The sequence below is a fragment of the Aquila chrysaetos genome, chromosome 3 (assembly GCF_900496995.4).
Source record: "Aquila chrysaetos chrysaetos chromosome 3, bAquChr1.4, whole genome shotgun sequence".
Lineage (NCBI taxonomy): Eukaryota > Metazoa > Chordata > Aves > Accipitriformes > Accipitridae > Aquila > Aquila chrysaetos.
Window position 1 is genome coordinate 46,157,704 of NC_044006.1, and position 128,229 is coordinate 46,285,932.

At 39.0% G+C, this 128,229-nt stretch overlaps 3 protein-coding genes across 8 annotated transcripts; 1 reads left to right on the top strand and 2 right to left on the bottom strand.

The window, feature by feature from the left end:
• Positions 1-6,238: 6,238 nt before the first annotated feature.
• BZW2 (basic leucine zipper and W2 domains 2) lies at positions 6,239-65,585 on the bottom strand. Of its 2 annotated transcripts, none has more exons than XM_030008900.1 (12): positions 65,458-65,585; positions 43,744-43,808; positions 36,929-37,105; positions 35,644-35,747; positions 32,829-32,894; positions 26,283-26,418; positions 22,701-22,810; positions 20,641-20,811; positions 20,007-20,153; positions 15,592-15,730; positions 8,354-8,476; positions 6,239-6,695 (listed from the first exon to the last, which is right to left on the bottom strand). In XM_030008900.1, exons 2-12 carry the CDS (start codon positions 43,799-43,801, stop codon positions 6,667-6,669), a joined length of 1,260 nt encoding a protein of 419 aa, XP_029864760.1. In that variant the 5' UTR covers positions 43,802-43,808; positions 65,458-65,585; the 3' UTR covers positions 6,239-6,666. The 2 variants fall into 2 exon arrangements, with proteins under 2 accessions (XP_029864760.1, XP_029864761.1); XM_030008901.2 differs by lacking the exon at positions 65,458-65,585 and adding an exon at positions 46,282-46,302.
• Positions 65,586-65,856: 271 nt separating this feature from the next.
• ANKMY2 (ankyrin repeat and MYND domain containing 2) lies at positions 65,857-91,329 on the top strand. 2 transcript variants are annotated; one of them, XM_030008898.2, is made up of 10 exons: positions 65,857-66,081; positions 69,343-69,407; positions 77,976-78,114; positions 79,988-80,083; positions 82,261-82,424; positions 83,553-83,767; positions 84,873-85,008; positions 86,843-86,971; positions 87,400-87,541; positions 89,759-91,329. In XM_030008898.2, exons 1-10 carry the CDS (start codon positions 66,015-66,017, stop codon positions 89,980-89,982), a joined length of 1,377 nt encoding a protein of 458 aa, XP_029864758.1. In that variant the 5' UTR covers positions 65,857-66,014; the 3' UTR covers positions 89,983-91,329. The 2 variants fall into 2 exon arrangements, with proteins under 2 accessions (XP_029864758.1, XP_029864757.1); XM_030008897.2 differs by having other exon boundaries at positions 65,858-66,081; positions 79,988-80,087; positions 82,265-82,424.
• Positions 91,330-95,077: 3,748 nt separating this feature from the next.
• Positions 95,078-114,583, bottom strand: LRRC72 (leucine rich repeat containing 72). 4 transcript variants are annotated; one of them, XM_030008364.2, is made up of 9 exons: positions 114,317-114,454; positions 112,414-112,487; positions 108,918-108,987; positions 105,924-106,005; positions 104,382-104,495; positions 100,561-100,650; positions 98,384-98,548; positions 97,106-97,133; positions 95,078-95,539 (listed from the first exon to the last, which is right to left on the bottom strand). In XM_030008364.2, the coding sequence occupies exons 1-9, from the start codon at positions 114,344-114,346 to the stop codon at positions 95,374-95,376; spliced, it is 819 nt and encodes a 272-aa protein (XP_029864224.1). In that variant the 5' UTR covers positions 114,347-114,454; the 3' UTR covers positions 95,078-95,373. The 4 variants fall into 4 exon arrangements, with proteins under 4 accessions (XP_029864224.1, XP_029864223.1, XP_029864222.1 ...); XM_030008363.1 differs by lacking the exon at positions 112,414-112,487 and having other exon boundaries at positions 98,384-98,545; positions 114,317-114,583; XM_030008362.1 differs by lacking the exon at positions 112,414-112,487 and having other exon boundaries at positions 114,317-114,583.
• Between the last annotated feature and the right edge of the window lie 13,646 nt (positions 114,584-128,229).

Here is a 128,229-nt window from a genome sequence, read left to right on the forward strand (position 1 = left end):
TTTTTGAGAAAGGACTGGTTTGTCTTGGCCCACAAGCCTTATTTTACATAGTAAAAAGCCCAATTTTTAAGTGCAAATGCGATTTTTAAAGGTAGTTATTCTTGTCCATGAACATGATGGGAACTTAAAGCAAAGCCTTTGAGATGCCAGAGGAGACCCGTTACAATTACCAGGCAGTTTACCAGTGCCTCAGTAAGGGTGGCATGTTTGAGAGTGACAGGTTTTGTTCTTTTCCATGCACTCTTCAGACAAACCCAGCGAGGCTGAATCGTCACACGCCCTACAGCCACCACCGCACTAGGGCTGAACCCGCCGGTTCTGAAAGCGCACATTTTGAGGAAGGTGTTCTAAACAGAAACCAGAGTTCAGCAACCCTGCACCCTTAAAACACTGAAAGCAAGGGATTGGGCCGCATTTTCTTGCTCTCTTTGCTTGCCTGAAGTGCTGGTCTGTCATTGCATAAGTGCACAAGCTGTCCTGAAATAAAATTGTGCCGCTCAAATATAAGATGCTAAGAAGCTTGCTTCTTGCTGCTGATGTAGTACCCCAGTTGCTTGTCAGTGCCCTGCCCCAGGCACCACCATTCGGGAGCTGTGCTGGGAGCTGGAGCCCCACGATGGGACTGTACCAGGGAGGGGAGGAAGGGCCTCCATCCCTCTCCAGTCCCACCAGTGCCACTCAGGTCGGTGCATGGATGTTTGAACAAAGAAGTTCTGCATCCTAAACTGTGAATTATGGCTGCGTGGCAGGTAAACATGAAATGACTCCCCCACCCACCCATTTATGAGACCTTGTCTAACACTACTTTATGCCTCTAAATCGACCCTGGGGGTCTTTTAAAGATTTGAGAAAATGGCTCCTTGTCACTTGAACTCTTGATTTGCGTGCCAAGTGATGATTTGAGAAGCAAAAGGGTTTCAGTGTTTTCAGCAAAAAATTTTCATAACTGCATGGGACTCAAGAAAAACCAAAATGTAGCTTTTGTGAAAATTATGACAATCGCGGCAGCTGGCTAATAGGAACTCAGGGAGAGTGGGAAAAGCTGAACTCCACTATTGCCAAGGACTGCGTGTGGCTTAAAGATGCTATAGTGAGCGTGGGTGTGGGTAGTGCTGAGAGCTTATGTTGTAGCACTGTTTAGCGTAGTTTATGCTTTTCACGTTAAACCACTTCCCTGTATTTATACTTAAGCTTGCTAACCCCTTTCGGCCTGCTCTCAAGAGTTGGAGAACGATGATGCAAGTTGCTCACTTTTTTCTGTTTATGTGCCCAGCTCTCCGTTATATGCCAAGCAACAGGCATGAAGTGTTTGATACTTAAAAGTCCTACCCAGGAGCTTGGCTAGATAAGTCGTAAGAGAACCCACTACCTCATATCTCTTAATGAAGAATAGGAGACCTTCTGGAAGGTGTTTCTCAAGCCCCCAAAAGATGTGATAAGAGTAGATGCTTCTCCTGCACATATGTGCAACCATATGGCACAGTTTATTCTGGGCCATGACTAGGGTTTCAAGGCATTCCTACATTACAAAGAAAGTTGTTAATGAATAGCATGTCCTGAATTATGCCTGAGGTAAGAATTATCTTTTAAGGGATTTTGAATAGCCTTTGAATCTTTTAATTAAGAAAGCTACAGGGGTAGAATAATGCATACCTTAGAGGTATTAAAAGGAATCTAAAAGCAATTTTAACAGCTAGATGATCAATTGTGTGTGTTTTCTTAAAGTAGTTGCCCAGCTGTTTCTTACAGCACAGGAAGGGAGAAGGCCGAATCACTTGTTTGTCCTGTTGTCACTTCAGTTAACTGGTACAGATTAGGGTAAATTCCAAGCAGCAAGGGATTGCATTCAGGCTAAAAGCATTATGTATAAACAATGCTTCAAAATCCTGGTGTTCTGAATTTTCTGAACATTTTTATTAAAAACAAACTTTTTGAGTAAAGCCAATAATACTTTCAACAAAACTAAAATATATTCTAAAAATTTTAAGTTACAAAGTAGTTTATTCATTTACAAATAACTTCTCTCATGGACTGAAACTGAGTTGTAGTCAAATTATCTTCCCTTTAGGATTACACACATATCTTGTACTAGTGCACTGACTTTCTCGCACGTGTACATTTTCAATAGTTTTCTTAAAAAATAGTCTAACATTTTATAAAATTGTATTTGTATAGTAAAGGTATTTTAATGTTTAAATATAATGCCTGAATAATGTAATAATTCTAAATATGTATGATGTTTACCAATATTACATATTTATAAATGTTATTTATATTGAATATACTATAGTAAGCATTTTAATAATTTTATTTAGAATTCAAAAAGAATGTTCAAAAATAGTTTTTCATTTTTAAATCTGTTTTGACAATGGACAGGACCTTAATCAGAAAGAAGTCATTACTACAGCTCAAGGTTCTTTGTGGAATGAAAATATGCCTCAGGTCACCAGCACCTCCCATGTTCTGAAATTTTTAAACACGAGAAGAGTAAGTGGACACTAATTTATTTAATATGTGCAGCCACTGGATGAACTCACTTGCAAGATGTGGATAGTTTATTAGAAAACTACTTAAAATCTGTAAGACTGAACAAAGAGAAGAGCTATATCCCTATTGTCCTGACTGGTTGCTAGAATTATCGAGAGCCACTTCTGTGTAAAAAAAAAAAAAAAAAAAAAAAAAAAAAAACCAAAAAAAAAACCACCAAAAAACCCCCAAAACCACACCCCCACCCCACCCCCGATGTATCCCTCCCTCTCCCAAGCATGGTCAGGGACTGGACCCTGGGACCTAGCAGAGGGTCTCACCTGGTAGAAGCTGGTTTCTCCAGGTAGTAAGTAAGTAAGTGCCCTTCTCGCTCAGCCAGCCTGGAGCTGCACCAGGGACGAGCTCGGGGACTTTTGGCACAGGTCTGGCCACTGGGTTTGGGATATGCCGGCCGAGCAGGTAAGAGGGATGCTGGCGTGGAAGGTCATCACCACATGTCCTGCGGGTGAATCTCTATTGGCCAAAACACGGTAAGGGTGAAAGCAGGATTGCTGCTGAAAACACTTGAAAGGAGTATCAGCTTGATGATGGTTTGTTATCTGTAGGATTACTAACAACTGCTGTAGGGTAGGAACCCCCTTTGTATATGGCTTGACCCCGTTAGACAAGCCTGCAACACCATTAGGTAATGGAAGCAGTAAGAAATAGGAACTATATCAACACCTTTCAGATTTCTAACCAGTGCTATAACCAAGGAGACTGTAAAACTCGCTGTTGCATCCCAGGGAAGATGCTGTACCTCTCCTGGAGAGCACCTGCATGCTAGAAGAATGTTTTAAAGCAATATAAATGGTTCTCTTAGTTAAAACCACAGCATGATTTCAGAAGGGAAAGGCCAGAAGGGAAGAATCACCTTCAAATTCAATAATCCCCATTTTAAAGTGCATCCTATTGCAATTTATTGTTGCGTGAAAGAGATATGTACAGGCCTGATATTTAGATTCCACTGATGTTTCAAAGTTAAATGCAATATATTTAGTGTTGACTGTAACTTTCATTTCTCTCACACAGAAACACTAATTCAAAGTTTGTGTTAAAGAAATGCTTTGGGTTGGGGACATTTTTAAACTGAAATGCAGACTCTGTGAAGGCTTCCAGGGAAGGGTACTTTGCCTGAAGAAAGTCATATAAAAAAGACGTGCCCAGCTTCTAAACTATGGGTTTCTTGAAAAGCCTAATCATTACATGTGTTTGTACTGAAATTGTCTGATGCAAACTGGGTCTATTTGTATTCATGCCCCCACCTAGTTCAGTTACCAGGATGTATGTGAAATGCTGTGTGAAAATACAAGCGTGCATTGAAAGTCCCCATCTGAACTGATCTCAAAGATTAAGTGTGGAAAATTCCTGAAAACTAGATTTAGAAACACTTAGTGCCTAAGCAAAATAACAAATCATTTTGCTGGGGGAGGGCAAGCCAAGAGGGGCTCCCAGGAGCTAAACATCAAACACGATACGAACACAGAAGACGTCAGGTTTTGGGAGTTCTGTGACTGAAAATTGGACAACTACCATCAGTCCAGAGTGCAAATCCTCATCCTGCTCTAAACCACAGGTCTCAACTTGGCCAACAGCCCTGTCCTAAAAACACCCATTTCTCTCCAACACATCATCTATAAAATGGAGCCTGGGACAACCGCATCAGCAATCATAGAATATCTCAGGTTGGAAGGGTCCCGTAAGAATCATTGAGCCCAACTTGAGGGGTGCCTGGCTTGTAGGTACCTGAACTTCAGTGAAGGGGATCCCACTGAGCATGAGAGAGCTTGGCTTATATCCGCTGTATGCTGAGGGGACAGACGCATCCAGCATCCAAGACTTGCTGCCTTTTGCCACAAAGTGCCTGCTGCTGACGATGATTTCTCTCTCCAGCAGATGGCCCGGCCAGCCCGCAGCCAGCCTTGTCCAGCTGCCCCTGGCAGTCTCACCACAGGCGCACTTCATGGTGTCCTCTGCACGTTATTCTAGATCAGCACCTTTGAAATCAGCCCGAGTTTTAGATTATACAGAAAAGTAGTTTTACGTACACCCAACTGAATATTCATTAGTACCTTAGAAAACCGCTATTTTGAATTTGAAATGTTTCCAGCAATAGTGGCTCTGTATCAAAGACGACTCAATACTACCACTTCACAGCTGCAGAGTTTGTGAACAGAGGGTCCCAGGTCAGTAGTGCCTGGCAAATTTATTTTCTGTAGTAACAAAGACTGAAATGGAAAGCATGCAGCTAATGCATCAATTCTGCTTTATAGTATGACTATCTTACTGTCTCCTCTAAGTTACTGGAAATACCGACATGACATGACATATTTCCCCTTCCAAAGATCAATACCTGTTACAAAAATAAATGCTGTTCTAGATGGAAAGCTGGCATTCAACAGCACTTGATTTCCACTTGCTATGTGCTGTTTCCAGTAAAGCTAGATACATACTGAGACAAGACATTTACAACCATATGATCTGTGGCTTGCCTGAAGTGTTGACTTTTCCATAGAAAAATCTGTACTGTCTGTTAACTTACTGGTTTCTAATGACAAAATATGCCACTTCTTTAGTTAATTATGCTGTTTCATGCTTTTCCCCCTGTAAGAATACAAGCCTGTCTTTTCTAAACCTTACTAATCCAATCACTCATATTTCATGTGGATTTAACTCTAAGGGAAGGATGCAGAGTGTTTTAAGTAACATATTCTTAAAGAGAAGATGAACTGGAGCGGTGCGATGTATCAGCAAGCTGACTCGCTGTCCTAGTCATTCAGGGCCACCAGCATGGTCAGAGGCATGGACTGCAAAGAGGAGAGTGGGTCAGGAGAAGACTACTTCCAAAGTAACCAGACCTATGAGAAATAAAATGGCAGCAATTGTTACCTGATCAACTGCTGTGTGAAAAAAAGTGCAAGCTGGGAGATGGTGCTGCACTGGACCTTTGCTGTTGAGTTCACATCCATGAGGCACAACACAGGATTCCAGGAACTCTGATCCCGAGTGCTGGCTGAGTATTCCCACAACATCAGACCTCTAGCTCCGGGCTTGGGTTTTGAGACTTGCATGCATGTACAAACCTGCACATTGGCTCTATTTATGCAACATCCTAACCAGGTCCCAGGCACTGGAATTGTAAATGGCATCACATCAAGGCACAAGGGGAATACTAAAGAAAGTAGGACGAGTCTTGAGAAGTTTATATATTCATTTATGTATTTCAGTCAAATATCTAATTGTAACATCATGCTGATGTAAGTAAATTTCAGATTTCACATGTAATGACTTCTAGTCATGTGTGTTTTGAAGCTAATGCTCCTAAAATGAGATTTTTTTTTCTTGCAAAATTTAGCCATCACCAATAACTGAGTGTAGTCTGAACTAAGAACAGCATATTCTTCTACTTATCGTTTGCATCAATTTTGCACATTCAAAACTGGGAGTCTACAGATTTGTTGCTGTACATTTTCTTTGGCTTAATAAGTTGAATGAATCAACATTTGCTATGGAATCTGGTTAATCTGTCCAAAGTTATACAGAAATGTGGGAATAAAGATTAGACAGTGATCCCAATTAACTATGGATGCCGATTTTGTGGTTAAGAAGTATGAAAACAGGCTCTTGACATTCTTGTGTAATTTTCACTTGAAGAATCATAAAAACTTTGGCAGATCAAATTTAGAAAAGATACACACTAACACCATGAAACTAAGATATAAAAGCCATTTATTCAAAAAAATGTGGTGGTGTCAAATCACATACACAAGCCAATATTGAGCTACAAACACAGACCAAACGGTTCTATAAACAGAAATTGGAGTGTTCATATACCATAGTACCTGAAAAAGACCGTTAATAAAAAGGAGTCCATAAGTATTTCATTTCACTTTTTCTATATGGCTCCTTGCTGAATGTCTTTGCCTAAGTTAGTGTACAATGAGCCAGAGGTAGAGTCCCAAGTAAAGCATCTAATGCCTCAGGGCTCCATTAAAAACCTTTATTCTTCTAAACAAAAGGAAAGCCTAGCCTATAGTTTTCTGTATGACACTGAAGTAAAGCCTCTTTGCTTGAACAGTACAGCATTCCCAAGCGCATTTGGCATTAACCTAGATTGAGACTGTGCTTTGTTAAACCGTCTCAGTTCTCCTCTCCTTCGGACTCCGACTCTAGAAGAAAAAGAAAGTAAAACACTTCATGTAGGTTGCACAAGGACAGTGATGCAAGCAATTCTATAAAGATAACAAGATAGTCTTCCAAAATTCAAATGAAAATTTTCATCACACCTAGTATTTCCTAGGAAAGGTTGGCAGATTAAATAGTTAGCCGGAAAGAAACACACGGCTTCAGAAGACGAAGATCTACTCTGCTACCCTCCTTGGTGGAGGTCTTCATTTACAGGTCTGTCACTAGAATTTTAACCAGATCACTATGAATTATTCTGGTCCTCATCTGCACAGACATGCAATGCGTATCTGAGCTGAGGATCAGCATTATTTGCTCTCTCTTCTAATCTCTATGAATAGGCTGTGCTGCTATCATCCAGGAAGCACCCTTTAAACTATTTGCTCTGCAAATACCAATCATCAGCATCATACAGCCTATCTAGAAAGGCATATGTGGTGTTACCCTACAGCAGGTATGAAGTCCATACAAATTTTTTTATGATTTGTATAGCATACAATAAAAGTAATTTTGAAGTAGAAGCAGGAGAAGTAGAAGTAATTTAGAAATAGGAACATACATGGTGGTTTTGTCACCTAAAGCTACTTTGCATCATGTTGTATTTCTGTCTGTGTTCACCTGACAGGAAAGGGCTTGCTGCCAACAAATATTACACATTAGATCAGATTTCTCAGAGCAAACATGATCTGCGTGTTCTTACAGCAACATTTTGTCTCCATTTGTACTGGACTTTGTAATTAAGGACATCTGGCAGAGGGGACATGCAGGAAAGGATAAAAATAAAGAGCAACAAAAAGGCATACAAGCAGAACATTGAAAGGGGAAAAAATGCTTAATTAGACCAAGATTGCTAGTCCAGTCTTAAGTATGAAATTAGCTACCATTTTTATGCTGCTACCTGCACGTGTGAATTGCTGCAAAGTCTTATCTGCTCCTTAGCATTACTATGTGTTCCCTCCAAATTTCTAAAATCAATTACATTAAATGGATGCAAATGAACGCTAATAATTATATCCCTATCTATTACACATGGATTGATCTTTCCAACTGATTGGAACTCCTTTTCAAGCCAAAAAAGATAATTTTTATATTCAGTACAAACCAAAGTAATTTTCTATGCAGAATGTAAGAAAAAACAAAAGTTAGGGACTAAAGCAACTAGTTCCCATCCCCAGTAATAGTCTTAAAGCAGCAAATACAGACCAGATATCTTAGCCTGATCATTCAGCTAAAAGCAATTTCAACTGCAGTAGCACAGGCAGGCTTATGCTATGTTCATGTCACTGGTACAGATGATAATAGCAGAAAAGGCACTGATACAGAAAACTGTTAGGTTGCATATGCTAACACCAAGGTACTTCACGTGGTCATCAGCGCAGCATTCCTCCCTGCAGAAGCTTAAAAGAATTTATCTACAGACAAGTGGTACCTGATGGCTTAAGGACTTCATAAGGACACCACAAACGTTAAAAAGCAGCAAGTGTTGTTAGGCTTGGGCATGGATGGAAACAATTTGGAGCAGTCATGCCTGCTGTTTTCTATTCTAAGTCTGTACACTTCATATGCCTATTACAACTAAAATCTGAAAAAAATAAATTTGATTTGCAAAGAGACTACCATAGTTCTTTAAATGAACCTTTACCTTCTTCAGCGTTTTGCAGCCACTCCACAAATTTCTTCATCTGGTCAAGAAAAACACTTTTGCCTTTAGCAACATGCGCTTCTTTATACCACTTGAGGATAGCTTCTTCACTCAGAACATCAGCTGAAATACAGATCAGTGTTTGTAAAAAATCAATGTATTTTTTAGAGGTTAGCAAATTTTAAACATGAGAGAAGAAAGATTTTTTTTTTAAAGGCAGCATGAAGTAAGTTAATATGATCGCAGTGGAACAAGCTTTGCATGAACTGTATTAGGCTATAACTACGGAATATCTGATGCATATAAGGGATTCCAGATGCAATAAAATGTGTAATGCATTAGACTTAAAATAAAGTACCAAATACTGTGCTTCTGTAAAGGACAGTTCTCTATTCATCTGCTTTAAATACACCACATAAGATGGTTGGATAAAAAAATTGGTCTGCACATCTTAGAAATTACCACAATAAGAAATACCATGTTTTTTCTTGCTGTTGGATCACAGAACTGTGCATCGTTCTAGAAATCTGAAGTGACAGACACCTCCTGATTGAACAGTTAAAAGACAGCCAGTAGGGATTTTTTGCAATCAGTTGTCCCTAAAGTTTTATATTGTTTTTAGCTAATAAGTTTTAAGGTCACTATTCCGACCACCCATTTTAAGGGAGCGGCTCAGATGGACAGCACGGCTGACATTTTTATGTCAAGCATCAAGAACAGAATAACTGTCAGTGAGGGAACGTAAGGCTGAATATGATTCAGAATAAAGAAATCCTAATAAACAGCAAGGACACTTATTGTTTCCAACAGATGCAAATTGAGGTCTAGCAACAGACCTCTAGCCCCAGGAACAAAGCTCCTGCTATCCAGCCAAGCCAAGTATCTCAGTAATTGATGGCTGTGGAGGCAAAATCTGGGATCCACAATGGCATTTTGGCAGTTACGTAATGCAAGATGCAAGAATAAAAAAAATAAAATCTTCTATATTTGTTCTATATTTGTATATAAAAAGACTAAAGACAACTTCCTACATCCCATTAAAATTTCCATTCTTTTTGTCTTTGAACAAATCACTCTCCCTTGTTCTGCAAAATCAACACATTTATGTTGAGTTCTTCACTGCTTCCTTGAGCTCCTCAGTGCCTTCCCACCCATTGGGTATTGGCTGGCTGAAGCGCCAACCCTGACCACCACCTTCACTTCAGCCTGAAGTTTATAGCAGATGTGGCAGGGAAGAAGGCAAACTGAAATAAATGACACCAAAACCCCAAAGCATCTGATCAAATGAGACAGAGTAGACACATTTCACATATGCTGTTGAATAATAAACAGATGGAAGCAATCAGGGATACATTTGAACTTAATCAAAACTATCCCAAGACATCCAACAGTAACTGAATATGAAGTCTCCCTGAAAATTTGGAATTTAGTGAGTGTGTGTGACTGGAAGTTACCTTGTCTCAGACACTTTTCCAAAATAAAACTTCTTCTGCAGTTTTCTGCAACTGCTGGTAAGCTGAAAACGCAGGGAAAACAGGACTGCACTGGCTCTGGGCTTTTTTCAGTACACCTAAAATTGCACTTGGTGAACCCTACAAGTGGCACATAAAGCCATATCTTCCTGAAATCACAACCCACCACAATGAACTTTTTCTCCAATGTAACAGAAACACTGGAGCTTAGGAAGAGGTTTCAAACATGTTATTAAATACTTGCCAGTAGTCTTTAGCAGCAGCTCAAATGCATTACAGCATTTAACAAATCAGGATTTTCATTTAGCAAACATGAAAATATGTCACACGGACTCTCACAAAACTGCAGTTTAATCCTTGCATGTAAAAAGCTTACTTTCACCACAGAGTCCTGAAGTTCACACAACTACATCTGCAGAATTACTCAGGGTGTGACATGTATTATGATCCTTAGGGACAGGCAAAGAAAATCAGGAGAGATTTTGGGGGCAGGGGGGAAGAGTAGAGCAACCCCCTCCCAGGACTCAAGCTAGCTCTTGGGCATTGTGGACTTTTGAAAATATGAAGTTGCTGTATAGAAGAAGCTGCCTGTTGCTGCATTACAGTCCACTGTACAAGGAAGTGCCTCCAGGTAGGTGCATATCTCAATCCAAGAGTAATAGGATTTAAGTTTCTTTTTTTGATTTGCAGACTGTAAGCTCAGTGGGTTTATTGCCAAAGAGGAAGCAGGAACTTCTCAATCCCTCCCCAAAACCCCAAACCTGGTAATAGCAGCATGTAATCTCACTGTATGCCTTGAAGATTAAAACATTCTCAAGTTAGGTGGATGAAAAATTTGCCTGTATATAACTCCATAGCAATAAGCCTCCTACACTAACAGAGAAGAACAAAATGCATTCAACTACAAAAAGGACAACTGCAACTCTCCTTTCATTTATAAGCAATATTATTTGTAATACATTCATGCCTCCAGTGCTCATAAGAGATGATATTCTCCTGTCAGCACAGACATGCTCAATTAAACAATCATGCAGGACAGGGTGTAGTTAATCATACCTCTAGGTTGCTTTGAAGCAATGGGAACACTGGGGGGGACGGCAGGAGGTAGGGAATGATTCATTTTGTATATATATATAGTTATTCCTCATTAAAGTTGATTATAGATATATTTTAACAGCTGAAGCTGAACACTGTGGTTTGTGGGCGTGTGCACATCATTTTCACTGCAGTCCCAGGTGATGTCAGCCCAAGAGAGCTGGTTTTCCTGCAGGTGCAGCCAACTGCCACTCAAATCACCCACGGTGAGAGCCTCCAGGGACGTCCCTTATGAAGGGGAGAAGCTGCAGAGCAGAGAGACTGGAGAACCCAGTGCCTTTACTGCAGGGTTAACTAGAAAGTTACTTGAAGTTCTGGTCTCAGCTTTGTACCAAATCACCCAGTTCAAATGAATTTCTGCTTTCAACTCAAACTGCATAGCCATCGGCAGTAAAGGGAAAAAAAGTACACCCTGTCAGCTGCCATCACAGTCAATCAATCTGCAAAATTCAACTCTATTGCAGCTAACTCTGTTGGGAGGAAAGAGCCTTAAGGCAAGGGCTCTTTCAATGCAAGGAATGTCACCCACAGTACAGTTACGGTCTTTATGGTTTGGGTTTGTTTGTTTGTTTGTATTTCTGGGAAAATTTTGCATCCAGTACCAAAAGAAAGTAATTGAATAATGAAGATATTTAAAGATAATTGTGTTCCATCAAAAAACAAAACCTGTGTATCGAGTGGAACTTGAAGATTCAGTTCTTGTAAGCACAGGATTCCTGCAGTGTTTGAGAAGACAGTCTGCATCGTTTGGTTACAACATCTCCGTGCTGCAGAAGAGTATCTCTGAGGCCTAATTATGCTGCTGCAAACCAGAGTACTACTACACATGTACTTGTGATTTATTTTTTTTTTTTTAGTATTTTGTAAATGTTGTCTTGAATTCTAATGCAAAAGTACACAGAAGCTTTGTGCCTGCTAAGGGTGTTTGCTTTTCAAAGGGTGAAATTCTGATCCTTATGAAAGGAATGGTTATTAATTTCAATAGCATCAAGTTTTCACATTTGAAATTTCCAGGTTGGACCCAAACTAAAAGAAAGGAGATTCTGCAAGTGAATATGATATACAGCATGTAATCTAATAACAACGCTTATTTTACCCACAGTTAAGGGACATACTGCAACATGGACTAAAAACCAACATACATCTTACAGTGCAAGGATAACTAGCAAGGTGGCTGGCAAACTTATTACGTGTCACTCAGAAGAATTCAGTAATTCTTATTCTGCAATTGGCTTTTAGATTGTTGGTCAAAATGCAGCTGGCAGATTTACAATTGCATTGGCTTTAAGTGATAACCAGAGAAGCAACATCGTAGCCAGGGATCAGAAAAGAACTGTACAGCTTACTTTTCTCTATACTGTAGCAGGAACACAAAGATGATATAATAATAGTAATAATAATAATAACAGTAATAATAATAATAGTAATAACAATAATAGTAATAATAATAATAATGATGTCAACAAGCTTTGACTACAGAACTGCTTTTGCAGATTATACCTACAAGCCGGTAAGAAGCTGCTACCATGTAAGGGAAAACAGGGCTTGGGCTTTCATTGGGGGAAAAGTGGATATTCCTCCTTGTTTAGAGACAGAATAAAAAAAATTAAAGAAAGAACACAGGCTTTCAAGACCTTCTAGGTGCTAATAAGCCCCACCGTTCCTTTTAATAAGTTTAGGTATTTCTAGGTAATTCCCAGGAAAGTAATCCAAGGACTACTTTATGGTGGAAATATGGGAAGGATTTAAATGCAAGATGTTGGACATGCTGATGAGAGTAGTCATAGAACTAAATTTGTCAAAGCATGAGTGGCATTTGGTGTCTATCATCACTGATGACTATCTTCATGCCCAGGAAGCACTCCCTCATAATGAGTAATAAGCAATAAACTGTCCACATTCATGCTGGTAGCTAGCTGCATTTCTGTCTGCCCATCCACAGATAATTCACATGCCTTTATTTGTCACTAGAAAAAGTTCATTAGGTACCCTGAAACCTCTCCAGAACCTGTGCAGGTTACACTTGAAGCACAACAGAAAGGGGAACGTGGGCATCTGCTGTTCCTTCACCACCGACACAGTAATTAATAGCTTTTGGGGGCTGTTTTCCTTGACTATTAGGAAACAGAAGATAATGCTGTCATCTGCAACTTATCTACAATAAAGTGTATGTCTCTAAAAAGCCTTGATGGTTTGTTTCTAGTGGATAGGTATGAACTGGGGAAGAAGGAGAGGGTGGGATCTACCAGCACTGAAATGAAGCAGAGGCAGGCAGCATGGCTCTGGACAAGCCAAAGCCATGAGCTGTTAAAGCTCGTTAACATCATGTGGGAGAAACAGGAATTGGAGGACTAGCACTCCCAGAATCTTTGCTGGTTGACACAGCAGCATGTCCTTACCTAACAGACACTGTTCAACTCCAAAGCTGCCTTAAGTAGATGGAGCTGATGACTTCCTTACTGCGTCCAGCACTCAGAAGGGCCCTATGGCTAGCGGCTGTAAAGTTAGGCGAGCAGTTGCTAGTAGGCAGCAGTAAGCCTGCCAAACAGGGCAGATCCAGCTTCAGCCTAAACAGGGCCAGGAAGGGCTGGCAGCTGTGCCACCGCATGACTGCATCAGATGGCAGAGGCAGGTGCTCCAGCACGCCTGCCCGAGATATTCCAGGCAGGAATACGGGCATGGTGAGTATTGCACATGCTGGACATGGTGAACTCATGGCTTCCACCAACAGGCCATATGGTAGCTCCAAACACTCTTCTAGACATCATGCAAATCCTAAACAATATTGCAGCACCTGTAGTGCTGAGGCTTCTCATCCTTCCTAACAAGCCTGCCTGAGTACATCTCCAGAGTCAGAACAAGAGCATGTGGGGCGAGCAGAGTAGATGGGAACTGGGTTCTTGGAACATGTTAAGTTTAACATACAATTGTCCTGGTTTCAGCTGGAATAGAGTTAACTGTCTTCCTAGTAGCTGGTACGGTGCTATGTTTTGAGTTCAGTATGTGAAGAATGTTGATAACACCGATGTTTTCAGTTGCTGCTAGTAGTGTTTAGACTAATGTCAAGGATTTTTCAGCTTCTCATGCCCAGCCAGCGAGAAAGCTGGAGGGGCACAAGAAGTTGGCACAGGACACAGCCAGGGTACCCGACCCAAACTGGCCAACAGGGTATTCCAAACCATGTGACGTCCCATCCAGTATAGGAACTGGGAAGGGGGGGCGGGGAATCGCTGCTCGGGGGACTAGTTGGGTGCCGGTCGGTGGGTGGTGAGCAATTGCACTGCGCATCATTTGTACATTCCAATCCTTTCATTATTGCTGTTGTCATTTTATTAGTGTTATCATTATCATTATTCGTTTCTTCTTTTCTGTTCTATTAAACCGTTCTTATCTCAACCTGTGGGTTTTGCTTCTTTTCCCGATTTTCTCCCCCATCCCACTGGGTGGGGGGGGAGTGAGTGAGCGGCTGTGTGGTGCCTAGGTGCTGGCTGGGGTTAAACCACGACAACAATTTAGTGATTTATTTTCTTTTTTGTAATAATTTGGAATGTCAGGGTTGCTCTTGCAGGCTAACACAGTAATGAATTTACAAAAATTTTGAAGGGAATCCTACACGAGACTATTTAGGGTTTAACCATCGCTTATGGTCTGAGTGCACAGCAGTTACGGCACTCATTCACCATGTCCAAAGTGAATTTTCTTTTCCAAAGAAAAGTGAATGAAGTGCTTGCTGCAGGTTGAAGTTTCAAGTTTGTCCTCAGACATTAATAGCATTTACAAATTGCAGAATTTGAGGACAGAGGGACAAGGTGTATTGCTTTTTCATTTGATCACTGAGGCCACACTACATTGACACAAGGATGGAAATAAATCCACATGATTCACTTACTTCTGCCTTCTGAAGCCATGAAATTATTTTAACAGTCTGAACTTGTTTGCCTTGAACATGTACCTGGGCACAACAGGGTGAACAAAGATCACTATTGGGTTTCTACTCCTGCTGATTTTTCTCCTTCAACTATTTATAGCAAGAATGTCAGAACAAACTGTTTGGCACCCACCCATCACACGCAGTGCAAGACCATTAGTCTCTATGACAACCCAATCAGAATAAACTTGCAAAGGAGTCAACTTCACAATAAAAAATTAAATCCCTCAAACTATGGCACCTGCAAGAAATTGGCAGGGAAAGGAAAAGGGAAAGAAGAATAAGGAAAGCTCCTTCTGGCAGGGAGGGAGTAACAAAAAAACCCAAAACCAAACCAACCCTGAAAAATCTTCCTGCCGAGAGGGTTTGCACTTCCAAGGTTTCTTAAAACCAAGCTCTACTCTACTTTTTAAATCTGCCAGCAATTTATAGAAATGTCTTCCTAGAACTGGTTTTATACAAGGACTAAACTGCACTTGAACAGACTGTGGATGGTGCTTGGATCCTGCTCATGCTTCCTGACTACAGGATAAATGCAACAGAGAGAGAAGGGCTTGTTTTGGCTTTTCCTGCTGCCACATGCTCCTTTGAACTACCAAAGCATAAGGTATTTCAGAGTTCAATTCCAACACAACTTTCTCATATGCAATACCCAGAGAATATCTGTTTACTATTACATCATAGGTGAGTGGTTGGCATAGAGAATCCACGCACAATATACAACAGTGGATAGAGACTTTTACCTTTATAAAAGAGTACCACTATCTTCTGAAAGGCTTTCATGAAGTGGATGTTGTCATAACAGTACTCCTGCACCTTCTGGAGAAGAATCAACTCTGACTGGCCTTGAGTGCTGAACACAGCAAGCAGGGGGGCATATTGCTGAAAGGAAGAGAGGGTAAAAAACAAAATGCATGTCAGTATACTGAAAATAAACAAATAAAATTTTTTAATGTATGCATCATGAATTTCATCCCTGAAAATCTGTTTCACTGAAACCTTAGATACTTGCTACTTGTATTTAAACACATACAATGCATATACATAAATGTCTATCTGCTTTTGTAAGATGTGCTGCATGCTGTGAGCTAAAATTCAGTACCACTTATAGATACTGGATTTTGTAAAATCAATTTATAAAGTCCATATCTTAGAATACTGCTGCTCGTACATTTCACAAGGTAGTATGCTGCTGATTCATGAGTGATGCTTTATTGATGTTCATAACATAAGACACCCAAGGATGAAGTACATGAAAATTCAAATCTCTAGTTTCACAGAGGTTTCAGAAGTCCCAGGAAATTGAATTAAATTTAATTATTTCAGGTTAACTGTGATCAATCATCATTATTTTTTTCTCATTATCACCATCAGAGTATTATGACAACCTTTGCTTTGGTAAACAGCAATGCTTTCAAATCACAGCATTAACTACTAATGTTATTCTGACAAAACAGTAGCAGTACATTTCATTGTCTTCTCCTGGAGTTTATTAATATAATAAAAGATAAAGCAAAAACTTTTTTGTTATGCAATTTTTTTCCTCTTATTTCGGATCTTCAAATTAAAAATTACATTATGGAACCATATCCTGTTCACTGTCTCCTTAAAAACTACAGTGTTTATATCCATATCTCTCCAATTTCCTTTCTTCTTAGCCTGTGACAAGTTCAGCTAAGACTGCAATCTTAAATTTAAGGTAATATTAAGAGCATTTTTCAGAGCTGAAGGGAAGACAAATTACCCTTGATCTTCAGAGCCCCCAGCCAAATGTACATTAAGGTTACTATTTAAATTGTTCTTGCACTGATCAGCTCAGCCTTTCTTCATCATTTTCAGCAACACTCTCAGTTTGGCATTTTTCAGCTGGATTTGCAATGGCCTCATATTGCAGAGTTCTGGTCTGTGTGACCAGGGCTGCCAATGGACGCTGCCAGGTAACAAACCATCCATCACCAGCAGCACTGATGGACACGTTCAAAAGCACATACACTTCAGGACTTCTCTACAAGAGGCTAAATCCTGAGGTTTTTATTCAACATGATCCATGGAAAAATCCCATTAAAAAGCATGAAAATCAACTGAAATTTGACAGGTTGGTCCAGAATCTCTTTTCCAAAATAATTATCAGCTATTAATTCAAACAAAGAGCAAGAAACCACACATCAACTGTAACAAGAGCAGCTAGGCAGGCAGACAGTATTGTTACTTTTGGAAGAAACTCCCTTACAAAGTAACTATGAGAAATTACTAGATGTAGCTAACACCAGAGGTTGAGGTTTTCCACTTCTGGCAAGTATAGCTACATCTTTAGAAACAACGTTACTGTTTTGGTAAAAACACTGCAAAACTTGTGCAGGCTTTGGGTCGCAAAGCTCCCTCTTTTTCCTCTTTTGGCCCTTAAAGGCATGCTGCTGGTATGTAGGCAAGTTGCAGGGAGGCAGGGCAATATACATTGCAGCTCGTTTATTTAATAGCCTTAGCAGAACCCACTCCCATCCACAGGTTTGTCAAGTGCTGCGGTCTATAAGCGTTAAGTCATTTATAATAAAACCCCTATCTGTTCAGTTTAGAAGATACCTTCATTTTGCCACATCTGACTGACTCCCTTCGCATTCCCCTCTCACTCCTCAACTGGTACAGTCTTACAAGTTTCACAAGTGTCTAACTGACTAAGGAACCATAAAATTAGCTTCCTCTCACTGCTGGCTGAGCGAAGTGGCATTATTTTCCATTTGCCTCAGGTTTGGTAGCAGCAGGTCAGTAGCCGCAGTGTCATAAAGCTCACACCACAGCCTTGCCTGTGGTGCAAATTGTCTGGAGGATCCTCCCCTCCCACGGGAACGTCTTGTCTCTGCGCTGGAGGTGGCCCAGGGGCTAAGCCCCAGTGTCATAGTGAGGTCACTGGGACAATGAAGAGCTTATCTTGTAAGATTCAGCGTTTAACAGCTTGCCTTGTCTCCTCCAGAGTTCAGCTCCTGCCAGTCCTGCTGCGCGGATGGCACACGTGGCATTTACTGGTTCATGCCTGCCGACCACATCCATTAGGAAGCCGCTCATGCAGTAAAGCTCATTAAGAACTGTAAACTAGGTCAATATTCTGTGCCTTGACATGTCTTTTCAGGGGTCTCTTGTATACAGCTTACTGAAAGAAATCTAATAAATTCAAGAGACTGGTACCCAGATGTCAAAGCTTTGGGAAGTGTGCTTTGTGAAAGTTACCCGTCAGGTACAGCCATACAAGAATAAATCCCACCACCTGGCATGTCCCATGTCACGTATGTATTCATACGCGTCCTGACTCATGCCACTAAGGCGAAACAAATCCATGATTGTTTCAGGGCATGTCGACACACAGGAGGGCACAGGAACTACACTCTGTGTCGTGCTAACAGCATTAATCTGATTTCTGGAGTTGGCTCACACATTGGGTCAGCTGAGAGACCAAAGAGAGGAATCCAAGATCTGTCTCTACCTATCCACAGAGGAAGGATGTGAAACAAATGCTGTTCATTTTTGAACACTGAAATGTAAAGCAGCAGCTAGCAAAGTCTAAATTTCTATTCCTACTGCTTCTGTTAAAATCTTACCTGTAAGGGCAAACAGTAAATACCCCATACAAATTTGCCCTGTTTTGAGACAGTGGATGTAGCTAGAAAGATGCCCATCTTACATAGGCAAGATACCTTACCTAATTTAGTGGGGCTACATACATAACTGATGGCTTTGGTCAGTGAGATGCATGGACCTGAGCATCCAGTCAACAATATTTGCACAAAGCCAGCTATGTTTCTCTTTTCCCAATGTTCAAATATTCCAAAAAGTGTTTGTTAACTTGCCCTGCAGTACTAGGCAATAAATGTCAATGGATACTCTGTTACAACTCAGAGATATGATCAATTTTTCCATCAAAAGAACAAGAAAAACAATTTCTCTCCTCCTCCTGGAAACTATCTCATCTTTCTACTGCTATTTGGGTTGCTTGAGAAGACTTCAAGGCATTCAGTTTTACCATCAAAGACTATACAAGATCCCAAGCGGCTACATTTCTAGGATGACTGATTGGGAAACCAAATTCAGATGAAAGGACAGCAGAAGTAGGAGCTAAACCAATGTGGGAACTCCAAGTATGGAGAGGCATCCAATATGAAGAAGAAAGGAATTCGATGAAGCTTAAGATTCCATTTACCGTAAAGATATTCTTCTGTCTTAGGGCAAATCTTTGCAGCCCTGGCTATGAGGGAGTATTCTCTTGCTCATGGTTTACCAGCTTAAAAGGACTAATTCTGCTGGAAAGCCTCTCTGCCTCTGTTCTCAGTTCAAGTGTCCTGCACTGCACAATTCCTTTAGACTTAGATGAGGAATACCAACCATAGTAATGGCTCCGATGCCTCTGCATTGTTTTTAGGTTTTGGGTTTTCTTCCCACTTCAAAGTCATAAGAGTTTTTGTACCAACATGCAACTGTTATACTGCAACCTGTCATCACTTCGCAAACTACAGCCCGTCTTTCTATGCATTCAGTTCTCTCATCCACAAGGACAGTACCTGGATCAGAGAGTAACCACACTATACAGTGCACATGCTCTCAAGCCAGCTCCTGGCTTATTAGTTGACAAGTTGCTGAGTATCCAGCTCCCACAGTCAACATCGGCAACAACCATTTCACAGATTCTGAGCTCAGCAGTCCTACCTGGATCTAATCAGCTCTGTGTAAAGCCAGCACAGGTGCTGCCTCACCATGCTCCCAAAATTTCTTTGCTTCTGGCAAAGACATTGCAAAGGCACTTCCTGCAGGCTTACTAGTCAGGTCTGAGCAGAGCTGAGTCTAAGCACTTGCTTACCATTGTCCCCAGTGCAAGGAGTCTCTCATGATCCGGTGCACTGAGAAAGCACAACACAGAGGCACTCGGGCTATGATCGCCTCAGTTTGCTCTGGCTCTCTGCACTGTATGCCTCAGGGCATTCAATAATCTGAACTACCTCAATTTTGCATTCATTTGCCTAAAGTAGAAGGGACTATGCACAATGCTTGGTGTGCTCAGTGTTAGCCCTCAAAACTCTAAATCTCCTGGATTTAAACAGGCAAAAACTTGACAGCTGTAGAATGTATTCTGTCAATTCACAGCAGCCCTTCCCCTCTTCACCCATGCACGCACCTTTAGATGTTTGAGGGCTTGCTCTGCAACCAGCTCTTCTTTCTTGTTCCATTCCACAGCATTCATGACACAGGTCCACAGGAGACCGATCACTGCTGGCTCTGGTAGCTCATTTCTTTTCATTTCCTCTTTTACATAAAGCACTACCTGGAGCAGGAAATAAACTGCTGTCTTAAGCAACATTTCCAACCAAACAGAAATGATGCTGACTTACCAAATACTTGCAGTCATTTACAAATAACACCATGGTATGGAAGTAATAAGAAACAAAATCAGAACAAGAATAATAAAAAGGAATCATATAGCATGTTTTTATTTAGTGACATTAGTATTACTTGACTACAAATTGTGTCCTTCCCCTCCAACCTAGCAGTTAATGCAGTTAAATTAAATACATTCTCATCAAGTATAACTGAACAAAAACCCCAAACCCCATAGTCAGCTGCAATTGCAAATCCAGAGGATGTTTTGTTGCTTTAGTCTTAAGCACAGAGTGAACTGATGAATAAATTAAAATAATTTAAAGAAAAACAGAGGAAATCTTTGAGGTGCTTATGTGTTCCTTTGTACCTACTGGTGATTTAAGTCTTTGACTATTATTATATAAACAGAAGTTGTAAATACTGCACTCTACCTCTTTAATTGGGCATTCCTGAGAGAGACGTTCTTGTAGTTCTTTTTGAAGTTCTTTACGAGTCCCCAGCGACTGCTGAACTCTAAGGAAATCTGAGAGCTCTTTTAGTCCTGCTTCAGTAAAATATTTGGCAAAATGGTCCACATTCTGCCGGTTGGCTGGAAATAGTTCCTAAAAAGACAGGAATGCTCTCCATTAAATAAATAATCAACTATGACTCTTGACAGAATGGAAAGAACTTTTTTTTAAGAATGAACAGTGGGAATTACATAGTACTGCACTTAAAAAAAAAAAAGTCAATGCTTGTATTAACACTGGGAAAGTCAACACTTCATTCACAATGTTATGTTTCATTATAGTGGAGGGGAAAATCATGGCCAGTTACGCAAAAATCCTAACACCCTCTCCACACGAAGTGCATGTACTTATGAACAGCTGTGAGCTTAACATGTCGCTCAAAATAGTCCTCAGAGAAACTATACCTTTTCCAGATTCCAAGAGTCTTGTAGGTAAAGTACAAAGGAATAGATGGTAAAGCCATTATATGCAAAGCACATTCACCATGCCCTCACAGTGCATCCACACATTTATGTCTTAAGAAAAATACACTTAGCAATACATATATGGCCCAGGCACCCTGGCCTGATGTTGCTACTCTGCTGAGCAACGATTACCACTAATGCATCCTTTAACAAAAATCACAAAATCCACTACGTACTGTTAACATTAGCTCCTGTAGGCATTTCTAATTCAAAGACACAGTCAATCTATGATTTATGAAAGTCCAGCTATTTAGAAAAGTCAAAATTATTCTTAAAAATTGCTAGAGCAAATGCCCTGTCTTGGCAAGGATTGAATGGCATTTGCTTACCATCCAGTTCTTGGTATCTAACAATGATTTGTGGGATGAATAGCACTTTTTTTTTTTTTTTACAAAGCAGCTAGAGACCCTCAATCTGTTTACTTACTGAAAATGAGATTAAGAGGAAACTACCATGAAGGCATCTAAGCTAGGCAACATTATCTGATACTTTATAGTTCTTTAATACAGCAGCATCATGAGAGCCAACAGCTGAAAGCTTAAGTCAGTCAAGTTTGAAATAGAAGTAAGATGCAGTTTGCTTTTTTCCCCTCTAATAAAAAGTGTTATTAGCCCATTTCCCAGCTTTATGGCAAATTATTTATGACTTGGACTCTTAAAATCAAATACAAATTGAAGAGATGAAGGGGTGTGGGAGGTTGCTTCACTTTGGAAAGATTCTTGCTTAATGATAAATTATTGAGGTAGAAACAGGAAATACTGCTGAAATTCTCCAGACAGTGCTACACATGATGTAGTGCATTTGATTGGATTATCACAGCAGCAATCTTTTTGAGGATTAAAAAAAACCTATTGATCTTCAGAAAGAACACTGTGAAAGAAAGGCACATGACATTGCTGCACATTCATATATACTGTAATTACCTCAGGCCATTGCTACAAACTCAGAACACAGGTTTTGAGTCCAAAGGCTGAAAGCCTTCCTGCATTGCTCCTACCAGGTCTGCTGTCACCACTGCAGGACCATTTATGCTACCCAGATGGCTATTGCTGCAGAAAATTAGCTTACTGTGCTTTTGCTATACTATTTAAACACTGTTGCTTTGGAAACTTACATTCTAATCATAACCCTTTATACTTTATTTATTATTTACAAAAGTAAAACAGATTTCAAAAAAATAAAAGTCCGCACACACAGTTGCTGGTGGTGTGTGTTTTGTTAGCAGTGGTTAGAAAAAAAACAAACGTTTGAGTAATTCCCAAGCCCCCTATATACAGTCTTTCAGAAGGCATTTAACTACAGGAAAAATAGAGACAGAATGTGAAAACATGCGATATTTAATATTCCTGAACCCGTATCAATGCTGTGGCCATAACTATTGCTGTGATTCAAAATATTTAAAAAATGCTAAGACAGTCTGAGGGGGAGTAACATGCTTACAACAAACTACCATCTACATTTTATTTCCTTCTCTTTCCCAAGGAGAGAAAAGGATTATTGAAAATATATTGTACTTACTAGCAATCTCTTATCAAGGTTGGCTTTTCTTAAAGCAGAGGTAACAGAATTGGCATCTTTCTCTGCCATCCATGCTTTAAAAAGCTTTACAGCAAAAGAGGCTGCAATCCCTGTTTGAGAAAAAACACAAAACAAGCTTCAGCAATTTTCAACATGAATTAGAGATAGCTATAAGAATTTCAAGGTTACAAAATGGCTACAAGAATATGGAATGAAAACACATTTATGACAACAGGACCAAACATGTAGAGCTGAAATGCTCATTTTTTTCTTTAATGCAGTATTAATTTTCTGAAGTACGCTAGATTGTTTGAAAATCTTTTTTCATTCTGTGTCAACCATCTCCATTCAATTGTTCAAAGATTTTCTTTCCAATTATTTTTCCTACCTCCCCAATTTACAGAGCAAGTCCAATGCAAAAGGAAAAAAATTATGCGTTAAATCAGTTAGGGGATGAAGGCACAAAATAATAAAGAATAGTCAGGAATAAGAACTGAAAAAGTGTATCTTCAGAGGGCTTTTTAGCAAGTCCTGGAATAGGGTGAAATAACTTTTCAACTTCAAGGTAACTGATGGTACCCCATCCTCCTAGGAGGCATTTAGTAGCTGGTAGGACCAGGCACAAATACTATTTTAAGGGGAAAAATTCCTTCCTCAAGGCACAACTTAGTATTTTGTGCATTAAATCAAACGAACTCTACCTCTGCTAGCTGTAGCTTTCCCAGGGGAGCTAAGAAACCATTAGCCCCACACCTCTTATTTCCTAAAGCAGCACCACCACAGCTCTGCTCCAGCTTCTCGGCTGTGAGTGGCAAGTGCAGGGAGCTGAAGGAAGCTGAAAGGTCTCAGAGATGGAGACCCAGCTCATCCTTGAGGCCAGCAGGCCAGTTATGCTTCTCCATGCTACTCTCATATAACATTTACAGTGCTATTGAGGGTGGTGACAATGATAATGGTATACTATGCTACAGCCAGTTGTTATAATTTTCTGTTTCACCTCCAAACAGTCCTGAAGCTCTGAGAGCTAGATGGGACCTACTGGGAGGAAGTAGCTTCGTCATTCTTAGCCACTTTATAGATAGATATCCATTCTTTCTATTTCTAGGATACATTGACTAAATGAGTCATCAAACAAGAACAGAAGAGATTATTCCCAGAGCAGTGTAAACTTCATTAACATTCATTACAGATCTTGACTGTTATGACAGTTTTGGCAACCTTATTTCAAGAGCTTAGTCGTAAGGCACGATCCATAGTGAAGTACTACATGGAACCACGGATGCGCAATGCCATACCAAGACAGGCCTACAAATACTACTTTGGGCTTGTTTTACATGTTGTACAGCAGGTTCCAAGTGAAACCAGCATGATGCAGCAGTCTTAAGTACTGTAGGTTGACTAGTCAAGGCTGACAAAGCCTGGTCAACCAACAGGGAAGCTGGGCATAACTTCCACCTGTCATTTCTGAACCTGCAAACAAAGTTCAGCATATCCAACACGTGCTTATGTGTTCAGTACCAAAATTGAACGGAGCGGTCTCTGTCGGCACCAAGCACTGTCCCAGTACCCATGTCCTAAACCCTTTTTCAAGTTTTAGCTTAAAATAAAACAAGTTTTATGCCAGTACAAATATTAGAGGGAGGTTGTTCTAGGGCTTCACTAACCGCATATGTTTTCAAACTTACTTCTAATTTACAGCCCAAGTTTATCATCGGCCAGTTCCTATACTCTAATTCATGTGCTAGCGCTGTCTTTTCCTTTAAATAGTTCTTCTATTTTTCTGGTTTTTTTCCCCACTATTTGCAGAAAGTAACTTCAGCCATTCATTTTACAGATTAACCTGTTAGCTGCTCTTTGCATTTGCACTGGTTTTTCAGCATGGGTGACAAGAAGGGTACACTTAACCCTGATGAGGTTCCACCACTGCCTAGACCTTTCTCTCTCTCTGCTAGAAATACATCAGCCATCCCCAAAAGACTTTTTTTTTCCATCTATACATCACAGTAAAAGTAATGACAACACTGAAAAAGGGTAAACTTAAAGTAACATATTTGCCCTCTAACTTGAGAGATCTCCTGTCCACACAATCTACCCTTATCTCACTTTCAGCCAATTCTTTGCCAATGCTACAATTCAATACAAACATGCTGATCAACAACTCCCTCAGGCCACCCAATTGTTTCCTCATGTATTTTAACCTCACCTGCCTGCAGCATTTTGTTTTTGTAAATCAAAGAAAGTATCAAGCTTATTCTTATATGATCTACCTGTTTTAAGCCTTGCTCTTTTTCCTGTTTTGCAATTACCTTCACACCTTTAGTTATTCTTCCATAAAAGATCTATTCCAGAACACTGATTGAACAACCATTTCCCCAAATGTTGTTACAGGTACACTTTCAATATATATAAACCCAGAACCAAAAGTATACGTAAGCTCCTGACAAAAGCTTAGGGCTCCTAGAAACAAAAGTTCATAATGCAAGTGGAATTTGTTCTAGAATTTGTACATTACAATTGTATTCCTAAAGTGTTAAACTTAAAATATAACAAATTACTTGAGTTTTAAAAATTTGAGTTTTCAGATGCCTTTTGTCTTCCCATAACTAGGAACAGACTTTGATTTAAACACATTTCAGGCAATCACCCTAAGACATGGATTAGTGCTTTTGTTTGAATTTTCTCCTAGTTTAATTCTGATTCTGAAAGCTGTGGGTGATGACAGAGCAAAGCTGCAGCTGTGGCTTTTCTTTCTGCAGCATTTAGAAAACAAATCTAATGGTTAGCATGCTGCAAATGAGAACACGAAGTTAGAATACTTTTTTTTTTAATGAAAGTTAGAATACATTTTAGCTAAAATATAAGTCTTTAACAAAACCAAAAAGATTTCATGAAAACTGTTTAACACTGACAGTGCATTTGCAATTATTCCAGGTAGTCAGTAACTGGCAGAGAAAGACATTGTTGAGCAAGCATTCGGAAAATCAGGACTCCAAGTAGATGGCTATAAATAAATAAATAAATAAATAAAAACCCTCAAAAAAAGAGGAAAAAAGTAAACTCAAAAAGGCATTCTACCCTAAGACTCAAAGAACAGTTACTCACCATATGGTAAATACAAGTCCATGGGAAAGTGTATCAATCACTGATCACTACTGGTATGAAGGCAATATCCAGTTGGCCTGCATGTGCTCTCTGTCCTACTTCACACTCACATGCACAAGATACTGGCAACACTTGAAAAAATGCTAGTAGACATGTCTTAGCATCTATAGATGCTATACTTCACACTTTTATAGTATCACAATGCTACATACATTCTACAATTTGCACACATGTATAGCTTCCAAAAAAACATAAATCCTTTGGAGTTTGTTTTTGCTTTTTGTTGCTTTTTTCCTATGTTTGACTGCCCTTTTATTAGATTTCATGAAGTATGTTGGCCATTGCTGTCTGTATATGCTTCTGCTTTAAAATACCAATTTCTGTTGTACAGTTACAGGCTTTCAACATATAAAATATATTGCAATAAAATACATCTCCTATTAAAACTAATGTAAGAAAAAAGATCATATAGAAACTTACCTTCTTTGACTATATTGTCAGTGAAGAGGCTTGTTAAAATTGTAGCAGGAAGAGTCCCGTTGGCTAACAGGATGCCAGAAAGCATTGCCAGCTTTGTCTGTTCCGTCTCAGTAAAGGCTTTAAGAAACAGCAGAAGCTGTGGGTCAGACAAGAAAGGGGGGAAAAAAAAAAAAAGAAAAAAAAAAAATATATTTGAGCCAGACAATGGTAACAGGTAGAGACGAATATTAGCAGACATTTTAATTTCTTATTTCTGAAGAAGTCCTATTCTAATTAATAGCAAATACGTCAAAATCTGTCTTGAAGCATGGCAGTGACATTTCACTGATTGCTTATAATTTCACTTTCCATAAGGACACAAGCGTGTGGAATATGACCTTACTCAGGGAGACAGGGCTCATCTTCTCCAAATATATGTATATATGTGTGAAAATAAAAGTGCTTGTTAAAGGCTTGAGACCCACAGAAATTTTAGGATCACAGACTTGCTGATTTCAACAGGCTGACAGGAGCCTGCTCATTCACATCTTCTGAGTTCAGACTAAGCCCCACACAGTTGCCGTTCATTTTCTAGCTTACAAAAACTATTACTAATGCAAACAATAAAAGGATGAGAAAGCTTCCTGTTTTCCTTTTGCGGAAGGGAACACAGCACAATTACAACAGATTTTCTGTTGGCTAAAATAATATATTTCAAGTTCAGACATTTTTGATAAAGCTGACAAAGGACAGACAGGAACAGAAGCTGCTTTAAGACCTCACCATTCCCACTACTAACTACAAGAGGAAACAAACAGCTTGAGAAAAAATTACAGATCTCACCATCTTAAGTGCTATTTGATCTGAACTACATATTTACCTCTTAGAAGTCTAAAAATGGCAATTAAATCTATTTTAAATATCTTAATTTTGTATGTTAAAATGAATGATTTGAAAGCATATTGAAGAAGTACATTACACCTGTTTACACCAGGAAAAAAGTGCAAAATGAGATTTTGTCAACAGCATTACTGTTAATAATGTTTTCTTAACATGCTGTTAGCAATCACAATAGGGGTGATGGGAAAAAGGAGGCTAAACAGCAAAGGGCAGCTTCATTCATTGCAAAAAGCTGGTGATTCCATCAGAAGCTAGCTTACAAATTTACCATCACTAAAAAAAAAAAAAAAAAGAAAAGAAGAAGAAAAAAAGAAGAAAAAAAAGAGAGGAAAAAAAAAAGACTGCAGACATCCATTGCTGGAGTTAAAAAGGAATTCTCATTTACTTCTTCAGCTACCAGCACTTTACTCAGCTACCTTCTGCTGTCATGACACCCTTTTTCCTTCTCTGAATGAGCAATAGATGCAATTAAAGCAGAACAGCTCATTCTGATGGAAAATTCCCACCCCATTTCCAAATTAAGGGTATTTCTTAATTACCAAATCTTACCCATACAAAGGGACAGAATATCACACATGTCCCTGTGCTTGTTTGTTACCATGGACAGTGAGAGCTCTTCTCCAAGATATCTAAACAGCTCATCATTAACTGTAAAGCTTTCCAGATGTAGTAATATTTTAAAAATCCAGATAACTAAGTCATTAAAATTCATGCAGTGTTTTATGAATAACTGCTCTGTATCAGTGAATAGAACTGAAAAAAACTCATTTATACGGTAGTACTTACATAACAACATCAGCTTTAAATTACAGCTTACACAGGCCTGAATGATTCAACCACAAACAAACCATTTGGGGTTTTTTTAGTGGGCTTCAGCCAAACGATTGCAACATGCAGTTCTAGCTTAAAAGAAAAATTATGAAACTATAAAGTCTCAAGGTGTAATTTTGTTTCAACAAACTGTGACTCACAACCAAAAAATGTATGAAAATTTGGGATGCAGATGAATGGAATTATTATTTCTAAACATACAGATGAGAAACAAATGGCATGCTGTATTTCCAAATGCAGCAATTAACTGGTGTATATATAATGGTGCAGGTAAAGGAACTCCGGGGCCACATTTAATGGGAAAACTGAAAACATTTTTACAGAATTTCAATATAAACCTAGTGTAAAATGGAGGCCTGGGGATTTAAACCTTTCTTTATACAAGCTTTATCAACAATACTGTACCAAAATGAGATTTGCACAAGAAAAAATTTGAAATTAGACCTTTTGCAAGTACAGAGACTGAGACTGTTAACAAAGAGGAAACAGCTTTAGATTTCTGTGTAGCCTACTTAATTCTTTTTCCTTCTGCTCCCATACAAGCAACAGATGAGGAGTTTGATTAGAAAGTGGTCACACTGACTACTTTAACATGACCAACCAGGTTTTGACATACTTCTGAGCTGTAACTTCCATTAGGTTTTGTCAGTAATGAGTAGATCATGAGCAGTTATAATCATTCACGTCAGATTTGAGTCATGAAAGCAACAACGGCAGGAAATCCAGCTGCAAAGCCAGAGTTATGCAGTCCAAGGTAGAGAAGGATTCTAAAAGAAGGACATCCAAATATTTATCAACTCTAGTTTTGAGAAATCTGTATTCGTTCAAATGTTTTGGAAGGTCTGAAATCACGTATCTATGAAGTTCACAGCCTCATCCTCTTCCCTTTCCCTTGAAACATGCTTCTTGCAAGTCTCTTAGCTTGAATCTGAATTATGGTGTTCTTGAACTGTACCCCACTGCAGTATGTTTTGAGCAGGAACCTCATCTTCTACATGTCTCTCACTACTTAAAGTACTGTTGATGCTACTAGCATAATTTTTATTTTACTAATATTTTTGAAAAGCAGCTCAAATAAACTTATACATGTCATTTTCTGCTGTTCAAGGATATTATTCTATACTTTCAAGCAATTGTGAAACATAGTCTAATTTAGGGGGAGACTGGGTGATAGGAAGAATTAAAACCTTTAATAAACCCTCTCAAAAACAATCAAAAAGAACAAAACATTCAGTTCAAAGCTGTTGTTTCAGATTTTTATTGCTGATTATTTTAAGAGCTCTTCTTTTACCATCACGATTACAAATCTCAGCAGGGAAGTCACAAAATGTCCAAGTCACTTCAGAATAGTACCAAACCACCCACAGAAAGTGCTCCAAGCTGATGCTTCCCTGCTGTTAGCCAAGCACTGGCATTACTGCTTTTGTTAGAGATACAGACCAATTCCAGGCATAAAATGCGCAGTTCTGGCTCACAATTTTGTATTTCTATCACAGCTATAAGAACTCCCACCTATTTAAGTGGGAGTTCAGAATGCCTAATAAGCACAAGACCAGACCTAATGTGCTGTTCCATGCTATTTTTGTCTTTAAAGAAAAAGTCTTTTAGGCACAAATTCTGGGCAGAAAAGATACTCACAAGTAAAGACAGGAATGCAACATTAAAAAGCATACAAGAAAAACAAGTGCTTCTGCTCTCCTCTTGAGATCTGGAAACCTTAATAGCAAAAATTAGGGAATTTTATCCACACAGGGAGTGTGGTGTCTTTTTATATCTTCATTATCTGAAATGGTCTGTTGCTTTAGCATCTGACAGTTAGTCACATCTGTAGACAGCACTGAATTATCAGCAATGGAACAGGCAGCTAACATAACAACAGATACCCGCTGACTGATTCTTGCCTTTTATTTAGTTGACTTAAAGCATCTCTGTTTACTCCCCATTTGAACTCAGAATGTTAGTCTCCTCTTATTTCATAATTCCCAGCTTGATTTGGGGTTCTTTCATTAGGAAAATTGGAACACGAACAAAGGACCTCATAACATATCCCAGTACTTCAGACATCCTCATATGACTCAGTAATATTTACCACTGTTAAGACCAAAAATATACTTACTTGTACTTTATCCCAACTTTGATAATTAAAAAAACCTACACAGAATGCTACTTAAACATGCAAACACACTATATAGACAGCTAATATTGCATTCTTCATCCACTGACCTGAACAGAAATACATACGTAAGAAAGATGAACACAAAGTTGGAACTGAGAATTTTACTGAAATTATTGCAAAATGTCATCATAGGTCTATGCCAGTACAGTGGGCAGTGCTCATATGAACTTAAACTGCTTATATCAAAAAACAGCAGGTGAGCAATACACTTAAACATCTTTATCTTCTGTTAAATTGCTTGCACAAAATAATGTAGATGTAAAACTTTAGATGTATGGTTTGCTTATGTCACTAGAAGAAAGAATAACTGGCAATTTTGGTGGGAGAGAATTAAGAAATACGACATTTGAAAGCTAGAAGCAGATGAAAAAGGGAAAGGTGTTGGGAAATAATGAAGTCCTAATGACAAAGTTATGAACTAGAAGACATAAAGCAAGTACTTGTACAAATACTGCCATTTAAGACAATCACTCTTGAAAGCGAAGTCCCACTGACACCATCTGGTTCTTTAGAGTGAAACTGCTGGTATTGCCTTGGTTTTCTTAGCACGACTTTTTCTATGAGAAGAGCTAATTTTCCCCAAGTGCTCTAGCTGCCTAATGAATCTGCCAGAAAAATCACTTCCATTGCTGGGATAGTGACACATGAAACAACATCAAGGAGTCACTCTCTTGCTTTTCTAACCACCGACTAACTGCAGTAGTCTTTGAACTACTAAATCTTTCATAAAAACCTAGAAATACTAATGCATCTATCATCTGACCTTCTATCAGCAGCTACTCTCATACAAGTTACTGCACACAGGGATAAAAGCATTAAATAGTTAAAACCCCAGCAGCCTCATCAGCTAGAAGACAGTCACTTGGTGGGTTCACACAAGCAAGGGGAGGGAGAAGGTAAGCAAAAGGCATCTATGAATACTCCTCAAGGCTTTTAAGGCAATGACAGTGCAGGTGCAATACACAGGCCCAAACACCTTCACAACCACCTTCCTAGTTTCTAATTCTCAGAAAAACTGCATTAACTGAGGAAGAGAGCGCACCTGGCACCCACACCAAAAGGCAGGTCCCCAGGAGCCACACCAAGATTTGCACCAGCGCTAAGGGTGGCAAGAGAAGGGTAGTTGGAAAAATCTCCCCTCAACCTAGGACCACTATGCAAAACTAATCTCGTGACTTGTCATAAAAGATGCAATCTGACACTGAAAACTATACAAAAAGCATGTACATAAACAATTGAGATTTGCAGTCTGCAAGGTGAACAAGGCCACTCTGACCCCACACTGCCATGGCTAGGATGCTTCCAATGGCTTTAAATGAGTAGCATGACTCCAGTCACACCATACCTCAAATTACTGCTTTCTCTCAAGCTAACGTATGGCTAAACTTCACATCAGAGGCACTTGTTCCTCAACTGAAGGGTTAAATTACTATATATTAACCATAGTCTCATTTTGTCACTAAGTGTGCAAAGTGAATTCTTAGAGACTTAGAGGATTCAAAATAAAGCAAGTTACAGAAGAGAGAGGAGGCGGCTTGAATTGACATGGCATTTGCTCAATATGCTGAACACTCTTTGAAACTTGAATGCTATGAGTCAGCGCTTCTCATGTCAATGATTATAGTAATTAACAGCAAGAACATTAGATTTGTGTGGGGATAGAGGTAAATTTAGGTCTTTAGAATGATGTATTGAGCAATCAGCATCAGTTAATAGGCATGCTGGCCACAAGTGCAAAAATAATTTCCTATATGAGCAAGAATGTATAAATCAGAGCCAAATTTATTCAGCCACAAGAGGTGGTGGTGAAGCATCATACTCCAGACTTACCCTCATCTGACCCTTGCAGTAATTTTTCTAATGTTTAAATAATATGGAAACACACTTTTACTTTTAACAAACATGGTAATTTAGTCACAGGACAGGTTTTGCCATTATCAGCATGCCTGTTAACTTACAGCACAACACAGTGTTTATTACTTATTCAGGCCATTAGAAAAAGATATTTACATCTGTTACTAGGAACTCAAAATAGACAAAATAAATCAGTATTTTGTTTTTCAAAAATTTCTACCCAGTTTTCTCCTGTCTCCTTAGAATTCAGTATCACAAAGCAAAACAGTATCCACAAATATCCACTACAGTCTAACAGGCAAATCCTGAGCATTCCGCCAGTGGTGATGACTTTCTCTTGCACGTATCTATGGCCTCAAACACAAAAACTTGTGGTTAGGATTCATTCCACAATGCAAGAGTAGTTTAATACTCATACATCAAGTGACATTCTGCACAGTAGATTTGCATTTATTCTATGGAAAAACCACAGAGAGCTGTTCTATTAGCAGGATAGTAACACCACCTCTCATTAAGAACTACTCCCCAAAGCATATCAAAGTTCTGCACAAAAAAGCCTGGGATAGAAGGCAAGTTTGGCCAAAGAAACCAAAGGAAGCATTAATTCAGAATTATGCTACATCAAGTGCTGCCAGCAGTATTCCCAAAGAGCTAGATTTGCAGACTAAAGCTGCCACCTGTAGGTTCCATCCTCTTTTCCAGTAGAGCTAAATAAAATACATAACAGCACCACATTTATACATATACAATTATATTAGACATAGGGTAAAAAATATTAATGCTCAAGAGGAGACTGCCACCGTTACCTTTTTGATTTCATCTTCAAATGCCTTCTCCAGATATTTGTATCTCCTGATAAGTTTATTGAAGACCTAAAGATAAATACAGATTAACTTAAAAAATGTAACAATTGCAGCCATCCTTCTTCACAAAAAAGGCAAAGGGAAACAAGACTGCCACTACTGAATCCATAAAAAATATCTTTGACTAATCCATGATAAGACAATTTTTTCTTTTTATTATCTCCACAGCAGGAAATAAAAAGTAGGAAGCACTGCTGGCTTCTCACACTCTAATATTCCACTGCACAGTTTTCCTTTAGACATTGTTTCCAGGAAATGAGCAGCCAGCAGAATGATATTTCTGCAGTTATCTGTTGCGTTTTCTGCCTCGTGGCAGACCATGAAACACCCTTCTCTATTAGTCTGTTCACAAGTGGAAAAATACAAGTTTTGCAATTCTTGCTTCATAGTGCATTGTTTGAATCAGAGAATTTACTGCAGTTTGAGTCGTCTTTTTCATATTTCTCAAAATTTTATTCCTACTCTACTTTTCACCCTATCCGTAGATAAAAGCAGGGGAAAGGAGGAGAAGAAGGAGGTTGACTCCGCACCCTTCCCCTGGTAATGCAGCTCTCTGGGGACGTTGTCAGGTGTAAGCCGATGGAGTGAGGCAGTCAGGTAGCACTGCTGGGCATCTTCAGTAGATGCAGGATCTTTGTCAAATCCACTAACAGGAATGCTTACAAAACACACTACTGCCAGGGAAAGAGAAAGAACATTTGACAAGCTTTTACAACAAGTATGTTCTTGGAAACACTTGTTCTCCAGTTTTCACCGTTTGTTTCCCATCATGTGAGCACAGATTATGAAAGCAGAAGCAGCACAGGTGCAGGGTGCATTCAGATGGAAGAAGGGAGAGATAAGAAATTAAACAAACAAATCACTGCTCTCACTACTGTACAAAGGGCACTGTCACAGGTAAAAAGGTTTATATGGGGAACAAATGACATTATTGTCAGGCTGGATGGTGGTGGGGAGAGAAATTAAGTTTAGAAAGTTTCAATTCACTTTTCAGAGAACATAAACTACACCCAAACACCCTAAATGGTAGTATTTTGGCTCAGAACAAGTGAAAAAAACAAATTGTGGCCACGCTGAGAGGCAGACACACACAGAATTCGAATAAAATAAGGTGTAAAATAAGGTCTAAGATGAAAACGTAAGATAGGATCTTGTTCATATTTCCAAACAAAATTTTGTATATTTTTGTAAGTCCCTGTAAATGACAGAAGTACACTTCATAAGCAAATAACCTGCTAAAATATCAACACTAGCTTTAGCCTTTTTTCTTGAAGACTTTTCACTCTTTGAATTGTTTCCATGACTAAAACCACAAAAATAGCCACACTACTGGTTCATTTGGGAGTCAAAGTTAAGAAATTACCTAGAAGATAAGGAAGCTCTAAACACTATTTTAGCCTAACTCCACTTTTTCATAATACAATAAGTGCTCTATTTCCCATTATGCATGAAAAAAACTGGCGAGGTCTATAAAAGGATACATCTCTTCAGGCATTAACTACAAAATCTTGATTTATTTTGGTGGCTTTTGGTTTGAAATACAGAGAATACACTGAAAATTCCAGTGCTTCAAATCCTGAAGCTTTCATTTCCATTTTCCAACATGCAACCTTTTGCTTTAAAGTTAAATTTCTCCTTGGAGGACTGGTACTGCCAATTCTTATTATCAAACCAGTAAAATATTAAAATTCAAGATGACAGAATCAATGCTTTTACCAATAACAGAGATTTTCCTTAAGTAGAATACCCTGTTTTTAAGAGATAATAAAGCTGATACACAAGATATATTGACTTCCTTTCCAGAAATAAGTATATTTCACTTCTTCAGATTATCAAAGATGTGTTTTTAAAGGAGCCTTCTGCTATTTAGCAAACATTTGTTACCGATGCAGACTCTGATCCCAGCACCCTTTAAATCAACCATGCACCTTTTCAGCAACTGACCACCCTCAACACCTTAGCAGGGACAGTGACTTCTGTGCTTTCACTTACTGTCTCCAGCATCCCAATAATAACTAGTTATTTAGAAAGATAAATATGTTACTTAATTAACAACAGACTTTTGACATATGGGAGTTTCAATGGTATTGCGTTTTTATGCAATCCTACTTGTATCCAGAATTGCATGGTGGCTTTGAACTTTCAATAGAATTCTTATTGTATTTTCTCATATAATTATTATCTTCCATTAAGGAGTTATGCAATGTTAGCTTCTCTTCAATAATGTTTTAGGCTTCATTGCTTTTTTCTGTTAATTTCACATAAGCCTATTTGTGCAAGCCTTATTCCTGAAAAAAAGAAATTATATATCACATATGTAGGAGAAATTAAACCTCTTGGACTATATGCCCAATTCCTAGCTAGTTACACAACTAAAGGTTAGAGGCATGAGCTTTATATTTTTTGTCATTCATATACTTCATGTGTTTCCAAAAATATGTTCACACAAATCTTTCAGGCTGCATACAGAAAAGGTCAACAAAAAATAAGGATGGTATCTAAAAATATGCTGAACCAACAGCAGACTGAAATAAGTAAGACTGCTTTCTGTAAAAGAAAGCATTGCCAGCTGTGATCAGATTATCTTAGATATCCTATTTTCTTACCTGAAATTTATAGGTTAGGGCAGATTACTGGTTAACTGGAATTTCAACTGTCCTTAGCTAGCCTATTGCAGCCTAGACAGTCTGCACATGTTCCACTGTAATCCCTTTTGATACACAAATGGAAAACAGTAATCAACCACGCCTTTACTGACCTGAGCATAATTTCGAATGGCATCATGATCTTCATCTGCAAAAAATACACAGTGGTTGGTCATCTTGGTCTTGTCATTGTCATCTATGCGTGTGCCTCCAGGAGCTAAAAGAAAAGGGGGGGGGGGGGGGGGGAAGGAAGAAACAATTTCTTACTTTAGAGAATGTTCTATAATTATAAGATTTAATAAGTCTAATAACTCTTATTTTAGTATCACTGAGGCAAAAGGCAAGGGTTAGTTAGCAGGGGAGAAGGGGTAACAGAGAGAGATGGAGCTTTGCGAGGCTGTGGTGGCAACTGTCAGAAGGGACAGCTGGCTGATATGCTGCACCTTAGATCACACAGACCTCACAGGACTGAGAGATTCATTTCACACTAAGGAATCTTAGCTGGTTTTGAGAGCACTGAGTGTGATCAAATAAATATGGGTAAGAGCATAACCCTTGCGCATATTTTAATTACTACTTTAAACACCACAATAACATAAATCCTTTCCAAAGAGAAAAGTATTAGCACTCTGTTACTAATTTGAGGACTTGGAACATCCTCCTAACCCCTTCTAATGCTTACCAGGCCCACGTAAATGTTCAAAACACTGCTGCAAAAGTTTTCTCCTGGCTTATTTTGTTGAGAGCTTTTTTCCTAGATATTTCCACTGGCTTTTGTTTCCTGCATTACCTCAAGTCTTAGAGAAACATCTTTTCTTCCTACATGCCAAAGAGCAGGAAGCAGAAATCAAACCAATGTGACCAGTAAAAAGAGTCAACTTATTCAAAACACAGAGGAAGGTGAAAGGCATGTTTTTGCCCAAGCTGCCACTGATACCTGGAGGAAATGCCCCATGAACATCCACAAAGCATTCCTCATTATCCTTCACTTCTCTTTGCTAGCCTTTGCTGTAATGTCTACAAAGCAAGCTTTGCAACAGCTAATGACCTGGAGTGCTGTATTACACTTTCTTATGCTAATAAATTCCTCTGTTTCCCCTAGTTAGCATCTCTCATTTTCTTTGCGGTTGCATTTATATGCTGCTTCAGCTCAGACTGAAGGCTTCTCAGAGCAGCATCCATTTTTTGTAATATTTGCAGAATGCCTCACACAATCAAGTCCCTAGATATTACTACACTACAAACAATAAACAATGCTATGATATGAGATGCAACAAGTATCTAGATAAGGAAAATTGTAATACAGTTTATAATTTCCATTCTGTAAAGGAAAAAACAGCATCTTAAAAGAAGCAAGGCTGATCATCAAAATTCTGTATCAGGTACACTGCAGGTTACCTAGCATGCTGCCAGCTACCAAAATATCAAAGAGTGTGTCAGCATAGCGGCGATAATCAAGACGTGAGCCTGTTGCATCCAGAAACTTGGCTATAGCCTCCAGGTCACTCCCAGCTTCATTGAGGCCTTGGACAATTGTATCCCTGAAGACTGTGGGTTCAAATTTCTCCTTTTCATCTAGAACAGAGATAAATAAAGAAAAGGAGAGCGAGTCAGTTTTTAAACTTTCTGTTAAAATCCCGTATCAGCCAGCAATTGAAACGACCATGGCACCTAAACATATTCTTCCCATTGTGGTCAACACACTGAAAGTTTGTTTGGCTTTTATTCCCTCTGGAAATTTTGCAGTGTTTACCCTCACTTCCCTCTCCTCCTCATCCCCCAAACACCAAAAGACACAGAAACATATGGGAATAAATAAAGAAGAGGAAAAGCAACTGTTGAAATTGTTTTCAAATTTCATACTCTTACTTCTCTTGTTGAAGATATTATTGAATGTGTGTATCATTATACATTGTTAAATCTGATAACAGAGTAAAGGGAATGTCAGTTATGTGTACATAATCTCACTGTAGGAACACTCCATTTTTCATTTCTTGATATTTTGCTTTAAAGAACTATGGTCACATATCTAAAATGTTTTCAAAAAGACAAGTCTTCAGGAAAGGATAACATCAGGGTTTTAATAAAAATAGTTTTTGCATAAACATTTAGGACCAGGCAACATCATGTAACCAAGAATTTCATCTTTCATATTCACAGACCTAAGCAGCACTAGGAACACGGAAAAGCAGTGCTCACATTGCATTTTCTACAGCTGTCCCTGGCTGAACTCAATTAAGGTACAGTCTGACCCCCAGACAACATCCCTATCTATGTCAAGGCCATTAGCCACAACAGATGTAACTGCAACCTCCATATAAAGCTAGGTAGATTTACCCATACCTCCTGCTGCTTCTTCTTGCGGGCTGTTAACAGCTTACCACAGACACCTGAAGCTTCTTAACAAAACAAGTCTTGGCTTTGTATAAGGGCACATACAAAATGCTTGTTACCATCAAAATAACTCTGAACTTCAGAAACAGAACTGCGAGCTGTTCTGTGGCCCTCAAAAAGCAAAGCTAGTTTGTTATCACCTGCTGACACAAATGTTGATACAAGTTCTTAAGAAACCTGCACATATTGTATCAAGAGGATAAGTCCGGAGATTTTTAGTTACTACGATGAATGAGGACTGGTAAAATTCCTGTCTAAACGTGTGCTAGTGCAGTCTGAAACATGCCAGCTGCAACTCTTGCAGACTTTTTGGGAGAAGAGGTTCTGGACTTTACACATCCTCTGGCTGCAAGTTTTCTTTCCCTGCAACTCATAGTGCAGCTTTTTATCCCAGTCATTAACCAGAGGACCTTGATTTCTGATAGCCTTTCTTCCTCCAATCTCTTTCCTCCTGCCACAATAGTCTTATGGCAATTAAATAACTATTTTACACACAATGCCTACTTTTATTGGCTTTATTATTTCTAATATAGAAAAGTTTCTCTCTTCTTGCTCCCCTGCATGTACCTGGGGTGCACTCATTCTACCATCTTCAGTGCATCACTTGCACATTCTCCTCCTCTTCCAATGCATCCCCTTCCCCCATAACAATCATATCTGAAAGGCACAAAGCAGTCCCTTCCACTCAGTGTCCCAGGCCACTGGGAAGCTCAGGGGACTAGTCAACTTCCAAAGAGGTCCTTCCAAAGAGCCTGGCAGCACGCAGCCAACAGCAGCTCCAGGGCTGGCTGTCAAGCACTCAGAAGCACTGGAAAAATGAAGCATCATCTTATTTTCCAGAAATGCCCTGCTACACCTAGCTTTTAGTGGCTTGTTGACGTTATGACCCATCTCCACATGGCTTGCTGCCCCATCCCCAAAAACTGACCTCAGACCAAAGCTGAGGGTTACTCAACTCCATGGATACCCATACATATGCTCATGAAACCACCTGCTCCCAACGCCAGCTCGTTCTGAAGCAATGCACACAACCCCATAGTGCCAACCTAGCTTCTCCCCTACTGTGCTCCTGTAATCCAATAAACTACTGAATATGCCCCTTCTCTGGACTGCAGGTATCTTCTTCCCAGGCTTTTACTTCACCCCAGACCTTGGAGATATTCAGGGTCTCAGCTGTGTTACCTCAACTTTCAGCTGTGATGAAGGTCTAGAGTCTGCTGTTTGAGTAACCATCTCTCCTATCTGCAGGGCATGCCCGAAAGGGTCAAGTGGAAAAACTGAAGAACGTGCCTTTGGGGAAATGCCTACAGAGAAGCATACTACTGAAATCCCATTTGAGCCATCAGATTGGTTACCAAATACCCAGTTTCAGCTCTCTTCCAACTTGAAGTACTAAAACAACCTGAAACAAAAAACCAAACCAACCAACCCACAGACAAACAAGCTTTTTACTGAAGAAAGCATAAGTACTTCAGTATGTGTACTTCAGGCAGTTTTATTTGCGCACAAGAAACCCAGCTCCACCCATAAACAAGTATCTGAGTACAATTATTCTCTTTCGGGTTACTAGATAAGTATGTATTATTTGCAGGGTAAAAAAAATGGTTGATAATTCATTAACCAGTACGAAGACAGAGTTCTGTCTTAAGAGAGGAGATAAAAAAAACAATCCTATTTTACCTTTTCAAATGTATTTTGTCTAAAAATTTAAGATGTTTATGTCTAAACTGAAAGGTGTTATATGCTTGGTATCATGGGTACACAGTGCTCAGTACAAACACAAACACCATGATTAGTATTTCTTAGCTGTTTTAAAGAGATTCTTCTCCTGCCCCAGAAGTCCTCCTCTCATCTGCAGTACCCTACTATTTTCTTGTCTATCACAAACTAAAAATTTACACAGGAAGAGGAAGTGAACTCATTGCATGAAAAATTATTTATAATTGTACTGAAACATTTTCCTACCAAGCTAATGTACTGAAGAGGAATATGCTGATGTAGTACAACAGGGTGAGTAAGAAGCCATCATCAAGAAGTGGTAACAGTATGTTGAGCTGTCAAGTACACTATTACTAAACAAGCACAGTTTCAATCACAGGCTAGTGGAGGCAGGTGTAGCTTGCAGATGTGATGCACACAATATCCAATGCAGCAGTGCTATACAGAGCTTTTAATTTTCATCATGTTCCCAGATCTTTACTTCCTTTCTTTTGCTTCTAAGGAAATCACGAAGTACATTTGTACCCCTCTCCTTAAGAATTAATCATAACTCCTCAACAGAAGGCCCACAACTGTATTTCTGTGGAACAAAAATGAGATGCCCTGTTTGGCCCCTCTTCTGACTTCATGTTAATGTAAAGGTGTAAAAACTGACATTTTACTAGATAATTTTCTTCCTGAAAGTAATATGCATCATTTTGCTTAGCTTCTTTTTATGCTGCCATTTACCTTTTTGCACCAGTTTTTTAGCAGATATTAACTCTATGTTATCTATACCATGGGAACAAACTTGGGTCTCAGGTATTGCCTGTCAGCTTACTTTAAACAATACACGCTGTTTGTTCCTGTTAATGCTTCAGGAAGCTTTTTGTCCTGTAGGTATTTGTCAACTGTCTGGATACATAAATTTTCCTTACTACCTAATAGCATTTTTGCTACTCCTATTTCTTCCTCTTCCATTTCAGAACACAAAGACATCAATTTGCATGCATGGAGTCAATACAATCCACATCCTGTGTATCTGCACCATAAGCACAAATACTGGCCAGATGCCAACTGGCCAGTTGTGACCAGGGTGCTGACCCTCACCAAAAAAGCTGTATTCAACAGGTACAGAGATTATACTAAGAACTAACCAAACTATTTTCTTTGCCCAGATTGCTAAGAACTTGATATAGAACTGTGAGATGTCCCCTTCTCTCAGAAGGTTCTTCCCTTTACAACATCATTTTTCTTCCTTCAAATATTTTAAAATTGATTTTAATGCCTGTCACTATATATGCTGGAGGCAAGGTTTATACCTTTTATTAGGTCAACTAATAGAACTGGAAGGAGTGGGATTTACAAGCTCCTCTTTCATAGTCCTCTTAAAAATATTTTAGACACTAAATACACTTTCAAACTTTAAAGAAAAAAAAACTATTGTCTTCCTCCTTTTTTGCTCTCTGAAAGCTCAGAAATTGTTGACCTTCAGAGATTAGCTGCAGCTAGCTGACCAGTGATAAGAGTTCACATGGACAATTATTTTTATTAGATGCCTGACTGCCATGTCACACCTTGCTGTCTCCTCGGATGGCAGTGCTCCTGGGGGAGAAGGGGAAAAAGAGTACTGTGGGACACAAATCAACTGGTAAGAACAAGCAGTCATCTCTCAACCAGCTCACGCCCCCCAGCATTTGCGTGTTTCAGACCCCCTACCTGCCTGCCTGTTACACACAGAAGAATAGTCTCGACCACTGAAATGCCATGGTCAAACCACAGCCACTGCATTCTGTCTTACCTGGGTGAAATTTCATGACTCCCTGATACACTGAAAGTCAGCATAAAAAAAACTAATAGTATCTTCTAGTTTAAGTCCAAGACAACAGTCTGTGACACTGCTATGATACAAAAAAGTATATACAAACAGAAGGGAATAAACATGCTAGGAAGCTATTTCTCTTCCTGATGCCCTCTGCCTCTAGAAAGAAAACAGGTATCTGTAAGGCAACCAGGATCCCACCATATTTGAAGAAGAGATTTTATGCTTTAAGCACATAAAGAAGTGTTTGCATGTTAAAATTTCTATATTAAAGCCATTTAATATCCCCAATCCCATTTAAGTAATCTCTCAAAAACCCCACCGCCCTAATCTTCCAGACTGCCCCCAAGCCTTTTCCTTCTTCCATGTAGTCAAGTTATCTAGTGCCACCTCCAATCACTGTAACAGAAATTCAAGAGATAGGCACAGAATTACAAATACAACCTCTTTATTTATTCTAATTATTACTTCTGTTGAATAGGAGTCGAAGACCAAATCTGTATTAGGACCCATTATGCCAAATACAGTGCAAAACATGGACAGAAAAGAAGTCTTTATGAGAGAGAGAACGTTTTCTAAGACAATTTAATCAAACAACATATGTACCATAACTAACTGACCTAGACTGAATAATACGTTGGATCAACCCAGCAGTATGCATATCTGATTGCTTTTATTGGTTGATCTCACAGAGGTATTTCTTTAAGTATTGTTAATTCCACTCCTCTAGCTACATCTATACTGTTGGTAGTTAATGCAGTGTACAGCTCCTACTGCATAATGTTCTGGACCATGCTGATAGAAAGTTAATCCCACTAATTACTGGAGCATTGTGACATTTAATTACAAACAATATAGGTTTCTTTTTTTAATTAGTTATACCTACAAATGTTGTATGTGCATCATAGAAAGGACGTTTTTCATTTAAGAGACCACAGCAGTCAAACGATCTGAGGAAGTGATGTGTGCAAGGGAGGAAAGACGAGAGAAAGCTGGCACTGCTTTTTAACATGACTGAAAACAAACTATTTTGCAATTCTCATCCAAGCTTCACGATCATCCTAGATCTTAAGATGCTCACTCAGCTCTTCAGACTCGTGATAGAATTTGTAATTTTCTGAGAAAGGTCATCAACTCTTTTTGTTTCTCTCATCCATACTGAGAAAATGTTCTTATGTACATTTTCTGTCACAAGACTTTAAGACCAGGTGTTAGCTATTGATCAGAAACAGGAAAGTCAAGATGGAAAAAGTCTGTTACATGACGGACAGGAACCCCACCTGTGTGTGCTATAATAATCTGCTATTGGAACAGCAAAAAATCTAAGCCTTCTTTTCACAAACAAGACTTTTTTTTTCTGAGAAAATAACAATAATAACAAAAAAAATCATTTATTACATGTATTTTTGTTCTCTGCTTCAAAGTGTTGGGCATTCATTTCAGACACCTAAACCATGACAAATGAACTCTGAGTATAGTATGAGCAAGCATGTTAGGATGACACTTGCTGTACAGAATACCTGGATGAACAGTATAATTAGCACCACTTAGCTCTCTTTAAAAATCAATGCAATATTGTACATAAGGAAAGAGAGTGTTGGTCACGTTTACAGAAAACCAGTATCACAATGAATAAAATGGGACTTACACAATGGTAACTGTTTTATTTTAACAATAAAAAAAGAAACTACACTAACACAGCAGAAATAAATATTTGTGAAAAAGGAGCTTTCTGACCTCTATTGTTGCAGAAAGCAGGGCCAGTGAGATGATCTGACCATCTCATGGAGAAAGAAGATGAGAGAATTCCTTTTTAGATGTGAAAGGTTAATTTATAGAGATGGCATTGATTTGAGTCAAAGAAATAAAAACAAAAATCAAAACCAAGAAAGTGAGAAAATTTTCTTTACACAACCTTTAAACAAAAGCTCATATTTTGCTTTCTTAGTTGAAAAGGACATTTTAAGAAACACCTGAAACAAACATAAGTTCTCTTCCTTGTATGTAAAAATACTATAAACTCAGTTAGAATCTATTTTTTTACCTGAGGCTTCTACAAGACTTAACAGCTAATAAACCCGATTTTACAGAACCCAAATTTTACAGAAAGTCCTAAGATATACAGCAAAAATAATAAAATTTTTAGAGCTTAGTTAAAAATAACATCTGCACTCTTAACATGGCTGAAGAGAAGGGGAGAAAAACCTTAATCCTATTGAACTTTCAGCTATTCCACCTGCCCTGTTTCTAGTCATTTTAACAAAGAGGAAAGTAAAGTAAAAAACGTAATGTAACCTACCCCTCTTCCTAGTTTTGAACCGCTGGCCTGTTAGCACCGGCTTCTGATTCTTATTCATAAAATTTCTGGAGGGAAAAAAAAGATAAAGATATATTTTTACTATGGCATTTACAGGCAACAGTTTAACCTAAAGGCAAAATAAACATTCAGTGTAGTAAAATCCCAACATGTGAAAGGGAAAGATAGTTCCTGATGTATACTTAAAGAATAATTCACATTATCTTAAAGATGAAGAGCACTACGATCTAAGAATAAATTTGATAAGATGTGCTTCTCAAAACCTGGCTCTTAGCATCCCTATAAAAAACCCTGAAGGTTCAAACCCGAGCAGGAAGGTGATGAAGCCTCTGCCCTTACTGCTGGGGCAGGAGTACAGCAGCGCTGCCCGCACAGCTCACGGGGATGCTCAGGGGCACAGAAGCCAGCAGGGCACAGGACTGGGAACCATCCTGGTGGGGCTCAGCGCCGCACAGGTGTCGCCCTCCAGCATGTTCACCATGCAGATGGGCTCCCAGGGCTACACACCGTCTTGCTGAAGACATGACTGCAGTCTAACCACAAAGACAATGTTTCAACCATCAAATCCCACTCAAATGTTTCTTCCAAGCATCACTATATCTTAATAACTTTTAGTTCCTAAAAACATGTAGGTGTTGTAAAAATAATAGAAGATAAACAAATCCCTACCCCTATCAACTTTGTGCATAAACACATAAGTAAGGACCTACATGGCACATCATATAGTAAAAACAACAGTAAAAAATATTGGGCTTATACTGCTTCAAATCTTAACAGCGAATCTCAATGCAATGTTAAAAAATTGGGGAAGTGATCATATATTAATGCCATTTTATCCAAAGAAAACAAAACTATTTTTCAGCTTTGGATATAATTATTTTAATCACACAAGACACAACTTGCGCAATGAGCAGCTAATTCGGCTGAACCGACAGCTGAACGCAAACAGCAGCAAATACAAGGAAGCTCTGCAGCATGTGCCAATCATCACAGGTCATTCCCCTGTCCTGCCAACAGCAAGTGCCAGCGCTAAGACAGGCCACCTACTTCATACCCTGCAGGTCATTAGGTCACTGTTACATATGATTTGCTCATCCAGAATTAAGCCTTACCATGCAAGCTTTGTCCTTTGGGGATGTTCTTCTAATAACTTTAGTTTTACAAAAATTTGTATTATTTGTATTTCTTCATTGTGGACTCTGCATGTCTAGTTTAAAAGTACACACATTTGCCAACACTTTTTCCTACCACCAGCGAAGAGAAACTCAAGCTCTATGGCTAGCAAGATGCCATCAATCACACGTTACTATCCTAGTAATTCTCTCTCTACCCCTGCAAGTTCATTTAACAACTCTGTTAACAATGCTCCAGCTGTACAATATATTCCCATTCCCCGGACTACCTCTTCTAGGTGCAGCATGGCCAGCTGGCCACTTCTGCGGCATGTCAAATGTTTAACTTGGCAAACCACTGCTTTCTAGTCTACGTCTCCCACTTATCCGCAGTCAAAAACTGCCCACATGCACTGGAAATAGCCAGTAAAGTTCAGAGTCAAGACTGGTTTTCGTTTCTGCAAGTCATAAAAATACAAAGATGCAACAAGCAGTTAAACCGAGAGGTTCACATTCATCACTGAGATTTAAAGCTACGGTTTTAACAGACCAAGGAACATTTCAAAACAACTGCAACACTAAATAGACTTCTGGAAAAACGATTTGCCCATCTGCAAAGAGAGTTAAAAATGGCAAACCATCATATCACAGGATCTTTTAAACCACTGTAGGATCCAAGCTTCCCTTCACAGCAGAGCTCAAAAGTCTCTTTCCCCCACTTAGCTGTGTAGATGGCAGAGGAACAGGAGGTGCTTTACAAGTTAATTAGGCAGATAATCTAGCAGTCAAGAGGGATAAGCAACAGCCCAGCCTCTAGCCAGTGACCAGCTAGATTAGACATATTTATCTGGTTTGTCTTTCTGACCTTCAGTTATTTGTAAGAGACTGATCTATAATATATAATATTTGCCCAGGTATTTTTGATTGGTTTTATGCTTGGCCCTGATACCTTATGCCTTTTTCTGGGTGTAAAAACGTTCATTTCAGGAGATTGCAGGAGGAGCCCATGAGGTCTGGAAGAAAGTGTCAAGCAAGCCATGCAGCAGGTAAGAATTAATCCTCTTGTCACAGCTCTTTCAGAGCACAAACATGCCATCAGGCTGGGATCGACACTGCCTACTTCCTTAATGAACACACAGAAGCCTTGGGGGCAATGAAATGAATGACACCTGACCTTCAACCGAGCCATAGTGGTACAGTTTCCCAGTTGCTATAAAAGATATAAATGCATATGCTAAGTTTCTAGCACTAGACTTCTCCTTTCCTTTGATGCAGTGTCTTTTTAAACTGCGAGAAGAGTTGCACGCACCTGAAGCTTGACTATCAGATTTTAAAACTGTTCCCTGTGAATATAAAATATGCCCTTTAAGACAGCTCAGAACAAGATGAAAAAAGCAGTTAGACTCACCACTTGTGGCAGATTTAATGACTAGAAGTTCAGTGCAACAGAAGAGACTCTTGAATAGTTAATTACTAGGAACACAGGATCTGCCTTCTTCTATATTTAGCTTTAAGTGCTCTGCACTCTAATCTGCTCGAGTGAGGGTCAGGCTTTATAAGGCACTCCCTCAAGCACTGGCCCAGGGAGAACACAGGCACTTTCATCAAGAAACTGCAGCATGACCCTGAGCAAAACCAACCCAGTGATCTATATGCCAGCCCAGGATGTATTTATACTACAAATGACACTAGCTACTGCAAATGTGCTGTTGCCACCATAACAGGTGCCTGGATGATAGTTTAAAATTTAAAAGAATGAATGTAATGCAAAAACTACCTTTTTTTTTTTTTTTATCAAGAACACACCAACCACAGCACAAAAGTGATGGCTGAAGGTTGTATATTCAGGGTGGCGGCATATAAACTTGCACAGTACATTTGATTGCATCACAGTGCAGCCTGCTTCTCAGGTGTCATATATCTACAAAGCCTTGAAATCATAAAAGACCTTGAACTATTACATATAGTCTCCATTTTGAAAGGTACAGGATCTGGGTAGGTCAAAGCCAAAGGCAAATTTTGAAATGCCAGCTAGAGAAGTCATAATGGTTTCAGGGGAGTAAAGATCTTAAGGATAGGTATGGGTATAGGTAGGAATGAAATAGCCTCAAAAAGAAAACTCAAACCACCAGTCAAACTTATATTGTGCGGCCCAACATCCTCCAGGATTCACACAAATTGCCAGCAGGAAAGAGAGAAAGAGACGTGGAAATGATAGCTCCTTAGCATACTCCCTTCACAGACTCTGCTCTTCTGCAGAAGATGGGAGAAGTTCGGCAACAGATGCTTTACTCTTGATTCTCCCTTTAGTATCCAGAAAACCTCTTGCAGAAAACTCATGTGTTCAAATTCCACACCCAAATACTTTTTATTTTATAAGCAGGTAAGTCAGAAGCTGGGCTGGGCTGACTCAAGCGGGAGACGTCAGAAAGCAGTACGGAACCAGGCACCACACTCCAGAAGGGGCTCATTTTCTGCACAAACCTCAAAATGTCTAAGCCTGCTGATAACTAACTTGCAGCTACAAAATTCATCAGAAAAATTAAAAAATGCATGACTTAAACCAGTTTCCCAAATTCCACTCCCACTCTTGTTAATAGGCTTCTACAAAACCAATTCACACTTAAAAAATACGTAAGTTGTTGAGTTGGTACAGTCTCCTAAAACTGCTTGAAGTCCAAAAGTTCAGCTTTCTCTACAGCTGCTTCTCATTTACATGCTGAAGAACTTAAACAGTTAAAATAAAGCTGAGATACATCTACAGTTGTAGATATTTAGACATATATGATATAGCAGTTTCTATAATTGACCAATCCGTCTCAAACAATAAATGAAAATTGTAATAGATTTAATTAATAAAACCAGCATTAATTAATAAAATTAATTTATAAAACCAGCAACAGATGAAGTAAAAGTTACTTCAGAGCTTCTGCAAGTTTGAACTTGCTTAACAAGTTAGAAAAATGCAGTCTTTTATCCATACCACAGGGAAATTCTTACAATGATTAACTCCTAAATTATTTAAAGCCTTGACAAGGCTTTAAAGAAGTTTCTACCAAGCTAAAATACTGGAAACATTTCTTCTTGGAAACATATTGCTCAAAAAAAAAAAAAAAACCAAAACCAAACCTGAAAACCTTTATCCAAACCAGTACTATTTCTCTAAGCATCATTTTACACTTCTTTTAACTGAAATCTCAGAATCATCTGAGATTCTTCAAACATTAACACGCTCACGATGAATTCAAGAACAGTTGCTTCACAGCAGCGAAACGTCAATGCCTTAGCTAGAGAGGAAAATCAATGCCAGACAACATCAAAAAAAGAACAACTGTTTAATAAAACTCCCTACCAAGACTTTATGGCTCTATGTACGCAGGGCACTGTAACAACAGCGAGGGAGCCCACGGGGGCAGGCAGTGACCCTTTGGGCAGCCCAACAGTGGGCTCTAGCGGCACTGCCCCACGGGATGCTGCTGCTGCGGGGACTTGCGCCAGTGGCATTTGATTGACAGGGTGCTGGAAAGAGCTGCCAGAGCAGCACCAACACAGCACCACCAGCTTTCATGCAAACAGATGCTTGGCAGGAATTATTTCCATCTCATTCCTTTGCTCAGACATCATGCAAGACAGGAGCACTCATCGCAAAGTCAATTAAAATAAAAGCATAGATAGGGAGAGTTTCTATGAAGGAAAAAACCCCAACTCAAATATCAAGGTTGATCTTTTTTTCCCCACAAGAAGTGGAATATCCAGGACATTAAAAGGCTTTATTGGGTCTTTTTCACCCAGCAATGTTACTAGGCATTTTCATCCTCTCACTGTTACAGTTCTAGGCTTAGGATGAAAACCTAAAGAGGGTTTTCCTCTTCTTTCAGCAGCAAGCCAAGGAGTGATGTTAAAAGCAAATTACCAAACTTGAGCAGCATGGAGGAAGAGCTGCCCCTGCACTTCTGCTGGAGAGGAAACATGTCAGCACACAGCCAGCAGCTGTCTCCACTCCCCAGGAAGGCAGCAGGCAGCTAGATTATGAGCTAACAAAATCTGTAGGTGGAAAACTCATAAATCATTACCAGTACAGAGGAACAGAGCGATGTAAGGGGATGACAGGACAGAGCGGATGCAATGCAGCCACTGGTTCTCACCAAATCGTCGTCAGGCTTCCCACTTTCCACCCCCACCCTGTGGGGACTCTCGCAGCTCCTCCTTTTCCACAGGCACTTCCCAACGCCTGGACGCTGCAAGAGGCGAGTGACCGCAATGCACATTGGTCACGCAGCCTGCACCGTTGCTGCAGCATTCACCACCACGACTGCTGTGAAACGTTTTCTGCTTTTACACAGTTTTCGCACCTTCATAAGCCTATGAAATCCACCTTGGCTGTCAACATTTCCCAGGTTCGGTCAGTGTGAAGGAAAAGTGCTTTATTTACTTATATTTATACTGAGGCAGTATGATGGCTAGCCTGCGATGTGAAGAGCAGCAGCAACGCTCCCTAACTCCTGCTAAAGCTCACTTCGGTACTGTTGAAAAATAAGGAAATAAGCTCTGTTTGCTGCATCCCAGGGTCCCAAGTGCTGAGGATGGGACCAGAGCAGTGCTAAGAAGCCGCTTTTCCTTTCTCCTTCATTGCACATCTGGGGAGTCAGCAAGACCAAGCCCCTACACTTAGTGAGACATGCCAGGTTTTCTTTATGTAGGCTGACTTGTGCTATTTCATCACCATTTTCCAACGCTTGCCCTTTGTTCCTAAAACATAGGTTTTTTTAAGAAGTGACTAATAACCTGGAGGTCTGTAACTTCAACCATGGTACAAATCAGCAGGAAGAGCAGCACTGGCAGCCAGGTTTATCCTTCTATTTTGCCCATAGAAGCCACCAGCAGAGTTACAATGTTTATGAAACCTTTATCCCAAAAGTCCCACTCATTACAAACAGTAAAGCCAGAGCCAGGTTCTTGCCACATTAAAATCCCCTCACTGATTTTATCGCACAGACGACCTCAATGGCAACATGCAAGGACTAAGCAGTCACATAACGATGCGCAGGGTAAATACAATCAAATGCATGTTTTAATATTTACATGAAAAAAGGATACTGCTAATCCACGTGTTTATTGCTGAAAAATACATCTTCTGTTATGGATTACTTTTGCTTATGGCATTACAGTACATAAAGCAACTAGATACTGACCTTTGATTTCATACTTGGAAGCATGCCCTAGTCACCAGTGGCTACCATGTGTAGTACCTTAAGATAGTGTTGTAGCAGGTTTTCGACATGCACTGAATGCCCTGTCTCCCAAAAGAGCCTTCCAGAAGCTCTTAAGGCACTTCATCTTCTTTTTCTTCTTTTTTTTTTTTTTTTTTTTAATCACAGGACAGTGTTTTTCCACAGTAATGAGTAAGTGTCCAATCCAATAAAAGTACTTGTCCTTTATTAGTATGCCTAGTGGGACAGACAAAACAAGTGGAATTGGTTTCATTCTGCAGCAAGTACAAACAAATACAAGAGAATGAAACTTACCACACATTAAATAAAAAAATAAAAAACTGTGCTCATGCAAGATTCTCCAGCCAAGAATTGTGCATAAAACCTGTGAGTAGTTATCCAGCTGAGAAATAAGTAAGCCCAGAAAAAAAATGAGAAGACAAACTCACCAAAATTTGCACCATAAATCTCATCACCTAACTGCTAAATATGAAGACATTTCTCGAAAAATAGTCAAAAAACCCCCACTGCCACCAATTAATATACAATCACACACTGAATTAGAGATCTAAATCACTGCACATATTTCAGGAGAGCGGGTATTTCTTAGGTCACTAACCAAGAACCTCTGCAGAAGCAGCTCAGCTGAATAACAAGGTAAAAGAAAGACAGAAACCTTCCGACCAAAGCACTCCAGATGCACTTCACAAGGTCAAGAAAACTGTAAATTGAACCACCAAGGCAACAGACCTCTCTGTCTCATAATCAGCAACCATATGAAAAACGCATGAGTCATGGCACAGTCAGTGAAAAAAAAAAAAACTGAGAAAAAAATTCTTAATCATTGACAGGTGAAAATAGAAGTCAAGAAAATGAAATTGTACACTTGGGTTGACACACACAAAAAGTTATCTTTCAGTAACAAGGTTTCTTTCAGCAACTAAGAGGAAGAATTAGATGTAATTCTTCAAGGACAAGGTATTAGTAGGAGCTTTTCTCAGACTGTTGAAAGCTCTCTTAGGCTGCTGTGCCCCTAACTGGAGTACCCTGAGATAACGGAGACCGTGTATTGCTAGAGATCAGTTCATACCCAATTAACATTTATTTTAAGGTGATGGCAAGTCATCCAACTCCAAGATTGCATGCCTTGCCAGCAGGAAAATCTCTTAGAAAAAGAAGGGGATAAAAAGGATTGGTAGAGATCAGGGTTGGGTGAACTTTGAAAAAAGCAGAAGACTCTACTCTTCCAAAGCTAACAAGGTTTTTTACTTATACAACGCCACTTTCAACGGACTGTGCAGATGTTAGAACAGGATTCTTGAATTTGGAGGGACACTGGATGCGCTGTTTATCCTGAGAAATATAACCACCTCAGCAATTGCTGTAAGAGATGATGTTGCTAAAGGAAAAATGGTGTAGCCGAAATTCAGCAAAAACTTGATTATAAAGGTACTGCTGCAATTTAGTTCAATCCTTCATTAATGTTCGGCAGACTGTTGTACTAGACACTGTTCACAGTACACTTGGAAGAAATCATTAATGGAGTTACTTTATAAGGTCCCCCTGAACCAGGTCTCCAATAAACCAATAAATGCAAGTATTTGGAAGAAAATGTGCTAAAAAAATTACCAGAAGCTTCATTCCCAGCAATGAAGTCTGTCAGACACAAGACAACACAAGAACAGCTCAGTAATGAAGGCCAATGCAGAAAGAGCAGCTTTCTCGTGTAGAGTACCACTCCTCTGCTCAGTGTTGACCCTACTCATACAACTCAAATAATAAAATCAGAAGATGTGCCACTTCCATTTTTCTAGCTACCTCAAAGCTCTGAGCAGCAGCAAAAGCACAGGAGATCACCAGTGCCTCCAGGACACAGCACTGCAGCATTTGAAAATCCATAAATTGTCTTCAAAATTACACGGGCTAAGCTTAAAATTAAAAAAAAAATAAATACAAAGCGTGCATTCTCCAGAAAGCAATGCCTCCCAGTTGCTAACAGTTTATTATTTCATGAACTAAAAACAGTAATCGGAGGAGGGATGTATTAATAGCCAGCACCTCCTACATACTTGCAAGTGGTGAAGGCCTTGGCTTTAATAAAACGACAACTGCTGTAAGCAGTAAAGCAAGTTTTAGCTTAGAACTCCCTAATTATTTCTTCAAATCATGTGCAAGGGAAAGGAGTTCACCAAGCTAAGACATGGCTTTTTACCTGCAGGACAGTAAAGCAGCTTCTAGATACTGAATTGTGACATTTCTGGCTAAAAAGAGGTAGCACAAAAAGCGAGCAGTGGAAATGCACAACGCTTTGCACCATGTCAACTATTCCAAACATACCAGTGAACACTGATTATGCTGTTAGCAGCATTCACTTGGATGGAAAAGGAGTCCATAACTGACTTGTACTACTCTGCATCCCAAAACCAGTCCCACGTTCCCTACGGCTGCTTTCTCCTCCTCAGAGCAGGTTGAACATTTTGACAGAACACACTAGTTTTGGTGAACAAATTCCTGGAGTGGGGGATAAAAGTAGTCAACACTAGGATTGCTCCAACCTGCAAATAGTTATTTTCTAGGCAGTGATGGATACAATTCCTCTCAAACCAAGCCAAGGTAATTCTATAGCAATAGAAATTGATTCACATCCACAAGTTGAGTGTTGGAAAAAAAACCAAACCCAAAACCCACCCAACAGTGTACGGCATGGGGTGCCTATACAATCAACTATTATCCTAGGTGAGTCAGAAAAACAGCATTTACAGACTGAACACGCAGAGAGGGGGGACACGCTTGCTATCCTACCCACTGCTTGGCAGCTCACATACCAGCACTCTCAGCCTTACTTCAGAAAGGCATTTCTTCACCACTGTGCGGAAGCCTGAAAGCTCTTAGATGAGTTCATGGAAGAAGAGTCTATCAGGGGCTATTAAGCACAGGGATGATACAACCTTCTAAGCTGAAAATTGCTGTAAGTATGACAAGAGCATGAAAGAAAGAAATGTAGCACTCCCATCTATCTATATTTTTACACCACCACATCCTTTCCTTTCCACCACCCACCTCCAACACCCCCCCTCTTTTTTGTTGTTGTTGGGGGGGGTTTTTTGGTTTGGGTTTTTTTGTTGGGTTTTGGGGGTTTTTTTTGGTTTTTTTGGTTTTTTTCCACACCTACCCAACTCTACAGGCCGCTTTCAGAGACCAGGCTCTGGAACAAAAGCCAATTTCTCCAGTAAGTCAAGCTTTGCTATGAGGTCAGGTAACTTATAGGCATCATGTATCCCATGTCGCTCCTTCTCACTCTGTACTTCAGGAAAGGCTGTCTCTTAAATCCACAAACACACAAGACAAGCATTACTCACCCATGACAGCATACTCCACTTGGGAGTATGACGACAACAGCACTGAGAGCTGGGCAGCAATTCAGTAAGGCCAGGTGAGGAGAAGACTGACCTGGGTCGGCATGTTGTATTACTAATTTTGTAGGAGGACTTTAGGTTGCTTCTATTAAGATGAGGGAAAACATTCAAACTAGATGTCTTCCGTGATGAAAACAAAAAGCTTTGAGCCAGTCTGTACAGAACATTGTGATTCAGCCCACGGATTTCTTCCCAGTGACTGGGGATGCCCAGCATCGTGACGATAAGCATATTGTAGAGGCTGGTAATAGGAATCACATTGGTATTGTGATTGAACTGTGCATTGTAATTGCTTTTCTTTGTTAGGTGTAACTTACATTTGTATTGTGTTTTCAGTATATTTTGTATCACACTGCTAAATCAGAAAACCCATGTAACATCAACTATCTTCACATAAGTAAATTAGATATTAAACATCACACCCTCCATGTGTGGAATATCTAAAAGAAGCCGGTCAGAGAGTATGGGACTCCGACACTATTCACACATCAGAACAAACTGGGAAATCAGTCTCTGTTTGGTAACCAAAAAGCTGAAATGCTAAGCAATCATGTATGGCAAAGTTTCCTCTTTTTTGATATACCATACACGGACACAGTCACAGAAGTGCTCAAAACACCACATCTTCTCTCAATTTCAACAGTTCAGTTTCCCTTTTCTTAGTCTGCTTCCATGCTGTATCAAGATAGAAATGACACTAAACACAACACTTATCTGAAAATATAAATGCATAAACCCCAGAGTATGTCTTTGTTGGTAATCCAGATTCAGTAGACTTTGAAGTCCATCAAACTAACGCACAGAATTCACAGTCTATCTATAAATACAGCATTGCAAGCAATGGCTGTTACGAATGCTATGAATGCATCCCGATAGTTTTGCTCCTCAAAAAGATATATTTACAAGCAATTTTGATCATAACTGCAATCAGATGAAAACTCAGTTCTCAAAAATGTGTTTATATACACAGGTGGCCAGAATCTCAGAACTAAGAAACATTGCCACAAAAGGAAGTCAAATAAAGTAGCAATATAAATCACCCAAGCTGGGGGGGGGGGGGGGAGAAGAGTAATTAGCCTGTTGCTAATTTGTATCTATTTTCCAGTATTAGTGTCATGTGCTAACAGCATAATCACATCACAAAAAGCTCAAACAAGTTATTGAGTCAGAGACATCCGCTTCACCCAGATGTAGACCAGAGCAGGTATATAACATTTTACCCCTCTCCATCACAGACACAGCAAATCCCACCTGCAGGCAGTACAGTTTACACTGCAGCAGCTCCTGAAGCGCCTTGTGCCCATGCACGGGAAATGGAAGCACGGACAGCTGTCAGTAAGCTCAGCTCAGTGCAAACCCCGACAATTTAATTAATGCTATTGGTTGTGAGGACTACTACCCATTTCACTGTTGACCATTTTAGGAGGCAATCAGCTAAGCCGAAACCCATATCCGCTTTCCTTAACCGAACAGTCAACTGCCAGAACCCAAAAACGGCGTGCATTTGACCTAACTTTAAAATGAATGACAACAGACACCTAAGTCGGACCCTGCGATCCTTGCCTCTTTTCACCATCAATGGAGAAACATAAGCTGTTTTCTGGAAATGTTTATCTACAACATTCTGCTTGCTCATTTTAGGGTGAGATCTTAAGGGAGTCTCTTGTGCACAGCTTCAGCTTTAGGCACTTTTTAGGTATTTGAACTAGATCAAACTTCCTCCATCAGCTTCTACAACAGAAATTCATACCTGCAGGGTGGCAACCTGTGTGAAAGTCTGTAGCTCAGTGACACCTAAAAACATCTCAGGCATAGTTAAGAGTACAGGACAATTACTAATGGCATATTATTCAGTTCTATAGTTAATTCAGTAGACCTGCTTGTTTATCTTTTCTGAAATGATTCACAGAATTTCCATTGTTGGCAGAGATGTTTCAAAATCCAGCGTACCACAAATATGCTAAGAGAATAGGCTCAGCGTCAGACCACAACAACCCACCCACACCCAACCCAGTTTCTGAAGCCAAGCATTACTGCAGGAGTTATGGATTTCTAGCTGGAATAGGTTTAACAACTTTTCAAATGGGCATAAAACATCACTATGCCAGCCAGTCTGGCTTCTTTCGGCAGAAGCAGCATACATCCGCTTTGCAGTTGTTTGGGCTGTATCAATGTCAGCTCGGCACAATGATATTTGACACTATTAATAGGGAAATCTTTTTTCTTGTTTACAGCATCATTGTTCATGCACTGGAAAGACCAATATCAGCAACCTACTTCTGCAGATGACCTAATAAAGGTTCCACTGGATGTATATCTGTAGGCGTATGCATACATATGTACATACAAGAGAGTAAGAATGCCAATAAAATTATGTCAGATTTCTACAACTCACTTCCTATGAGGATGCAAGATATGAAGAATTTAAAAGGTTTACTAATGAGACAGCTAAAGGACTTTTTTTTTTCTGGACTGAGAAAACACAATGAAAGGCTTCTCTGAAAGACATGCCAGTTAACCTAGGGCTCTTTAATGTGGATCTAGAAAAGGATTGTACAAAATACATTAACTTTCAGTGAAAACAGGCATATACCTTCCAGTGCAACACCTCCTGTCTTTTTGAAAGAAACAGAAGCCCTTCAGTAGCCAAAGAGCAGCTACTGCATCTATCACACAATGAGGAAAATAAAAAAAATAATTATTTCTAATTTTAAGAAGTGAAGTGATGCTAAATCTCAGAATGTAGATCTGTTCAGTCATGGATACAGACAAATTCTCAAAGTCAGTGAACTGACTGTTAAAGCCCATACAGACCAACACATTTCCATCCCACCTCAAATGTTGCTCTGCCTAGTTTGATACACTCTGTAGAGTTGCAGAACTAGAAAACCTGGCATATGTTCTTTGCTAATGGAAGATAAAATGCAAAGGTAGCAGAAGTGCCAATCTAAATTTATTTTTTTTAAATCTAAAATAAAAGAAAGCAGATATTCAACATGACTCTCAATCAGGGGCACTGCAATAGGTGGTATTTTTCCTCTATTCTTGACAATGCTGCAAAAACAGAGTTGATATTTCAGATTAAGAATATGTTGATATGCACCTTTGTTAACCAATTGTTGAGAACACTAATTAAGGTAGCTATCAAGTAATCTAATAACCTAGTTATTAACAGGAACCAAGTAATTTATACTGGGATTACAAAAAAAAAAAGTAACAAGGATGTTGAATAAGTGGGGAACATCTTGGTCTGCACTGGGAAGACAGTGCCCTTTTCCCCATCATGGACATCTTGCTCCCCCTTGGCTTCAAAAGATTTTTTTGTGTTGTCTCCTCATACCGCAACACTGCACTGATACCTGCCAGGTCAGACTGAAAAGGTCAACAACTGTTAAAACTAACAAGACAAGACAAAGGAAAATGGGGAGAGAATCAGGCCTTCCTATACCCAGGAACCTAACTAACTAATCCTAGCATCAAACCGGCTACCCATGAAATGCTTTGGCTTGAAACATTTGGCTTCAGGGAGCTGTGGACCACTGCTTACAGATGAAAGTTCAAGAATCTCACAACTTCATCACAGGACAGACCTGACAGTCTGAAGCCTAGTTGATTTAGCTGTGTAGGTCACTAAACAACCAGTCCACTATCATAACGAAGGATCTTGGAAGCACAACAGCAATGCAAACTGACATATTGATAGCAGGGCACACTGGGAAGAAGGCACTTTTCAGCATCCACAAATCAACATTTTAACAGGAATAAACCAACTGAAAATATGAAGCCCTTCCCTTGACTCCTTTGGAAAAGTAAATTATGAGTACGTTTTCCTTTCTCTAATTCCAGGAAAAGTCTTCTAATAAAGTTCCACAAAACAAGATAGCCAAACTCAAAACCTGGCAAAAGACCTCATCCATGTACTTAAGCACAGGAGGAGCAGGTGTTTCCCTGTGCTGGGAAGGGAGCTGAGACTGACACGCAGAACGATCGATGAATCTCAAGGGCAGAGCCAAGGATTCAGGTGGCCCTGGGGACCTGCTGACTGGGGCCTCTTTTTGCCACAAAATGTAGGAAAAAAACATCTCAGGCAGAATATGGCATTCAACAGCACAACACTGGGCTTCCTCCATAGCACTGGCTGATGGTTTGGGGATCCTTAGGTCTTGGTCACAGGAAACCATGCATTAAGATTAATATAGTCAAAGCACACCTAAGTCAGAGACTTAACAGCACAGGCTTCAGGAGCAACCTCAGAGAGGTGCAGAGACATGGGACAAAACCAGCAACAAGACTCCAACCAAACTCATATCAGTATTGGTGCATATAGGGAAGGTTGTAGATTGAAAAGAAACTCACCACCCCCTCTTCTTTCTAAAGGGCTTACTAGTCCTTGAGTATTTAAAACACATAACATACTTTGTTTTTCTAATTTTCTATCGCTCGAGACATGAATGGTAGTGAGAATAAATGACAAGGCCTGTATATGCTAATACTCAGTAACACATTCCTAAGATTTCACCCCTGTGCCTTATCAGAAGAAAAATGACTAACGTATAACTTGAATGCACTGAATGAATTTTCCCTCTTAAAAACATTTCTAGAGAAGTAGAGGGCTTATGGAAACAAGACCTAAAATGAAAGGATCACTTAAGCCTGCAAATTACAAACTCTTGAACTGCTTAGACTTCTTTTTCTGCATGAAAAGAAAACACATTTAAGGAAAACACATGAAATAGTGGTTATTACAATGCAGTACCACCCCAAAGCCATATTTAATTGTTCTGCCTGCAGTAGTTGAACGAGTTGTAGAAGGGTGTAACGCGGGATTCAAGACATCACAGGAGATGCTTCCTTCCTGTGTCCCTGACCAACCTCTCTGTCCCAGGCTGTGTCTAGCATTTTCTTTGCCTGACCTGTCTGCCCTCAATTCTAATTCTCACCAGAGGTAATCCATCCTTCTTAGAGGCTGACTAAAAGCAATAATCTTTGTCTGCTACTATGAGTCTGCAGTAACTGCAAGCAACCTCTATACAAAACTTCTCCACCTGACCTAAGAATAACTCAGATTTTGCAGAGCAAATCCTTATACAGGACTCAAACATGCCTATGTATGAAGTACTCAATGAATCTTAAAATTCCTACAGAAAACTCTATAGCTTTCATACTAGGAAAAAACACATTTCTAATTTCAAAAGTTCTTAGACACAGCAACTAACAGCTCCTACAGACAAAGTCCCTATTACGGTAGGACTTATTACTGATTTACTTCCTGGAAAAATTTTCCTGACTTCTGGGAAGTTAAAAACCAAAATACATAACTCAACAAAAGATTATTTGTTTTCTATGGCAAGTGAGGAAGTTTTTTTACTATATTAAAATGTACTTAGTGCGAAAAGCATATCTAAAGATGGACTGGGAACAAGACTGAACAAAAGGAAAAAAAGCTCTTACCGTGTGTATCAGCCACTAGCCAGGTTTCAGCTTCCATACTGACTCATGACCAGCTTATTACCCCTTAACTACTTTCCCTTTGCCTAGGAAGTATGCACCAAGCACCTCCTAGTCTTGCAGTCTGATCTACGTGAGCTGCCACTTGCATCTCTCCAACCCCATTGCAACACTGTGATCCAAGTAGGAAGGTTTACCAGCAGTACGTTACAAATAAATTACTTCCCTTTATTGTGCTTGCACTACACAACCACACTTTACAGAAGACCAAAGCTGTTAAACCCTGAAACTCAAGTGTTTTGTTCTGCTCTCAGCTTCACAGCATGTAAGAATCTTGAGGAGCACTACAGTGCCATAAATATGGCCACCACACCACTGTACCCACCCCTTCGGTCACTGGACTCTCTCTTTATTTTGGAATAGCTTTTATTTTGACTTTCACAGTATCTTACAAGATCTACAGCTAGATTTAAGAAGCATGGTTCAGCAAGTTCAAAAGGGTTTTCAGGCACAGCAGAATATTATTGGACTCCACAGACTTCTCTCTAGGGAGAAGCAATAGATTTTTTCCATTTGTCAAATTTCCTCTCACACACCAGCATTACCTCTGAGTGATCCTTGAGTATTTTAGCTATCTTTGAACAGATAATTACCATTTTAAATTAACAAGTAAGTACTGCTGCAGTTGAGGGGAAGACTCATATTTAATCAACAACAGATCACATGGAAAAAGATACAGTATCAGAAATCAAATCCACAGTTTAATGGGCAACCACAGCAGCTCGCAGTTGAAATTTATTGCACATGAGGTATCAGAATGGAATTACTTTACCTGTAGGCTCAGACAGCAAGACAGATATAGGTGACAGCCTATTGCCTTATGTGCAACACAGACATAAGAATTCTTGAATTTGAACAGGAGGAATAAGGACAGAGAATAAGCTGAGGAGCGAAAGATGATGTCTCTTAAAGCAATCTGAACTTAACAGCACATACGCATTCAACACATAATCTTATTCCTCTGTCCTAAACAATCACCTTAAGCCTGCAAACAAGTACATGTATCTGTATATGACTGTAAGCAGAGCTTAAATAAACTTGCCTTAGGTTAAAAAATTAGTCACATATTAGATTTAATTAGATATGTTTAACCTAACTGCCTCCACCATTCTTCACCAGAGAAAAGGTTTAATTGTCACTGACTAACTGCTGCTGATACTCCCAGGGTCTTCATTTTTCCCGGTACCGCACTCATGATTCCCCAAAGTTGGTGCAGGGTCTACACGTGCTATAGTTTTTTAATGTCCTTCTATGCAGAGATGTATTTCCCTTGCAGCTTTATGTAATTTTATTTACTTTACATCTCTGAAGTTTTTAATTTATTTTAGCAACACCTGTCCAATAAGCCATTGCAAATCAACTCTTACAGTAACACTTGCAAAGCTTAAGTGGGAAAGAACTTAGTCTTGCAAAGGTGCTCAGCCAGCCCTCTGACACATATTGCTCTGCAGTCACTAAACACATCTCAGTCCTTTATCAGCAAAAAGCTGCTTGTATGCCATTTCTTCTATTACACTTACAAAAAAATTAAAGTACCTACCTACATGGAATTCATATGCATGAAACAATTTGTTTAAAGCTTGGATTTCTCTTAATCAAAAAGAATAGTAATGACTTAAGGCCTCATATAAGAAGCAAAAAAGATGTATTGTCTGAGCAAGTTGTTCATACTAGGACCATCTAGAACAAACAATTAAAAGAATATGAAATCAACCTGCAAAGGACCAATTTAATTTTTTTTCCTAAATTACAGATCCAATGTTGAGTATATAAATGGAGCAAGGGGTATACATATCTGCTTTTGTTATGACAGTAATGCTGGGGTTTTTTTGAAAAGAAGCTTTTAACCAGGTAGTACAAATGCACATTTATCTAAGGCACTCACATTGCCCTCATCATCACAATACCCAAGTGCCTCAACATTCCTTCTTTGCACCGTTAACCCTCACTGTCTGTGGGAAGATTATGCGGGTTGCCCTTGCACAATTAGCAGTTAAAGACATACACAAATATAAAAGCATATACTCAAAAATGCACTTTACAGCCTATACAAAAAAACCTGCAAGCAGTTTTATCTAAAGAACCCTCTATAGAGGGCTGCTATGCTGGCTACGTTCTAGGTGCAAAAACACGAAAGCTGGTTCTGCTCAGTCAGATCAGGTCTAGGAGCAAACCACCAACACTCGTGCTAAATCAGACTAATAAACCCTGTCAGGAGGACCATATCGTTATATGAACCTTCAAGTCCCAAACCCATACTTTCGCATTGCTCTGTCCTGTTATTTCCCACTGGAGGACACTGCTCACCTCAACCCTGCTTACCCAATAGTCTGGACTAGACAATCTTTTGGAGGATACTTTGGTGTCCTTCTGTCCCATATGCTTGAGAATCCTTCAAGTCAGGGTTCAAGAGAAGATGAAGTGACTACAGGTCTCATCTTGCCAGACTTCAGATACAGCTAGAGTCAAGTGCCAGGATTTGCTCCTAAATTTCAAAGTGTAGAGAAAGCCTAACTTTGTGCAAGGTCCCAACAGGGAAGTGGTAGCAGATGGAGATCTCTATCCATGTCTCAGATGAGCACCTTGGCTATAGGAATACCTTGTCATTCAAACATATACCTATTGTGTTCAAACATGTATCGTGGTTGTCAGTCCCTGGCTGCTTTCAGTTATTCTTTTGCGGTCTTTTTATAATCTACCTTCTGGTACAAAACAAGACTTAGCAATGTTGACAGATCATATCACAGATCCAGCGGCTGTCCCGAGATCCAAAAACAGATGAAACCTAAAAAAACCCCACTTACAATAAAATAAAAATACTTAAGGAAGTCAAAGAGTTATGCAATGCCCATTTACTGAGGGAGGGAGTAACCTATCCACAGAGGAGCATCTGTGAGATCTGAGAGGAAAAAACAGAGGATGTTTCTAGCAATAAAAAACCCTTGAACTTGCATGAACTTGAATTGATCTAAATTAATAATCCTATTAGATACTCCTCACGTTGGCCAGGATATAACTATAAGGATTGGAGACAGCAGGACCAAAACCCAGTGGAGGTCTGCCTGAAAGACTCAGCTCCACGTGAAGGAGATTTCCCATAGCCCAAGCCATGCAAAAGAATGAACCATTTTACAAAACCACACTTGAGAACCATATGAAATGGCTTTTATATAGGAATGACTAAACAGACCTAAGACTTCAGCTTGACAAAAAGACAGCGGCACGGGATAACACAGGTCTGTCAAGGCATGACTGCACGTCAAGGGTGAACAGGAAACAATTCTTCATCGTCTCCCAAAACAGGAACTGGGGGTTGGGGGTGGGGAATCAAATGAAACCATGAAGTAGCAGGTTCAAAAACAAATAAAAAGAGGTCCTTTTTCAAGCAGCTGTGAGAGTTATAACCACAGGATGCTGCAGACACAAAGTTTACCTAAAGTTGAAAATCCCACCGCAAGCTATCAAATACATAGGCGAACACAAAGATACCGCTTTCTGCTGAGGAAGTCCTTAGCTGTGAACCAGTGAGATGGGAGCTAGGAGAGTAAGTCATAGGAATATCAGTACTTGTTTGACCTAATCTTTTCTTTTTTCCTAGATAAAATATAGTGGGTCAGACCAAGTTTCTGATCATGCCAAGCCCAGGCACAGAAAGAGGCTATAGGATCTTTGACCCATGCTACCGTTAGCAGAGCAGCAGAGTACATGGCCATAATTCAAGCAAGCCTCCACAACTGAAGGTTAGTCATTTGAGAGAAAACAGCCTGAAACCAATTCAGCATCTCCTTTTCCTCTCTTCCATGTCCAAAGACTGAGAGTTTCATGGTGCACTCTCCAAGGCATAAGGCACTCTTTCCCGCAGCTTGACCCAAGAAAAAGCTTATTGTTTTGTACATTCACCAAAAGTGAGTATCACTCAATTAAAGAAAGACTTGTTATTTTCTTGCTGAATCTTGCTGAATCTTGCTCTCAACAACTGCAGAAAACATCAGGTGTTTAGGATCACCTATACATTGATTACAAGAGCCATCATAAATTCCCAGGAGCACACCTGCACACACAAGAACCAGCAAACGGCGGGGGAAAAATGTCACCCCTGGTACCTGCTTCACAAATCAAAAGTATCAGACGTATCACCTGATGAGGGAATTTTTTTTATGTAATACTTATCATTTGAAATCTAAACAATATATTGGATCACAATGAGGTTAACATTTCCTTCTCTCTCTGTAATATGCAAAACTTAAATTACTAATTACCACACAGTAATAACCACAACTTAAATACATGAAACAAACAGATACAGCAGATAAAAGAAAATGCATTAAGGGGCAAGACACAAAGGTACAGAACAGCAGCCTGCCACAGAGTCCCTACGCCGCCTTGGAAAAATCATTTGCTGCCTCCATGCTTCAAATTCCATACATAAAATGGAGGCAATACCACTTCATTACCTCATCGCATTCTTACAAGGATAAACCAAAGATTGTGAAATGTCCGCATACTACGGGATTGAAGGTCATACAGAAGCCTTCCATAGGTAAGAGTAAGAAACATTTTTAACTAGTGTTAAAGTATTTTATTACCCTTGCAGATGAAGCACTCCTGCAGCCTTAGTCACCAAGTGAGCTCCAGTGAGGCTGCCAAGTAAAAATTGTGTTTGCCTGTTTACTCTGTGAACTAGGGTGCAATGACAGTACTGACATTCTCACGTTAAAAAAAAAAAAGGAACGTAATATGCATACTTTCGTACATTGAATGCCTGACAGGTTTTTTTTGGAATATGAGAGGAAGCTTGTAGGCTCTTGTTATTTAATAGTGCCACAGAGATTATCAGCGTACTATAATATCACAAAATCTGTTCACAGTGGGTAAAATTCAAACCCTACAGTGAACCAACAAAAGGCCACTTAAACCCTAATTTCAGCCTTCACAGTTGAGCCAGTGACAGACTTCTGGTAGCACTACACAGGGATATATTGCTGGACCAGAATATAAAAAGCACTTTTGTCTTGAGGGCATTTCCTTCAAGGCATTTTTGGTTTCCCACAAAAAAAGTCAAGGGAATCTGTTATAATCTGAAGTCCAAAGCAATCTCTCTTATTTACACTTGTTGATTCAGGTAAAACTAGATGGTGGTACATCCCTGTATTTCCGTGATTTTTAAAATCAGGAAAACATACAGAGCTGGGCTGTTTTGTTAAAATAAAATTGCATCACGTTTTGGTTGCATACCCCAATAGTTATGAAGATACACTAGATTCAGAGAACGTGCTCTTCTGTGAGCCAGGAAGGAAACAACAGGGTTTCACGATACCTGAAAGTCAGTCAAGCAATTAACAAATGTGAAAACAGAGAACGAGATTAGTATTTGAGAGAGAGATTCAGACATATAAGTAGCAATGAGATGACCCGCATGTCCTAAGAAAAAAAATCAGGTTGCTGACTAAGCTATGCCTTCAAAAATTAGTTACAGGGGAAAATAGGTTCCTTAAAAGAAAGGATACAAAAAACATACATTGAAGAGTTGGACAAAGGAGGGTAAAAGTCAGCACTAAGTACTAGGGTTCTGCTTTTCTCTCTCCTACAAACACACGCAGAAATCAAGGATGTTAAACCTCTGCCTCTGTCCCTTGCCGGGGATCCGCAGGATCATCCCTGTGCCTACCGAGCTTCAACTGGAGGAGCGGAAAGTTGGATCCGTAACAAAGATCATTTTTCCACCGACGGTTTAATTTTAGAAAGGCGCTAACAAAAGGCACCGCTCTGAATACCCCGAACGCGTTGTTTCCCTTCCCAAGTCATCAAAGCCCGCTTCCTTTCGGAGACACGATGCCGTGACACGACCAGGGCTTTATTCCTCCGCTTTAGCCGAATAAACAGCTTTTCCTGCCTGGAAGAAAACACCCCACAGACCGATGCCATAAAAAGGCAAGAAAGGGGCCCCCGCGGAAGGAAGGGCCGCCGGGCACCAGGGCTGCCCAGCCACGGGAGCCGGCCCGCACCGCCGCCCTCCCGCCAGCAGACCCACCGCCGCCCGCCCCGGGGGCCTCGGGGCTTCCAGCGGGCTCCCCCGCGCCCGCAGCAGGCGCCCAGCCGACCCCCGCGCCCGCCGAACGCCAGGGACGCTGCGCCCCCGGCAGCGGCCGGGGAGGCGAGGGCGGCCGGGGCGCGCAAACCCGCGCACGGCGGGCTTCCTCCGCGGGCACCCGGGCAACGCCGCCGCGGCGCCCGCCCGGACCCGCGATGGCCGCCGCGCACAGGCCCCGCGCCTCGCCCGCCCGCCCGCCCGGAGCTGCCCCGCCGCAGCCCGCGGACGCCGCCCGCCCGCCCGGGCAGAGCCGCCGCGGGGCTGAGGCGCCGCTCGCGCCCGGCGGCGGCCGCGCTCTCCGCGGGGCGGGGCGGCCCGGCCCGGCCCGGCCGTGAGGGGCGCCCGCCCGCCCGTCGCACCTGTCGGGTGGTTGCGCGGTCCGGGGAGGGGAGGGCAGGCGCGGCAGCGGCGGCGGCAGACAATGGAGGAGTGAAGGACAGACACATTGACACACGGGCGGCTCTGCGGCCGCCCCCTCCGCCCGGCCGCCCCACTCCCGGCGCCTCCCCGGGGGGGGAGGCACGGGGGAGGAGCCTCAGGGAAGGCAGAAAAGGAGGGCAAAGGAAAAGCGAGACCCATTTCTCAGCTTCAAAGCGAGGGCCGAGGAAGAACAACCCCCTCCTCTCCGGCAGCGCCGAGCTGAGAGGTCGGCGGAGGGGGACTGCCGGCACCCAATCCCCCCCACACCTGGGAGGGAATGGTTTATCCCGGGCCGGCCCCTGGCAGGGCGGAGCTGTGGGAGGAAGTCGCCATGAGGAGCGGGGCGGGGGCGGGCGCCGCCGGGCCGGCCGCGGGGCGGGGGTGTTCGGGGGGAGCCGCCGGGCCTGGGCTGTCGCCGCGGCCGGGCTGAGCTCGCCTCGCCGGGCGGCACCGTCCCGAGTCCGCCTTACCGTCTGCGGGAGGCAGGGGGGCCGCGATGGCTCCCCCTAGGAGAGGCGACCTGAGCCCGGAGGAGAAGGACCTGCTGGGAGTGATCGCCGCAGGTGAGCCCGGCCCGGCCCTCGCCCCTCCGCGGCGGTGGGCGGTAGCGCCGCCCCGGTGTGCCCGGCCCCGCTCCCGGCCTCTCCACCTCCTCGCCGCGGGCTGGCCGGGCTGCCGCCGCCCCTCTCGGCGCAGTGTTGTGCGGCGCTCTGCCCTTCCCCTGCCTCCGCGGGCCGGGCCGCGTCGCGGCTCCGGCGGGCCTCGTAGAGCGCGGCCAGCTCCCCGCCGCACCGGCCCCGCCGGTTGCTCGCCAGGAGGGTTTGCTTTCACACCCGCCGCCGGCGGCGTTAGTGGCGGCGGGCGAAGGGCAGACCGCCGGCCCTCGGCGGCCGTTACCGGCCGCGCTGGCGCGGGCGGCGGGCCCGGCCGGGCTCCTCGGGTCGCCGATCTCGGGGGCCCGTGGTAGGGGCCGGCCGGCCCCCCCGCCCGCCTCTAGCCGCCGCCTGTGGGCCCCGTCCCCCTTCTCCCTGCGGTTCTCTCTCGCACTGGGCGTCACGTGGGGCAGGCCTGTGTCATCCGGGAAGTGCCAAGGGCTGGCGTGCTTGCCGGGCGTGGAGGGGGTGCGCGTTGCTGTACCCTTCGGGCTGGGGAAGCCCAGCTGTGAGGGTCGAACTCTTGCCGAGGAAAGCTTACATCTTTCTTAGGTCTATTTATATTAGTAATGTACATTGACGTTTATCTAATGACTTGTATCGACGCGCACTGCAAAAAAAATGTTTTCTTGGGGATAATCCAGTTCTTTAGCCTGTTACAGGTTTCCCTATGTGCTGTTGCCACACCAGTGCGTCCTTGCAGACAGGATGTTCTTAAATTAACAGAACTTGAGCTTGACCAGGGTATTGTGCACCTCTGGTCCCTTACACTGTTTTATTTTGCATTTCATCCAAGTGTTGCAGTTTCACCACGTTATGTGGCACATATGCTTATTTCAGGGGGGCTTTCTGTCTTGCTTGCTGTAACAGTTGGGTTGCATGGTCTGGCAATGTGAATTTCACAGTGCTATCTGAATAGTTAAACTCCAAACAGTATTTTGAAAATTGTGAGGGGTGTTTGTTAGTTGGAGGTAAACTAAAAACACCTGATATGCTCCATGTGTTTCTCTATGTAGTTTTGAGGCAATTTGAACCCATAAGAAATTTTATTTATAGTTTTGGGGCTTCACTCTCAATTGTATTAAAACATTCCTCTGTGTCAGACACAAGCATAGGACAGTCAGCAATGAATTTGTTGTGGATCAGAATCAGTTTGATTAACTCACTTTAATCAGAGTTTCAGGCCTTTGTCTTGCAGATGCTTCTGTCTAACCTACCTGATGCTTATGATTAAGGGTATGGGATAATTCAGTTTGGAAGGGACCTCAGGAGGTCTCTAGGCCAACCCCCTGCTCAAAACAGGTCAGCTGTGACGTCAAACAAGATAGCTTAGGGCTTTATTCTATCAGGCCTTGAAAACCTCCAAGGATGGAGACTGCACAGTGTCTCTGGGCAAGCTGTTCTGCTGCCTTACTGGGCTTGTGGTGAAAATGTTTTTCCTTATATCCAGTCTGAAGCTTCTTTTACTTTCAACTTCTGTCTGTTGTCTCTTGGCCTCCTACCATGCACCACTGTGAACAGCCTGGCTCCAGCTTTAAGCTCTAGCCTGTTCTAGAAGTCTGACTAGTCAGTTTAGTGTCTTGTTTGGAAATCCTTCAATGTTTTGTCATACAGAACTCTGAACTTGTAAATGCAACTTCGCTTTTCTTTACTTGCATTAAAATTTACTTTGAAGATCACCCCTCGAAGGCTTGCTCTTTCTGATGTTTGTTCTTTTGCTGGGATGTTCTTCTGAAAACTACTCCGGGTCCTAGGAAGCTTCTCACATGTATAAAAAAACAAACAAACAAAAAAAACCCAACAAATAAACAAAAACAAACCAAAACCAATAAAAATATATATATTTGGGGGAGTAGGCTAGTTGACAGTGCCCTGACTGTCAGTTGGTGTATTTTACTGAGTCTTTATCAAGTGTGTGAGATGACTCGGGTGTCTGGCTTTTTTCCCCTAAAATAATTAAAAAAAAAAAAAGTAAAGACACCTGTTTAGTATAGTTAAACCACACTAAAAGCTTTATGAAAAGAAAGAAATTATTTCCAGTATTTGCAATGGGGTTTTTTTTTTAAAGAAAGTGAGCCAAAACTGAAGTTTCAAGTGCTGCTTTGCTGAGAATTTGCTGGATGAGCACCTCCTTGTGATATAGTGAAGATAAACATGAAGCCTGTCATTAAAATGAGCATGTAATACTTATTTTTATTAAGCACATCATTGCTGAAAGAGCTTTGCTTATGACTGAATCCATGATCAGAAGTTTCTGTTAATTTGCAAAAAATTTAATTCCCCAAACTTAGACTCTTTGAATGTTGTTTTATTTCTATTTGTTTGCATGCCTGTTGAAGCTGTATTGACAGTCCTTCAAGGGGCTTTAAATCAGGTTCTTAGATCTGTGGCTTAACTGAAAGGTTTCCTGTAGCAAATTGAAAAATACAAAGTTATGGCCTAATTTTCCTTGCACAAATTTCTTTCAGACTTCAGTCTACTTATGCATTTGGAAATTTTTAGAAATGTCAGTGATCAAGCTACCTCGGTCCTTGTCCTTTCCACCTCTATTCTCTATTACCAAAAGCAAATTCCTTCTACTTTTGTGGGTGTAGGAAGTGGAATGTTACAAATTTCAAATTTAAACAGGAAAGGAGATGGGAGTAAATGATAAAGCATGTTTAATTCGGACCAGAAAAGTCTTTGAAATGGCATAATTTCCTTTTGTGAGAATTTAGACAGCTCCTTTAGACATAAGATGCTCCAAAAGAGGTAAAAATATAGAATGTGTTAAAATGCTCAGTATCATTATACTCATTCAGAATTGTACTGGTGCTGTTTATGAAGAGATGTATTAGTGTTCTGTCCTTGTGTGTGTGTAGATCAGTTACTTTAAAAAAAATGGAAGTTTACTTCTAGTGCACGCTCTCAGACTACTCTTTGATGTTGTGACTTCTTGGCTTTTAGCTTCTAGAGCAGAACACTGTTTGTTCCTAAGCCTTGTTACTAAGTGTGATGGATTTATTGGTGGTTAATCTACCATCCCAAGTGGTTAATCTACAAAGGTGTTGATTCTAATCAGGAATGGAACTGATCTTTTTCCTCTTCTTGATTCTCAATTTATTCCCTTTCTCACCCTCTTTTCTCTCTCTGTGTCTTTTTTTTTTTTTTTTTTTTCTTCTTTAATTAAAGGAAACACCGAGGAGGCTGGAAGGCTACTGGGCAGCAAGAATGTCCGTGTCAATTGCTTGGATGAGGTACAGTGAAACTGTACAAGCATTATGCTTGGTTTAGCAAGGAAAATACTAGGTTTGAAGGCCTTCTTGTTGTTAATTAACATTGCTATACAGACGCCTGGAAATCAGAGTTATTCTGAACATATTTCCAGCCTGCAGCTGAATAATGAACCTTGGAAGTGAAGAACTCCTAATTTTTTTTGAAGAAAGTTTAAAGATTAATGTTACTTAAAGTACTACACTGTTTATATTTTCTCTCAAGTTCCAGCATGAACTTTGGTGTCTGTAAGGTAAGATGAACACTGCAGCAACACACATGGGGGACACTCCCTGACTTCTTGTCACCTCCACCAAACTGTAGTCCTTCCGCTTAGACAGTGTGGATAAAGAATACCTGTCCCCATGTCATGCTTGCATCTCATCACCCAAAGCCTTATCTTTGCAGAACAGTAAACAGGCTTTGAGAGTGAGCAGTTAGAAGTGGAAAACACACTGTCTTGCAGAGGCAGATGTGACAGACATGTAGAAGATAAAATCTGTAAGTGATACCTGAAGATGGGAGGAAGTTTGTGGACCTTTAAATTGACAAATTACACATTGATCTAACATGCATGGTGGGCAATTACAGTTTTGCTTCCACGTTACACTTTGTATTAATGTTGCACACTTTAGAAAAAAATTGTAAAAGGAAAAAGAAGAGGAAACAGATACGAACATCACACAAGGTTAAAGGAACCTTGTGTAATTTATCACTTTAAATGTCAGTTTGTGGTTTTTCTCAACTTTATCATTTCATAGGATCACTGGGAAATTCAGGCTAGAAGGGACCTCAGAAGGTTCAGCCTCTTACTCAAAGCAGCTTCAGCTTCGAGGTCAGATGAGGTTGCTGTGAGCTTTATACTGTCTGGCCTTGTAAACCTCCAAGGATGGAGACTGCATAATGTTTCTGGGCAGCTTACTCCACTGCCTTAATATGCTTATGGTGAAAATGTTTTTCCCTAATGTCTGAACCTCTATTTCAACTCTCATTGTCTCTTGCCCTCCTGCCACCATAACTGAAGAGTTTGGCTCTATCTTCTCAATGATCTTCCTGTAGGCACTGGCAGGCTGCTGTTGGGTCCCATCAAAGCCATCTCTTCTACAGGCTGAACAAGCCCAGTTCCTGCAGCCTCTCTTTACTGCACAAGTGCTCAAGTTCCCACCGTGTCTTGGTGATACTCTGCTGAACTTGCTGCAGTTTATCCATGTCTTTGTTGTACTGGAAGGCCTAAAATTGGACAGGGTATTGCAGATGTGGTCTTGTGAATGCTGAGTGGAGGAAAATTATCACTTCATCTACTGGTTATCTTCATGGAATATTGTTAGCCTTTTTTTGTGCTGCCAACAGATCCATTTTCTGATTGTTCTTAAATACAGTTAAATATTTAGGGACTTTTAGGGACTTTTTACAAGGGGAGGTAGTGATAGGACAAGGGGTGATGGCTTTAAACTGAAAGAGGGTAGATTTAGATTAGATGTAAGGACAAAGTTCTTTACTATGAGGGTGGTGAGACACTGGAACAGGTTGCCCAGAGAGGTTGTGGATGCCCCATCCCTGGAAGTGTTCAAGGCCAGGTTGGATGGGGCTTTGAGCAACCTAGTCTAGTGGAAGTTCTCCCTGCCCATGGCAGGGGGGTTGGAACTAGGTGATCTTTAAGGTCGCTTCCAACCCAAATGATTCTATGATTTAAACCTTAATTTCTAATGCATGAATTTCAACAAGCTTCTGACAAACTAGTCAAACTAAGCTTTACAGTAAACTTTGGGAACCCAAGATACAAGGTACGTATGTTTGCAAGTGTGCTTTATTGTATGGGCTTTAAAAGCTTTTCTTTTAGTGTAATTGCTGAACTAGTGCTGAATGACTGCACCCTTGATGCAGTATTAGTGCAACATGCAGGACTACTGTTGAGAGGATATGGTTTATTAATAGAAACCATAACTGAGTTATGCCTCAGCCTATTGTTAAAGAAGAAATAGTGTTAACAATACTTGCCTAATGCTCACATCTGACTAAATACAGCCAAGGCACATAAGACAAGTTCATGGAATGGACTATTTGCAGTCTCCTGTTTATCCTCAAGAGTGGTGTGTAATGATGCGTATTGAACAGAAGAGGGTTCAGATTTGTTTAGGATTCTTAATCCATCAGTCATCTCAACTTTTAGAACTTTTCTATTATAAACCATTTTCCTTCCAATGTATTATTCTAATATCTATACATAAATAGAGTATAATTAAACATTAGCTTCATATGTTTTTCAACGTCACCACAACTGGAGACTGATTTGAATGCATCAGGTCTTACTTTCTTCCCCTGCTGCCTTAGCTGTTTATCCTGAAATTCACATTATTATTTATATTACAACTGTTACTTATTTTATTGATGTTAAGAAATGAGGAAACAGCCCTGAAAATTGAATGCTTAGATATTGAAATGGCAGCACAATTCAGTTGGGAACCAAGAACTCATTTCCTTCCTTAAAGTCCTTTTTACATGAGAGAATCCACAGAATGAGCACAGGTTTTATTTAATTCTCTCTTCTAGTCGTTGTACAGCAAACATGCAGTCACAATTTAATAATTTCCACAGGCTGGAGAATCCACAGCATCCAGAAGCAGGCTGTTATATATTGCACTTGCTGATTTAAAAAAAAATAAACACATAAGATGTCCCTTTGATTTTTGGTTTGACCACGTATTCTAACTGCTTAGATCTGCTTTCTTCTAGGTTAAAAACTACTGACAGTCAGCAATCTTTTCTCTATGTACCTTTAGACAAGGACCAAGTCACATTTTAACATCTTCCAAATGCATTGACTTTTTAAGTATCGCCTAAAGTTATGTTTCTTCAGCAATTGAGCTATAATCATGGCTCTCTTCCGAATCCTTTCCAGTTGTTTCAGCTTCTTCCTCCAAAAATGTGGGCCTGAGCTGGACACAGTATTTCAGCATTGCTTCTGCTGTTGTTACATGTATTTAAAAAATAAAAAATTGCTCCTCTAAGTCTATTTGCTTTTTCTGCCCACGTGCCAAGACTTGCTTACCCTTCACCACCTCCTATCTGCAGTGCTCTACTGGGAGCAGTAGGTCACTTGAAAGCAGAGTAAGACCCCTTTATTCAAATCAGTTTCACAGATGCCCATCTTCCAGAAGGTTGTAGACATCCAGCAGATACAGTCCTGTTTTCTTCCCAGCATCCTTTCTGACCAGATCAGGTTTTTTGTTGTTGTTTCTTTGTGGATTTAGGTAGTCAAAGAAAGGAAAAGTGTTTAGGCTTAATCACTGTCTTTATGAAAACAAAGAAGTACATAGCTTTTCCACAAAACTTGTCTGTAACAGTTTGACTCTGGCAACTTCAAAACTTCAGGTTTTACTCAGGAACCTTTAAGCTCAGGTGTCCCAAAATATTAGGACAAATAGGTGGGCTATGGAAAGGGATGCAAAATAAACACAAATATATTTCTTTTAAATGCATGCTGCTTAGTCAGTTTTTGTCCTATTTTAGATGGAGTGGTTGCTAATTTGGAAATGTAATATGGAAGAAAGTGTTCAGGAATTTTCGATCCCCTGGGAGTACAGAGCTTGTAAATAGTGTTGTGACTTCATGTTGGCTGTTTGCTGACTTTAACTCCATCCATTTGCAGGGTGTGGCTAACATCTTTCAGATTATTACGGCAAGGAGGTTTAGAGGAAGCATATGGATGTTCTAGCTGTGGAAGTTTCTTCCAGTCATGTTGGTAGTTAAAGTTGCAAAGGAGCACGGTAGTACTACAATCCCATATTTTCTGCAGATTAAACAGAGAGACTTGACCTGAAAAGGCTTCACAGTTTTTCTGTATTTAAAATAATATTAAGGTCATTCGTAATCTTCTTGTATACAGAACTATCATTTGGCATTAGCAGCATTACTTTTTTCCTCCAGTTTCGTAATTCAGCTGTTCACTTCTGTAATAAAATACATCTTTTAGAAACAGTCCACTTCTATATGCTAATTACAGCACTGAATACTTTCTAGGAATTACAGCAGCAGCCTGCTTATTAGTGTACGAGGAATGTGTAGCTTTACTCATACTGATTGTGTTCAGCAGAGGGTTCTTCAGTTAAGAACCCTTCATAGTTATCTATGCTATTCCAGTGTGAACTTCCTATGGTAGCACAAAATGCCCAGATCCTTGGCCTTTATTGAGGAGAAAGAGTTCTGTCTTTTTACATAGTGTTTCAAAATACACAAACCAAAGAAAATTCAACAGCTATTAAGAATTATCTGGTTTCAGTTCAGGTTGCTGATTGATGTAGACTTTAACTTTTCATCACTGCAGATGAACAGAAAGATCATCAGAGGAATCTAATGTGTTACATATGTGAAACCAACAGCTCAGCAAGATAACTACAAAGGAGGACTGTAGCTATGATCGACACTCGCTGAACAGTATTTCATATTCTAGTTAGTTCATACTTAGCTATAGCTAGAATTGTTTGTGCACGTATCTGTTGAGTACCTTCCAAATCCTGTCCTGCTTGCAGTAAGTTTAAGATATGTAAAGGCAATCTTATTCAAAAGCTTTAAGGGTGAAATTTCTAAAGGCTTTTGTCTGATGAAAATTCAAGTCATGTATTTCTAGACTAGCAGCCTTCAGTACCATTTCTGTTAAAAGTCGGAGATATTTTTACAATCCAATTCCAAATACCTACCTGAACCAGTCTTAATGAGTTGGTCTAATTTCAGTGGTGGTCTTCCTTTTTATTTAGGAGAGTTGATTTTGAAGACATACATCAAGTAGTATTTCTGTATTCCTTGGGGCACCTGCTCTTTTTGCATCGTTTGTTTCTTTTTTAGTAACTTCCCAAATATTGTCTCAAATAAAAGCCAAACCTACAGTCTATGCGTTTAGTTTGTAATTTTCTGAATTAATAGAACTGGTATAGTTGCCTGAATCTAAAGAATAAACAAGGCACTCTTTCCATGTGTATGTGGGGCTGGGTTCCTCATTGCAAAATGAGCTGGGGAAAGGAGAGGTGGGTGCTTTAACATTGTCAGCATACAAGTGTCTACAGCAGTTTTTCAGCTGGGGTTTTTACAGCCCTCTCCCTCTAGGTAGCTAGTATTCACAATGGCACAGTATTCACACAGGCAATGTCGTGGTGTGGCCCAATGCCTGCTGAGGGAGCTGCTCCAGTGTGATCCAGCCTATGTGTGCCAATCTTGGCCAAGTTTCCATGATTGAGAAGAAGGGTGAAGTGAGTGTGAGAAGTGTAAAACACTGGGAATGTTGGGACCACTTGGATTCCTCTTTTCTCTTAGTAACACAAGTCTATGTGGCTACTTAGGAGCAAATCGTCAGCATGTTATCCACAAAACAATGGCTTTTAAAAATGTATGTGTATCATGTTTGTTTTCTTACACAGTCAGCATGAGTGTTTAAATGCTCACAACATAGTCAGTTTTTCTGCCAAATATGCGCAGGTCACTGGCATGCGAGATGGTCTATGATTTTTTTTGTTTTGTTTTGTTTGTCCTGACTTGTTCCCTGGCCACCCCACACTCCCCAATTCCTGTGGTCAACAAAGGTTGAGAAACAGTGTTGTTGAAAACTTCCTCCTTAGTTCCTAGAAGGCGGAAGGTTGCTTTTTGAGTTTATTATCTTTATAAATTTGGTTTTATTCATCCTGTGGATGTACACCTCTCCCAGGTGCTGAAAAGAGATAGACTGACCTGCTTGCTTCTTCCCCCACTTCTGGCGATGGAGTCCAACCCCTTCCTGGATCTGGTAGTCATCTGCTCCTCCTGCCTCCCCACGCATCCTTTTCTTCCCTTGTTAGCTGATTCAGCCCACTGACCCTGTAGTATTTTTTTTTTCCCTTCAGTTGGCTCTCCCACCATGGCAGTATTAAGTCACCTTACCTCTTGGAATCCCATCCCTCAGTCCACTTCTAGTATATTTTCAACATCAGGAACTGGGAAGCGTGGTGTGTAATGGCTGGGCGGGCTGTGCCATGAGGCATAGCCCCGTTGTGCCAGGGAGTCCTTGTTGGTTGATGAGCTGAAGAACCTGGTCAAGGGAGGTGCCATGCTATTTCTAGAGGCACTGCAAACTCTATTCCCCTGGTACAGTCAGACATATGGGGAGTACTTATAGCCCTGCAGAAGACGGGCGATGTTAATTTTGCTCCCTGTAAACCATGTAACATCCCTGCAAAGTAAACAAGAAACTGGGAACGATTCATTTTTGTCCTAGGAAATGAGGTTAAAAGACTGGATTTTTAGTCAGAACAATGTTACATAGTAGCTGCTAGGAAATGGATTCTTCATCCTATGTTAGGTACTTTGTTTCATCTGTATGTTTAATAAACTGACTGCTAGTTTAGTATTTTAAGTATGTTGTATTGACAATCCAAATGTCATCTGTCAGAAAACAGACTGTTGCTGGACCTGTCTTTGATATTCAGGCTGAGAAGAGTATTTGCAGTCATTTCAGTTTCTGCATAGGGACATAATACAGGATACCAAGCTTTTCCAGATAAGCTTGTGTCTAGCCTGTCCATTTTTTGTTTGCCGTGAATGTGAAAGGCTGATATCAGTGTGACTTTAAATCCAATTTTCTAACAACTGTCTACATGTTTTCTGCTTGATACGTTTTTTTGATCCACACCACAGCCTGACACTTTCAAAATTTAATCAAAGGCTTTTAAAAAAAGTTTCCCAGGAGGAGGGGATGACAAAAAAAAAAAAAAAAAAAAAAAACCCAACCCAAAAAACCCCAATCCATTCCTTTGTCCTGTAATCTTCAGACAGATTTTGTAATTGAAACAGCTGGCATTCAAGATATAACCAAACTTAAAGTCATTGTTTTCTTAAACTTCCCTCTCCAGTCAAAAACCTTACTGTGTTCTTATCCCCTTACAGCAGTACTTTTCTGCGCTGCTAAAGGAGGCAAATCTATACTATGACTCCAGGCTGGGATTGGCCCATAAAAATTGCTGTCAATGTAACGTAATGTAACGTAACATAACATATTTTAGATATTAGGATAGAAAGCCTTTACTTAACCTTTATAGGACCACAAATGAAACCTACCAAAAACAATCACAAATTTGTTTCATGTCTCTGAAGTGATCTCTCCAGGTCTTTTGTTTCTTTAATGGCAGTTCATATTGCAGTTTACCAAAATATTTCAGGTTACTAAAATATAATGCATGAAGTAATAATTTTTATTGTTTTCAGTTAGTATGGGAAATAATGAAAATATAATACTTTAAAATTGTTATTATAATTTTGACTTTCCCAATTTCCCTCACCTTTAAGAATTTTTTGAAAATGATACTGATAAATTTAACTCAGTTGGGTTTTATTCTATCATAAATTGAAACAAGAAATATATTGAGGCTCAAACTGACAATTACGTTATTTCAGAGTATCACATTGCCATATGTTTACAGAGCTGCAGTAATGGTGTACATGAGCGTATTTGTTCACACAGCCTTAACCTGCAAAAAAAAAAGGGGGAAGAAAATGCCATTTTGATTTCCTTCAGGGACAAACTAAAGCACACCCCCTTGTATTAGGTGTTGGAGAATGTTCCTGGGCAATTGCTATGTCTTGGCTGATAACATGAATCCTGACTTTATGTTAAGTGAAAATAAACAGCATATTGGAAAAAGCGTATCAAATTCTAAAAACGGAATGTCATGCAATTTTCTCAAACAAAAATGTGCTTCTCCCTGCCCTTTGAGAGGGAGAGAACCTGCACTAACAATTCACCCTAGTTCTGAAAATTTCCCCTAGGGTTTGCCCAGGTTTGCATTTATAATTACATCAGTGCAACTCTAATAAAAACTCAGTGCCTTCCTTGCTGAAGCTAATCCTTTTTGTACTGGTGCAGTTTATCAAAAGGCAAGGTTTGAGACTGTGTGGTTGTTAAAGTCTAGTTAGAGCTGTGTATCTTTACAAGGACTTTCAGAGCTCTGGCTGATGTAAGATCACAGACATAATACCAAAAGGATGGATAAATGGGAGAGAGGAGGATAGCACAATTACCACTAATCATGACTAAAAACGAGCAAGATGGTTTTCAGAAACTGCAAATCTTTGTAATGGCAAAACCAACAAGACCCTATTCCTAATTTTCTTGTTGCTTATCATATAATGCTGGGGAGAAAAGAAGTAACTTAGGAACCTACCAAATTTTCTAAAACAAGCTTTTCCTGCTAGCAGAAGCATTAGTTTAATGCTAATGTCTTATACAAAAGGCCAATGACAAATCAGCGGTAAATGGCTTTCATTTATTCAACACTGGTCTGTTTTCAAATATATAGCACAGCATAATTGGAAAAGTGACATGGAAATGGAAAATCTACTGCATGTTAGTAACCATATTTTTTCATGAAGATTTTGTGAGCTTTTTTGTTGTTGCTAACTTAAATATTACGTGAGGCTTTGGTAGTTATACTGAATATGTATGTACAAGTAAAAATTATCAATGGTATGAAGATCAAGAGATGTAACGAATTCTTTTCTGTATGCCACTTCCTCCTTCTTTCTTTTGTTAGCATGGCATGACCCCTCTAATGCATGCAGCGTACAAAGGGAAAGTAGACATGTGCAGGTTGCTCTTGCGACATGGAGCTGATGTTAACTGCAATGAACATGAGCATGGATATACTGCCTTGATGTTTGCTGGACTTTCAGGTAACTTACTAAACTTAGATCACTGATTTTTATGACATTGATGGGTACAATTTGCCATAAATTAATAATTTAAAGGAAAATGATGACATGTTTTTATTATTCAGGTTTACTGTTACTTATGTGAACCATGCAAATATGTCAAGACAGTAGAATCATCAGGACATTGGAACAGGAGAGCTACTGTTCAGGCTTGGGAACTTTTTTCATATAAAAATTGATTTTGTTCAGCGTTCGGAGGCATAGAGTCTATCTGTACTTTGTCCTATTTGTTACAGATCTCAAAATTCAGCCTCCTGTGACAGTTTTCTTGTGCAGTGGGATACATTCTGTTTAACTATACTGTGTTATACTGAAAAAGATGCTGCACCAAACTGCTTTTTTTAGGACTACAAATCAGTCGCATTTAGTAGTATTTGAGGCAAATCAATCCAGTACTTTTGAAATTTTGCCTTTCTTCTACATTATTTTTGCAATTATGTTGTGGGCTTTTAAAAATGTATCTAATAAGTTTTAAAAACATGTTTTCTCACGTTAATTTTCCTTCCTCTCTTACACTATTTTTTTTTCATGAGAGTACTTATAGCTGTATATATCTTCTCCTGTCTCAAGTGGTGGTTTGCAGCTTTCCTCTTACTATTCTTTTTCCCTGATGAAAGGAACAATTATGTCCTTGAGTGAGAAAGAGACACTACTTAAAAAACATTGTTTCTTCTGGGGAAAAGATTACATTTGGGAATATTAGGTTATTTTAAGTATCTTCTTTACTAGGCCACTTATATCTTCCCAAAAAGTAGATTCTAGGGAAGTAAGATTTCTTGGCGGGTAGAGTTTAAACTCTGCCTTCTTTCATCATAAGAAAAGAAAGGCATGTGCATGTATATGAACTTTAACTGGATCATCAGATCGCTTTTCAGCTAAAACTTTGGTAAAAAGATTTGGGAAACTTCAGCATTCTGTGGCATTGAGCAATATCAGAGCTGCAGCAGATAGGTGGGAACAAACTCTTAGAGGTTGTTAAATGACTGCAGCTTTATGGAGTATGCTGAATTTTTACCATTTTCTCACAGCTGAGCTTTTAACATCCTGGGTTTGAATGCTTCTGAATGTTGACTTCAAGGTCTGTTATCTGTGAGTGCAAAAGGTACATGAGCACTACCAATGCAATGCCTTTGTTTTAAATCAGAAACATTCATTTCCATCCACCACCTCCTTTTTTTATATTCACTTTTCTGTATTTAGCATATGCACAAAACCTGATAAAGTAAGAATACCTTTGAAAGCAAAACCAGCACGAGTGGTGGCAAGTGCCCTTATTAGTCTCTGAAGGGCACCAATTAAGTCATCTAATCTTCCCATCAAATTTTAGCTTCATTTTACTTGGTATTTAGCCCAGTCTGAACACCCAGTTCCTGCTGTGGAGAAAGGAACAATCTGTTCTCTTCTTTATGCTCCTGCTACATAATAGTACTGGATTTGTTTTTCTTCTTAGAATAGCAAATGTTATAGTTGAACTGTCAAACTAGATTAGTAGAATTTCCTTCGATACTGCTATCCAGAGGGACCAAGCTCTAGTGTAGTTACATGCATATGACTCCCATAAGCTCCACGGGGAGCTGAATGTGCATTACAGAGAGCAGAGTTATACCCTGCCTGAATTTAGTTATTTTGATTTGACCCTCTGGAACCATAAATAAGGAGGCAGCACCGTGCCTTTCTCTTAATCCATTCTTAAAATAATAACATTAAGAACATTCATTTCCCTCAGTGTTATTCCTAGTCTTTAAGAAATTCGCTCCTTGTTTTTCTACAGCATAAAGAATTACAAGCTCCGGTTTGTTCTCTCTCATTCCCCATATCTTCTCCCCAAATTCAGGAAACAAAGAAATCACCTGGATGATGTTAGAGGCTGGAGCAGAGACTGATGTTGTCAACTCTGTGGGAAGGACAGCAGCTCAGATGGCTGCTTTTGTGGGGTAAAGTGAAAGTCTGTTATCATTTCCTAAATTCCTAAAGAAGTAAAAAGTTAGATTCTGTGCTTTTTATTGGAGAAACATTATTTAATGACCTGTTCTGAACTGACACAGTTGTTCAGCTTTTTTTCCACATCTCATCCTGTAACAGAGCCAATTGGTGTTCTATACCCATGCTTTGTTTCATAAAAGCACAAATGATCTTATCTGTAAGAATAGATGCTGCTGTTCTTCAAGTGTGCAAGTTTTTGCAATGTCATCCCTTTTCAAATTGTGAGAGGAAGCTGGTAAGATCTGAGGTGTCTGAAGTGCAGGTAGGTGCTTCTGCAGTACAAAGTGCATAACTGGAGCTTCCTTTGTGGGAAGGAACAAACGTAGCACTAGGAGTCAGGAACTCTCATCTGAGCTTTGCCATGAGCATGCTGGGTGCTAGTGGTGAGTCACCTCCTGCCCTTATCCCTCCGCATTTGGGAGAGGGAGAAGTCTCAGCACCTGTTCTGAGGTAGTCAGTACTTACTGACCTGAACTTGACTAGAAAAAGAGAAAATATTTGTCATTCCAGTATGCTGTGTGATCCTGGGGAAAACATGAAACCAGGCTTTTTTCTGTTGTTATGTTTCTTGTCTTTATTTTCTAAACCCTTTTTACTTCTTTACCCATCTTGACAGTGCTGGGAGATTCCTGGATTAACATTCCCAAATATACCACTTTTTCTCTATTTCTAGCAAGAATGTGTGATAAAATATTACCAGAAAAAGTAGAGTCATTTTAATGACTCAGCTATTGCTGTCCAGATGACCTTCCCAACAACCAAAAATGAGGACCTGTATTTTCACTTCAACACAACCTTCTCATATTGTTTAAATGTCTGAGAACTCCCTTGCAAGTCCATTAGGTGTTCTGGATTCAAGAGCCTACCTTGCCATTTAGATTTACTTCCTTGAATAGTAAGTTAGTGCAGTCTCAATTTCAATCATATCTCATTCTGGTCTTTTAAAGAGGAAAAGATTGACATAGCTGACTTCAGGTTCAAGCGGTAAAACCTTAACTATTCACTTAATATGTCAGAGAAGTCCACTCCTATTAATTATACTTTGGATTTGGAGAGTCTTTTCCAATGTGATGCTGAATTGAATTATTAAGGAATGGGGAATATTATCTCCAATGTCATTTTGGAGAATTCTTGTTTAAAATCTCATCACATCACCAAGATCGAATAAATATTTTCAGGCATACTAAGATACGCTACTCTGTAAAAGTCTGAACATTGGAATCCATTCCTGTTTTCTTTTTTATTCTCTGTCCAATCAACATTAATTCATCTGTCTATGTGTGGGAAGTGAGGATACTTCTTCCCCTGCCATTTGTCTTACACTGTGGTCTATTAGCTTAGAACAGTCTCTTCTAAAACAGTGGAGGGTTTTAAATGCTGGAATTTGGTTGGCTGTGTCATCTTCTACTGATTAATAGGATTAGTGCCAAGATAAATCAATCAATTTAAAGAATGTGGTCCTGAACTAGAGAAGCTAAATTTTACTTTCCCTTTAGCCAAGTAATCCATCATATTGTCAGATGTAGAAAACAAGAAGGGGGTGTAACTTCTCTCATCTTGTTACTTTAATCACAGTCCCCTCTTTTTTTGGTAAATTTTAAGCATGTTCTGTTCTTATAATTTCTCCCACTTTAGGTTAATACGCTACTATCTGTTTCAGGTCTGAAAATTTACAAGTCTCAATGCAAATGTCATTAATTTTTGAAAGTACAAAGTGGAGAGAACTTACCTTGAAAAATTTTAACACTAGTATGAGACTACTAGTGTAATATAACTTTGGGAAGAAATACCTATTCTCTTAGTTTTGGCTTACCAGGGAAAGAGCATGCAGGAACAGGACAGAGTTCTCAAAATGAGATTTCATTAAGTCATTCCCTGCTGGGAGTCAGTAAGTTACACTTACTGAACATAAAAGTTATACACAAAAGAACAGCAAGAGTTGCCTGTTACCAGTGCAAAGCGTATCATGCTAAGCTCCTTTGTGGGTAATTCTCATCTGTATTGCTTAGATTAGATTTGGGTTTAGGTATTATTATTATCATCATTATCATTATTATTATCATCATCATCATCATCATCATTATTATTATTATTTCATTGGTGATTTTTTTTCTTGTGTGCCTTTAGGTCAACATGACTGTGTGACCGTCATCAACAACTTCTTTCCACGTGAAAGGCTGGACTACTATACTAAACCACAAGGCTTAGATAAAGAACCAAAACTGCCAATAAAATTAGCTGGGCCTCTGCATAAAATTATTACTACTACTAACATGCATCCTGTTAAGGTGGAGTAATATGAAAATTGTATGTGTTTGTGGCATGGGAACTGTTTCTTTATGTCAGAAAGCATTCAGCTCTTCTGAGAGTCCAACTGAGATCAAAAGCATTATCCACTAATTCAGATGTTTCTGAAAATGAGAAAGAATCAGGCTCAACATTTAGATGTGATTAAAAAATGAAGCTATTTCAGTGTTTATATACACCAGAATCTTGAACTAACACCCCTAAGTGGAGAGATTCTTATTTTTTACATCAGTAACCATAAATAGCTTTCTTTTTTGGCTTTCTTTTTTTCCTAGCCCCACTTGAAGTGGAAGCATAAAACAATTTCCTATCTTAACAAAACCTCATTGTTCTCTCAATGCTTGTCTCAGCATGTATCTTCCTACCTTTATCACTGGTTCACCGTAGTAACATCTGCTGCTGTTTCTGAAAGTATGTGCAAGAGAGATTTATTTTTACTTCCCAGTATATTTGCTGAAAATAATGTCTTTTATGGTTTGATCCTCCAGTGTAGTTCAGAGAAATTAATACACTTAAATTCAAAGTCAGGTTCCTTGGGCTTGCCATCCAAAGTCAGGAACGTGTCAGCAGTTGCCAACCAGGTATCTACAGTACATACAAAGAGTAATGCACCAGTGGCAGCTAATTTAGTGAGTAGAGTATACAGTTTCCTCTTAAAATGGCTAGTTCAGTGCTTTACTAGTCCACCTGAAGTACTCCAAGATTATGTGAGGTTGATGTGTTCTGTGAAATTGCTTAAATGATACAAGTCCACTTTATTTTAGGTGTTCAAAAGCAAAGAGATTCTAGGACAGTGTATGGTAGTTTCTGTAACTGTTTCTTTTGAAATAGTTTTGATTCTTCAGGTTCGTATTTTGAAAAAAATCCTTATTATTTTTAATACCAGTCTTAATTTAAATGTTTCTTGTATGGGAACTGTGAATTACAACGGAAAAAAGAAGGGGAAGACTGCATAAGATGGAAGTAGAAGAATATTAGAAACTCCACTGAAATTTAGCTACAATGAGCTATATCGTACAATGTCAATGCACAAGTTTAAAAATGCCAATGCACAAGTTTAAAAATACTAGTTCCTAACTGGATTACATTTTCTTCAATCTTTCTCATAGATTGTGTTGCTGGTAAAAGAGAACCCTCTATTGGCTGAAGTAGAAGCGCTGCAGAAATGTTACAGGGTTCTGGATCTAATTTGTGAGAAATGTATGAAGCAGAAAGATATGAATGAAGTACTTGCTATGAAAATGCACTACATCAGTTGCATCTTCCAGAAATGTATTACATTTTTAAAAGAGCGAGAGGATAAACTAGATGGATTTATCAAAAGGTATGTGTATGAACCAGCTTTACAGATACCAGAAAAAGACAACTGTAATAATAGATTAGATTGTCTTGGATAAAGGCTATGCCAAGTAAATTTCAAAATAATCCCAGCTGCAGTCACTTCAGGGTGGCATTGACTCCCTTTTTTCTGTCTGAAGTGGCATTGTCCTTTCCAGGGGTACAAAGGAAGCATTCCTAGAGTTTCAGCTCCCTGCTGGAACTGGTTAGAGCTTGGCAATCACACATACACTTTGAAGCAGCAGAAAGCAACATGTGGTGGAGAAAAAGGGGAACGATAGGCTTGAAAAAAGAATTTCTCAATGTCCGATATGGATCATCTGGGAACGCTTCTCTTGCCATTTTGCTCTCCAGCAGTCATACAGGGTGAGATTTTTTTTTTTCCAAAAACACTTAAAGCAACTGAGAACTGCAGATCCCACTGGCTCTGGATGAGACTGGGACTGTTAAATCACTTAGATCATCAGAACCCACTCAGAGTTACAAAACCAGCTGCCTGATCTTAAGTATCAAAGTAAGTGGCCTGGCTTTTAGAAGGATCGCATTCCCCATAGACCTCCATGGATTTCTACATGATACTGAAAATAAATGAAGTCAGCTTTCACATACTGACATCAAATAGTTTATCAGTGATCCATATAAAAAAGTAGGAGCCAACCAGATAGATATAGAGGCATCAGGATTATAACAAGTTATTAAAGTAAGTAAAGCAGAATTTGTATGTAAAGTATTGTGCATTCTTCAGTGTTTATTTTTACAATGCTCATTTTTAAACACAACAAAGCATTTCACTACTTTAGTCAGATGTAGATACTAGTCTACCTGTAGATGATTATTTTTCTCTGTGTGGTTGAAACAGTGAGTAGTGGTTTCAGAGTGTACATTTAGTTATTTTATATTTCATAATGATTGTGCATTAGAATAAAAACAATTTCATTTGCATTTAAACACGTTTATGTATGAAGTTGCCAAATTATTTTGATTTATAATTCTCTATAATTTGAAAGAGGACAGAGTACAGCATGCTGTGTATTTGTTTTTGATCATGTACTATGTGATTTCTTATTTGATGTTGGTTTTTAAAAATTTAGTCTCTTGAAAGGGAGAGATAAAGATGGTTTCCCTGTATATCAAGAGAAGCTAATTCGAGAAAGTATCCGAAAGTTTCCCTACTGTGAAGCTACATTGCTCCAGCAGCTTGTGAGAAGTATTGCTCCTGTTGAAATAGTAAGTTTTTCCTATCAAGAAAATACTTCCTAAGCAACTTGCATAGTAAATTCAGTTTAAACTAAGCCATCTTTCTGTTTCTCAGCTTCTGCCATGTGTTACATTAAGCAAAGGTTTTTGATGTCCCTGAACCCTCTGGCAAACTGGAATTTTATTTTGCGTATTGCAGGAAAATGCTCTAAATACTTCAACTAGTAGTTTTTTCCTGTGCCCATAATGAGTGCTTAAATACCTCAGCTTTTAAAGAAAACTGAAATAATTTGTTTCTTGTCTCAGAGCTTTCTTTTCCTACTCTGGGATGCCTAGTCAGTTTTTCTTTGCTAATTCACTTTTACAAATCACAGATTCAGACACAGGTGAAACTCATTTTGTGTTCTTTTTTCACAGTCTAAATTCAATTTAAGATCAGATCCTTTCCTAGATTTAATGCATTCATTATTTCTAGTGTACATGAAAAGTTGGTAATATGATGGTAGAAAAAGAAAAAACATTCTGTGATGCTCCTTTTATCGCAGAGAGAGGCAAGATGATGCAATGTAGAGCAAAATGTGTATCTAAATTAGGAAATCAAAATTAAAAGTAAAAAATCTAACTTCAGTTTTCCTCACATGCCTTTGCTAACACACTGTTATTATAATAGTATTAATTACTTCATAATAAATCTTACACAAGAGTTACTATTCTTTTTTAAGAATGTTCTTTCTAGTCTCCGAGAGCTAGATATTACATGCACTAATACTGGGGAAGTGGAACAATTTTGTGATGTGTTTGGATTATGCTGAGTGAATTAAAAATAGCCTCCATCTTAAGTGGCTCCAAGTCTACTAAAATGTCCTGAGGCTTAGTGCAATCCCTACTGTTTGTCTAAGCCAGAAAAATAAATACAGTGTGAAAACATAAGCCATCATGATGCATTAAGACTTGCTTTAGAGTAAACATTTTCCTTCCTGTCCCTTTTTTCTTAGAAGAGCTTGCAGTCTTTTCTGCCTTCAAAGAAATATGGTTTGTTACATTGGATTTCTGTCCATTATTCAGAACTGGAAAGGAGGAGATGCTGTAAATTTTTATTTGTCTGGAAGCCTTTGACCTTTGGCATGTACAATTACTTGGCTTCAGTCTGGGCATCTCAGCATTGTCGTAGTAGTTATGATCGTGCATATTCCATGGTAGTCCAACAGTTTAAGGATTTACTTAGAGCTGGAGCAACTTGGCATTTTTTTCCTCTAATGTTTACATCATTGCCCAAAATAATAGTCTTAATTTATGGTTACCAGTAAAATATACTAAATCTTACTGCTTGTATTGCATGGGAAAGATACTGCAAACAATATCTAAATAATAATATGCAAATAGTTGTTTTGACGATTTCAAGTTCTGACCATTTGGTCTGTAGCATCTGAGTACGCTGAGCACAGTAGTATATCAGTGGCAAGTAAAATATCTTTCTGTGTGCCAGCACAGACTAATCTGCAAAAACCTGCTGCATATGATCTACAACTGGGTGACTGTGTGTAAAGAACACTGAGTTCGTTAATAGTATTATTAATAATTTACAGAGTAAAAAAATGATAATTTTTATCCTCCCTTCTACAGAAGGTAAGCACTAAGTTAACTTTATATACAAAAATTTATCTAACCATATACATGTTAAGTTGTACATGTTAGTTGAAGTTCTATGATTTAATTTTATGTTCTTGCTGCTATAGCATCTTCAGTGAGACTGCAGCTGGCCAGTTGGAAGCTTGCATTGCTTGTTTTGTTATTCTCTTGCACGTCCCTCTTCATGATAGTGTTATTTTTTAATCCCATTACCACTGTTTGTCTTACCTTTCAGGGTTCTGATCCTACAGCTTTTTCTGTACTTACACAAGCTATTACTGGCCAAGTGGGTTTTGTGGATGCTGAATTCTGTACAACTTGTGGGGGAAAGGGAGCAGACAAAAGATGTTCAGTATGTAAAATGGTAAGAATCCATAAATAGTTATAATGAATCACAAGAAGTAGTGCCACTGAGGTGCTGAGGATTTTGAATGCTTCACTATTTACTGTGTAGACTTAGGAGGAATGGCATGTATGCCTACACTGAAAATGTGCAAGCCATCTACTTCTGGGAGAGATGCCTGAAATTCACGAGTACTTGGATTTCCAAGTGTGTATGTTTAAGAGTGAAGAAAGAGTAACATTTCCGTATGTTCAGCTTTAACAAAACAAACTATTCTTTATGGATTTTTATATAGGTTAGAATCACTCCATGTGACCTTACAAAAATTGCTTAAAAATACCATTAAGTACTATACATAGAGAGATTTAACTTGGTACACTAAGGAATGCAAGAATATTGTATATTTTTTTAGTACATGAAGATGAATTGATAGCTCTGGTAACTTTCAGGTGATGTATTGCGACCAGAACTGCCAGAAAATACACTGGTTTACCCACAAAAAAGTCTGCAAGACCCTGAAGGAAATTCATGAGAAACAAGAACTAGAAGCTGCCAAAGAAAAAAGGAAACAAGAAAAAAAGCAAAAGAAAGGTTAGATCTATAGTTTGCTTACTGAAACGAATGCTGCATTAACCGCACCACAAGGAACAACAGTAACAGGTCTTAAAATCTGGAACAGCTGAGGTTGAAAGAAAAATCTTTGTTGTAACATAAGAGCATACCTGCATTTGTTGGAATTCTAGTCTTTCAATTTACAAATACTGTGTACTTTCTAAAATCTGTTTTTTAATGCTAGAGTTACACAGGTTTCTACAACTAAAGCATTCTGAATTGCACTGCACTGTTTCAAAATCCAAATCTTTAATCAAAATCATGCAGAAGTTTCACGTTACTCTACCTTTCGTTGGAGGTGTTAGGACAAGTTGGATAATAAGCAAGCAGTCCGCTCCTTCAGTTGCAAAGGTTAATGTAGATGATAACTCTCCTGTGATACTTTCTTCTTCATAATCACAATATTAAGTTAATTGTGTTGTGTACTTTGAATGTGAAGAAAACATTAGTCTTTAAACTGTTAACGGTGTTTTTCTCCCTTCAATAAGCAAATAATTAATGCATAATAACAGAAAAAACACCATATCACCCCCCCTTTAACTTACTCTGCTACAATGTTTCTGTAAGTGAAATAATAGGAAAATTGGGGGTGAAATCACTTTTTCTCTTTTGCAACTTACTAGATTCCCCCTCCCTTGTTTTAAGGATTGTAGAAGTGCACTGGACAAATCACGCTTGTCTTAACAATGGTAGTATTCTTCACTTCAGCTGGACTCTAGAAAATATAGCAGGATATAAATTAGTAATTATTGAAGTTTTCAACAGCTTCCTGTGATGATCCTGTTACAACAAGAGCTGCTGTTGCGTGGGATCAAAATGACTGTGGAAATTGGAGGCAAGGATACTAGAAATCCCTGAATATATTGCATACCAATACAGCAAAACATAATGAGCTGTGAGCAGTGTGATGCCTCACAATGGTGACAAATACACACACTTGCAGGTTCATATTAACTGAACAAGTCAGTGACCAGGTGCTGTCCTCTTCAGAGGGAGAGACAGGATCTTGGTGGATGGCTCTTCTCCCTCCCTCCCTAAAAAGGGAAGCTAACATCTTTTGACATGTTACTGCTGCACTATCTACATGTTAATCTTCATTAACTTCTTCAGATAGACGTCCAACATGCTATAGACCTTATCAGATTATGCATTGTTAGCAAAACAGTGAATTTGTCGTAGCTTCAAGTCACCTTGTGAATGGTGGGGTATCAAAGCTTTTCATATGAACAGCAGTTTTATTTTAAAAAGCTAGTAATAACCCGCTACCAAAAAAAAAAAAAGGGGAAAAAAAAAAATCCCACAGCTGCAACTACAAGCAAAACCAAGAGTTTAAGAGTTTCCACTGTACAAGGGTGAGTGTTAAGGAAGTCTGTGCTTCAGCCTGTGCTTAAGGCAGTTAGCTCCATAGCCAAATGAGGCCTTTGGCAGGTCTTTGGCAGTGTTGTGGCTAGCTGTGACAGTGTTTTTAGCTGGCTATCAATCATAACAGAGAATAAGAAACCAAGATTAAGTACTTCTGAAGGTGCCTGGGCCCCCAATTAGGCTTTCTCCTCTTTCTTTTCAGAATTGCTAGTACACAACCCCTACTTAGCAGAATCAGGGCAAAAAGTTATTTAACCATTTTTTTTCTCTGAAAACATTGCTTGAAAAGTAAAGGTGCAATAGCTAATTCCATTCCGTGCAGTCAGGTTATAAATTTTAGGATGACTCACTTCAACCAAAGTTCATTGTGGTCAACTGCTCATTAGCAAATAATTTCTTCAGTCTGTTATATGCAAAAAAGCTTCCTACGTAATCACATACATGCCTCTAAGAAAAACAGAAACCCACCTGTACTCTATGTTTAACTGGCCTGCAGCCATTCTTTGAAAAGCTAACTGTAAGAATATTGTCAATAAAACATGCTTGAATTGGAAGTTAAAATAACTGTAGTGTCCTACTCTGCTCCTCTACATATTAAAAAGAAGTATGGCAAAATTGAAGATAAATTAATGAGAGCTTTGTGTACGGTTAGTTCAGAGTAATCTTACACCAATTTAAGCAGAACTCTAGTGTCTTAGGTCTTTTTTGACATAACTTGGTCAAATTAATCACTTGTAATTGATGCAAAGTTTCCTAGCGTTTATTCAATAATAAAAATGTTTGCTTGCAGATGAGTTCAGTGTTTACTGATGATGCGATTTCTCTTTTGTTTAGATGAAGTGCAACTAGTAGAGGGTAGTTCTACAAGTGAAGAACAGTCAGATCCTTGTCCAGATGCTACCAAAGAAATGGATCTGAATCATGCTACTGACCAAACAGAAGAACGTGAATTTACCAAAGAGATGGAGGCACTAGCCCTGCACCCTGAAAGTCCACTGGAAAGTGAGACTGGCTTAGCTGACATTGCTCTTCAAAAAATTCAAGATTCTGAGGAGTAAGAAGAGGGTAGGAGGGGACTAAGAGTTCTGGCTATGTCCCTGTACCTCAAGGGTCCTAAAGAATTTTTTAGGCTGACCATGTCCAAGTTCTTACAGCATGGCTTATGCAAGACTCCCTTCGAAAGACAGCATGTCTCTGTTCATCAGGAGATGAAATACTGGCTAATTTGTCTTATAAGTACTTCAGGTTCTGTTGTAGATTGTCAAAATAGGTATTTACTATCTGCTAAAAACTAGAGTGGCATAGATCCATCTGTATGTATACCAACAGTAAGCATAGTAAAAATCTACGAGTATCTGTGGTTAATCAGCCACTTAGTGAAAAATAAAAAGCATTTTATTTGGATTATTCATGTTTTCAGAACCTAAAATTTATTTTAATTGTAATTTAAATATTTTTTTTCTGCAAGTACGCAGAACTGTAGTTAGAAGCATTGGGAAGCCAACTGCTAAATTGCTTTTTTACACCCCTTTATGAAGCTTTATCTGAAGGAATTCAATAGCAGTTAAGTTTCTGAAGATATTCATCTGAATTCTCAACTTTTCATGACATTATTGTAAATATTTTTGACTAGTGAGTGCACAACAATAGTGTCTATTTTGTGGCAATTTTATTAAATGATACTGCTGTTTCAGATGTCTCAAGCTGACTGTGAAATGTGTGTTTCAACAGAATTATTTCACTATTGGTTTGGTCAAAAATATTCCAAGTTTATCAAAGTCTAATGAAGGGAAGACCAGAATGACTTAAAATAATTTGACTGACAAGAATAATGGTTTCTAAATCTCAGCTTTCAGGTAAAGATGCCTTAGAGCACAATGGGATGTTGCTTATGAATTATTTCATAAACATAAAAGGTGCTTAATATTGTTCATGCTGAACTTGGTCACAGTGAATTAGATGGGAAAATTCATGTGTGCATTGATAGTACTGGGATTTCACTTAGGCTTTCAACTAAATACTGTATCTAGAAAATAGCTTCCCTTAACTATGCTGTTTTCACTCAGATTTAGTACTGTGTCTCATGAAATCAATGGGAATGTGACAACTGAAAATACTGCTTGCTGCATAAGGATGGCAAAAGTTGAGATTCTGTAATTGTTGGATGAATTACTGGTGTTTTGAACATGGCAATATCCTTCAACTTAGAGGAATAAGGACCATCCTCAAAACAGAGGAAAAATGCTATTAATTTTTTACTATTTAATATATTGACAGTTTTTGTTTAATATTCTGAAAACTGTAAGAGTGAGGATACATAAATGCACCTGTGCGGGGAACGTACCTGTGTTTTAATTTCAAGGATTAGTAAATTGTGAAGAATAAAGGGAAGTTTTTTAAAAGAAGGGAGCTGTGTGGCAATTCTGTTTACTGCATCTGTAACGCCTGTTGGGACATAGGGTGACATTCTCATTGGACATGCATGTGCCTCCTGTAGCTCGGGTGTACGAGTTTAATTTCATGACAGTTGCCAGGCAAGAGACATATGCCTGGAACTTAGATATGCTGAGTCACGATGTAGTCACTATCCTCTCATGGATCTGGGAATGCAGAAGTGCTGCTGGTTCCCTATTCTACACGTAGCATCTGGGGCTCACAGGGACATGTTGCTCTTTAAGTTTTCTCTGAAAATGCAAACCATTTAGGACAAATGATTCAGGATTTCAGAAGTATGGTAAAATCCACAGCACAAATCCTGCTTTCATTCTGCCAGCCAACGCTTTTTCTCGATAAAGAAGAAAAGCCCAAGCAATAGGAGAAGGTGTGAACATTGGAAATACGTGTGAAGTGTGGGATTGTTGACGCAGATTATAGAGTTGCAGTTGTTCTCATTCTAACTTGAGAAGGCTTCAAAGTCATTATGAGCAGAGGCTGCCACATGTCCCTCTCTTGCAGCAAGTCTCAGAGGAGAGCAACTGCAGTCCAAGTTAGGGTCCCAGTGCACACTGACGCTCCAGAGCTACTTCTGCCTTCATCAGCTTGAGCTGGTGACAGCTCTTCTGTTGGAAGATCATGGTTGATAGGTCCTGCATAAACTTGGGGTAATGACTAGCTCTTGCATAATCATGAATTGGAGAAAACATCTTGTGATGTGTTACTTCTAAGGAACTTAAAGTAGAATGAAAATTCACATGCAATTTACTGATTCCTTAAGCAAGGTTTTAAGTGAGAAGACAGCTGTGGAGCGCAAAGCCAACAGACACACTCTTGCTCCTTCAAGAGTCCGTGGTTCAAAAGATTTTTCTCCCCACCACTAGGAAAAATGGAATTCTCACTTCTTCTCTAGCTGTTTGCTAGATATAAGAACATAGCGGCTGTGAATCTGTCTAGCTGGCTTCATCACAGTTCTTGCTCCCTAGTTTACTTTTAGGCTGTGATTTTTAATATTGACTATCTCTTCACCCTGGGAAATCTTACTGAATTAAGAATATATAAAAGCTTCTGAAACTATCTGAGCGTATCTTCTAGTGAACTAAATGTTGCATGTTCAAATCACTTAAGATTTTTGATGCAGGTAGATTTTTAAGGTTTTTTCTTCATTTAACTAAAGGGAATTCTCAGCAAAATTTGAAATTACCTTTGTAATTTGAGTATTTCTTTGCATATAAATAGCTAACATTCCTTTTTCACTAATGGCTCTAAAACAGACTCAAACCTTTTGACAAAGCTCAAATGGACGAATATATGGAAAGCATTGCCTTTAAGTAAGGTGGACATGTTGGCAGTTGGTGATTCTACTGACTTGTGGCTTGGACAGCATCCAACATTTACAAACTACAAATGTGAACAGGTAGCAAACATTATAATAAAGAGCTTCTGGATGCCATGGTAGGGTTTTTTTGTTTAATCTATGTATTCCTGGGACACTTGTGTGCAACAGTGAGAGGGCCAAAAAATCTAAGAGGTTTTGATGGACTTGTCACCATCAAAGATTATATATGTACAAATTAACTCATTGTCTTGTCTGACCCCATCTATATGTCAAAAAGATTAAAAGAAGTCATATTAAAATCCTTTAACAGTTACTCCGGTAAAATGTGTATTTTCTTTTCAAAATCTATATTCTTTGGGGAAAATGTTAAAGTAGTTGTTAAAAAAGATTCTGTAATAAAATTCTTCATGTTGAAACATTGCATTGCAGCATTCTCTGAGCAGAAAACTGAAAGAACTCTTCACTTTAATTTTTTTTTCAATCAAAAGAAGACAGGGGCAGAAAATATTCCAGGCCAGACACACTGTGCCTCTAATTTGATCGAAAAATTTGAAATCAATGAAATTTACTCTGAAATGACATTGCTTACTCCCTTAGTCTAGCTCCAAGTTCCAAGTGGGATACAGTCTGCTTTCAGAGAAAATCTCTTAAATTCAGCCTTTCCCCTGTCTGTTATGACACGTAAAATTTACAGATCCTGGGATTGTGAAATTGTTGCTGTGAAGTGATTACATCATAGACTACGTCCATGAGCATACTTACTAAATCCTAATGGACAGTTACTTAGAGAGGACCTCTTTAAGAAAACATGTTAGCCAAAGCTTAGTTTGGTGTAGCTTCTCTATAGACTGATTCAATTTGAGAAATTAAACATTCTTGAAACCTAACTGAAACCAAGGTGTTGATCTTCCTTTTAAACTACAAAGACGAGGCTAATTCAAGGGCATTTACAAAATGCACGGAACTTTACGCAGGAAAAATAGGGAAGTTGAAATCAAAAAGGAAGGAATCTAACATCAAAACATCAAAAAGGTGAAAGGAATTATAAGACTTAACAAAGATAAAGTCCTGTATCTGGGATGGAGTAATCCCAAGCAGCAGTACAAACTGGGATCTGTCTGGGTCTGCTGAAAAGGACCTGGGGGTCCCGGTGGGCAGGAAGCTCATCTGGAGCCAGCAGTATGCCCTGGCAGCACCGAAGGTAAATGCTGCCACGCATTGGTGAAGACAAAAGTATAGTACAGCCAGCAGATCAAAGGTGTAATTACGCCACTTGACTTGGCAGTTGCTAAGCCTCATCTGGAATACTGTGTCCAGTTTTGGTCAACTCAGTTCAAGAGAGACATTAAAAAACTGGAGAAGTCCAGTGAAGGTGCCACTGTGATGATCAGAGGGTTGGAGGAATTTGGTTTGTTCAGCCCAGAGAAAAGAAAGACTCAGGGAGATCCAATCACCGTCTTACAATACCTAGAGGTAGTTACAGAGAAGAAGAGGGATGCACCGTGATGGCACAATAGACAACAGGCCCAAGTTGTTGCAGGTGAAATTCCATCTGACTATAAGAAAAATGCTCTGGAGTGCAATTAAACACTGAAAGAGATTGCCAAGTGGTGGTACCTCCCTCATTGGAAATATTTGACTCATCTTGACAGGGCACTGGATAACCTGATCTCAGACCTGCTTTCAACCGGAAGGCTGGACTAGATAAGCTCCAGACATCCCTGCCAACCTAGATGGTCCTGTGACTCTGTGCTTAGGAGAGAAAGAAGGAACTCAGAAGGCAAGCCACAGGCTGAAGAAGGGCTTTGATACATCAGATAGCATTGACTTTAAGCCTTTGGCAGAATGGAGGGAGAAAGATGTGAAGAAATGTATTCTTTTCCATCTATATGCACACCTCCCACTGGCTTCCTTAGTGGTAACACGCTTTAGTAAGCCAAAAGTGTCAGGTGTAGTGCTACAGCATTGTGTGACCCATGTGGTTATAAAAGACACTGTGTTAAAACCAGTCAGCAGTCTTGGGGCAGTGCATTGTGTATGTCTCTCCAAAAGGACCAGTAAGCAGAGGCCTGCATCCTGGGAGAACATTAGCAGCCACAGACAAGAGCTAGATATCAGCATGCTTAAGAGGTCTTGGTTCCACTGTATTGAGACCAAATGAGTATCCTCATAAAACTAAGAGTTTTCAGTGCATTCATGCAGCACACAAATTAGCAAACTGAAACTTTAATCCCTCTCAGAAATGAGAAAAGCTTAATGGTTGCTTTCCTCTATCTTTATTTTGATGGAGGAAGACAAATTACTGGTAATGAACACGGTAAGTCTAATTCCCCAGTAGAAACTATAAAGAATGAAATTCTTTTTCCTTAGTTTCTTAAAAATTAACTTGCAGTTTAACTTTAATAAATTCTGATAACAAAAGTATGGTAAGAATTGAGTTTCAAGCAACTTATATTGTAACATTGCCACTATTTATCATTTGTTTTCTTAATTTCTTCACTCTCCATATTACACATCTGATGATAAAAGGGATGGTACACTAATACTTTTTTTGCTGGAAGTTCATTTAATTGGATGCATGTTTTAGTGTACTTGTTTTATAGAGGTATTAACTTACTTAAGGGGCTTATCTCCACATTAGAGAGAGGAATAATTTTTTTCTTAAGGAAGAAAGCACTCATCTAAATTGGACTGTCAGCTTCTCATGGGCTTCTTCTGCTTTGTTTTCAAGCCGTCTCTCTTGACAGGTGGCTACTTTGTTCCAGTCAACAGAAGAAAATTCCATTAGAGATCTTGTCATTGCCCGTAGTAAAACGGCATCTTCAGGGTTCTCAAATGGTACTCTGCAAAAAGAACAAAGCAAATGCGCACTATCTGAATGTTTCCAAACTACTTTGGAGCTAATTTACTACACACACTCTAGAAAGTGAAGTTAGAAGTCATGATGCACTAGCAGTGAGGATTTGAAAATTTAAAATTTTCAGGTGGTTTCCTTTTTTTACCATATTTAAGAAAGCTAAACAAAATGAGAAAAGGTCAGAATCACAGGATTCTAAGAAAAAAATCATGCTATAAATTATTTAAAATACATTTATAGTAGACTTAAAGATGTTCTTTTGTTCTCACTGCTTTTTTTTCCGCAAAAATTATAATTGTTGTACACTTTTAATGCTCTGACTCAATGGAAATCATAAAACTAATTTTATGATTTCATAGTGATATGATACCCATTAATTCAAATGCATATTTATTTCATTGTGGATCTTTTAACTAACCACCATGCAAATATCACTTCTCCAAGCTCTGAATCTAGAACACTCTGAGCTTGTGTTGTTCATGTATCCTGCCACAGCTGCAGTCTGCGAGAGAAAAGTGGCAGACACACAACTTCAATGCAGAATTGACAAGGACTGCATTTTAGACCAAAACTTTTTAACTCAGATAGATACAATATTAAAACCTGATCTTACAAGAACTTATTTCTTAAAGATGTACCTGCAATAACACACACCTAATACAAACCATGGGACTATCTCCGCCAAGTATAACACACTTTGTCATGAAAAGGTACAAAGCCTAAGCATCTACATAAATAAGATGGAGAGAAAGCTGTACATCCATTCTATCAATAAAGACAGCTAACTCCACTGAAAGCAGGTAAGAATTTTTAAACAGAAATTAACTTAAAGGCTGTACTCAAAGTGAGTAGCTAAATAAAATCAAATTGCTAAAGGATATCATCACACGTAGGCTTTTATTATTTCCTTTAATAAATGTTTCAAATATTTTTGTGTGTAAAGCTAGAAAGTAAAAACAAGCCTGATATCTGAAGTTTGTAAATTTACTCTTATAAAGATAGCATCTAAAATGTCATCACATTGAAGTGCAACCTTTATACTGCCTCAATCCACACACAGAGATGAGAGATGTTTTACGTTTATTTCTATGATTTTGAAACTGAACAGAATAAAAGTAACTTCAAGTACAGACTAAAAAAGTTTCATTCTACAAGTCATAATATTTTCCAGAGAATATGTATTTTTGAACAGCCAGTCAGGGGAAAGTTTTCTGGGCCATAATACAGAACAGCTATTCTGATGCTCTAAGACTTAAAGCATGCTTTTTTCTAGTGATCAGTATTGGATCTTATAAATAAATAACATTTTTATATACCCATTTCCAAATGCAGACTATCTTTCATTATTAAATTTCAGACAGCAGTGGGTAGGGTGTCTCATCAGAATAGTATAGAGTTGCAACTATGTTAAATACAAAGACCAGAAATTTTTTCAAAAGCTCACTTTTACTGGACTTTTTTTCTGGTTAGGGTATTTTTCAGGCACAAGAAGAGGAAATCAAGTAAATGCTTCAGAGATGCAAAAGAAAACGAATTTCAAAAATTTACTTACTTATTTGTGTGATTTCCAAATTCACAACCTATAACAAAAAGTTCAAATTAAGACATTAATGGCTGTACAGCATTTTGACTAGCTGAGGATCACCATCCTGATCCTAAATTACTTGTTCAAATGAACTGAAAACTAGCAGAAGACTTGAAATGTTCAAGATCATCTTTTATTAAATTACTGTGAAAACAAGTATCTGTTGGGGGGGGGTTAAGTTTATGTAGTTCTTGTATTTCTTATATTTTATTTCCCATAGACATACATTTCCATGCATTTTTTTTTTCTTTCACAGAAAAATGATGCCACTGTCTATATATGTGAATGATTGCATGGTAGTGATAAAGACAATTATATGCCTACCTTGATAATTATCAGCAAAACAAAGAAATCATTAAATATCATTAACTATCCTTTTTTCCCAGCCTTTTCAAAATTATTAAATACACTGCTCTCAGGTTTACTATTGTGATATATATATTAAAAAAAATTGCAGGTATTTTATTACTGCTCCAAACTTCATCTACACTACTGTTTAACATGCTACCATTTCAGTCATCTATGCACAATATTGTTTTTCTTATCTTTAAAACATCAAAAAAGCAGATGAGATTGTGTGGGATTTCAAGGCTTGTTCTGGATTGTCATACGGTACAAGTCACAAGGTTCCAGGTGGTATTCACCTGCTTTCTTGTGCCAGGATCATGCTGTGTTCCAGATCTGAAAGTTTTAAGAACTCTAAAAATTATTTATATGCTATTATAAGACATCATAAAAATATTCTCAGCTTGGAAAGCATAAAAAGGAATCTGCTTACAAAACTAGGCAACATAACATAAAATTTAAAACAGCATTTGGAAGAAAATACTTTCTTCAAGAGATTATTTTGTAAAAGCACTAGAGGGCATCAAAACTCTATGATGCTGATCACTGTCTGAGGCTAGAAGTGTACTGAGATGTTTTTAATTAAATAAAAGTAAAACTAAACACTCACAAGACACATATTGAAAAAAATGAAATTTTGTTTGTTCAGCTATCTTTAAAGAGAATTCTGTAACTACAGGGAGTGACTAGAACTTATTTGCCACAATACTCCTAGTAGAAGGATTAATTTGTTGCCTGTTGCTGCCACTACTACTCAATTTATGAAGCAATTTGGTTGACTTCCTGATGCATTTATACTTTATTACTAAAATCGGTAACTTTTTATCAGGTGAGTGAAAAGACCTTCTTTAATTCAAATCACCTAAAAAGGTATGCTTTTCCGTACATTATTATAAATACCTGAGGGCATCATCAGTCTTCTGGCTGGTTGACTGCACCTGCTAGATCCCACTGTAGCTCCCAGGGGTGTATTTACTCTCCTTCCAAAAGCTATTGACTGCACGGCACAAGACCTTTCACGGTTATAAAGATGAAGCGCTGACTCCCTTTCTCTTTGTGTAACTGCTGTTAAAAGGGATATAAAAATTTTAATTTTTCTATCAACTGAAAATGCTGGTATTGTCTATCTGCATGCAGAAGGTGATTCACTTTTTTTGTGCAGAGTTTTGTAACAACAGCTGTGTAAATCTGCATAATTTCACAACAATTAAATATGGGAACATGGGTGATACTTCCAAAGGCTTTGGGTGAAGCCCTGTCCAATAAAATAAAGGTTTTTTTCTCTTGAGTGCAGTAGGATCAGAAGTTTTAAACCAAGAAACTAGAAAGCAAGACTTTTCATGCCATTTAAGTGAGATCTACTGCAGAAGTCAGTAAAGATTGGCAAGTTTCTTTTATGAATAGCAAAACCAAGTCCTGGTTCAAGGCCAGTTCAATTCCCATTGCTCAATTACAGAGAAAACTGTAGGAGTGCTCTCAAATCAAAAGAAAAGCTTCAAATTTTCCTGTTTTGCACTTGAATTAAAAAATAAGTTTTAAACAAAGAGTTTGAGACTGTTAAGTCAAATAGGGGATGTTAACTTCAATTATACGAACTGCATACTAATCTAGTACTTCAGCTATGGAACAGAAGTGAGCTAAAGGTTTAGCACAAATAACGCTGGCAGAAGCATTTTGAATTCAGGGAAGTTTTTAAGTCATGGTGTCTAGGGGAACAATTAGGAAGGAACTGCAGTAGCCATGCCTGGAGGTAACAGAAGTGTGAGCACGTCTCGTGTAAAGGAGACAGCCAGGACTATGCTGTGGTAATGTTCCACAGATGGTGAAGAAGCTTTGTAATGTTAGAGAAACAGTTCACTAAAGAGAAAGTCCAGGGTACAGCTTGATACAAATTAGGGCCTCAAGTCTTAATCCAGGACTGATTACAGTATAACTGTATTTAGGAGATTAAGTCCAGGAATTTTACGGAAGTGTTTCTAAAGCTCTAACTGCAACATGTATTTTCCAGCACATTAAGCTTCAGTCATTGCTTCTTAGTCAAAAATGATCCTTAATAAAACAGTCTGACAGATGTGCTAAGCACAGGTGTAGCACAAGATGAAATATTCAAGAGACTGGAGGTACCAGTGCAAAATGAATGTGTAAGCAAATGGCCATGTGGTCGGATCCAGCAGCTCCTCACCAGCCCCTGACACATGCTGTGGCCCAACCACCAGCCTTCCTTCATGACAGAGCTACACAGTCTGCCAGCCCCTGCAGATGTCCTGTGGCTGCCTTGCTCAAGTCCTGCATCCTGATTCTCCTAGAGACTGGGAGCAGGTTTTCAAGGTGACATTGTTTTTTCCTTACTACTTTCTTGCAAGGTAGAGCTGGGGTAGGAATCAACGCCTTTCTCGGTGCTCTCCAGTAATTTTCAGTCCTCCTGCTAATCACATATCTCTCCAAACACTAGAGACAAAAATCACCAAAGTTGATTTTCTGAGTCCACTGTGGCATGTTTATGGATTGACTGATTTATTATTTGGCTATTCTTAAGACAGGTTTTGGGTTTTTTTCTGTAGAATTTACAGTAGACAAGCTGTGGAAGCTCTCTTGATGATTTATGAAGATTTATATTTGAAAGCTTGGTCAGCATGTACCTCATCAAGAGGTATATGCATATACATATTTAAACTGTACAGAAACATGTAGATAGCTGAGGATATTATCCATATCTAAGTAAACACACTCACCCATGTGAATATACCAGTTTGAATGCACAAATGTAGGTATATGTTTCTAAGCACAGGCTTTTATCTGTCTTACCCAAAAATATATAGACCAAGATACAAGATAAACATACACAATTTAAAAAGAAAAAGAAATCAAAAGCATTTGGCAAAGTTAACTGTTTATGCCATGCAAACTCTATTTGCTTGACAAATCTTGCAAAAAATGGGTAGCTGTTCATTAGATCTTTTGCTATATCAACAAATGCATATAAAAGAACAGGTAAGATTAATTCACCTATTTTTCCAAACTGATTAAAATCAAAAGCAACTGTCAATGCTTTCTGAGAAGAGGAACGAAATCCTTACACTTCCTGTCAAGAAGCTGTACTGAAGGAAGGAAGTATATCACATGAAGCCGGTAGTCTGGGTCTTGTGCCAGAGGGTTATGGAATAGGTCTGCAAAATGTATACAGAAAAAACAAACAACATCACAAAAAAACAAACCCAGCAAAAGAAAAGCAACTAACTTAGCAAGGCAGGAAAATTAAAGATCAAGAGCAGCCAAAGATTTTGTACAAAATATTATCAAATTCAAATTGGTCTTCTGCTGGGCAAACAAAGCATAGTCTCCTTACACATGCAAAATTACTCAACTAAACATGGACTGCAAGAATTGGCTTATTGCAGGGTATGCAAAATACCACAGGCAAGAACTGAGTAAAGGTTCCATCATGCACTCCAAACCTTTGAAGTTTTTTTTTCTATTTTTTATGATATATAGACAAAACCACTAAGTGTTTGCCATTGATATTTTTATGTATTGTTAGGTGAAGCCTACTTTAAAAAACAGTACTCTTTTAGGTGTGACAACTTAAAGGTAAGACACAAAATTTGTAGGGGGAGAGAGTTATTAAAATCAGATGAGCTTTAGGACACCTAAGGCTTTATCATAGCTGATATAAAGATTTATCCCATAGACACAATATAAAATGTAAATACCCAGTCTTCTGATGAGTTTGAAAACTCAAGAAACTTAAAGAGTGAAATGTTTAAAAGGGCCTAAGTTCCTGAGAACTAAGCTCCAAAAGCCCATTAGCAACTTGACTAAAATACTTACGTTCAGGTTCACATTACCTGAATAACCAAACCTTTGCAACACAGAGACAGGTATCAGTCCTGTGCTGCTGCTTTGCCAGATGTGGAACATTTGCCTAGCCAGAGCAGTTTGTTTCATGAGAGTGATATCTAAGGTTGATTAAAATAGAAACTGGCTCATTCCCAAATCAGCTAACAAACAAACAAACAAGTGTTGGGTGGGGTTTTTTTCCTAAATGAAAAACATAATAATGCTATTTTTATCCTTATACAAATGCTGTTCTTCAGAGACAGTAAAAATAATCAGGAGGCTGCTACCTTGAGATCAGAGCAGAGAAAAAAAAATCTTAATAATTTTGACAACTTCTACCAAGGTCTACACTGGTCTGTTTTTCTCTTTTTGAAGAAAGGCTGTGGCTAATATTCACTCTAGGGTAAAAAATCCTGTTATATGTAATTTTAGCACTTAGGGAGGGAAAGAGGTATTACAGAAGCAAGTAAGAGATACTAGAAGAAGAAAAGAGTCTGGAAATATTCCACACGGATTTGTAAACTACAAGATGCCATTTCATGTTCTTCAGGATAAGTATGACAGCCAAAGGGCTCACTGCTTGATGCAATTTAGCAGTTATTTTGAGGGTGCAGTAAGGCTAGAACGGGCATTTGGTATCTCTTACACAGAAAACACTTGTTCATGTATACAGAGGAGAACTTAAAATATTTTAATTCTTTAACAAATTTTAAAAAATCATTGTACTTCGAAGTAGCTAAGAGACCCACAAGGTGGCAGCAAAAGAAAGTTCCATTTTTACCAAAGTAGTATATAGCTATTTTTTCTAGAAAGTGCTCATCAGAAAGAATATTAGGTATATATCTAGTAAGTCTGTTCTTGAGTCAAGCAAATATGTGATACGGTTCCAGAGAGAAAAAATGTTTCACAAAGATCTCTAAAAGCAGGTATGTTTAGTACTGGAATGGAATGAAGATTCAAAAGAGATTTTTGCAAGGCACACACCGGGGTTGATACTAAGTATTTCTGAATCTGGATGCTACTTGGAGCACATCCCTCCTCATCAACACTGATGTGTAGGTTTGTTTTAGAGTATATGAATTTTTCTACTGCTCATTCTTACAATAAATCCAACCATTGTATGGATCAAGATGGTCTTATTTTACAAAACATCTGGGATCAATTCTTGGCTCTGCTATCTACTTTCTTGTCAAGGTCATGCAATTTCTACAAATTAGGGATAATGCTTTCTTCCTCCACAGTTTTGTCTGTTTTCTCTATTTGAAACGTAGGAAAACAGTGTGCCTATCCCACATGGGGCAGAAAGGAACTACTCCAGTAGAAACATAGTGAAGAACAAAAAGAGTTTTCTGAGGTCTAGCAGCAAGATGTTATCAGCTGCAGATAATAAATTAGTTGAGGCCATTTACAGAGTACGTAACAAAAATTTTGGATTCCAAAAGGGAGATGTGAGCACAAGGTGAGCCCATAAAGAAACCCTCCATATCTCTCAAAAGGCTGCACTCGTGAGCAACCCATCCAGTAAATCCTCAGAAGATACGCATTTTGTTAAACCAATAAAGTCCTGTTAATTTGAGAACTCATTATTATGAAAACTCTTTGAAACAAACACATTGACAATTTTTTCATGACTGCAAAAGTCAAAAAGGAATAACTGTAAAGGTAAGGTTATTAAGGTTATTAAGTTTCTTCCACTGATTAGCGTTTACTTTCATATCTTTGAACTAAAGAACAATTTTTTTATCAGGGTAGGTTGGTATATTCTATACATTGTTTGATACTTCTCTTAAACACTTGCTCTTCTATGGTGGTGGCCAGTCCAATACGTACCCAATTTTCACTATGTCATTGTGACAGCCATTCATAATAACTCAGCAGCACTTTTAAGTATCTGCTCTTTGTCTTTATTTCCCACAGACTGTTGCAACAAGTACAACAAAATCCCTGCGTGTGCTGAAGCTCCTTATTAATTTGTAGGGCTGTAACACTAAATTCAGGTGATTGGACCATTCATATATAGGATGTCTATCCAGACTTTGCCTAATCACTTCAAACAACTGCTTTCTTAAATGGACTATTTTTTCAATATCTTGCATATAATGAAAAAAATTACAATAATTTGGCTGGGATGTTGTCTTCCTAAACACTTGATTTGGTTTTTAATTCTGGTACAGTGTCAAGTTCAATTAAAAGTGTACTTTTCAAGCCATATTTTCTTTTCCCGCAATAAGACATTCAGTTTTCTGAATGCATAAGGAGGTATGGTTTGATGACATTCACCTCCATTAACTGTGTCACTAAGACGCAAAACTTGTTTCCTGTTTTCTCAAAGTACTGAGCGTTTGGCAGGACCTATGATGACATTCCTTTAGGAACCAAGCAAAAAGACTGCTTGCTTTTTTACTTTCAATAGGTTAATAGCATATAATACTACCTTCCCTGGAGGCTACTTCCTACATTGTAACTTAGTGGTACCAACACTGTCTTGTATAACTTAATTTGAAATTTCAGAGCCTATGCTACTTTCATTTCCAGCCAGTATATCAAAAAGTACTCTACACTTAATATCTAAAGTATATGTATTCTTAGACTCCAGAAATTCAGTCTGCCAAAAAGATGCAGAAAGTAAGTTCTATGAGCAACAGAATTCACGAGGCAGGAATTTGAGTTCTATAACTTATCACTCACATTCTCAACAGCAGTAACACCCATTCCTCCGCTCCCTTGATCTCTATGATAAATGTCATTGTACTCCCATGTTCCCTTACAAAAAGGCAGCAGTAAACTGCTTTGACTGCCTCCAAGCTACTCATCCAGGAGACTAGCTAGCCAGCAGCCAAAAAGAGTTAACTTCTGAACTCATTTGGCAGTTTTTTCTTAGTTGAGGTACTCTCTGTGGAATTTTCATGTCTTAGAGATCTCTTCTGTCAAATTTGGTTGAAATTGACAATTAGCTTCAAAAGCTATTGGCAAATGATGCGGAAACAGACAAGAAACATCCTGATAAGAAACACTGAAGAACTACTGCTCACTGTTCTGCAAAATAAAAATAAGGTATTACTTAGGGTCTGCAAGCTTATCATTCCTTTCAATTCCTTCACTGTTTTGCCAAGTTTTTTTAACTGGTTGTTGTGAAGCAACAGAATCTGTAACGCACATAGGTGTTTCAGAGCACCTGAAATAAAATGCAAAAGAATTAATTATTCTCACCATACCTGGCTGCTTTTATTAAATAATTATTTTGTTATGCTGCACACTGAATTTGATACTCTAGTTATCCATCTATGCCTGCCTTTTGGTATCACCTTGCATGAAATTAGTAAAAAAAAAATTATCTGAGATTTCAATATCACTTTCATCTTTCTAGTCACTCCCTTGAACATATGCGTAACTTTTTTCACTCCAGTTCCTTCCATTTGTTCCCATCGCCCTTGCCTCAACAAATCAACTGCATCCTCCCTTCTTCCTCCCTTCCTTCCTCCTATACCCCAGTAATCTTTGATTAATTCATCTTCACTTCCTTTTACCCTGACCTAATATTACCTTTGCCTCACAAACAATAAATAGTGAATTCCTCAGAAAATAGTTCAATTTCAAATAATTATTAATGTACGAAAATGTTATTAGAAAATATTGTTGTGGCTGACCCAGACTATGTGTTCACATCCTCACACGACATCAGGCTTAGACATTTCATTTTCCAAATTCTGTACAGTATTTCTCGTCCACATTTCTCTACAAATGATACTTGCCCTTCTGTTTACCCATATTGTGTTATCTTCTGTATTGTCTCGTGCTCATTTTCTTTCTTTCGAACATTCATTTTCCTCAAAATCTCACAGAAACTAATCAAGATCATTTCTCATCCCCACATTTTATAGGGATAGAGAAAAGTAAAATATTAACATTTAAAATGCCTAAAATATACACAGATTTATTATGCTTTGGCCTCTTCATTCACAAATTCACTAGTTTGTACAGCCACTTTAATCTACAAGAGCAAGCAAAACTGAAATAGAAATGTAAGACAGATGCAATTTTACAATAAAACAGTTTTGCAGTAACTTTGCAAAATACTTCTGATTATAAATGTAACTATTTCATGAAGAAACTGCAGAACCTTAGTGACTACCTTACAAGCAGGATAACTTACTAATTTATTACCTTTTTATTTTCATGTTACGTCTGTCAGCATTGCTATCAGTTTTTCATCATATAAACATAAATGGCTCTCAAAAGGTATTTCTGTCTGCTTACAGAGTACCTGGCCAGCAAGAGGACTACAAATCATCACGTAAAAAGAGCTTTGCATGTTCATTTTCAATATGAAATATTGTCATGTAAGTTCAAAAATATTTTACAATTGCCTGACATTAAAGTGAATGACATTTCATCCCTTAGACCAGGATAAACATATCACCTTATTGCCACTCAAGTATGCTGGAACAATTAAATCTCTAATAATTAACATGTATTGTTATGCACACATAGGAGCTTTTACCCATGTTACTTGCTGTTGTCCACTTTTGTAAATTTGAATGCCAATACACAGAAAAGAAAGTATAGGCCTCTGCTCAACAGTATAAAAAGGGAAGACTGGTACCTGATATATCTGTCAGTTCATTATTGTTGAGATAGAGTTCAGTCAAGCAATAGTTTTTGATCAAGAAAGTTAAATCTTGGATCTGAAATTAGAGTTAGGAAAATTGTTATATGTCAGCCTAAATTTAATTTTGGAGAAGTATAAACATGGCCTCTTGAAAACTGTTTAAATAAAGGTAGTTTCTTATATTTCTGTTTAAGACTCTTGGTTTAAGGATTCTCTTGATAGCTGAACTTTCATTAGAAATACTAATTACACATCAAATACAGCCTTACCTAATTTTTTGAACTACAAATTTAATATACATATTTGGAAACAGATTTTATTGAATTACTTCTCTTCACATTTTCTTCTACTTCTATTCATATTTGAAATATTTTTTATTGTGAGAACACCCTTGTAGGATGTAATAATTCTATGTTGATTTAAGAATACTCCTGAAATATATCCTTGGAATAAGCCCCGCATCTAGTTTTAAAATTATTTCTTCATCAGCAGGTCCAAAGAGCATATATTTGTCCTAAATTTCAAAAAATTACATTTACTTAGATATACAGAATCAATTACAACTACAATTACAAAAAAAAAAATGTACGTAGGGGTATATTCCCAAAAGTTATCTTCAATTCCTATGAAATCTCATCCCCTTGCTTGGAGAAGCTCAGTTCTAATCTTGTCTTGACTTCAGCGCAAGGTAAAGTATATGCAATGGGATACCAAGCTGACCATTATAATAGTTGAGAACTGGGAGTACTAAAGGTGCCTAAGTATTTATTCTACAGTTCAAATGCAAGAACAGCAAACAGAATTTTATTCCTGACACTATTTTGATTTCTGTGATGCAAAGCCATTTGTTAGTGGGGGAATGATTTCAGTCCTTGAATTGTGCCACTGATTTTAAAATAAATGTGCTTTGCTCTGTGTATTAACAGTATCTGAAAGTTGGAAGGAGGAGAACAAGACAGAGGTTTTTCCATTGCTAAAGTTCTCTGAAATCCTCTGAGAAAAGATACTTCAAAGTTCAAATTAATGCCATTCTCTGAGTCTTGCTTCACCTCAGAAAAACACGGTTCAGTGAAAACAGCAGTATTCTACAAATAAAAAAAATCCTACACTTCACAGTGATTACTGTATCTTGTATAGTGTAAAGCCCATACACACCTATTGTATATAGTGGTGTTTCTCCTTCCTTGATGAGATTGGGTTTTTTAGGATCATCTGAAATTTACTTTTTTTGGTGATAAAATTATTGTGATGCATTATTAAGAATAGAAAAAAAAATCTCAGATCTTCTGAGTTCAGAAAAATATGCTCCCTATATTAGAGCATTTAGCTGGGACTTCTAAGAAAAGCCACTGAGTGGCTTCTCCACACAGGTCATACAGAAAATGACATTTCCACACAAATTATATAGAACAACAGAAGAATGCTCTTTGTCACTGCTTAGGTAGGAAAGTGAGATCTGTGCAAAAATCAGATTTATTTATCTTTTATGGTCAGCAAGATCAGTTCTGCTTAGTCATCACGTCTTTTCTTCTTATTCTTTAGTGTCCTTTAGAAATACATGAGAAAGCCTTACTATACCTGTGATTTTAGTTCAACCTTTCAATGTATCCATATTTTTGCTTTTTTTGAAAATAGTTGGATAACCACAGGTCTTTTAGTGAAGTCAACATAAGATGCTATATAATTGATGTTAGCCTGGGGCAGCAGATATACATACACTCCTAAGTGACATGGAATGTAAATTTATTTTTTCTGCTGCTCACAGAGCTACTTATTTAGCTGAGCAAACGATTCTGGTGTTTTAAGACTTTGAGCCCATCATGAAAGTCAGGTAAACTACTGTACAGCAAGATATTTAAAAGCAGGTTAGAAATTTGTGGGTTTTATCACTTTTCTTGCTTTTTAATTACCAGTGGCTAATGGTGAAGGTTTGGATTCAATTCAAACATTTAATAATGGTTGGCTATGTATTTGGAGATTTCTAAATCAGGTAATTCTGCTGTCAAGTAGATGATTTTGTGTAAGATACAATGTGCTTAGATTTGGCTGGAAACTGCAGTGTCCGGAGATTTTGACAGAGCATTGTCTTAAAACCCCTACAGGATATAATAAATACTATAATCTAGATTTGCACAGATGGAGAAAGTAAGGCATGCGGTTTGTGTAATTGATTTAGGACCACACAATGCATTGGAAACAAGAGAAATTAATGTGGCCCAATGCCATACTCTAATCACTCTCCTGGAAATCTCTCCTACATCAAACAAGTGTAGGTGACACAATGGCCTGCATAATGGCAGATGATACCCCATCAACCCTAGCACTGCAGTGCTACTCCCCGTGCACAGGGAAAAGCACATTTGAAAGAGTTATGTGTCACTCGTGTTCATGAGGGCAAAAAGGAGTCTCACCTCAACCACCAGCCTGCCAGGAAATAAACTGTGCATGTCTGCAAGGGCATAAAAAAAGAGCTATGCATTTCCTGCAGTCCACTCCTTTCCTGAAAAACTAAGAAGCCCAGAAGTTGTTCTAAGAACACCTTACAGCCATTATCACCCGTTGGTCTGTTCCAAGAGCTGCCCACTCTGGTGGGCAGGGTATACTTGGTATGAGCTACACTGGAAACTGCTATCCCAGACCTCAGGTATCAGTACACTATCAGGCAATTTGGCCAGTAACTCAGTTCTAAATGCACTCAATCTTTCTTTTTATTGCTAAGGTATCATCACAAAACCTCAGCTTCTTAAACACACAAAATTTATAAATGTGATGTGAATCTAAAGGAAAAGATATCAGTTCATACTCTGTAATGTAAAAAAAATACTGTTTCTTCAAATCTATCATATTTAAATCAGTTAAATCTGCCTGGAAATTAAAAATAATTTATTTGCTTGACAATTATATAATACTTTATGTTAGAGAAATTATGAAATAATAGTCAGAGAGTCCAGATGCATTGTTCTGCTCTTTAAAGGAATACCTTATTACCTTATTGTTGTTAATCCACAAATACCTTAACCTATGAAACCGTGAAAGACTTGGGACACTTCTTAGTCCTCTGGTGGAAGAAAAAAAAAGAGTAACAAATTTCTTAGCATTAATGGAGCTTAATCACTTTACAAACAGTTGATTTTTTTTATAAATAATATTATACAAGCACTAAAAAGCCACACTTCTGTAGAAACCATAGCAGAGAAAGACATAAAGAACAAGATGGCAGAGACAGTGTAAGCATTTTAGACACCTGAAAACATAATAAAGCAACAGGTGGCAAAGAAACGGGAACAAACTGATACATTAATTTTTTTTCCATAACAGCATTTATTTTCCCAAGGACTATGAGTCCCATATATTCTGCAGTTTATAGAAATCCTGCTCAAAACACAGGGGGAGAAGTTTGGCACCCTGGGGACACAAACCTAAAAGGAAAATTGCTTTGAAGGTGCAGCGTGGATTGTTCAGCCACAGTGCCAGAGAAGCCAACAGAAGACAGACACCAAGCACATGAATGTACATTTCCTACTATTTTTCATATTTGTGCATATTGTGAAATCTTTTGCCCTTTTTTCACCCCTCTTCTCTCGTGTCCTCATATAAACTTAGTATTTACTCATATTCATTAACAGTCTTGTTTTAAATCAAACTGCACATCCACTGAGGCTGGAACTATCTCCTATGTGCTGGTAGGGTTTTTTGCTTAATTGTGTATCTAGCACTTTGAGCTTGCTAGTGTACTATAAATAACAAATTACCTAGTAACCAGGGAATATTAGTGAGCTGCCAAGTAATCTTCACTAATTGCTCCTCCTTATTTTTCATTGCTTTAAATAAATGTTCTTGATTTACATTAGAACAATTATAGATGACTTTTAGATGACAAATTTTAATTGACATAAAACTTTCCTCGTGGATTTTAACATGTTGCAAGACTAGGGACAGTGTTTCAGAAAGAACTAACGGGACTGATAAAAATCAACCTCACAGCATCAGTCTAAAATGATCTGCTTGTTTTCCAACTATGAAGTTTAGTCTCTAATTTCCCATGGTTCGTTCGGTTTTTTTCAACAAACTCTCCAGATACAGACAAAGGGGGAGTGGATAGCTTTTCTGATCTTGCATTTGAAAAAAAAAATCTGTCAAGAGCAAACCCTACAAAGTTGAGGTGCTGTACTTTTATTCTCCTGTATTTCTGAAAATCAGATTATCCCATGCTGCTACTTTGTTAAACTGTTTATTTGGCTTCCTCAAATAAACCATAAAAACAAACTATGAAGATACGTATTTATGTGTCTATTGTCACAAATAACAAGAAAATACATTACTGCAAGTAGTAAACACAAGCAGATGTGTGTTGACAGGACGTACAGAGCTCTTACAGAGCTACTAATTCTTCTGTATAGTTCTACCTGTACACCCCTGAACTATTTTTCAGGTAGCAAAGCCAAAATTACCCTCATATTCTTTGTCACTGCTGTTCTATACCTAGTTTACAGGTTTACATTTTAATTGGCTTTACTCCCTCTCTAGAAACAGCCTCATCTTGACTATCTCCAAGCCTTGATCTGTTTTGGTTTTTTGTAGCATTAAGGCATTTAATTTGCCCCGGGTAGAGCTTAATTCCCCTAACATTTTAAAAGAGCCTGTCCCTTTCTATATGCCTTCCAGGCTTTGCATGTCTCTTACAAACTGATCCTTTTTGGCCTGCAGCACTCTTTTCTTACCTACTGCTAAGTTAATCAGGATGACAGCTTTCAGTGTCCAAAAGTACATTTTTTCATGTCCCTTTAATAGTAGTGGTTTAAAAATATAAACTCGTTCCCTCTTATTTGATTGACTTTAATTATTATTTTTTCATTTTCTTATTTCAGCCAGCAGAAAATTATGTCAGACCAACAGTTAAGGAGGCATGATCTGATACTGAGATTGGCTGAGGTTCAAGGTTTATATAAATTGGTATAGAATAAAAGGAATTCACTTCTCTCCAATCATCAGAGAAGCCAGCTTGCATCATCTGTCTCAAAATGGTTTCATGGGAAGACAGATCACTTCTATATCTGCCATCTGAACATTTCTTTTTATTCCATACCAAAAAATATTTCAAAGCCAGTGAGAGCACACATTTAAGTATTTAAAATCAGAAAAATGTGCCTATTAAGACTGTATACACAGTTTTAATTCTTTTACACATACACATTAAAATAATTTTCTTGTATTGTTTAGAAAATATACATGTGCATCTTATAATTTTCTCATTATTTACACTTCTCCCTTAGATTTTATGTATGTTTTCTTCTTTCTAAAATACATATTTTAATACTTTTGACAGTAACTATATGTTTTACATTTTCTTTTCACAAAGCGTCAAATACTTTCTTGATGTAAATCAAGAGATGTGCTAAGGAATTTAAAGATATTAGTGGGTACATTTAAATTTTCAAGACCACTTGATTTCCACTAAAACCAACTAGACAACACTGAAATCCCTTAACACTTTTTTTTTTTTTTTGCAGTCATAGGACCTAGAGACCTTGAAAACCTTGACCCTGAATTATTAAACTACATTAGTTCTTTATATATGGTATCAGCCATACAAAGAGTAGATGCAGTTGTGAGGCTGCAGACAGGTATGCAACACTTGGAATTATGCCCTGGCCAGAAATTCAAAGTATGCTTTCCAAAAACTTTGAAGTATGCCCTGTCACGTATCCATCGTTCTATGGTAGCCTCTCAGCATGTTCATCCTACAACATACACCTCTATCAACCTAGATCACCCACAGGTTCATGAAAGCTTTGCCTTCCTTCACTTAGCATGGTTTATTCTCCTCATCTGCTCTACATCTTAAGCTGTTTCATAAAGCTCTCAGAGGAGATCAGTTCTCTGATCAGTACTGCCAGCCCCAAACAACTGTTCTTGTACTCACTTCATGTTGCCCTGCCCTCCCTTCAATTCTTAATAGTAGAGATGCAGGTAATTTCAAAGGTGCTACCAAGGAGTTTTACTGTTGCAATAACAGATTTCTTCAGGGAGGTCAGAAATTTGGCAGTTCTTAGACTGGGCAGGTCCTGTGTTTTTTCATTTGCCTTCTTGATGCTCTTTCCACCCAGCCTTACAAGCCAGTTAGAACAGGTAGAGATCAGCCCATTAAGACTCACTCCTCTGCTCCCTGTGGTAGAAGTTCATGCACAACACTGTGAACTTGCAGACCCTCAAGCAATTCTGGGTTGCTGGAGAAGGATTGTGTATCTAGGGCTGAGGCAGCTAACTACTTCACTGTGAGTATAGCTCTGCTGTGTATGTTGGTGTATCTTCACCATTTCTTCCTTCACACCATGTATGGACTAGGTATAAATATGATTTGCTGATATTTCACATATAAATGATGCTCAGAGAGTATCTGATACAGAAAGCTCTATGAAAGTTTACAATTTACTGTGTACTCTACTTTTAGTAAAAGCCAAACCACGAAACATATTTTACTTACTGTCCAGCCAGATACAATACTAAGACATCCACATTCCTCTTAAAGCCACAGATCTTCAGCTGTTTTTCTACTGCCTGACAGTATACAGTACATTTGTCAGCATAATATACTGCATAATTACAGATTCATTACAATATATACATATTCAGTGTCTAAATTAATACGCACACCAAAATTAATATAGGCATCACAGCACCTCGCAAACTATAACATAGTCTAAGAGACAAAGAGATATTAAATTAGCAGTCTCTATTTTACATTGATAAAAATACTCCAACAATTATGTTACACTAATATTCTTTTCTAGTGGAGAGTCATAGCTCATAGACATGAAGTGAAAAAGTATGTTGGCTGGAGAATGGGCTTCTCACTCAGGTCAGCCAACCTAGTACAAGCAATCAACAAGAAAACTGCTTAACTTGCAATACAGTTGCAACTTTATTTTATGCAACTTTACTTCATGCACATGACAAAACAGAGCAGCCAGAAAACTCTGCTTGTACATTTAATGTTGAAAAATGTAGGCACAATTTTGATTTTCAGAGTATATTACTGATGTGCTATAATTTGTAAAATCGATGAATCCTAGTAACATAAGGATTATGGATCTCAGTTACTAGTGGTTGATAAAAAGTAAAGTATCTATCAGGAAAAAAAAGGTTTTACTACATGAGTTATTATGCCCAACATCATAAAGATCACCATTGTTTAAAACACAAAATTGATTCGACTTTGCAACTAGAAAATGGCTTGGAAGCACCAACAGGCATGCCTAGAGCGGCCTGTTATTGGCTGCACAATCACTCCAGCGCGTTCTGGGTATATTGAACATACGTAAAATAACTGTGGGTGCACTTGCAAATGTGCCAGACCTGTCTGAACAGAGGAAGCAAGGAGCTCGGGGACTTGCAGTGCGCACTAGCCGCTTACTCCACACAGCTGATGTTGTGACTTAGTCCACACAACTGATGTTGGAACAGTGGCCATTTGCCCAGGAACTCGATATGGCCGGCAGCCTGATTGCAGCTGCCAAGTAGGGGAAAAATCTGGGACAAATGGCCGTATTTTTCTTTCTACACAGGCAAAATCTGCAGATGGAAAAAGAAGTGCCATCCGGAGAAAAGCAGCTGTGCGACAACCCCAAGCGCGCTGACGCCTGTCCCTGGGACAGCAGAAGGTGCACAGCTGCCGGGCGTTACCAATGGGGAACGCACACCTACTTCGGAGAACAGAAATCCCCGATACTACGCCAGACACAGTCAAGGAGACCGTGCCCCGAGATTTGCATTCCTCAAACTCCATTATCTGGGGTCTCACGCTCTCCCCACGCCGGGAGCCCCCTTCCCGGTCAGCCCCGGCTCTCCACCACAGCACCCCGCGGCCCCGGCAGGGCCCGCAGCGGCTCCGGCAGAGCTCAGGTGCGCGGCTTCTCCCGGCCAAATCCCTCCCAGGCAGGGCAGGCTGTCGCGCAGGTCTTGGGGCCGGCTCTCTCGGAGGAGCCGAGCCACCCGCTGCCGCCGGCGGCGGGGGGGATGCCGGGGCCGGCCCGCGCTGCCGCCGGCGGCGGGGGGGGGATGCCGGGGCCGGCCCGCGCTGCCGGTGCGAGCGGGGGAGGTTAGCTCCTTCCGCCGCCGCGGGAGGACTTGAGCACGCCTTCCTTCGGTATGCGGTAGCGAGCTTTCCCCTCTCCTTCGCGCCCGGCAGAGCGAGGGGGCGAGGCCGGCGCCGCCCGCCTGTGGGGCCGGGCCGGGGGCGCTGCGGGGGCGGGCGGGATGCGAGGGGCCGCGCCAGGGGCGGCCGCCGTTCAGAGCGGCGGCGGGCGCCGGGCGGAAGGCGGGAGAGCAGCGCGGGCCCTGGCGGCGCGCCGGGGCGGGGTGTGGGGAGAGGCCGCCGCTCCGCTCACCTGCCCGCCGGCGGTGGCGGCCGCCGCCATTTTAGAGTCCCGTTCCTAGGCGGCCGGGGGGAAGGAGCGCGAGCCGCGGGGGGGCGGACAGGCAGGCGGGGGGGGGGGCCGCCCCGCGGGGGTGACAGAGGGTAGCCTGGCGTGGCGCAGACAGCCCTGTCTCGGCGCTCCCTTAGAAACGGTGGTACCATTTCAACACCGAAATGGGGGCTGGGCCGCCCGACCCTGGGCGTTAAGACAGACAGGGCTTCGTGTCGGGGGAAGAAAGTGGGTGGCGAGCGAGGGGCCCCTCCCCGGAGAGCGGGGGCCCGGGGGTCGAAGGCGGGGTGGCCCTGCGGGAGATGCCGGTACGGCAACGGCTGAGGGAAATGGAGGGATATCTGCTTTACCTCGGGAAAGTCTTCTGAGTCGTATTCCCTCACAATCCTGAAAAAGTGTGCTGCCTTTTAAAAAAAAAAAAAAAAAATCCTGTGTGGATTTGGGTTTTTGTTAGTTTTGGGGGGGGGTTTAAAAGTACAAATCCTATATGCATGTGTGTATATATGTCACTTACAAAGAAAACACTTGTGACTTTAATTTACAACTAATCTACGCCGTATGTATTGCTCATTTGCAACTTGCAAATCACCTTGGTGCCTGAGAAAACGTCTTCCATGCCCACTCCTGGAATGGGCCCGCTGCTGCGACAGTGCATTTGGTTGAGTTTGGTTGTAAAGTAACACAAAATGTTTATGACATCCACATGTGGAAGCAACTGTTGCCATGTTATTTTTATAACCGTTTTACTGCATAGCACAAGCTGAAACACAGAAAAAACCATTTCCAGTGTGTGTGTGTGTGTACTCTTACGTGTATGTAGGACAATAGAAAATTTTTGATCAAGCTACAAAAAAAAATACGTCTGAAAACTCGGAGCTTTATTTAGCATTTAATTTACACAGAGTACTCAAGTTAGCAGAAGGAGTCATTTTAAATTATGTGCAACTGATATACAAAGAGCAAGAGTTGTGTGTGTGCGCAAATATATGAATAAGCTGTCCCTCATGGAATTAATTATGTGCATGCCTTTGCTTGTTCAGACCACTGAAACTAGATGTAGTGTGTATGATGGAGGAATGGAACTACAGTACAAGTATTATATTGCAAATATCTAATTTTCACAGAAAAATTGTGTGGGTGGCTTCCATTTCAGCTAGATAGCTTTAAACAAATAGAAACCTCAAGTAGAAAGACTAGGCATTTTAAAAGTATAAAACTGACAACAGAAATGTCTTTAATCACTTATTTTAGCTTCTAAAAATATCTCTAGGGTATTAAAAAACATAAAAAGAGGAAATGTACCGGAGAGTAAGAAACTGGTGCAGAAATCCATATTTTTTTTGTTTTACATTCGACTTCTGTGTTTTCAATCAACAAGATAAAGCTATCACTTCAGAATTTTGAAAGGCGAGATGGTTATTAAAGAAAAAGTCAACTTTAATAATAAAATTATCAATTAGTCCAATTAACATGGTATGACAAACATTCAGTAATCTAAAGTGTGGAGAGAGAGGGAACCTCTAGAAGATATTTTGTTGCATTCCAACACAGAGGTGTGACATACATGGGCTGAGGTTTGTTTCGATATGTTTTGGTTTTTTGAGGTGCTTTATTAATAGCTGGTAGCTATATACTTAGTCTGGATGCCTAAATAGAGACTGTTTAAAATTCAGTAAAGTTAATCTCTTCTTTCTGTCTCTGCAAGTTGACAATTAAAATCCCCACTAAGTTTAAAGGAACTTGGGCAGAAAATGAATATTTTTTTATTCAGACTGAACCATCACCATATTTTATACTGACTAGGTCTTGTCCTTTTCCAAAACACGTAACCTATCACCTATTTAATCCTATTCCTGGACTGCTGTGCATAAATGAATAAATGATCACTTGTCCTTTGGGATATTCAGAATAATGACTTACTTGCTATACATGTTTTTCCAGAAAGTTCTCATTATACTTCTGTGCTAAAAATACTTAATTTGCTTATACATGGATATGCAGTTGCAACAAGACAATGAAGATAAAAATAGGGGAAAGCACACATCTTCTGTTTTTACTGAAAAAGGTGGTAGGACAGAACAGGAGATTATTCACTTTGTAAACCACCAGGACTGCATATGCCTAAGGGAGTTCATCTGACCCACAAAATAACGCCTTTTATTCTCTAAGGTACTTCAGAGGCCTCCTAGTGCATTTGAGTGTGTCCGTGCTTCAGCTGCACACCATGGGTAGAGGGGATTGTCATTGTATCACTTTAGAGACCACATTATAGAAACATGTATTTGCTCTGGATAATGAAGTTCAGATTAAACCTGGTTCAAAACGTAACCTGTCTCTGTCCACGTTGCTGGGCCCCTGTATATGGGCTTGGATGCTCTCTAGGCCAGTCTCCCACTTTCTCCATCCTTTCTGGGGAAAATATGGTGGGAAGAGTTTTATCACAGTAAGTGACACTTGGACAATAATTAGGTGATGGGCTAAATCAGTTTTACCACGTTTTATTTTGGGTTTTTTTGACTTCCCAATGATTTCAGTAGGGCTTTACTGAAAAATTGATAGCACAATAGCTCTTTGTAACTTAACCTATTGTTCAATAGCTGTGAAAGATGCAACATGCTAAAACCAATGTCTAATATGTGATATTTTTAATCACCAAAGTTTATAATCTTCAAGATTCAGTTGTTCTTTGCCTACGATATTAGAACTGTTCTTTATTTTTCAGGGTTTATATTTGATTTCTGTTTTTCAAGTCCTGTATAATTTCTAAAAATTACAGTTTTGAAGGTCTCAATTTCTCTATATATTATACTAGTAAGATTTTTGTTTCATTCAGTGTCCCAAATATTTTAAGTAAAATCTATTTTCATTTTCATACAGATAATTGAAACTACTTGCACATTAGTCTCACCTTTGTAGTCTTACTGACTCCAATTTAATGTTGAGTGTGTTTCAATGCATCTCCCTGACAAGGCCTGCATTTTTACAGCGTATTTATTTAGTATAAAAAGAAAAATATTTAATAATTAAAAATAAAATAGTAAGATTGCAGTCACCACTTTTTTTAAGAAATGGATACAATAGTCACCAATAGAGTATGGTGCTTACACAGTTCTTTACTTTTCTATCTTCTATAATTAAATACTTATCATCATAGGTACTGTGCTCCATGGCTTTTTCACAGAAGCTATTTTTAAAACCTGCATCTTTATTTTATAAAATTGACTAATTTATATTAGAAGGGACTGCTGGAGGTCATCCAGTCCAACCCCCCAAAGAAAGCAGATCCTACTAAAGAATTATTTTCCATCTCTCATGTCTGTACAGTTCTGCATACTTACAGAACATCCATCAAAAAATAAGAGAATTATCTAGGACAAATTTAAAATTGCCTGTGTTACACTAATGCTACATAGAAACTAGTACAATTAACTTGTTTTTGAGGTTGTAAATAAATTTCACTTGGAAAGGTGTGAAGTAAATGCAAAATATGTAGATAAATGCATATTTGCTTTTATCTTCTTCTTACCGGAAACATTTTATCAGTGTTTATCTGGTGAAACCCAGAAGCCTGAGGAAAGATCAGTAGGATATCCCACCTGCATTCCAGCTATTGCTCCAGAAGAGTGCAGGTCTCCTGTAGGTCCAGTAGCTGCAAGCCCCGTACAGATGTTTCAAATACTCCACGCTGTCTGAAGCATTCAGGCATTTGAATTACTTCTCTCACTCATACTATTAATCTTGCTGATGGCACTGACAACATCACAGTGACTCTAACAAGTTCAGGAGCAGAATTTTGGGAGAATGTTTTTTTTTTCCAATCAATAATGCAAGCTTGACCCTATATTTAAACAGTTCAGACTATTTTCAATTTAAAGCTAATGATTCACTAGAATGGTTAGACTATTGCCTGGGAAATGAGAGATTTGAATTATTTCATTTTTCGAGTATTATGTGTAATATAAATTAATGTATGTTACACCATGGTAAGTGTAAGGGAAGAAGGCAAAACAGTCCATATGCAGCCTATGGCAATATTGGCCCAGCAGACTACATCATATGGATGAACAAGCTCATTCACATCCAGCTTCAGCCTGACTTGAGATCTGCATACTACCCTGGAGAATAAAGGCCACCACCACCACAAATGTGACAGGCCTGATGGTAAAGAGTTCCAACAGCTACATAAATGCTCAGTCTTACTTTTCTATCAGCACAATTTGGATGTATTATTCATTTCAACATAACCAACTCTTAACTTTGTTCTCAGCCCATTCTGCATGCTGGACTGTTCCTCCAGTTCAGCTTCCAAGTCTGATTGATAGTCAGAAAAGAAATTCTTTGCTGCAGCTCTTTTCTGGGTATGTAAACAACATTATGTCAAATGATCCTACTACTCCAGTCTCAGAAATTTACATCCTAATGTTTCAAAATGTTGTATGTGCACTTTCACAATGGTTTGTATCTATCCTAACATATATAAAAAAAAATAATCTCCATTGCTACGATCACATATGCTTTCCAGAACATGATAACTGGAATTTTTTGGTCCTCTATAATGTGCGAGCTCGGAATGCCTGAGGCTTCATGGGGAGATATTTTAATAGGGAAGTTATTATAAAAGTGTCGCTGTTAATCATGTAAGTAAAACTTTTGTATTCAGTACTTGTAATCAAGTTACCAACACTGTTGGTATTTTTCATAAAAATATATTATGCATGTTTAAAACTTTTAATACTGCTTCCTAACAAAATTGACCACCTTAGCCTGTAAGTAATAACTGTTTCTAAAAGGATAATGTCTGCTGAGCTCTCTACATGTAAAAGTCAATACTGTTCTTACTGATGTCTGATGCCAGCGTGCCTATTAATTCAGAGAATTCTTTGTCACTGGGCTGGTTTCATAATGTGCAGATATTGGAAAAAGCCCTTAACTTTTTGTTTTCAAATAATTTTTTAATTGTGATGGCTGCCAAAGTAATTTTTAGATGTAAACTTCTGGTATTCTGTCTTCTTAATATGTTGGTAGTAAGGCTATGTTTACATGGCAGAGATGCACAGAAGCAGTTCTAAATGAATTACCTTGGGTATTGGAAGGTCTGTATCCATTGCTGGCCCCTAAACACTGTCTGTGGAACCGTGAGGGTTCAGGAAATATCTTCAGAGAGCACAGGCATTCCCAGTAGCAACAACAACAACAACAACAAAAAGTGTAATAACTTAATTGTTCAATTAATGCCATGAAGATATAACATGGCAAATACATGTTCTGTGGTGAATTCACACTGTAATATGAAATACATACAAATGATTATATGCAAATACAAAATAAAACTAAAGTCTGAACAAGAGTTTGAGTTTATACGTGTAAGAACTTGCATGTACATTGGTTCAAAGGAAAAGCAGTGAGATGACAATACCAGAACTCTTAAAATTATTATCTTAATCCTACAGAAAGTCTTAATTTATATAATACCGATTATGCATCTTAATCTAAATATGGCATAAATTATGTTTATTGGCTACCTGGCACTGAAATAGTTTCTTCATGCCTTCTGCCTTGAGAAAACCCTGACTCATCTGTCTCACTGATTTGATATTTTGGGATCCTGTAACTTCTCTTCAGTCTGTCAAAGCTCTACTGATCTAAGCTGTGTGAATGAATTAATTACACGCTACGTTACTACTACTATTCTTATTCTCTACTTATTACCATATACTCAGTACTGTACCTAACCTAAAGGTACTGAAAAGTAGCTAAAGCTAGTAAAAGAGTTAGGATCAAATGACATCTGCACACTGTAGCAGTGTATCAAAGGCAATTAATGGTTTAATTCTCAGTTGTCTTTTGAATCTATGTACATGGCAAAAACCACCATTACAGTACTGTCCTGCACAGAAAATAGGCAGGCAACAGACCTTCTAGATCAAGTCCACTATTTTCCTCTTACGTTCATGTAATCACATTCATAAATTTGTTATGTTATTGCCAATTAGCAGCAGAAAGAAAATAGCATAATTACATTTCACAACTGTTTCTGATTCTGTTCATTCTTTCTTGCCTTCATGTTTGAGAAAAAGGGAGCAGGTAACATTGAATGATGAAGGGCTGGAGAAGGCGCTTAAAGAGCACCTTCATGAACTGCAAGATTCTCACAAACTATGTAGTTGTGATTGACTTTAGAGGTTTTTCTACAGCTGGTAGGCATGATGATTTCACTGTCACATAGGAACAGTTTAATAAATTTAGATTAAAGTTTTCTTATGCCCATGTTCTCATTTTCATAGTACTATCTTGCAATGATATGTAGAGGCATGGTATGTATATTGATATGTATTGGCATTATTTAGCCCCATGACTAACAAAGATATGTGTTCAAGTTCACAAAACTGTACCAGGGAGAAAAATACTTGAGAGTATGTTTGTAAAAGTGGTAGGGAACTCAAACAAGTAACAGTCATTGTAGCAGAGCATAATTTGACTCCAATATGGACTCTTTGGAATGGTCAAACACAGAGGAATTACTCAAACTACATGAATTATAAACAGCTTTTAGACAACTACCTACATGGACTTCTAGGTACACTGGTACCTTTGAGAATTTGGCTTTTATGCCTGTCAGGCTGAGTTTGTGATTTCTTTTTAAAAAGATGTGTACAGTTATAAAATCATATATGGGTAGAGCCCACTTCCACTTCTACAGAAATATCTGTATTTTTAAAAAAGTGATAGATGTGTTCCGTAAAGTATACCAGCAAACCTTAAAAGGAATTGTCATCTTAGAGAACTGTTCTACCTTCATATAGTTTGGTGTATAAACAGTACCTTAATTCATAATACAGTTTTCTCCCCTTCTAAATATATTTGATAATTGCTCCAACACCACAGTAAGCTAACTTCTGGTGAGTTCTAGGGGGTTTTTTATTACCAAAGAGTAGTACTTCATGACTGTACAATCTCTAAGCACCAGCTGAAGTATTTTCAATCCATTTACTGTATTTATATTTCCCCAGGCTCCCACTAGTTTGATTCCGTCTTAGACAAATGTTTCCAGTAGTTGCAGGTGTCAGAGCTACCTGATTGCTTGCCTTGAGAAAACAGTAGATTTGCTGTTAGTTAAAGGTTATTGATATAAGGAAGATCCCTGTTCTGTGTCTCTGCTTATTGATGAGTAGGAATAACTTTCCATTAAAAGGTGTATGTCTGATGTGATAAAAAACTTCTAGTCACACACACACACACATATATACATAGCATTGGCTTTTGTTATTTTAGCTCCTTCAAGGTGATAAGATTTTCACCTAAAAAATATTACTCAAATATACTGTTTTGTTAAAGCCAAACATTTTTAGGAAGTTCTAGTGATCCAGCAAACTTAAGTAACTTCAGAACGGCAAGGAGAACTGTAAGAGCTGAACTTTTGGATTTAAAAAATACCACTTTGAAACAAAGCATTTCACATAAACGTTTAAAATATTCTGTTCAACAAGGACATAGTTCAGAATTTTGAAATACTTTTGCAAAATGGAGTGGATGCCTTCTAGTTATTTCTTTCTTTCCTTACTGTCTTTCAGTAGTGACATAAGTTTGATCTTGCTTATTGTAATTCTGTTTTGCAGGACCATCACCATTTTGTCAGACAGTTCAGAATACAGCTGGGGTTTATTTGCCTTCAAATTATTCTATCTCAAAATTCTTTTCCCTGGTTACAACAAAAAATCATAGATTAAATTTAAGGTGGAATACTGTAGTATTTAGTATTGATTCAGTTTAACTGTGTAAGATATATAAAAAACACCCCAGTTAAACTAGTCCACATAATCAAGAAGAAATTAGTGTATCTAGAAGGATAACCTTAATCCTCGATTTCCCCAATTTTTTAAATCTAAGCAAAGAACATATATTCCATGAAATTCATGCCAAACTGTCTGTTACTATTTTTACACAATTTAATGTACTTTAATTTTTCAGATTTTCAGAAAGTAACTGTCCTGATTTTGGCTGGAATAAAGTTAATTTTCTTGATAGTAGCTAGTACAGGGCTATGTTTTGGATTTGTGCTGGAAACAGTGTTGATAACACAGGGATGTTTTAGTTACTGCTGAGCAGTGCTTACACAGAGCCAAGGCCTTTTCTGCTTCTCACCCACCCCACCAGCGAGGAGCTGGGGGGGCACAAGAAGTTGGGAGGGGACACAGCCAGGACAGCTGACCCCAGCTGACAAAAGGCATATCACAGACCATATGGCATCATGCCCAGTATATAAACTGGGGGGACTTCAGAGTGATGGCGTATTGTCTTCCCAAGTAACCATTACACATGATGGAGCCCTGCTTTCCTGGAGATGGCGGAACACCTGCCTGCCGGTGGGAAGTGGTGAATGAATTCTTTATTTTGCTTTGCTTGCATGCGTGGCTTTCGCTTTACCTATTAAACTGTTCTTATCTCAACCCACGAGTTTTACTTGTTTTCAGTTCTCCTCCCCATTCCACCGGGGGTGGGGGGAGGAGTGAGCGAGCGGCTGCATGGTGCACGCTTTGTTGCCCTTCTTTGGACGCACTCCAGCACCTCAATATCTTTCTTGTAGTGAGATGCCCAAAACTGAACACAGTATTTGAGGTGAAACACAGTATTTTGAGGTGAAACACAGTATTTTGAGGTGAATTCTGTAGGGCCAGGAATGAAATATTCCCTAGTCTGCACTGAGATCGTTTTCTACAATATTTCCTGTGTCTGCCAGTGCATTGTTGGGAATTTACTGGAGTTGGATGTATATCTGCAAGCTTTTTATACAGTACCATCTTAACTCGCAGAACAGTCTAAAACACGTACTATTAGAACATTAGAACAATAACTGCCAGTAAATCTTACTTTTTTTTAATGCTAATGCTAGTCACTAGTAAGCAGTGCTGAATATTTAACTCCAGGGTAGATGGGATTATAGTTAAATACTCTTTTTTTCCCAAATAAGCACTAGCAAAAAAACCCCACCACAAATAAGAACAAGCTAAACTGCCATTCATTGCAACTGGCTTTCTGTTTTTGGTTTTTTTGTTGTTCCCCCCCCCCCTTTCTATTACTGTTCTAACCACATACATAAGCAACTTTGGCATACAATGTGTGTGCTAAAATTAAACAGCACATCCTGAACAATTTTCTCTGATCTTCTCCCATACTGCCTAAAAGAACCAAAGAAGTCCCAATTAATGTTTTAGAAATAGGTTCAACAAAGGTAGAAAGCAGTTCTGCAGAATTCTCACAGAACTTCAAAAATTATACAAATGAGTATTTGGAACTGGTACCTGAGACATCACACAGTAAAATTCCAAAATGGTGCTCCATAACCTCAAAGCATCCTCAGTCCCCTCAGCAAGGCAGTCAGACCTCATGGCTCTTGCAGAACAGCCAGCATGGCCAAATGCCTTTGCAGCCCCCTGACAACAGCACAGTGCAATACCTCTATCCTCAATGCTGATTGCCTTCAGAACCTCACTGTTGGTCTTTAAAATTCTTAATTGTGCAGCTTCTCATTATACTCTGACTCTCAGCAGATGCATTTACATCAGCCATCCAGTATACTTAGGTTGTATAGCCCATGCCATTTTGTGTCACAAGGACAGTGGAGGAACGGTAGACAAGAAGAAAGAAAAAGTTTAAGTTGTGGAATCATAGAGACATAAAGGTAAGATGAAAAAAACAGAAATAAGTGCCCTTGTCTTAACAATCTGGTTATGAAATATAACTGTGTGAAAATTAGGGGAAAGCAGTGCCTCGCTTCAGTGGCATTCTTGACACAGGAAAGATTGTCTCCTTTTTATCTAACACTCACAAGCAGAAGACCTTTATCTAGATTTAAAAGGGAGACATATGAGTTATAAAACTTAGTATTGCTGTGCCTGACTCCTGGAAACCCTCTCGCTTACAGAAATTCAGAATTTTGAGTGAACTTGCCATGCTCAATGCCCTGGAAAAATTAGGTGTCTAGAAGGGAATTAATTGAAATCAGTTTCCAGGGCAGATTGTAAACTAAGCTAGCCAACAGAAAATGCAATTTGCAGCTTCTGTGGGAGTTAGGTGCCCAAAGCAGCCCAGTGCCCTTTTCCTCTGCCTGTAAAGAATGAAGAGAACATTCAGAGGTAATTTTTGGGCAGGGGCACTGTACTCAAAGGGACTCCCCTTGTCCCAGAGACTATCCAGCACAACATGCCAGTTGCATCAATCCTTCTGTGTGCACTTTCTTCTGAGAAGTTCTTCTGTGCCCCAAATTCAATGAGTATAGAGGGCCCCAAATCACTCCTCTGCCAGATTTGCAGCAGGAATTTCAACCTAAGCCTTCCATGAGCAAAATGTAACTGCTGGTCCACTGGATACACTGCAGTGGTGAGGCTATTCCACTTACTTTTTTTTTTTTGCTTAAGTTTTGTTGACAACAAAAACTTCCCTTAAAAAAAGATGAGTGTGGCTGGTGCTGACTTTGCCTTGGCCTGGGATAGCCTGTTTGCCTTCCATGCAGGTGAACGCTTGTTAAACTCTTCCCTTAAAGAAAGATCAGTCATTTTAGGTCTTAAAATTGTTCTAACTTACATCTTTTTTGTAAGCCCAGCAGCCAAAATTAATCTCATTGGTCTGTGTGAAAAGATACTTTGATCAATAAATCCTGAAGCTTTATACCAAGGAAATTATTTTTAGCCATGTTTTACTCATGGAGAATTCTAAAAGCACAGAATTCTAAAAGCACAGAATGGCAGTGATGGAAATAAAATTAAGATCTACTGACTCTCAACTCTATGCCCAAATAGCAGGGCTCCCTGCAATTAGAAAGAAAAAAAAAAAAAAGAAAGTGGATTTAAAGATATTTTAATAAAATAGGTTTTAACTTTCAAAATACTTAAATGTATGCAGTGAAGTTTTAGTCTGAGAAGAATTTTCTGAAGTGCCTGAAAACTGGTATGTTAAAAGTGAACCTACATTCTTGCTTGACTGGGTCACCCACAGAATATAGTGATTGTTTCCATGTTCCATCAGAAATTTTGAAATAACTTTTTATTCCAAATTTTGGCTGAAAAGTGGGATGTTTTTCAGAGAGAGAAAACATACTCGCCCTCAGACTGTGCTTTGTCAAAGTGAATCTGGTCACTCTTCTTGAAAGATGTGTCCGTATTTAATACCAACTTTTGAGACAAAGAATTTTTAAATGGGAACATTGTTTTATTCTCTCAGCCTCACAAACTAAGAACTTCCTTTACATCTCATTTTGAGAGGGCAGATAGCTTACTATAAGAACATACAAGAAAAACTGGAAGTTGAATTGAATCCAAGTCCATACTGTGAGAATGTATTTTCATATTTATATGACAAAGACACAGCTTATACAAATAAGCAATTTTAATTAAAAAATGCTGACAAAATCCTAACTATTTGGACTGCGCAATCTGTTTTTGATTTCAGACATAAAAGAGTCTTAATTTTATAGAAAAGACGTGATGGGACTATTATTATTCAAAGTTCTCAATTGTCAATATAAATATTATGATCTTGTTCAACAGTGAGGGGATTGTATTCCTTTTGGCAATATTCAAAATGCAATCAACCATAGATTATGAATGCCTTTAGACACTGTGCAATGGTGCATAAAACCAATCAATTATCCTTTTTGGCTAGGCTTATCTGGCACTGAGATGGGAAACCTGTTCTATTGTGAATTGTGTGCACCTCAAAAATACATACAAACTATTTTCTTGTTTCTGTTTGCTTAATTAGTATACATGACATTCCTAGTCATACTGGGCATGGGAATCTTTACCATCCAATTTTCACATATGTGTCCTACTTTTATGAAATTTATCTTGGAATTAAATAAACCTAGTTTATCACACTTTAGAACCTTGTCGTATGTATCTTCTTGTCTCAGTCTCATGTGGTACCGCACCATGTTATTAATCAATGGGTACAGCATGGAACTCACAATTGTGTGGCCTACCATGAGATTTTTGCAGCATTTTGAACTCCACATGAAAGTAAAGGACTAAATGTGCTTGCAGTACAGTTCCCTGAATAATTACTTGAATTATTCCACCAGTATAGGCCAGTTTGGATCTTTGCCACCCCTGCTATTTGTAATCCTGATCAGAAATACACAATTAGGCCAGTTGGGATCTTTGCCACCCCTGCTATTTGTAATCCTGATCAGAAATACACAATTGTGACAAACTGTACATCCTGTCAATCTGCTCATATGAAACTCAGCAGCATCAAGAAATTTCCTTGAATGCTATACAGTGGCCTCCCACAGAGGAACAAAGGAGCCAGAGAAAGATATTATATTCTCTGAGCTTCCTGCACATCACTCTGCTTTATTAAAAATGTCAAAATCCCTCTCTTCTTGGCTAAATAAGCCATTCATTTAAGACTTGATTCCAATCAGTAATCCAGTTCACCATTACATTAAAAATGGCACATCCCATTTTATCACAACTGTAAGGCATGGAAGTTTTCTCCACATTCCTTAGTATATGTCACGTTTAGAGGATGCTCTCTTCAATCATACTATTACTGTCTTGACAGTTTAGTCATTGTTATTCATGAGGACTTCTTGATGTTTATCTGCAAGTTGTTCAAAGAAGATCACATAGCGATGACCTTGAAATGAGAATGAATGAGGCCTTTGTGTTCTATAAATCAGTAACAGTCAGCACAATGCTTGTATTTTTCTCCTGAGAGAAAAGAAGATAGCTACCTGTGGCCATAAACTTCTGTACTTGTACATAATACTTGTTACTAATATAAAATTAAACCTGTAACATATGAGGTGGAAAAAACACCCCTCAAATGAAAGCAAAAAGGAAAGTTTTCAAAACCAGTGTTCAGCCTAAGTTGCTAGAGCAGGAGAAATACTGAATGTCAGAGAAGGCAATGAGTATATATGATTCACAGTGTTTGAGGAAAACTTTAAAGACATTCCAAAAGAGCCTAACATAATTAAAAGACCTGTAGATAGATAAGCGCATTAAACAAATAACCAAATAGCACATTAGAGGAAAGTGTAAGTATTACTGAAGCACAGCTAAATATATTAATATATATAGCAAAAATAAGGTACTCCTCAAAATTTTAAATTTGAAGTTAATGAATAGCATAACATATAAAATAGTAGGTTGAAATCAGTGAGGAGGAAAATCAAACTGTATGCCTCAGAATTAATTTTTTTGAACCCTTAGGAATAAGCAATGAGGAAAAGTAACCTGTCTTACTAGAAAAGCAACTATCAGATTGATAATATGGAAACCTTCAGTTTTCTTTTCACCAGTATGGCAACTGGATCCCAGAATTTGCTGAGAAGCTCTCAAAAAGATTTAAAAATATCTTGGCATTCTGTGTAACAACATGTAGCTCTAAGGGCAGCTTAAATAATTAAGGGGTTGAGCAGCTACCTTATGAGGAGAGACTAAAAAGGTTGGGAGTCTTCAGCAGTGAAAGGAGAAGGCTGGGAAGAAACATGATGAAGGGTAACAAAGTCATGAAAATAGCGGATAAGGTGAAGGCAGAACTTCTGTTCATTCTATCCTGTAATATGAGAACTTAATAAAAACAATAGAACATCAGCTTGAAACAGATAAAGCATTTCTTTAAACACAAGGTAGTGGACTCTGGCACTCGCTATCACATGAGATTGTAGAGGCAAACTGTGTCAACAGGTTCAAAAAGGGATTAGAAAAATCGGTGGACAGTATTGTCATAGGGTAGGGAAGTACCTCTGGCATCCCTAACACAACAATGGTGTATCATGGGAAGTGAAAGAGGAATGGACCTCTGAAAACAGCTGGGCTTGTTATTCTCTGTGAATAGCCTCTCGGCTTGCCACTGCTGCAGACAGAAAA

Coding starts and splice junctions, on each gene's coding strand:
- BZW2 (XM_030008900.1), bottom strand. CDS start 43,801: ATGAATAAGAATCAGAAGCCGGTGCTAACAGGCCAGCGGTTCAAAACT. Junction 35,748..36,928: donor GGTAGCTGGCAGCATGCTAG/GTAACCTGCAGT, acceptor CTTTTCTTTTAG/CTCCTGGAGGCACACGCATA. Junction 8,477..15,591: donor AGTGGTACTCTTTTATAAAG/GTAAAAGTCTCT, acceptor TCTGTATTTCAG/CTGATGTTCTGAGTGAAGAA.
- ANKMY2 (XM_030008898.2), top strand. CDS start 66,015: ATGGCTCCCCCTAGGAGAGGCGACCTGAGCCCGGAGGAGAAGGACCTG. Junction 66,082..69,342: donor GCTGGGAGTGATCGCCGCAG/GTGAGCCCGGCC, acceptor CTTTAATTAAAG/GAAACACCGAGGAGGCTGGA. Junction 78,115..79,987: donor GATGTTTGCTGGACTTTCAG/GTAACTTACTAA, acceptor CCCCAAATTCAG/GAAACAAAGAAATCACCTGG.
- LRRC72 (XM_030008362.1), bottom strand. CDS start 114,507: ATGGTACCACCGTTTCTAAGGGAGCGCCGAGACAGGGCTGTCTGCGCC. Junction 108,988..114,316: donor CCGCCACCGCCGGCGGGCAG/GTGAGCGGAGCG, acceptor TTCTTCCACCAG/AGGACTAAGAAGTGTCCCAA. Junction 104,496..105,923: donor TGAACTGACAGATATATCAG/GTACCAGTCTTC, acceptor ATTTTATTTCAG/GTGCTCTGAAACACCTATGT.